Source organism: Gymnoscopelus microlampas (assembly GCF_963454915.1).
Source record: "Gymnoscopelus microlampas genome assembly, chromosome: 5".
NCBI lineage: Eukaryota > Metazoa > Chordata > Actinopteri > Myctophiformes > Myctophidae > Gymnoscopelus > Gymnoscopelus microlampas.
Genome location: NC_139942.1, coordinates 17,656,964 through 17,788,856, shown reverse-complemented (window position 1 = coordinate 17,788,856; position 131,893 = coordinate 17,656,964). Strand labels below are relative to the sequence as shown.

The 131,893-nt window shown below is 41.6% G+C and overlaps 3 protein-coding genes across 4 annotated transcripts; all 3 read left to right on the top strand.

The window, feature by feature from the left end:
- Positions 1–10,573: 10,573 nt before the first annotated feature.
- LOC311045791 (calcium-activated potassium channel subunit beta-2-like) lies at positions 10,574–20,622 on the top strand (the record flags this gene model as incomplete). Of its 2 annotated transcripts, none has more annotated exons than XM_084057848.1 (5): positions 10,574–10,673; positions 11,673–11,795; positions 13,033–13,206; positions 16,214–16,409; positions 20,335–20,622. In XM_084057848.1, exons 2-5 carry the CDS (start codon positions 11,737–11,739, stop codon positions 20,620–20,622), a joined length of 717 nt encoding a protein of 238 aa, XP_083913974.1. In that variant the 5' UTR covers positions 10,574–10,673; positions 11,673–11,736. The 2 variants fall into 2 exon arrangements, with proteins under 2 accessions (XP_083913974.1, XP_083913975.1); XM_084057849.1 differs by lacking the exon at positions 10,574–10,673 and adding an exon at positions 10,871–10,889.
- Positions 20,623–27,694: 7,072 nt separating this feature from the next.
- LOC311045577 (phosphatidylinositol 4,5-bisphosphate 3-kinase catalytic subunit alpha isoform) lies at positions 27,695–73,118 on the top strand. Its single transcript, XM_084057512.1, has 21 exons — positions 27,695–28,070; positions 30,438–30,855; positions 32,890–33,099; positions 36,098–36,348; positions 38,952–39,197; positions 41,392–41,477; positions 43,264–43,369; positions 45,617–45,769; positions 48,471–48,605; positions 49,425–49,549; positions 50,396–50,477; positions 51,332–51,496; positions 53,061–53,164; positions 54,855–55,026; positions 55,872–55,978; positions 58,608–58,729; positions 60,185–60,263; positions 63,966–64,136; positions 65,432–65,549; positions 68,687–68,838; positions 70,699–73,118. Exons 2-21 carry the CDS (start codon positions 30,504–30,506, stop codon positions 70,967–70,969), a joined length of 3,207 nt encoding a protein of 1,068 aa, XP_083913638.1. The 5' UTR covers positions 27,695–28,070; positions 30,438–30,503; the 3' UTR covers positions 70,970–73,118.
- Positions 73,119–97,662: 24,544 nt separating this feature from the next.
- Positions 97,663–127,165, top strand: LOC311045956 (major facilitator superfamily domain-containing protein 8-like; the record flags this gene model as incomplete). Its single annotated transcript, XM_084058028.1, has 11 exons — positions 97,663–97,738; positions 98,779–98,964; positions 101,530–101,592; positions 103,017–103,136; positions 105,668–105,747; positions 111,252–111,546; positions 114,843–114,916; positions 119,229–119,442; positions 121,523–121,645; positions 122,585–122,715; positions 127,085–127,165. 11 exons carry the CDS (start codon positions 97,663–97,665, stop codon positions 127,163–127,165), a joined length of 1,443 nt encoding a protein of 480 aa, XP_083914154.1.
- Positions 127,166–131,893: the final 4,728 nt, after the last annotated feature.

Here is a 131,893-nt window from a genome sequence, read left to right as displayed (position 1 = left end):
ACTACAATTATTTGAAAACTTTAGTACTAGTTACTTTGCAGATATATATGATTCTATTATAAAACATACATTAACCACTTAAACCCAATTTTATACCTAGGCTATTTGAAAATAGCACAACGCGACGCGTTGTGAGCTTTTAGATCTGCTATTTTCAAACATTTTTGTACTTTTACTTTTGGTACTTTAAGTACATTTTGATACCAATACTTTTGTATGTTTACTCAAGTCTTTTTTTTTTTATTCTGGACTCTTAACAGAGTACTTCTACATTGCAGCATTGATACTTTTACTTAAGCAAAACATTTGAGTACTTTTTCCCACCACTGCTTACAAACAATATTTCATGGTGCTTGGGACAAAAGTGTTCACTAAGATGGATAAGCATCTATATAAAGCAGGCCACAAAAAACATTCTATATGTGGAATTCATGGGCAAACTAAGTCACGGTGAAGCAGACAGCAGGAACTTGCTGGCTGGACAAAAATGCCAGAGCAATTTCATAATATGTAATATATTGCTTAGAGGCCTTGTACTAAATGGGGCAAAAAAATGGCTTGGGGTATATATACGTATCCATTAGTTCCATCGTAGGTATTTTCCCACATTCCACCTCCCCTTCCCGTCTCCTCAAGCCAGAGAAAAATAAATATGTACTTCATCACTGCGCGCGTGCGCGTGCGTGTGCGTGTGTGTGTGTGTGTGTGTGTGTGTGTGTGCGACACTGCGCTTTGGCAGGAAGTAATGAAATGCAAAGCAAATCCCTCATTTCCAGTGCCAGGCCTTTATGCAACACATTATTCACTACAGGGAAATTGTCAATTGACGAAACATCTCCCCTGACCCCGGCCACCATAAATCCTGAAGGTTTTCTTTTTACGCACATACACACATGGCTTCATACACAGTCAAATCCTCAATGGACCCCATTTGGTTACATTTGTACACTCTCAGAGATAAATCTGTCTGTCTGTCTGTCTGTCTGTCTGTCTGTCTGTGACATTTTTGCCTTATGCGGACTACCTGCGGACTGGCCCTGCCGATGGCGTTGCTACTTTTTTGCATCTTGTGTCTAACCCATTGGTTCTCAAAGTGGGGTCCGGGGACCCCCAGGGGTACTTGAGGGGGTTCCAGGGGGTCCCCAGCTAAATGATGGATAGGGACCAAATGGACCCTTATGGGTCTGTAACTCTGAGAGTGTACAAATGGAACCAAATGGACCCTAACGGGTCCATTTGGTTCCATTTGTACACTCTCAGAGTTAAATTAACATTGATTTTACAATATGAATTGGGGTCCCAGAGATATAAATGCCTTTAAATGTGGGGCCGTAGCCCTAATGCATGTCAAACTGGGGGTCCTTGAAATTAAAATGGTTGAGAATCACTGCTAGAGCCGTAAAAATCTTCTCTTATGGGGTCCCTGCATGGCATATCTTTTCAAATGGGGGTCCGCGGGCTAATAAGTGTCAATTTGGGGGTCCTTGACATGAAAAAGTTTGAGAACCACTGGTCTAACCTCATGTCCATGCCTGCTGCTATGTGGACCTACCGATCCGTTGCCATTTGTTTCATATTATGTCTAACCTTGTGTACATGTACCTGCTGCTTTTTATGGTATATGTGCATATTATGCGGACATTATTTTCATTTATCAGCGGTGTAGATATCGTTTTCTTTTCAGTTTTTCTCCTTGCTCTCCTTCTCTCTGTTGAGGGAGAAGGAGAGCAAAGTTGAAACATACAAAGTTGAATTATAGAGATACAAGGTTTCTGCCTGACTGCGACAATATGCAATGGACCTGTTGGCATTGTGTAATTGCTTGGATACAGCCCATGCCACGCAGGGAAAGCTTTCATAACGGCCTTAGCAACAGCGCTGATGCTGTGCTGAGTAGGTAGGTATTCAGCGTGCTTGTCTGTAAGGAAGAGAAAATTGAGATGACAACAGAAAAAGGCAGCAGATTATTGTTATCTCTGTCAGTGCGGTTCTCAGACATTTTCATGTCTAGGACCTCCATTTTTGATCATGTATTTGGCCACAGACCACCACTTGAAAGGATTTTGTGCCAGGGACATCATAAGAAATAATCTCTTAATCTCAATTATAGATCAAGCACAGAATTCTACAGCTGTAGGTGGGGAGAGAGAACCCTATGATTTGAATAGTCTTATACAGTACATTCTCTCATTCATTGGATATCCTTCTAGTTGGAGGAATTATGGTGAAATCAATCACTTTCAACCTGCCCCCCCCTCTCTCGCCCTAGACTAGATAACTAGTCTAGAATCTTTAAGGTGGGGTAATGGTGGGAGACTGCTTTCATTTATTATTGAAAAGACACCAAACTGTCAATGTCCTTTCTGTCAGTAGGAAGGTGGGGGTGGGGAGGAGGTTGCTGGGCATGTGTGCAAACAAAATGTTAGCAGTAACACTCCATTTTATTGGGATTTAAGGTCGTCCATAAAACTATTTAATGCACACGTTTGTACTATCATTGGTACACACACAGAGGGCAAGGCCAATTGAGAAAGGAATGTGTTTTAAATCAATAAACCTCGTATTGGCCATACATACATATGGAGAGAGAGAGAGCGAGAGCGAGAGACGCACACGCACACGCACGCACACGCACACGCGCACACACACACACACACACACACACACACACACACACACACACACACACACACACACACACACACACACACACACACACACACACACACACACACACACACACACACACACACACACACACACACACACACACACACACACAGATAGAGAGACAGAGAGACAGAGAGACAGAGAGACAGAGAGAGAGAGAGACACAGAGACAGAGAGACACAGAGACAGATAGAGATAGAGATAGAGATAGAGAGAAAGTGTGAGAGAAAGACAGACAGACAGACAGACAGACAGACAGACAGACAGACAGACAGACAGACAGACAGACAGACAGACAGACAGACAGACAGACAGACAGACAGACAGACAGACAGACAGACAGAGGTTATGGCTCCTCGAGCTATTTTTAGATGTAGAAAAACAAAGAAGAAGAATGGCCTTTCATCCCCCATAACAATGCTGTTCCACCTCCAAATGTGTCTGAGAGAGACGCACGGCTTGTCATTCTTCTGGGACTATGTTTAGGACAAATATACAAATGCCATTCCATCTGCACTCAGACGCTGTTGTAACTTATACTGTATATTATGATACAGCTGTCGCCAGTTAAGCACATCAGTGATTCTCAACATTTTTCATTTCAAGGACCCCCTGTTTGATATGCGGTAGACCAGTGGTTTTCAACCTTTTCATGCCAAGGACCCCTAAATTGATACACATTTGGCTGCGCGGACGCCCATCTGAACATGTTTTGTGCCAGGGACCCCCGGAAGTAAGGATTTGAATTAAAAATGTTCGCTTTAAATATATATATTCAAAGTTATGCACATATTTTCAAGATTTTTCAAAAATAGCAGATCTACAAGCTCATAGCGCGGCACTCGTGCTGCGCTATGAGCTTGTAGATCTTCTATTTTTGAATAGCCAAAGCTAAGTGGTTAAAATGATTGTGACGCCACAGTATGTTAACTAATTTAGCTGGGGACCCCCTGATAACCCCCCAAGGACAACTGGTGGTCCCCGGACCACTGGTTGAGAACTACTGCGTTATGGACCCCCATTTTATACCATTTTATAAATCTCTGGGACCCCCCAATCTACACTAGAAAATCCTCACGGTTAACTTAACTCTGAGAGTGTACAAATGGAACCAAATGGACCCCTGGTGGTCCCCAGACCCCACATTGAGAACCACTGAAGTAGATAGTTATCATTAGTCCGTAAAAATAACAGATTCTTGGCTTGATAGCAGTCATTTTTAACAAGCAAACCCATACAACAAAGTATGAATTATGCTTTTCTTTCGTTAAGATAACATATTACATAACATATTTTAAGATGACATGAGATAAGATAACACATAGACCTTTCTTGGACCTCATCAGGGAATTAATGTTGTAGCATCAACAGCATGAAACACATTGGTACAGGTAAGAGTAGGCCTAGAGGCTAGAGCTATATATTCTTTCACTAAAGGCTATTATGAATGTACAATCTATCACCATGCAAAATGCATGCATGAATATATCACCAATGATGTATGTACAGGCTATCAACAGTGGATATGAGACTGAATGTAGCTGGGCTACATATCATTATCATCAGTGATGAGGCTAATGATGGCAGTCTGCCGTCTGCTCTCAAGACTGCCTGATCGGGCGCTTGGGTGACGCGGTGGTAAAGTAGCCTACTGCTGCCCAGTGCCCCACCACCACGGAGGTCGTGGGTTCAAATCCACCGTGATGCGTCTGGCTTTGTCAAGCGTCTATATGAACACAATTGGCCGTGTTTGGGGGAGTGACGCCGGGCAGGGAGGGTGATAATTGACACCACACGTAATCCTACGGGCTGCGCGGCACCTGGAGGAGTAGGACGAAGGCTTTACGTCCTCCCGGTGGGGGCTCCTCGCTGGTAGGTGAGTCAGTAGGATCCAACAGCAGTGTCAACACAGAAATGTGTGTGGGGACCATGTATATTTTCAGGGAAGAAAGTTTAATGGAGGAAAACACAACAATAAAAATGAATAAAATAAAATAGGCCTAGTTGTAGTTTATGTAGCTGGTATACAGCTGAAATGTCATGATAGGCTGGTTCTTCCATTTAACTGTCTGGGGCATATAGTCACCACTGACGTCAGGTTACATGTTCAGCTGTTCTGTAATGAGTTTACCAACTCTCACCTGGCTACTGTCCATGCCACTATCTAAATAACATTATATGAGAGAAACACACTTAACTGCAGTAGGATGGCCAGACCTCTTACACCTTTGACTGTATTTTTCTATTATGTATATGTATGTAAGTTCCACAGATCATTACCCCAACACAACAACAACATCGAAACATTTTAATATACGTAATACATATCAACAGACATTAGAATGTGTAGAAAATATTTTAAAGACATCTAATTGGGACTGCCTTTCAAAGAGGAAACGCTGCCGTTTGTAAGGCTGCAGTGACACCTTGTGGCCGAACTAAGCAACAACCTGTCTTATTAATGATATTTACAGCCGTTGTACACAACTTGTCACAACAGAAGTGTGAACTTGAGGAACACAGGCGTTGTTAGACATAAACAAGTGTCTCTCAAACGTTGCTGTGGGCATGCTTTGACTAATAGAAGTTTTACTACCAACTCACACGGGACAGGGGGCCTCCTGAAAGCCAGCTGTTTGGAGGTGCAGTTGAGTTGAGATTCATTGTGTTTCACCAACTCATTTGATGCAGCAGGAGGGCATTGTAACGGTGAACTCGTATTACGGTTATATCAGTGGTGTAAAGTAACTAAGTACATTTACTCAAGTACTGTACTTAAGTACAATTTCGAGTTTTTTTTTAACTTTACTGGAGTATCTCCAATTTTCAGTACTTTTACTTCTACTCCTCCATTACATCTCAGAGGCAAATATTGTACTTTTTACTCCACTATATATATTATATAAAAAATAATATATATATATCGGCCATTTGAAAATTGTGAGCGTGTAGATCAGCTATTTTCAAAATATTTTTATACATTTTATACATTTGAAAACTTGTGAAATGGGACATTCTGCATAATGACTACTTTCTACTTTTGGTACTTAAAGTACATTTTTATACCAATACTTTTGTACTTTTAAAAAAAAACTCAAGTACATTTTGAATTCCGGGCTTTTATTTGCAACAGAGTATTTCTACCTTGCGGTATTGATACTTTTACTTAACACATTTGAGTACTTTTTCCCACCACTGCAGGTATGGCTGGCATCCTGTTCACTCGGGCCATTGAGTTTAAATAAGAGGTAGCTGGCTGCTGTTCCCCAGAGGGCCCCAGAACATGTTGGAGAGAGACTGCTGACAGTTGAATCCCCAAACTGGATTATCTTTAACAAGCTTCTAAGAGGTAAGACCTCACACACATCACTCACATTATGTCTGGCTATTACAACTAAAAGCCATTACTTTGAACTCTGATATGTTACAAACATATTTTAGTGACTGGTTATGATTACAATACCATATGACAAAACAGGCTTTTCATGAGAAAGAAGACACATGAATATTTATGGTTCCCTTTGCATTTTTAATAGATGAATAACTCTGCAACAGGACATAGTACAAGGCAGCTTTTGATATCATATTGAACTCAATACTGTCTGTACAACTGTGCTTGTGAACCATATGCTTGGACAATTTGTCCAAGCTGGGTTAAATGGAATATGAAGTGTTCATTTAAATCTGAGGGTGTAGAATTCATTTGCCCGTCTTAAAACAGACCTGTTTACATCTTGGTAATATTTCTACAGTATTATCATTTTACAATGCACCTTTAAAGCAAAAACAAAACAGACAAAACAGTGTCACACTTCTAAATTGAATTACAAATGGATAATTGCATTTGAAGATTAAATTGATTTAACCTTACACTGTAAAACGTTAATTTAAATCAGAGAGAATAGCCTACAAATGGAACCAAATGGCCACGTGAACAATATGTACAATATGTGGCATGGGACATATGCGTGCAATGCACGCAGCATGCGTGCAATGTTCACTCTATGAAAATGTTGATCCTGTGCAGGTGTTGCTCTGTAAAGTCACCAGCACCATGCGTTACACCTGGCCACACGCTAGCAATCACGTCGGAGAGCGAGGCCAGTAAATGCTTCCCAAGATATTCTTTATCAAAGAGCCGCCTGATGGGAGTTAAGCTGTGAAATCCACTGTGGCCCCTCGCATGTAAAGCTGTTGATGTGAGCTCAGAGAGTGAGAGCCATTGCTTCACTAAACCAAAAAAACGACAGGATCAAAGATGAGCCTGTAATGCTTGTAAACTGTAAAAGAACACAAACTCACTGAGCTCCAGTGTCCATACCACACACACTGCCATTATCATCTGTCTCTGAAAGTCTTTCTTGACATTTTCTTTTCTTCGAATGACTGACATGAACGTGAATTCAATCCCAGCAGGATTAGTCATGGTTTTCCATGTTACAGTTACATTTACTGTTGTCTCGCGAGCCCAGACTGTTGCCTGCCACAATTTTCAAATGCTTCTGTCATACATATATAGCACTCGGAAATTGTCTGGGCCCTTTACAATGAGGGTCACAGATCCCGGTTATGGAGGACACTGTTTTTTTTGCCATTTTGTAAATAAATACATAATAAATACAATACATATATACAATACACATACACATTAAAGAAAGAAATGAGGAATTAATTGATATTATTATATTATATATTTACATTTATATGTTATATGTATTTGTGTTTTTATTTGCTTTCTTTCTTTCTTTCTTTCTTGCTTTAATTGTGGATTGTATTCTATCTATTTATAATGTATCTAATGTGGCAGAATGTGGTATCTAATGGTCCTCCGTATTAAAGCTGCACTATTTAACTTTCCTCTTCTACTCTGAATTTGAACCTGGATCTCCTGCGCAAGTGCACATTTGTTTTTACCATTGAGCTAATAGAGCCGGCCTGCTTGTTCAGGGGATAAATTGAATCTTGACCTTCAGGTCAAAATTTGTGTCAAACCAGAAACAGGATTGTGTCAAAGGTCATGTCTCACCTGGACACACGATCTAAATGTCCCAATAGAAGAGCAAGGAGACACAATACAACCACCCCAATTGTACATGTTATGTCTCTGCTGTCCGGCATTTTTCAGGAAATGACAAAAACAAAACAAAAAGTGGAGTTGGGAGGTTTTGTTCATCATTGATAAGAACAGCTGAATGGACCTCCAAGCTCACAATGGAGGTTGGAGGTCAAAAGGGGGTGGAGCCTGGAGTCAGCTAAACCAGCTAACTCCACCCCCTTTTTGAGGCTCCAATGGAGTTAGCTGGTTTTGTCAGAAGCACTTTTTAATACTTTTTATTGGTTCAATATTTTTTAAATCAACACACCGACATAAAGGGTGTTCAATAGCACTGATTTATGGGAAAGAAAAAAAAAAGCGTAAAAGCAACAATATTGTATTAACATACTCTACCATACAGATTTCACAAAATTACGTTTTATTCATTAAAAGTTTCATAGTGCTACTTTAAGTTCCAACACCCCCCATACCTTGTGGCCTCTAGGACATATAGTTCATCTAAAGATATTATGGGACTATGTGAACCATAGCATCCTGCAGTGGCTAGCAGTTTTACACAGTACTGCTGAAGCATCTCGCTGCTCGCTCAACCACAGAAAAGATCCGTCTCTCTGCAGTGCCTTGAGCGATGACATTGAACATTCAGCCGCCCCTTAAAAAGAAGCCTTATGGAGGAATACGAATGCATATGAAATCAATCTGTGATTAGAATAGCTCATCCTGAACATGAAACGACTTGTTGATAACCAAGTTTAACGTCATTCAAATGACCGCTATGCACAATTTTGTCCATGCAGCCAACGCTTTCATCCACAGTGCTCAATATTTTCATTTTCCCATTTTCATATTGTTGAAGGAACATTTCTGGGGTGTTTTTTTTAAACATGAAATGTATAACTTATGTCAGATTTATAAATCAGATTTATAAATCAAATAAAAAAGTATCATATAACACCTAATGCAGAACACTTTGCCATATAGACAGTGTATTTTATGTCAGTGGTTCTCAAAGTGGGGTCCGGGGACCTCCGTTCAAGGGGGTCCCCAGCAAAATTATTGAATACAGCATCACATTACTTTTAACCACTTTATCCATTTGTACATTGGCTATTCAAAAATAGCTGATTTTTGTACATCTGCTATTTTTTTTTACATTTTTTAAATGTGTCAAAAATGTTTGGAATATTTTGAATATGAATATATACATATATATATATTTTTTGTACATAAATCCTCTCTTATGGAGGTCCCTGGCACAAAACCTTTTCAGTTGGAGGTCTGCGGCCAAATACATATCAATTTGGAGGCCCTTCACTTGAAAAAAATGGAGAACCACTGTTTTATGTAATATTTCATATTAAATGTAATTTTGTTCCATTTAAGACAAACCTAACCAAGGCAGCCGTGACAAAGTCACGCACTGGGCCCACAAAGTCATGCACTGAGCTTGAAAGTGACTCTACCTGTGCCAGCTTTCACACGTCATTAAAATGACTGTCACTGGTCATTCCTTATATGTGATTAGGGCAGAGGGTCACCTGCTCCAGCAGGTTCAGCCTCCGTGGAGCGTGAAGCACTGGCTGTATCTCCAATCTGCTGAACTCAAGTGCCTTTAATAGCAATGCCAAAGTCTGAGAGCCGGTAGACGGAGTCCGGGCAGTCGGTCTGACAGTGTGTGTGTCCCTGTTTAGCCGAAATCAATACAGTTATGCGTGGAACTTGAGGCACTCCAGAGGTAATGTTGTTTGCATGCTTTTTGCGCACGAGAAAAGTCGTAAGGTTTGATGGTACTGCTGTCACTAAAGTTGAATATACTTGTCATTTTAACTCTCGGCTAGAAAGTATGTTTGTGCATGGGTGGCCGTTTTGTTGGGGCGATATTGCATCTGATTCTAAGTATAAGCTGTAGCTTCGGATTTCTTTTGGTAGTTTTGGATTACATTGACGTTCTTTCTCAGCAACATTTGTCTGGTAAAGCAGCTGGGAGTGAAATACGGCAAGGAAATTACTCATCCCCAAGGGGGAACTTGTGTATGGACACACACACACGCACGCACGCACGCACGCACGCACGCACACACACACACACACACACACACACACACACACACACACACACACACACACACACACACACACACACACACACACACACACACACACACACACACTCACTCTCTGCTGCTCCTGGGGGAAATATCTCATCCCTTACTAGAATGAATGAAGTCATGTTTATGTGGAGTTAGACACCGTAATGCAGAGGATGCACAGTGTAAGTAACTTTAAAGACTTTATACTGTATAGCCTATTAATGTGATAACTGTAAAATACTTATTAGACGAGATATGATTCTTTTCACAAGGTCATATTTTGGATTTATAGGCTTTAATACTAAATGATTATACATAGTCAAAGAATTATTGATAGACATAGTTCTCATGTATTTCAGCACAGAAATGTGCTAACTCATGTTTTTTTAAGCTGTCATTTGTTTGTGCCTTTTTGATATTGCGAAATGGACACGTCAGACTTGCAACGCGGCCATGTAAACGTCTCCGTCTCGTATATTACTTATGAATAACGGCCTGGCAATCTTCAAAGTGGGTTTTCATCGACCCTCACCTTAGCTCTGACCCCGCGGTGAACCGAACCTAATAACTCACAATGTCTGGGGTCACGTCTCCACATGAATCAGGACTTAACTGACACCTAATAATTTATGCTTCATTGTATGACCGCGTAACTGATTTTCATCCATTATTTTTGTAATACCTTTTTAGCCTATAACAAAGCTGCCTTGGCACTGAATGCTGTGTGTGTGTGTTCGTTTCCAAACCGTAGTGAGGACCCAGACGGAAACGGCATGAGCGCGGCAGGCAGTGTGGCACCACGAGGGGACCCGATGACTTTGTGTTGACAGCAGTAGTAGCCGTCCGCACTGCCGCAGGTATGTCTCTCAGCGGCATTAACACCTTTCATCTGTTGCCATCCGTCACCTCCTTGTCTCAACTTAACAGCATTTCTTTGTGTTTCAAAACGAGTTTGTTTGCCTGGTTTGCACTGACCCTGTGTGTGCCTCATGTGTGAGAGAGGGCTCCCTCCCTCTGTTCCATGTGTGTGGGCTGCCTAACATCACACACACTCGAGGCTTCACGTTGTAACGGTGGGTCGTTGTTTATAGGGTTGTAAAAGAGCAAATACATATGTGTTTCCTTTGTACAAACGTGGATTTGTTTTACGAGGGCAGTGTTTGATATGCACCAGAGGTAGAGTATATTTTGTACCGCTCTTTATCTAAAAAAACAACAAAAAACAAAGGAGCTCCTTACTTACTTATTCACTTGCTTACTTTATCTAAATGAGAGTGAGCAGGTATTCTTTTCAAAGGAAATAGAAATGAAAGAAAGTGCAGTTTATTGTGTTTACATGGGCTGTGGTCTTGAAATTGTGTTTGAAGAGTGTTTTTTTTTATACTTAAGTAAAAGTATCAATACTGCAATTTAGAAGTACTCTGTTACAAGTAAAAGTCCGGAATTCAAAATTGACTTGAGTAAAAGACAAAGTACAAAAGTATTGGTATCAAAATGTACTTAAAGTACCAAAAGTAAAAGTACAAAAATATTTGAAAATAGCCGATCTACAAGCTCACAACGCGTCGCAGCCTCGGTATAAAATAGCGCAAAAGTGGTTAATGTATGTTTCATAATATCATAATTTACATCTGAAAAGTAACTAGTAACTAAAGTTTTCAAATAAATGTAGTGGAGTAAAAGTACAATATTTGCCTCTGAGATGTAGTGGAGTAGAAGTAAAAGTATTGGAAATTGGAAATACTCCAGTAAAGTACAAATACCTAAACATTTTACTTAAGTACAGTACTTTAGTAAAGTTACTTTCCACCACTGGACAGATGGATGTAAATCAACTCTTGATTCTTCCCGTTCAGGTCTTTTCAACAACCTTTCCGCTCCCCCCGGGGGAGCCAAGTAAGTCGTGGGTCATCAGGGAAAATGTTCTTCGTGGCAGGGGCCCGAAATGCTCAAGGAGGAGGACAAAGTAACAACAGAAGGTAATGTGACTGTTGTAATTATGTTTATATCAGCTATAGGCTCTGATGCAGCCATTCCCAGTCTGTGGGCCTGGGGCCCATTGATGGTCTGTGAGATTATTGCAAGTGGGCTCCCAAATAATTGGCAAAACACTACGATTTTACAGACAACCTGACATACAGTACATATTGAACAAAAACTAAAAAACAAACCAATGTCATGGTATTTCATTGCTGTCAGGCAGAAACCTCATATCTCTTTATCTCGGGCAGAAACCTCTTATCTCCTTGTAGATCTGCTAAAAGTAACAGTTTTGGACAAGGTTTCCACCCAAGAGAGACGATTTATTTAGAGGGTTTCCATTTGTGATACAGATAAATAGGAACTTAAAGTATGCTACGTATAGTTCCATTTATCGGTGCCGAAACATTATCGACTGATTTGATCGTTAAAATAGACATGCTCTGAAAACGCACGCGGCCCAAGCGGTCAGATGGGTGGGCCGCAAAGACACTTTCAAGATTTTAAAGTGGGCCCTGATGCAGAAAAGGTTGAAGAACTGCTGCTCTGATAACATTAACCGTGCTCTCTCCTTCTCCCACTGCCCTCACTCTTTCATCCCATCACATTTAACCCTTTCAGAATGGGAAAGAATCTGTGTGTTTTTTAGGCTTCTTTGGGCTATTGAAAAATAGCAGATCTACAAGCTCATACCGCGTTATGAGCTTGTAGATCTGCTATTTTTGAATAATCGTGAAAATTTGAGCAAATCTTTGAATATATATATATATATTTTTCAAGGCAAACATTTGTAACTGAAATCTTTGCTTCTGGGGGGATTCTACAAATGTCTTCTAAATCCTAACAGTTTTTTGAAAAAAAAACATTATATTGCTATAATATCAGTGGTTCTCAAACTTTTTCCTGTCAAGTAACCCCCAAAATCATATGAACTTTGGCCGCGGACCCCCATCTCAAAATATGTAGTTCCAGGGACCCCCCAGAAGCAAAGATTTGAGTCAAAAATGCTCGCTTTAAAAGAATATATATATTCAAAGAGTTGCACATTTTCAAGATTTTTCAAAAATAGCAGATCTACAAGCTCATAGCGCGGCACTCGGTGCCGCGCTATGAGCTTGTAGATCTGCTATTTTTGAATAGCCAAAGGAATCTAAAAAAAAATGACACACAGATGCGTTCCCGGTCTTTAAAGGGTTAATGCCTCCAAAATTATATATTTTTTGAATTTCCTATCAGCCGGTCATTCTACCAGAAGTCCCCTAAGGGCGATGTGTTGGACAAGAAGAAGCCTGTGACCGCCCTGAAGGCTGGTGAGGACAGGGCCATCTTCCTGGGTCTGGGAATGATCCTTTCCTCTGTTGCCATGTACTTTGTCCTGGGCATCACCATACTGCGCTCCTATGCAGACAGGTACCCGCACTATGCACTCGCCCTACACAGACAGGTACCCGCACTATGCACTCGCCCTACACAGACAGGTACCCGCACTATGCACTCGCCCTACACAGACTGGTACCAGTGGTGGAAAAAGTACTCAAATGTTTTACTTAAGTAAAAGTATCAATACTGTAATGTAGAAGTACTCTGTTACGAGTAAAAGTCCGGAATTAAAAATGTTACTTGAGTGAAAGTACGAAAGTATTGGCATCAACATATACTTAAAGTACCAAAAGTAAAAGCACTCGAATGTTTAATTTCAGATAGCCCATGTATAAAATAGGGCTAAAGTGGTTAATGTATGGTTTATAATATAATAGTTGTCTCCGCCAGGAGACTATGTTTTCGTTCTCGTCCTTCCGTGTGTCCACCAAGCTAACATGGGTCAAGCTTCACGTGACAATATGTTGAAAGGGTGTGCTTTGATTGGCTAGCGAGACGCATGATGAAATAGAGACCTATAAATAGGTGTGTCACTTCAAAAGATAATTTATATCTTTTGAAGTGAGGTAAGACAGGATTAATCAGGAACAGTACTGGCGGAGACCTGTGCTCCGAGGAGCACATTTTCTAGTTTATATCTGCAAAGTAACTAGTAACTAAAGTTTTCAAATAATTGTAGTGGAGTAAAAGTACAATATTTGATCTTCCAGGAGATCAGATTATTTTGGTTATTGAGATGATCAATTGAGTTGAAAAACAAACATTATTTATTACTGTAACTGTCATTGTTGGATGTGCATGAAACCTTTCTCCCCAGATAGTCATCATTTATCTGAACTCTATTATTAATATTACATTATTGACTCATTCTTTGTTCTCTGTTAGTTATTTGGTTTTATTATTATAAAAGTTCTACCTTATTATATGCTTGCATTATTCTAACTAGCAGCCTACTGTATAATAAGATAAGTATGAGCAAACGGTTAAGTCAGGGGTCTTCAACAGGGGGTCCGTGACCCCTAGGGGGTCCTCAGAGTTACTACAGGGGGTCCGCCAAATCTTTGTGCGATAGGATTTGTTTGTTTTTTACGTTTACCATTTGAACCCTAGCATCGCTTTTCTGAGGAGAACTTTAGCCAAAAATAGCAGATCTACAAGCTCACAACGCCTCGCAGCGCGAGGCGTTGTGAGCTTGTAGATCTGCTATTTTTGGCACAGAGTTATATAGGTGTAGAGGGGGAAAAAAGAGCAGATCTAATTTAAAAAAAAAGTTATATAGAGGCGGTCCCTGCTTCATCCCTCTCTCAGCTAGGGGGTCCCTGGCCTGAAAACCTTGAAGACCCCTGGGCTAAGTGATCATGTGCGCAAAAAGGTTGCCATGCACCCCTGCACTAGACACACTGCTTTTCCTTGGGTCCTCAGCAATACACCTGCCAAGTGGGAAGCTATGTGAAGGACATATAGTACATACCTATATACATACATACAAAGATTCATAGATATATGTGATGTCACAAGTTATCAATCCTTCAATTGTTTTCTGCGATAAAGGGCAAGACCACTTTTGTTGAGGTTTGGGTTGTGTAGTTACCTTGAAAGAGAAAATAGGTAACGCACATCGACTGGTGGGTGCTGGGCTAAAAAAACAACAGTATAAAAATGGATGGAGCCCGCACACCGGATTTGGTACAAAGAGACTTTCTTTATTTGGACAACGTTTCGATCATATAGATCTTCATCAGGTCATCAGACCTGATGAAGATCTATATGATCGAAACGTTGTCCAAATAAAGAAAGTCTCTTTGTACCAAATCCGGTGTGCGGGCTCCATCCATTTTTATATTGTGTAGTTACCTTGCCATGATGTAACTCCATAGGTAGACAAGAAATCAAAAATAATTGCTTCATTGATTAGAAATTGATCATTCAAAATATGCTCCTCATTGACTTACATTGTACGGTAAAACAGCTCTCAAAGTCACTCTTTTAGCACACAAACAAATGCAAACAAAGTTGATTCAGACGATATAGATCACAAAACCCAGTACTTGTTTTTTTTAATAAAAATGTCAACTTCCTGTTGATTGTACTATTTGAAGATCCGGATCCGCGAATCCAGTCCGGGTTTTCTTCTTAATAAAAATAGCAAAATCAACAGGAAGTTAACATTTGTATTACAAAAAAAAACAGTACTGGGGTTTTGTGATGTTCTATATTGTCTGAATCAACTTTGTTTGTGTTTGTTTGTGTGCTAAAAGAGTGACTTTGAGAGCTGTTTTACCATACAATTTAAGACCTGCAACGCATCTGTGTCACTTTAGATTTCTTTGGCTATTCAAAAATAGCAGATATACAAGCTCATAGCGCAGCACCGAGTGCCGCGCTATGAGCTTGTAGATCTGCTATTTATTTATTTTCTTAAATTTTTATCCCTCGATTTTGTAACCCTTTTTTTTCACCCGGTGCCAATTTGCTAAGTGATCCTGGGCACTACACTTCCCAGCCTAGGGAGGCCAGGGCCGATCTCATGCCTCCTTCAATGCATGAGAGCCAACTGACCTTCTTGTCACCTGACAGGGGGGAGTTTCCCCGGTAGGACGTAGCGCGTGGAAGGAACACGTTATTCCAACCAGTTCCCTTCCCCTCCATCAGGCGCCCCGGCTGACCAGGGGGAGGCAGTATAGTGACCAGGATTACTACATGTTTTTGTGAGGGTATTAACTACCCTAGGAGACACGGGGAGAACATGCAAACTCCACACAGAGTTGCTATTTTCGAAAAATCGCGAAAACCATTTTTGAAATATTTTTTTCCGAAAAACTGTTAGGATTTAGAATTTCTTTAGAAGCGGCCTCAGGTCTTAATGGGTTAAGTCAATGAGACGCATATTTTGAATTATCAATTTCTAATCAATGGAGCAATTCTTTTTGATTTCTTGTCCACTTTGGAGTCACATCGTGACAAGGTACACAACCCAAGCCTCTACCAGAATGGTCGTGCCCTTTAATGTGTGATTCTCATTCCTATCCTGCCGCAGTGCGTGGACAGAGGAGGGCATATGTGTTGTCGTCAACTCGTCCATCACGGCGGACGTGAACTGCTCCTACAGCTGCGGGTCGGACTGCTGGCGGGCGTCCAAGTACCCCTGTCTGCAGGTGTATGTCAGCGTCAACAGCACGGGCCGCGTGGGACGCTTGTCCCACAACGAGGAGACGCAGGACTCCAGCTCTGAGGTGAGTGTGCAGCCAGCGTACCCAGGCAGTGGTGGGAAAAACGTACTCAAGATATTATTGAGTGGTATTGCTATTATAGCAATACCACAATACAAAAAAAATACTCTGTTACAAGTAAAAGGCCTGTGTTCGAAATGTTACTTGAGTAAAAGTACAAAAGTGTTGGCATCAAAATATACTTAAAGTACCAAAAGTGAAAGTACTAAAATGTTTGAAAATAGCAGATCTACAAGCTCACAACGCGTTGTGAGCTTGTAGATCTGCTATTTTCAAATTTGATAGGTATAAAATAGGGCTAAAGTGGTTAATGTATGTTTTATAATGTAATAATGTATATCTGCAAAGTAACTAAAGTTTTCAAATGATTGTAGTGGAGTAAAAGTTTAAGGTTTGCCTCTGAGATGTAGTGGAGTAGAAGTAAAAGTACTGAAAAATGGAAATACTCCAGTAAAGTAAAAAATACCTACAAATTGTACTTAAGTATAGTACTTGAGTACATGTACTTAGTTACTTTACACCACTGGTCCCAGGTAACGCTCTGAGAGTGGCTGAACCCAGTGGTGGAAGAAGTACTCAGATTTATTTTTACTTTAACCCATCAAGACCGATTCTACAAATGCCTTCTAAATCAGTAGTTGTAACTTCTTTGTGCCAAGGACCCCCACATTGATATATATTTGGCCGCGGACCCCTCATCTGAAAATGTTTTGTGCCAGGGACAGGGTTGCCAGATCTGCATATTATAATTTCCCCGCAATATTTTATTTGAAAATAGCCGATCTACAAGCTCACAACCCGTCGCATCGCGACGCGTTGTGAGCTTGTAGATCTGCTATTTTTTAATATAGCCAGCGAAAAAATCTAAAATTATACAGATGTACCACAATGTAGAAATACTCTGTTACAAAGTAAAAGGCCTGTATTCAAAGTTCTTACTTGAGAGTAAAAAGTACAAAAGTATTGGCATCAAAATATACTTAAAGGACCAAAAGTCTCATATAATTTCTCAACATCTTTCTAAATGTGTGTATTAAGTATAAAATAGAGCTTATTTAGTTAATGTATGTTTCGTAATAATAATAATCTAAATGTGCAAAGTAACAAGTGACCTAAGTTTTCAAATGATTGTAGTGGAGTTGAAAGTACTGTAATTTGCCTCTGAGATGCAGTGGAGTAGAAGTATAACGTTTTGAAAAAAAGTCAACACTCAAGTAAAGTAAAAGTAGCTCAAAATTGAACTTTAGCACAGTAGTTGAGCAAACGTATACGTAGTCACTTTCCACCACTGGCTGAACCATAACGTTGGCACACGCTGTCAGATGCCGTCTTGGTTGCCTAATTTAGACCAACTCTGGTACCTTCCAAGAAAACTTTATCGGACCTGGATTATTTCCCAGACCCGTGAAAGGCCATGAAGATCAACTGTTTGTCAACATGACATTATCTATTGGGGGTATATTCAACGTTTCTGTTGCTTTTCAGAGTAGAAATGTCTTGTAACTTTCAACACCCACACACAATGCAGCAGGTCAATCATGCTCGCTCGTTGTGGGGAAATTGCCTAAGGGGCCGGGGTCCACCGAGGCATTTCTTCCTGAGTGCAGCAGCGTATGTTTTGAATTGTTTCCAATGGGAGCGCCGGCCGTGTTTTTGGAAACGGCAGCAGCGTGACGAGGCGCCGGGCATCTATTTTGCGCTCACATGTGGTAAATTCATTATCATTGTTGTAATCGAGTCCAGAACGAGGATTTGAGTCCAACTTGAGTCACAGTAAACCCATGACTCGTGACTTGACTTGGACTCAGCAGTCTCTGACTTTGGACAGTCAGCACAATTAAAAAAAAAATAACCGTCAGGATTTTACTATGTAGAATTCACTTCAGGTAAATGATAGATGGTCTGTGTGCCAGAGGAGGGTAAATGACAAGAATGTGTATTTGTGCTGTAAATGTGTGACTTGGACACAGACTTGGGTGCTGGAGTCTGGGGAGTGGGGACTCAACTATGACTTGACTTAAGGTGACTGACTTGGGAACTGAAGACTTGGGACTCGACCTACAGGTTGCTCGAGCACCTGTTCAGCAGGGAGCAGAATTGGGAGGGATAGCATGCTCCTCCACACACCAAGGTTATAATAGTTTTGGATTTTTCATTTTAGTTTAAGTTTGTTTTTCTAATTCAGTTAGTCTTAATTAGTTTCTAGAGCGGATTTGCTAGTTTTTTTTTAATAGTTTTTACTTTTTATAATGCTAATAGTTTTTTTTATACTTTCGGCCCTTTTCAATCCTGCACCAAATAAACAAATAAGCCAGGTGCAGGAACGAAAAGGCCCAGAATAAGTATTGTGTAATAAAAACTCGAGAAAAGATAGCATTAAAAAAAAAAAGAAATCAGTCACAGATTAAGCTTATCAATAAATTGACAAAAACTAAAACTAAGGGCATTTTGTCTCTCATTTCAGATCGTTTTAGTTCGTTTTGTAAACACACAATACAGTTCCAGTTAGTTTTTATTCTAGTTTTTATTTATTTCAGTTAACAAAAATGTTTTTCCAATTTTAGTTTTCGTTATTTCGTTAGTTTTCGTTAACTATAATAACCTTGTTCCACACACCTTACACCCTGCTGGTGAAACTCCTCACTGTCAGGTGAAATGAAGCAATGTGTATTGGTGGAGGAAACACGTGGTTGTCTACACTCTCCCCAGACCAACAGTAGGGGATAGCCGTGACAAGGACTATACACATTCTTATCATGACCTAGTTTATTGGTGACCTTTAGGGGCCGTGTCCACCAAGGTGTTGAAAATATATCAGTTCTCAGCACCCACACGGTCACGGGCATTTTCACCACAACGCTCATGCATGATAGACCTGCTGCATGGTGTGTGTGTGTGTGTGTGTGTGTGTGTGTGTGTGTGTGTGTGTGTGTGTGTGTGTGTGTGTGTGTGTGTGTGTGTGTGTGTGTGTGTGTGTGTGTGTGTGTGTGTGTCTGTGTGTGTGTGTATTACTATACTTGTGAGGACCACATGTCCCCACAAGTATGGTCGACTTTGAGAGATAGACATTGTGAGGACCACATTTCCAAGGTCCTCACAAGAGAAATGGTTGTTTCATGGTTAAAACATAATTTTTAGAGATACGTTTACAATTAGGAAACGATTAAACATGAATTATATACTTAGTTGTGTGCCAGTGTCATGCACCGGAAAATTGCTGATCTATAAGCTCTGCTTTTTTTTTGGCTTTAGGCTGATGGCTGTAAAAGGGCAAAATGTGTTAAGAAGTAGCATTCAATAGCATTCATTCATAAAATCACTGTCCTAAAATGTTGATGTATAGTAATACAAACTGTGTGTTTGTGTGTGTGTGTGTGTGTGTGTGTGTGTGTGTGTGTGTGTGTGTGTGTGTGTACTATACTTGCGAGGACCAAGTATAGTAGAATTTGAAGAAATATACATTGTGAGGACCGTTTTCCTGGTCCTCACAATGCAAATGGTTGTTTTATAGTTAAAAAAAAACATTTTCTAGAGATAAGTTTACAATCAGAAAAACATTCAGGTCAGGATTAGACATTTAAAGGTTAGGTTTAGGGATTGGCATTAGAGTTAAACATGATTTATACTTAGTTGTGTGCCAGTGTCATGCACCGAAAAACAGCCGATCTATAAGCCCACAACGCGTCGCAGCGCGACGCGTTGTGGGCTTATAGATCGGCTGTTTTTCGGCTTTAGGCTTACGGTTAAAAATGTATTTTTCTTTTTAAATGGCAATTATAACATGGCTGTCTTAAAGTGTTGAGGTCCTCACAAGTATAGTAATACAAACGTGTGTGTGTGTGTGTGTGTGCGTGCGTGTGTGCGTGCGTGCGTGCGTGCGTGCGTGCGTGCGTGCGTGCGTGCGTGCCACAATCTCCTGTCCCTGCAGTGCTTCTACGTGCCGAAGTGCCTGAAGGACAGCTCGCTCATGCACGCCATGGTCATGAACATCTCCGAGCGGCTGCGGGTGCACCAGCAGCTGCCCTGCTACTACGACCCCGACGACCGGCAGCAGAGCGTCGTCCTCCTGACGCGCATCTACGGCCACAGCGCCGTCTTCCACTCGCTCTTCTGGCCCTCCTGCGTGCTCACGGGAGGGGTCCTGATCATCCTGATGGTCAAAGTCACGCAGTACCTCTCCTCGATGTGCGAGGAGATCGGGAAGATCAAGCGGTGATATAGCCTTGGATCGAGACTTATCGTAAATGTTTTTGATTGAGTCTGACCTTTTCTTTCTTATCTATGATCAAGGACGTGCACAGATAGACTCTAGGTGGTGCTAGAGCACCTGCCCTTTGCCCTATTGACCAGAAGTGGCCTTTTGAAAAAAATATTATTATTATTCCAGTTTACAGCAGGGGTCTTCAACAGGGGGTCCGGGACCCCTAGGGGGTCCTCAGAGTTACTACAGGGGGTCCGCCAAATCTTTATGTGATTTTTTTTTTCTTTTTACCATAACCACTCGAAACCTAGCATCCCTTTTCTGAGGAGAACTTTAGCCAAAAATAGCAGATCTACAAGCTCACAACGCCTCGCGCTGCGAGGCGTTGTGGGCTTGTAGATCGGCTATTTTTGGCAAAGAGGTATAGGTGTAGAGGGAAAAAAGAGCAGACCAAGTAAACAAAAAAAAAGTATAATTTACTTGAGCACCTGCCCCTCAAAATGTCTGTGCACGCCACTGTCTATGATAGTCACTGGACATCAGCACGCAAAGCCTGTACTTCTCTGGCGTACATGTACAAAAAAACATATAAAGTGCTGACTTTTCTGAAAAACAAATGTATGTTCAGGGGTGCACATAACTGGTGCGCAGGTGCGCATGCGCACCCAAAATAAAAAATGCGCACCACATCAGGCGACGCGAGGCGCTTTTGCGCACCAACAGCTGGGACAGGAATTTCCAAGCTTTTATTTTTTAGCAAAAATAAAAAATAAAAGCCTGGAGATCGAGGCTAGGAATTTACTTCCTGAAGCCACACTCACACAATCACTCTAAAGCACCCGTCGGCCCCATGTACAGCCATTAGGCACAGGGGTAGAGATATGACTCGCGTCGCCTCGCATCGCCTCGCATTGCCTCGTTGCGTGCACGCAGCCAGCAGCGGCTGTTAGAGGCACTCGTCACCGATGATGAACGCACCGTAATGGTGCAAAATATGCCGTGAACGTCCCAATCTGGCGGATAAAATCAGCGCAGCAGCACAGGGCACCAACCTTGGGGGCTTTATCTAACAGCGTGAGAAAAAAAAAACGGCGAAAATCGGCGGAATTTAGAAGCAGAGCGTCCTTTTTTTCTCGCCCCCCCCCCCCGTTGACAAAACTGTCCGGTGGGCACCGTGCTGAACCCCCCCCCCCCCCCCCCCCCCGTTGACAAAACTGTCCGGGCTGAACCCCCCCCCCCCCCCCCCGTTGACAAAACGGGACGGGCGCCATGCGCACCAAGTCACATGTCCAGGTGCTCTTCTGCGTACCAGACCTAAAAAGTTATGTGCACCCCTGTGTATGTTGCTATATACTGTACATAGCAACAAGAACCCCAAAAAGGGGTTCCCGTCCTGAAAGGTATAGCTACAAATAGGGGTTCCCGCCCAAAATGGGTTAATCCCGTCTGTGCCTTATCGGCATTTTATTTCCTCGTTTACATCCCGTTTACGTCGAGTATAATACCGGCTCTCACCGGATGCGCCCCGCCACTACCACCCATTGAGGAATACAGGGAACTTCGGACAGAATCCGACGCAGACGCGATTAAAACACATATCTATTGAAAAATACGGACTAATACAGCACACACGGGTTCCTAATGTCGGGTTAACATCCGTGGCTACAGGGTCAGCACTTTATACGGTTATTTTGTACATGTGCGGAGAAGTTTTGCGTGCGGATGTCCAGTGACTATAGTATAGGGGGGTACAGACCAAGACTATCATAGATACGAAAGCAAAAGTCAGACTCGATAAAATACATTTATTATAGTCTTGATCCAAGGCTAGAGCGGTGAAAGCGGCGGCGGAGGGCCACACAGCAGCTGAAGGGAGCCACCCCCCGTCCTGGGCCGGAGGTGCACTATAAGACATGAAAGGGATTATTTTAACCAAATGACCCCCCCACCCCGTCCTCCTCCTCTTGCAACTTCCCCACTCCGGCGGGATACATTTAGAACAGCTGGCTTCCTTTTCCACGCCGAGGATGGAATGGGGTTTTTTAAAGGGCACTGAATGTTTGAGACAGCTAACTGTCAAGCGTGTGTCACCTCGCTAGTGGTTAACGCGGAGCAGCCGTGAAGTTGACTTTTAGTGCGCATGCTGTTCCGGAGCAAGCGAAAACACTTGTTAAAATGCTTTAACGGTACGTGTTAACAAGCGAGCTCGGTGTGCCTTGTGGAATCCCGAACATGGCGTCTTACAGACTGAGCATGTGTTTGTTCTTCCACCCCAGATGATAACGCCGAGCTGAATGTGAACTGACGGAGGATTGAGAGGAAGACTATTTTATGCTTGCTTGTAGATCTGCTATTCTTGGCCGCGTGACACGGCCGTACGACGAAGTATAAATCAAGGCTCATGTTGGCAGATGATTCTGTTGACCAGTGCTATAATTGGTGTAACTTTTCCAAATCAGATAATTTTGATACCCTGTGTGATTGTTGTGAAACACACAATAAAGCATTGTTTTTTACCCACATTCCCAATGAAATATAAATGATGTTTTCCAGAAAATACCCAACATAATTGGTCACTTACAGAATGGAAGCATAATACTACCGCGAGTGATTCTTTTTGTTCCTATCAAGTTTTCATCAACACTGTAGATATCCTGAGGGGGAAAAAAGAAAATAGCTCTGGTTAAGGGGTTAACATAATAGTTTACCAAATTACTAATTAGACACAGAATTAATGAGTATTCTACATACACAAACCTTAAAATTGTGGTCTTTTTGGAGTGTGCACACAACCAGATAGAATGCTCACAATGATGTCACCGGGTTCCGTTGCATGTCACCTCTCTTCTCTCTCCCATCTTTCTTGTTCCTCTTCATCACAATATCTAATAAAACACATGTTGTGCGAAATAAATGTCAGAACACAGAGAATAAATACATTTTTATCAACCATTTCCACCTATACCAGAAGTTTTCAGACACTGGCATATAGTGTGGTGTTGGTTACCTGCATAAACTTACTGTATTTTGGTGTTTTCACTGTTTGTTTTTGGTAAATGGGGGACATTTGGTTCCATTTGTACACTCAGAGTTAGGGTCTGTGCCCCTATGGATACCAAACTGGGGGTCCTTGAAATTAAAAGGTTTGAGAAACCCTGTAGCTTTTGTGGGAATGATGAAGATTTTTATTTTATTTCAAGGACCCCCAGTTTGAATCACATTTTTATCCCTGGCACTACCACTGTAAAATCCTCAGTGTAAATGTAACTCTCAGTCTCAGAGTGTATTTGTACACTCTCAGAGTTACCAGGCCCGCAAGGGTCAATTTGGACCCCCGGTGGTCCCCGGACCCGACGTTGAGAAACTGTGAATTAACCACTTAAACCTCAGCATCCGTATTGTGGGGAAAGCTTTGGCAGAAAATAGGCGATAGGCTATTTTCTGCAAAAGCTTTCCCCACAACAACAGAAAACACACTAGTATATAGAGCCCTGAGAGACCCCGCTCAACCATAGAGGGTTGAAATGGTTAAACTCAGGGTTGCATTGCTCATGGGACGGCCTTGCATGCCGTGCAGGAACCTATTTGACCAGGAGCACGAGCAGGCACACGCATAGATTTAAAACAACTTTAAATTCACACCTCAACAATGTTTACAAAGGCTCCCGACTCACACCAGGCGAATGAACATAGGAATGAGCCTAGATGCATATCAACTGTCCATTGTGTGACCTGTAGTGTAGGTGTTAAGCGACGTGCGACTCACGTCATTAAAATAGAGTGCAACCACGTTCCAATTCAGCATTGCAACACTGGTTAAACTATGCTACTGAAATACATTTAGGCGAGCCATTTGTTGTACTGAATGTAGCCTACCTGGCAGCACTGTTAAACACAGCTGTTGCCACATTAAGTGAAGTCTCATAAGAATGAACCATCGAATGATGAAAGCTGTTGTTTAAATGTTTCATTAGACGTGATGGATGGATAACAAAACTGCTAAATAATCTCGTCTCATTTTCCCATTTCCTTTTCCTCTCTTCTTCGGTGGTGAAAGAAGATGTGTCACTGAAGTAAACATATCAATACCACTGTGTAGGAATACTCTCTTCCAAGTAAAAGACCTGTATTCAAAAATGTCCTTGAGTAAAAGTAGATATTGGCTTCAAAATGTACCAATGCAAAAGTAAAAGTACTCATCATTCAGAATGTCCCTTTTCACAATTATTTTCTAAATATAAAAGAAAATCTCAAAATGTTTAAAAAATAGCATAATCTACAACCTCACAACACAATGTGACAAGTGATTGCTGAAGTACATAATTGTAGTGGAGTAACAAGTACAATATTTGCCTCTGAGACATAGTGGAGTAATATAAAGTATCGAAAAATAGAAAGACTCAATTAAAAGTACCTACAAAATGTACTCAAAGGTAGGGTAAGTGATATTTTTTGGTTAAAACAAAAAGTTTTGTGTTAATAGGTTAAAGCTCTATATTGTGGTAGTATTTATTGCTATAGACTCTATACTATAGCGATATAGCATTAATAGCAACTAGTGTAGGCTATAGAATGATTGTTCAGTACAGGAGTCTCCCTGTCTCGCCAGCTCTTTAATAAACAGAAAATATATTTTCAGGTGGGTTGCAAAATTTCAGCCAGTCAGGAGAGAGTATCCATTTATCAGCTTCATTTTTTATAGTGTTCCAGTTCCAATTTTGTCTGCTCATTTCTTTGTGTCATCACTTCCAATTCCCAGTGGTGGACAGTAACGGAGTAAATGTACTTGAGTACAGATTCTGAGGATCCGTACTTTACTTGAGTATTAGATTGTTTTGATACTTATTACTCTTACTTGAGTACATTTCCAAGAAAAACATTTTACTTTTACTCGAGTACTGAGTACTTTTAAGCCCACTCCACATCCACACCAATGATTCGCCATGCAACTCCTTGCAACATGGAACTACTTGCAACTACTTGTCTTGCAACCATTTCCCCCAATGGCAGTTGCAAGGAGTTGCATTGGTGCGGTTGACCTTAAAACGGTTTTGTTGCAAGGAGTTGCGACTAATTGCCTTGGTGCGGTTTGGCCTTTAGGTTGGCTGTTTTCTTGTCTTCCCTAAAATGCAATTGGCCTAACTTCTGCTCTCACACTGGCCGTGTTTCTGTCTTCCCCCTCCGCTCGCCTCTTTGTTACATCTTGTATGGGTGTATAGGAGTAGAAGTATTTAGTTCTGGTTCCTCAGTCTTTTCTATGTTTTTATATGGTGTTTCTGCAGGCTTTGTATAACATAGTGGTTCTGCAAGCACATCAGTGCATGCAGTGCTGTGCTGGTTTCAGTGCCGAGTTACAAGGTCCTATAAATTCATTGTGAAAACATTACAGCAATTCATTGGTCTAAAAATTAAGAAATGTACTTTTACTTTTACTTGTACTTTAAGTATTTTTCAAAGCATGTACTTTGGAATACTTAAGTATATTTATAAGCAATGAATTTTTTACTCTAACTTGAGTAACATTTTGACTGAGCTACTTTTACTTATAGTGGAGTCAATTTGACCAAGGAGTTTCTGTACTCTTACTCAAGTACTGGGGTCGAGTACTTCGTCCACCTCTGCCAATTCCAGCTATAGGTATCCATTGGATACAATTGGTATCCCGACTTGAAAATATACTTTCTGTTTAATAAAGAGCTGGAGAGACTCCTGTTACTTAACAAACACTCTAGCAATGAGTACTATCAGAATATAGAGCTATTTAACACTTATATTAACCAAATAAAATCACTTACCCTACCTTTAAGTATGCCTACAGTACTTGAGTAGATTCCCACCACTGCACCATATGGTCTCACGCCTTCCTGGAATTTGGTTCCTATCATGCTGTAGAAATATTTGTCTTGGGGCTTTGCATTATTACTGTACCTACAAATAGAACATTGTCATGACTCATGAGCACATGACTCTGGCAGATATACTGTATATCAACGTAGCTGTAGGCTACAGGCTGACCACCACTGATAGCCGTTAATAAAGTCGTTTTAGTTTTCTAATCATGAATATGAAATAAAATTACTGTGGTCAGTGGTGTAAAGTAATTAAGTACATTTACTGAAATACTGTGCTTAAGTACAATTTTGAGGTATTGTTTTTACTTTACTGGAGTATTTCCAATTTGCAGTAGCCTACTTTTGGTTCCACTCCACTACATCTCAGAGGCAAATATTGTACTTTTACTCCACTACAATTATTTGAAAACTTTAGTTACTAGTTACTTTGTAGATTTTGATTATTATAATTTATTACAAAATATACATTAACCACTTCAGCCCTATATACATTTCGGCCATTTGAAAATAGCCGGGCAATTAGCGGGCAATGCATTAGAATGCCTCTCAGCCAATCACAATGTGAGGTCATATCAAAGCAGAGAAATGCTATAACAATTAAAAATGAACTTGAAGTGGGAAATTTAACCCAAATTAAACTGCGACAACAAGCCTCAGGCTACTTTGCCTACTACCTAGTAGGGTTTAGTGTACACTAAACCCAGTGAGACTATGAAGGCCTACAGTCTACAGAGCATATATTTAGGTGATAATTAAAAACAAATACATAACAAAAACTCCAATACTTTAACTCAAGTACAATTCTATTTGACTGAGCAACTTTCACTTGTAGTTTAGCAATATTTTGCCAAGAGTGTTTATACTTTGACTCAAGTACTGGAGTTGAGTACTTTGTCCAACACTGGTTACTTATGATGGACCATTTCTATATATATTTTGTTTGACTTGTAATAGAGTATTGTCTTCTTTTTTGTGTTCATATTTTCATTAGGGAATACCAAATACAATGGGACAGGTGTACAGGTGCGTGTGTTCTTCAACAGTAGTATCCCTATTTTTCTTCTCCTCCCAATGGAGTATTTTCAACACTGTGGTATTGCTACTGTTACTTCCAGTAAAAAGAGTACTTTCTCCACCACCGCCAGTAGGAGGAGGTGGTGGTGGGCGGTCCGTTAGGTTATGTTGATGAGCCTGACACAGTGCTGCTGCTGCTGCTAGGCTAGCCGTGTGGAAGCTAAGCAGCCAGCTAGCATTACACTGTGTGTGCCTGTGGTGTGTTTAGAGTGGGATCAATGGATGAGGACGAACAAACAGCCAGGCGATGATGGAGCTCCTTCACAAGCGTCTCCCTCAGCGACACACTGACAGCATCACCGACAGCTACCGTTAGAGGAGAGAGAGAGAGAGAGAGAGAGAGAGAGACCCAGGGACCCCGACGACAATAAGGGCCTTGGGGTGGTGGTGGTGGTCCCCCTGCCCTGCCCTGCCCTGCCCTCCTCCTCCTCCCCGGGTCGGTGGTCCCCCAGCCCGGCCGTGTGGATGGACGCGAGCCCGGCGGCGGCGGCGACGACGCCCGGCGGTCCCCCAGAGGTCTAAGGGACGGGACGGCTGGTACCTCACTCCTCCTCCTCCTCCTCCTCCCTTCTCTATGCTAAATGCTAAATGCTAAACTCTCTCCAGCTGCCTGTAATGTAACTTAATAGGCTCTATTCACAGCAGCCATATTATGAAGGCATTCACAGGTGTTACCAATGATACTAATGAAGGCTCTGTTTCCATTCTGGTCAAACAGAGTCAGGGTGCTGATATTGTTGCATGTTGGCTCACTGGAAACACTCTGCTACACCAGCGGGTCTAAAGTTGGGGTCCAGGGACCCTCATGGGCTTCCAAATGGCCCCTTGCGGGTGTGTGTAACTCTGAGAATGTACAAATTGAACCAAATTCATTTGGTTCCATTTGTACACTCTCAGAGTTATGGGGGTCGTGGAAACCACTGTGCTACACTAAATGGAACAGAGCCTTCATTAGTATCATTGGTAACACCTGGGAAGGAAGTGATAATATGGCTGCTGTGCATTGAGCCTATTGGGAGGGACCTTAGCTCCGCCGGCTAACACCCGGCTAGCAGCGGTGGTGGTGGGGGGGAAAGTACTCGAGTGTTTTTGCTTAAGTAAAAGTATCAATGCTGCGAGGTTAGAAATGCTCTGTTGCAAGGGAAAGTCAGGAATTCCAAATTGACTCGAGTAAAAGGTGCAAAATTGTTGGTGGGGAAAATGTACTTAAAAGTACAAAAGTAGTACTAAATATACATTTTTCAAATAATTGTAGCGGAGTAAAAGTACAATATTGATGTAGTGTAGTGGAGTAGAAGTAAAAGTATTGGAAAAACTACTCCAGTAAAGTAAAAGTACCTAAACATTTTACTTAAGTACAGTTCTTCAGTAAATGTACTTAGTTACTTTACACCACTGCTAGCTTGGCGGCTAACCCGGCTAGCTGCACTGCTAGCCTGGCTAGCTTGGTTTAGGCGTCACATTTTGGTTGGTTTAGTGTTCTTGCTGGTGAAATGATGTCTGTGTCGAGACAGCTTCACATTATCCACAACATGGCTTGCGAGATATTATTATACATCTTTATGGTTTAGTTTGCAAGCTTTTCGCGTTTTCACTGCGAGGCAGGGTGGCTAAAATGTAGATTGTGTTGCACAGTTGAACTTGGAACAACTAGCATGTCTGTCCCATCAGATTCTAGCAGGGAGAGGTAAGAGGACCAGTGTTGCCAGGTTCTGCGAGAGAAACAAGGCAACCAGGTCTATGAAAACAATCCCCAAAAGAAGTAACATTAGGCCACACATGAGCACTTATAAAATCCATATACATCGGCTATTTGAACATAGCAGATCTACTAAAAAAAAAACATCTTGGAAGAAATGTTGATAATTGTGGAATATTTTAAAAACATTTTAACACAAATCTCGTATGGGGGTCCCTGGCATAACATATTTTTAGATGGGGGGGGGGAGACAGATACTTATTGATTTGGGGGTCCTTGACATGAAAATATTTGAAAACTACCGTTTTAAATTATATATATATATATATATATATATATATATATATATATATATATATATATATATATATATATATAAATAAAATACTATATCTATTTTTTAAACGGGCCCAAATTAGCAACTACACTTCTGAAACAAGCTAAAAAAAAAACGCAACTACCAACATTTTCAAGCAGCTACACAGAAAAACAAGCCCAAAGGCGCTTATAACAAGCGGACATGGCAACACTGACAGGACAGTGGCATGATAGCATGTAGTGCTAGCCGCTGATGCTAAGCCCTGTTAGCTGGTTTGTTTACATTGTTTCCTATCCGTTTCATTCCATCATCTGTACCGATAGTTCACACCAACTGACGCATATGCTGCGTACTTTGGACACGTCAAACTGTAGTTTGAGCGCCGTACTTGCTAAATCAGAGTGTTCATATTTAGTTTTTAAAAATTATTTATCATTTATGATGACATTTGTTAGCGTTAGCTAACTTTAGAATGAACGTGTGGCGACGTCCCCTCCTTTTATATGGACAGCTGGATTATATAGCAGTGATATTTAAAAAATGGGCATGTCATGTTTTTGTTGTCGTCACCACAAATTAAGTCCCACAAAATACGTGTTATGTGTTTTGTTAGCTAACATGTTAGGGGGGGGTTCTAATGTTAATGCAACCTAATGTCATACAACACACCCACATCCATTTCTCTCTATGAAGTAACCAAGTTATGACCCATCCTGATTATGATGACGATGATGATATTGGGTTACTTTGCATGTATAGTCTTTCTGCTGTCATTGTGCAAATCTGCCGCCACTCTAATGTTTTACCATAAACATCTTGCACGATTATAATCAGGTCACTGGCTCTTATGTAATAATACTCTCTCTCTCTCTCCTCTCTCTCTCAGTGGATAGACATTACTCAACCTAATTACCAGGCGTGGCTGAAGACAACAGACTAGCGGCACACCGCCATGCCTCCCAGGCCGTCCTCGGGGGAGCTATGGGGGATGCACTTGATGCCCCCCAGCATCCAGGTGGACTGCCTGCTGCCGAACGGCATGATCCTGACGCTGGAGTGCCTCCGGGAGGCCACGCTGATCACCGTCAAGCACGAGCTGTTCAAGGAGGCCCGCAAGTACCCGCTGCACCACCTGCTCCAGGAGGAGACCTCCTACATCTTCGTCAGCGTCACGCAGGAGGCGGAGCGCGAGGAGTTCTACGACGAGACGCGGCGGCTGTGCGACCTCCGCCTCTTCCAGGCCTTCCTCAAAGTCATCGAGCCCGTGGGCAACAGGGAAGAGAAGATCCTCAACAGAGAGATCGGTACGACCGGCGCTCGCCGGCTGTGACTCGGGTTTGAGGAGGTGGCCGGGGAATAGGCTCTATGCACAGCAGCCATTTTGGACAGAAATTGGGCCCCTTCCTCGCTTCCTTCACAGGTGTTACCAATGACACTAATGAAGGCTCTGTTCCATTTAGGGTAGCACAGTGGTTCTCAAACCTTTTAATTTCAAGGACCCCCATAACTCTGAGAGTGTACAAATGGAACCAAATGGACCCGGGAGGGTCCATTTGGTTCCATTTGTACACACTCAGAGTTACACCCTCTCAAGGAACCATGAGGGTCCCTGGACCACACTTTGAGACCCACTAGTATTTCTAGTGAGCCAACATGCACAATATCAGCACCCTGACTCTGTTTGACCAGAATGGAACAGAGCCCTCATTAGTATCATTGGTAACACCTGTGAAGGAAGTCAGAAGAGGCCCAGTTTTTCTCCAAAATGGCTGCTGTGCATAGAGCCTATTAACCGAAAATATCGTTGCTGTTGGGCAGAAACCTTATCGTCATACTTTTTGTGTTTTTTCTTAAATTAACGCCCTACTTGTACTAGGGATGCCACAGTCTGACCATGATCAAATTTGAAAATCGGACAGCCCTGGCGAATGTTTCTCGATTATTCGCCGCAATACTATACCACGATATTATATGTTGTTGTGCAATGGCGGCGTGCAAAAATAGCCGACGTACAAGCTTATGTGACGCGTTGTGAGCTTGTAGATCAAGTTCATTAATCGTAATGACTAGGTCTAGGAAAACCAGCCCAAAAGAAGCGACTATGGGCCACATGAGCACTTTAACATGTACATCAGCTATTTGAAAATAGCCGATCTACAAGCTCACAACGCGTCGCGATGCGACGCGTTGTGAGCTTGTAGATCGGCTATTTTCAAATAAAATCTTGAGGGGACATTATAATAAGCAGATCTGGCAACCCTGGTTGAGGTGGCCTAGTGTTGTGTGTGGGAATACCCCCGGGCCAAATGAATAGAATAGAACACTTCAGTTTATTTTTTGATCAAAGTGCAAGATCAGAGTAAACTAAACATTCCAGCTTGGGAGAATTCACGCAATTCACTCACTGTCTGTCAGCCTTCTGATTGGTTCCCTGACCGACCAACCAGCAGGCCTCTCACTGTGGGGTGGAGGCAGCTAGCAGCATCTGCCATGCTGAGTTAAGCTAAACATAAGACCATTTGTTTTTTGGGAAAAACACATGTTATGCCCAGTCATTATACTGCACCAGATATGGTCCTTTTTTTTACCAACACCAAGTTTAAAATAAGAATTGAATACAATAAATATCAATACGAGGCAACTGAAAAAGCACGTTTTTTTTTCAATGGTAGTGGTCCTAGATGGAGAGAGGATTTTTGATCTACTTTTGATGCTTTCGTGTGATGCTGTAGTATGATCCAGTAGGGCGTTACTTTAACTCTTTAAGACCGGGAACGCATCTGTGTGTCATTTTTAGATTTCGTTGGGCTATTCAAAAATAGCAGATCTACAAGCTCATAGCGCGGCACCGAGTGCCGCGCTACGAGCTTGCAGATCTGCTATTTTTGAAAAATCATGAAAAGTTATTTGATTTTTTTCCTTTTTTTTTGGGGCGGACATTTTTAACTCAAATCTTTGCTTCTGGGGGTTCCTGGAACTAAATATTTTACAAATGTTTGCTTTAAGGAAATATACAATCCAAGATTTTGCCATGAATTTTCACTATTTTTGAATAGCCTAAGAAATCTAAAAATGACACACAGATGCGTTTCCGGTCTTAATGGGTTAAGAAAAAAACATATTTCCATATTTTTTTGAATATGGAGATAGGAGGTTTCTGCCCGACGGCAATGATGTCCGGCGAACGTCCAGCCATTATGTAGCCCAGCCATTATGCCATGACATGCTGCCTTTGATATCCAGACGGTAATGAAAGTGCATGCTTGAATTACTATCGACTTATTACTAATGAGATGAATGCATAATAGTGCTGCCGGTCTCTCCTGTCATCCCTACAGGGTTTGCCATCGGCATGCCCATATGCGAGTTTGACCTGGTGAAAGACTCCGAAGTGCAGGACTTCAGGAGGAACATCCTGAACGTGTGCAAAGACGCCGTGGACCTCCGAGACACCAACGGACCCCACAGCAGAGCCTTGTACGTGTACCCCCCCAACGTGGAGTCCGGAGTGGAGCTGCCCAAGCACATCTTCAACAAGCTGGACAAGGGTAAGGAGGAACGACAACCTTTTTTTTAAAAGCCCATTAAGACCTGAGGCCCGATTCTAAAAATGTCTTCTAAATCCTGAACAGTTTTCTGAAAAACGTATGTTGCTATACATCAGTGGTTTGCTAGCCATGGTTCACATGACGCTTGTATACACAAGCGTCATGGTGCCAGTTGCCCCTGGGTTTTCGCGGATTTCTTTTTGTTTAGATTGCCAACTCTCACATGTACATAAACGTTCAGATTTCAAATATAAAGTGCTTACCACAGAGCCACGGATGTTACCTCGCGATGCGGACCACATTAAGTACCCGTATCTCCCGTATTGTTCAATAAAAAGCATTTTAAGCCCGTCGCCGGCCATTTCCTTTTTTCAGTTTTTTTTTTTTTTTAATGTATCAGAGTGCAATACACCTCCCAACCATTAGGTGTCGCATGGTTGAAAGTATCGGAGAAAATTTGGAGAAAATGGCCGGCGATCGGATTAAAATGCTTTTTATTGAACAATACGGGAGATAAGGGTGCTTAATGTGGTCCGCATCGCGAGGTAACATCCGTGGCTCTGTGGTAAGCACTTTATATTTGAAATCTGAACGTTTATGTACATGTGAGAGTTGGCAATCTAAACAAAAAGAAATCCGCGAAAACCCAGGGGCAACTGGCACCATGACTGTCATGGAATGACAGTCATGTTTCAGGGCTAGTGGTTTGCAAACTTTTTCATGTCAAGGACCCCTAAAATGATTTGTATTTGGCTACGGACCCCAATCTCAAAATATTTTGTTCCAGGGACCCTCAGGAGCAAAGATTTGAGTTAAAAATGTTCGCTTTAAATATATATATATATATATATATATTATTCAAAGATTTGCACACATTTTCAAGATCTTTTCAAGCTCATAGTGTGGCACGAAGTGACAAGCTATGAGCTTGTATATCTGCTATTTGTGAGCGGTGCAACCGCTCCTATAAGAGGGTTTAGGACCCATCCGTGGCGAAAGTGTTTCTTTCCGTCGTGAAAATTTGTCTTTCGCTGTGACCATGGTGTGGAAAACACGCCCATAGGCTAAGTTTTGCAGGACGTGCTGTGATTGGCTAACGAGACACATGATGAAATTAACTTCAAACTTCGCAGACGCGCTGTGATTGGCCAGCGAGACACATGATGAAATTAATAATAATGTAAAAAATGTAAGCACGTCACTTCGTAGGACGTGCTGTTATTGGCTACCGAGATGCATGATGAATAAATAGCACTGCTCACTTCACACTGGGTGTGATTTTTGAATAGCCAAAGTATAAAAGAATCGTTACAATGATTGTGATGCTATATATTAACTACTTTTGCCGGGGACCCCCTGGAACCCACCCCCAAGGACCCCTGGGGGTCCCCATACCCATTGCTTTTTGTTGCACAACAAAGCATATAGGGCTTACATGGTTAAATAGAAATGATATAGGAAGGGATAGTGCACGCACATCCAAGTGCTCAGGTGCAGGACAAACGACGTTAAATAGAAATGAAACGGTTGATTAATTACTTAAGTCGTTTTCTGGTGATGAGGGCCTTGACATTGAGTTGAACCACTGACAGGCCTTGGTTTTCGATAGTACTGGGGATGTCCTGAAGGGTAATATTCCGTGCCTTGGTCTTGACCTTGCCCTGCCTGCTCGACGATTATGTGGCAACATTAGTATCACATGATGGTCTTTCACCAGCTCCCGCTACTTGTGGGGAACTAAGGCCGCATAGAGGCCGTTGTCTTGTTCCCCAAAAGGATTTATTTGGGTACATGTGTGGTTCTACAGAAAGAAGATGCAAATAAATGGGTTAGGAGGATAACACAAAGGGAAATTGGTCTGTACCTCAGTACTGAGTGAACAGCACACTGGTGAACTCATGTTGTAGGCTCATAGCAATTGTACAACATCCCAAAAAAGACTTGCATCATTAACATACACCCAGTTTAATACGCAATACAGCATGTTTAGTTTGTTTTTCATATATTTTTTTACAAAACAAAAGCCAAAAGAATATGTCCATCTCTTTTCAGGGTGCTGGTTTAGGTCATGATCATGAGAAACAAGTGTCAGTTACAAGTGGAAATCCACCGCATGGCGCCACGTTATCAGCTTGCCTGGCGTTGCTGGGGTTATTGTGTTGACCGTATCGATGACGTTTCAGTGTCCAGCATTGGCCGGATTATTGCGTGAAATAGACTCTCTCCCCCTCCCTCTCTCCCTCCCCCTTCTTCCTCTCTCGCTCTGGTCTGACATTATTACACACGACCTCCTTCTCTCTCCTTCCCCTTCTTCCTCTCCCTCTTCCTCTCTCCCTTCCCCCTCTCTTATTATTTTCTTACATATTGTTGATGTCAGGCACTGTGTTTTTTCGTAAATTAATGCCGTACTTCAGTGGTTCTCAAACTTTTTCATGTCAAGGACCCCCAAATGGACACTTATTAGCCCGCGGACCCCCATTTGAAAAGATACATTTTAAGGACCCCCAGTTTGACATGCATTAGGGCTACGGACCCCCATTTAATGGCATTTCTATCTCTGGGACCCCAATTCATATTGAAAAATCAATGTTATATTAACTCTGAGAGTGTACAAATGGAACCAAATGGACCCGTTAGGGTCCATTTGGTTCCATTTGTACACTCTCAGAGTTACAGACCCATAAGGGTCCATTTGGTTCCTATCCATCATTTAGCTGGGGACCCCCTGGAACCCCCTCAAGTACCCCTGGGGGTCCCCGGACCCCACTTTGAGAACCAATGCCGTACTTGATCATACTACAGCGTCACACAAAAGCATCAAAAGTAGCAGATCTGCAAGCTCGAAACGCGGCGCGAAGCGACGCGTTTCGAGCTTGCAGATCTGCTACTTTTGATATTTATGAATTTAAATCCTGAAAAGCAACAGTTTCGGACATATATGAGGTTTCCACTCGTCAGAGACGATACGTTTTACATAGATATCCGTCCCTCCCCGCAGGACAAATCATCGTGGTGATCTGGGTGATCGTGTCGCCCAGCAACGACAAGCAGAAGTACACGCTGAAGATCAACCACGACTGCGTGCCCGAGCAGGTGATCGCCGAGGCCATCAGGAAGAAGACGCGCAGCATGCTGCTCTCCCACGAGCAGCTCAAGATGTGTGTGCAGGAATACCAGGGGAAGTACATCCTCAAAGTGTGCGGCTGTGACGAGTACCTGCTGGAGAAATACCCCCTGAGTCAGTACAAGGTAATCTTTAATCCAATCTCTCTCCAGAGAGAGATCTCTGCCTTTTTTAACGTCCACTCAACATCGTTGCAGAAAGGCAGCCTGACATTTGTGACGTGAGATTGAATTTTAAACGCGACATCCCAGTGAAACTGCGCCGATACGAGCCTGCGACATACGGCGTTTACTCACTGCATTAACCCATTGAGACCTGAAGCCGATTCTACAGGTCTCCTAAATCCCAACAGTTTTCTGAAAAACGTATGTTTCTATATCAGTGGTGCTCAATCTTTTTCATGTCAAGGATCCCCAAAATTATATGTATTTGGCCGTGGACCCCCATCAAAATGTTTTGTTCCAGGGACCCCCCAGAAGCAAATATTTGAGTTAAAAATGTTCGCTTTAAAAATACATATATTCAAAGATTTGTACACATTTTCAAGAATTTTCAAAAATAGCAGATCTACAAGCTCGTAGCGCGGCACTCGGTGCCGCGCTATGAGCTTGTATATCTGCTATTTTTGAAAAAAGTCCCCGAAGGGACCGAAACGTTGCTCTTTTTATTAAACTCTGAACAAAGCAAGCAGCTGTGTGCGGGCCTTATCTTTTTATTAAGATTTTTTTTAAGTATACTTTTTGTGACCAACGCACCAACTAGAGAGGAACCGGGTGTGCGGAAGCCTTCTCCTCACAAATAGCCCAAAGTGTAAAATAATGCTTTTTAGCTCAAATTTAAAAATGACACAGTTCCAGGTCTTAATGGGTTAACACAGAATGCAGTTATAGTTCCGCTCGCATCCGATGCCATCGCCTCAGTGCTAAAGATGATGGAACTTGCGACTGTAAAACTGGTAATCAGTTAACTCTCTCAGTGCCAATGAAATAAAAAAATGATTGCGAACTGTGCCAAGATTTTTTTTGTTTTTTTCAAAGTAAAAAAAAAAGTGCTTAGGAAGCGAGATACAGCCTTTTTCAGTTGTAAGTTAAACAAGGAGTGGATGGAGCTGCAAATCTTCAGATAATGATATCTTGGGTTCTGAACACTTACAAAAAAAAAAAAAAGGAGATTTATTTATTTATTTATTTTTTAAACTCGGGATTTTTCGTTCTGGCAGGGAGGGCATTCATTAAAAACTCGGGATAACTCGGGGTCTGGCACTGAGAGAGTTAATGGAATAGGGTAAAAAAAAGAAACAAAAAAGCTAGACCTTTTTAATATTTTTAAAAATATATCTTTGAGGGCTTTTCTGCCTTTTTTATTGGATAGTACATTGAAAAGTGACAGGAAACGGAGAGAGAGAGAGAGAGATAGACGGGGAGTGACATGCAGCAAAGGCCGTCAGACTCGGGAATTGAACCTGCGACTCTGTCAGGCTGCATCGGAGCCTATAAATGTGGTATGCGCCTCAATCACTAGGCCATCGGCGCCTCCAAGCTAGACCCTTTTTTATTGATCCTGCAGGGACAATTCAATTTCAGGTCCACCTCAAGGGACTAGCTTCAGGGTCACATCGATAAAGGGACTGGGAAGGCCAGGGGCAAACGGGCGATCTTTCTGTTTACAAGATGGCCTCTCTGGCCACTCGGTTACGGTGGCCCCTAACAAACAAAGTACCCGGGCATCTGAGGCGTGCTTGCTTTAAAGATTGCCCTAATGTCGTTCATCATTTTTCAGTGGTGGAAGAAGTACTCAGATATTTTACTTAAGTAAAAGCAGCAATATAAAAGCAACCACCATATAAAGATACTCTGTTTCAAGTAAAAGGCCTGTGTTCAAAATGTTACTTGAGTAAAAGTACAATAGTATATGCATCAATATATACTTAAAGTATCAAAAGTAAAAGTACTAAAATGTTTGAAAATAGCAGATCTGCAAGCTCACAACGCGTCGCGATGCGACGCGTTGTGAGCTTGTAGATCGGCTATTTTCAAATAGCCTATGTATAGGGCTAAAGTGGTTAATGTATGGTTTATAATATAATAATTTATATCTGCAAAGTAACTAGTAACTAAGCTTTTCAAACAATTGTAGTGGAGTAAAAGTACCTGAAAAAGTACTGAAAATTGAAAATACTCCAGTAAATAAAAACCTCAAAATTTCACTTAAAGGATGACTTCACCACTTTTCAACATATCTTCATATAATAGTTACTCACTAATGCTCATGATAAAATGGTACCATTTTTTTCTAATCAGTCTGTGTCTCAGAGGAGGGCTGTAGACAGTTCAGAAACCCGTCTACCAGTGACATCATCGATGGGGAATCCAAGCTAATAGAAACTGCAGGCTTTGTATTCCTGGAAAGTTGCAATGCAATAATAGATCTGATTGTTCTCGCCTTAATAAAAATCGGAATAATTTTTTTTTAATCTTTTTGGGAAAAAAATCCTGCCTAACGATGATGTCACTGGTAGACAGGTTTCTGGACTGTCCACAGCCCTCCTATGAGACACAGATCAAGTAGAAAAAAATTGTATCATTTCATCATGAGCATTAGTGAGGACCTATTATATGAAGATAGGTTGAAAAGTGGTGAAGTCGTCCTTTAAGTACAGCACTTGAGTAAATGTATTAGTTACTTTACACCACTGTCGTTGTATTGTTTCCCCCCCTCCCAACAACAGTACGTGCGTAGCTGCATCATGCTCGGCCGGATGCCCAACCTGATGCTCATGGCGAAGGACAGCCTGTACTCCCAGCTGCCCATGGACACCTTCACCATGCCGTCGTACGCGCGCCGCATCTCCACCGCCACGCCCTACATGAACGGCGAGACGGCCACCAAGTCCCTGTGGACCATCAACGGCACGCTCCGGATCCGGATACTGTGCGCCACCTACGTCAACGTGAACATCAGAGACATCGACAAGGTTTTACAGCTTTTACAAAATAGGGCCCACGTCTTTTTACTTCATTTACTTGACTTGACTTTATTTAATTCCGGGACACATGCACATTAACCCATTAACCCATTGAGACCTGAAGCCTATTCTACATGTCTCCTAAATCTCAACAGTATTCTGAAAAACGTATGTTTCTATATCAGTGGTGCCCAATCTTTTTCATGTCAAGGACCCCCAAAATGATATGTATTTGGCCGCGGACCCCCATCAGAATATTTTGTTCCAGGGACCCCCAGAAGCAAAGATTTGAGTTAAAAATGTTCGCTTTAAAAGTATTTATATTCAAAGATTTGCACACATTTTCACAATTTTTCAAAAATAGCAGATCTACAAGCTCGTAGCGCGGCACTCGGTGCCGCGCTATGAGCTTGTATATCTGCTATTTTGTTGGGATTTAGAAGACTGTTGGGATTTAGAAGACCTTTCTAGAATTGGCTTCAGGTCTTAATGGGTTAATGAACATTTCAATCAATACACATGATGTCATGTAAATATGCCGGATTTAGCTGTAAGCTAATTTCCATTTCCACATACAAATGCACCACGACAGCAACATGGAAAAACTGAGATTATACAACAGCCTAAAAACTCATTTAAGTTAAGAATACCATACCAGGGTTAAACCCAACTAAAAACCCACATACCTACCAAAGTCTTAATGGCTAAAAATACCTAAAATAGAATATCTAAAGCTGAATTTGAAATATAGCCTGATTTATTGCACAAATGTCTGTTTATTGCAAAAATAACTTATTTTCATATTAACCAACTGAAAAAGGGAGCTTGACACAACACATCTTCTTTCTGTTAGACTCTTTTTTTCTTTTAGGGCTGGGCGATATGACTTGAAATCAATACCACGATTATTTCAAACTTTTGCCTCTAACGATCAATGAATGAATGAATGATTTTTGGGCGGTGCAACCGCCCCTATATGTGAGGTTTGGACATCGACATTCGCTGCACTGTGATTGGCCACCATTTTACCCCCCCACCCATTGTACCCCCCCAACCCTGCGCTGTGATTGGCCACCATTGTACCCCCCTAACCCTGCACCGTGATTGGCCACCATTGTAAACTGGTTGACTCTATTCAGGACTGTGATTGGCTAGTGAAACACATGACACATGTGCATAGCCCTATAAATAGGACTATGCACTTTAAAAAAACACATTTATGTTTTTTTTAAGTGAATCACACATTGTGGGTGGAAAGGGTATTAAAAAAAAACTATTATTTTTTAAAGTGAGCTTCCATCACCGTGATGACCACTGTTAAATAACAACAGTGACATAGTGCTCCAATTCCACATGCTGTGATTGGCTAGTGAGACACACGCCAGAAGTAGTTAACCTGAGGGAGATTCTAAAAATGCCTCCTAAATCCTGACCTAAGTTTTCTGAAAAACTTTTTGAATAATATTTATTCAAAAATGACAAAAACTGTATTATGTTATATACTGTACTGCAACAGGAATCCCAAAAGGGGTTCCCGTCCTGAAAGGTATAGTTACAAAAAGGGGTTCCGGCCCAAAATGGGTTATATAGCATCACAATCATTTTATCCATTTGTATGTTGGCTGTTCAAAAATAGCAGATGTACAAGCTCACAGTGCGTCACTTCGTGCCATGCTGCACGATCAGCTATTTTTGAGAATATCTGAATAGTTTGTGAATAATCTTTAAAAAAAACTTTCTGGAGGTCACTGGGACAAAACATTTTCAGATGAGAGGGGCCACGGCAAAAATACACATCAATTTAGGAGTCCTTGACAAGAAAAAGTTTTGGGATTTGAGAAGTGAAACCTAGTGATGCTGACTCTGTTTCTGCTATCAATTGTACAGCACTGAACGTAATTATCAGAAAATGTCAATACGGTTGAATTTCTACAATGAATCTTTTGTTCCCTTCTGGTTTATGGAATTTCGCACAGAGGGAATCAATGTCTTGTCTTCTGCTTTAACTTAGTACAACAGATGGTTCAAACAGATGTCAACCAATTTTTCTCTCTTAGTATTATGAAATGCGTTTTCAAAGAACAAAAAAAACAAAACATTAGAATACAAAGTGTTTTTGCACGGTGGAAGTATCAGAATCAATCAAAGCCACTCGGCCCTGTCACAAGCTGAATGTTCTTTGTCCTTGTGGCTGTGCTTTTAGATCTACGTCAGAACGGGGATCTACCACGGTGGGGAGCAGCTGTGTGACAACGTCAACACTCAGCGCGTGCCTTGCTCCAACCCCAGGTATGCTGCCGTCGAGCCCAGCCTCCTCGTTTGTGACTTTTAACTATTTGACTGCCAGAAATAAAACATTTGATGGCTAAGCCACTGCAAGCGATTTTTTTTAGTTTTCCTGGATCTGTGTAAAAAAAAAAAAAAGAGTACATAGTACACCCAGAAATCACGTGATCACAAAAAAAGCTAGGCACCTTATATGTTAAAGGTTTTATTTATAAAAGTATTTTTTTCTCGGCTTTCTGTTTTTCTGCTCGTTTAAAAAAAAAAAACAAGCCACATTCAAACGGCCATAAAATGGAGGATCGCGGCCGGCCAATTATTTTTTTCCGATTTTACCGCGCCCCCGTGCGTGTATTGAGCCGTGAGGAAGGAGGTCACGGAGAATATTCCATGACTTTTTTCCAAAGGTACATTAAAATCGCTGTTTTCGCTGGCAATGGGGCGGTAGACGGATTAATTGATTAATTGATTCCTGGCAGTGAATGAGTTAATAGTTTACGCGGCGAGCGAGTCTTTTTTTGCCAGCGGTCCTTGAAACAAAAAAGTTTGAGGACCACTGTTCTAGGAATAGAAAAGTTAAATCACAGCTCCGAGCTAGTAAAACAATAATGTTACGATTATAAAACGGTAGTACAACAAGTGAAGCATTACAAATATCTCTGTAAATGAAATATCATCACGGGATGAATTGCATCGTATCGGAATGGCATAGACTGGCATTCTTGCTGATACCGTTACCAGCATTGTATGCTGTATCGGCAGCTTTTCCGATACTGGTATCGATATTGGAACAACTCTGTCTTTAACCATGCCATTAAAGGTCATTACACACCGGCGAATATACGCAAAATTCGGACTCGTTCCGAATAAATAAAAGACGCCTTTTCGCTTCGCTTTTTCGCTCCGTGGAAGCTTGCATTGACTTTATACGTTTTTTTTAAAAAGCGTATTATTTGCATGAAAAATTCGCCCCCGGTGTGTAAGGGCCTTAAAGGGGAAATCCACCCATTTTCAATATTTAACTATGTCATTAATATAGCATAAAGGAGTTGTGTCGAAATAAGAAAAAAGTTCCCCCCTTTCTGTATTGCCTTGAACTGGAAGATTGATTTTGGGTTTAACATGGCAAATTACAACACGATGAGTCATCATGTTGTAATTTGCAATGTTAAACCCAAAATCAATCCTCCAGTTCAAGGCAACACAGAAAGGGGGGAACTTTTTTCTTATTTCCACACAACACCTTTATGCTATATTAATGACATAGTTAAATATTGAAAATGGGTGGATTTCCCCTTTAAGACCTGAGGCCGATTCTACAAAATATGTCTTCTAACAGTTTTCTGAAAAACTTATGTTTCTATGTCAGTGGTCCTCAAATTGTCATGTCAAGGACCCCCAAAATGACATGTATTTGGCCACGGACCCCATTTCAAAATATTTTGTTCCAGGGACCCCCAGGAGCAAAGATTTGAGTTAAAAAATGCTCGCTTTAAAACAATAAATATTCAAAGATTTGCACACATTTTCACGATTTTTCAAAAATAGCAGATCTACAAGCTCGTAGCGCGGCACTCGGTGCCGCGCTACGAGCTTGTAGATCTGCTATTTTTGAATAGCCAAATTGTAAAATAATGCTTTTTTTTTTGCTCAAATCAAGAAGTGACACAGATGCGTTCCAGGTCTTAATGGGTAAAACCCTCTTGGCGTTGTCGTCGTGACTGTATCAGGTTGTGATTTTTTTGGGGGGGAAACACAGATTGTATTTTTTGTGTTGTCCTGTTGGTGGCAGGTGGAACGAGTGGCTGAACTACGACATGTACATTCCAGACATCCCCTGTGCAGCCCGCCTCTGCCTCTCAATCTGCTCTGTGAAGGGCAGGAAAGGAGCCAAGGAGGTGAGACCCCCCACCCACACCGCTATTAACCACTTGAGCTCTTATCAGGGGGTGGACACCTAGCCTGGAATCCAGACTGATTTACTACTTTCTGCGGGGTTTTTCTCTCACTTCGCAAAGTGAGAAAAAGACAATCGTCCGGATTCCAGGCTAGGTGGACACTTAACTCTCTCAGTGCCACACAACGAGATATGCCGAGTTTTTTTCTGAATGCCCTCAGTGCCAAGAACCAAAAATCCAGAGTTTTTAATTTTTTGGGGGGGGGGGAAATGTTCAGAACCCAAGATATCATTATCTGAAGATTTGCAGCTCCATCCACTCCTTGTTTAACTTATAACTGAAAAAGGCTGTATCTCGCTTCCTAAGCACTTTCTTTTTACTTTGGAAAAAAAAATAAAAAAAATTGCTGGCACAAAATGAACATAATTCTTTTATTTCATTGGCACTGAGAGAGTTAAGGTTTGCCCTATTGGGATTTTTATTCCCTTTCTTCTTGTTTTGAGGGACTGGGAAGCAACCTCCTTTTCTTCACTATTCACACAATCTAAGATAATATCTGTGTATCTGTCAACAAACATGATGGAACGTCCTTGCAGCTCTGTTCAGAGCACTCTATATATCTCTTTCTTGCTCTTTTGTCAGTCTTAACACTAATAAGAAGTGCTGGTATGTTTTGTCCACCTACTTTGCCTTCTGAGTGTGGTGAATGCGTTTCTATGGTAATGATGACCTTTCACTTTCCCCAAATTAAGTTCTGTAGCTCAGTTTTGTATGTTAACAGACTCCACTTTGTGTGCATTTGTTCACTTTGTGCGCATTTGTTCACTTTGTGTGCATTTGTTCATGTGCAGAGTGTGATTTTGCGATAAAGACGCTAAAAGTGCAGCCTTGCCATAAAAAGTAGTCTAATGTATGAACTAGCAGATTTGAGGAGAGCCTCCCTTGTGAAGTACACAAGCACACTCAAACATTTGTATGTAATGCAGATATGTGCTTGCGTGCCCCCTGCAAAATCTTACGTTTTCAGGAACATGACCTGTACTTGTGGTTTTGAGAACTTTGAACTTAGTCTACCCCAGCTTATTTAATTTGATACTTTGACCTGTGACAGTGACGCACAGCAAAAATAGCTGATCTACAAGCTCAAAATCTTTAAAAAGTAGGTTGAGAAAGAGAAATACCCCCACCCCCCCCTGTTTCCACCGGTCTCTTGCTCTTGTATGTGGCTGGTTATCTATCCTGAGAAAGAGTCTCATGCGGGTTTAAACTGACCAATATTTTGCGTGTGTTTTTAATGTTATGCCCATAAACTAGTACATTCATTTTAATCACATCCTTGGCTCGGCGTGAGTGTGCTTGAAGTAAAGCCCAACTTACAGTCTTACTACTTTGACTTTGTGAGGAACTTGCATTGACCTGGTCTTTAGATACTGTACTTTACAACGATAAGCATCCTGGCTTTTGGTGCACTTGTGTTTAGCGGTGGTACTTGACTTAATCCTCTTTACCCCTTTGAGGGGCATAGGGCTTTCACCAGAGCTCTCCATCTCACTCTCTTCTGGGCCTGGACTTAAAGGCTTAAAGGGATTCTAGTTAACTTTAATCCTAAATTTAAAAATATTTATATATTATTTGGCATTTTCCCACTCTATCAGCCACTTTATAATGATGCTGGGGTGTTTTCCTGCATTGAAACACAGTCCTCTTTCTGAAATACGTATTTTCCTTACTATTTATGTTTTGACATTCGGGTATCCGGTTCTGTCCGGGACGTAAATGAAAAGCACGCATGTGCGCGTCCGTGTCCGTGTGAACTGTCCTTTCAGCGTCCTCGCTCAATGTTCTGTGATTGACAGCGAAGGTTGGCCAATCAGGTTGCGAGTTCGAGTGAAACCGAATGGAACCGAGTCCAGCCTGAGTGCACCCGAACCAAAAACGAGCGGCAGCCATCTTTTCTGTGTGCTATTCTCTCCGCTGTTTTAAAACTTCAAAAAGGTGTCTGATCTCTGAATTTGCCTAGAATCCCTTTAAGGATGCAGGTATTTGTTAATAAACACCTGGATCTTGCTTGTGAGACCCTCGGTGGTCTTCCATGTTTCAGAGCCATAGAGCAGGTAGCGGTGGTAGGCCTGTCTCAATTACTACATAATTTCCTAATAGCAATTATTTGAGATAATATTCGTCATAATCCTTTCCATGTTGAGAATAATCCATATGGTGTGTCATTGGTGTGTGTGTCCCTTTCAGGAGCACTGTCCGCTGGCCTGGGGCAACATCAACCTGTTTGACTACACACACACGCTGGTGTCGGGGAAGATGGCGCTGAACCTGTGGCCCGTTCCCCACGGCCTGGAGGACCTGCTCAACCCCATTGGGGTCACAGGCTCCAACCCCAACAAGGTCAGATGTGGACCTCTTCCTTTTAACGTCCATATACACTAGGAAGTGTTGGCATTAGTGTTTATACCAGTGGTTCTCAAACCTTTTCGTGTCAAGGAACCCCCAAATTGATACGTATTTTTCCACGGACCCCCAATCTGAAAATGTTTTGCACCAGGGACCCCCAGAAGAGAAGACCTTTTTTTTTTTCCACTTTCAAGATTTGAAAAAAAAAGTAAAAAAATAGCAGATGTACAAGCTCTTGAATATCTGCTATTTTTGAATATCCAACATGTATAAATGGACAAAGTGGTTAAAATGGTTGTGTTGCTACATTAACTACTTTTGCTGGGGACCTCTGGGGTTCTCCAGACCCCACTTTGAGAACCAAGAATGGTTTCAAAATGTGTGGAAATTAGCAGACCCACAAGCTATGCCATGCATTGTGAGCTTGTGCAAAAGGCACATGGTACATTATTTATTTTGGTTATTGGTACTACCAGTCATTCATTGTATATTGAAGTTATTTAATTTTTTGTTTAAAAAGCCCAAAAGGCAAACAATTTTTTTTTGGTAATTTAATATCATGATCGTGACAGCCATACAAACGGCCTAACCAGACAAGTTGGCATTAGCTTGTGGGTGTAAAAAACACACACACACACACATATACACAGAGGTTGATATTAAAGATGTCGATAAGCAAATTCTATGAACAGTTAACATAACCGAAACAGAACAGCACAGTTCAGAGAACAAGTTGTCCAGACTGTGTCTAAATACTGTGGTTCTCAAAGTAAAAAATCTAGATTTTTTGTTCAATTTTTGATTTTTTCAAAACAAATCTTCTTTTCTGGGGTGGTCCCTGGCACAAAACCTTCTCAGAAGGGGGGCAAAATATATATATATCAATTTGGGGGTCCTTGGCACGAAAAGGTTTGAGAACTACTGCTCTAATGGCTCTTTTCCCACTGCAAGAACTAAGCGAACCGCACCGCATGTCATAAAACGTACTTCATAGATTCGGGGTTTGTTTTCCCTACACTACGGCTGGGTCTCAGATAAGGGTCAGATCTACAAGCTCGCAACGCGTCACGTTGTGAGCTTGTAGACATGTTATCCGTTTTATATAAGATGGTAAATGGCGCCCTTTTTTATATAGCACCTTTTATCCAAAGTGCTTTACAATGTGCATTACATTCACACACAGCACGGCAGAGGAAACCATGCAAGGCACCAACCTGCTCAGCGGGAGCAATAGGCTCTATGCACAGCAGCCATATTGGAAATAAGTTGGGCCCCTTCCTTCTTTCCTTCACAGGTGTTACCAATGATACTAATGAAGGCTCTGTTCCATTTAGTGTAGCACAGTGGTTCTCAAACGTTGCAATTTCAAGGACCATCATAATGTAACTCTGAGAGTGTACAAATGGAACCAAATGGACCCGTAAGGGTCCATTTGGTTCCATTTGTACACTCTCAGAGTTACAGACCCATAGGGGGCCATTTAGAACCCCCTCAAGGACACCCATATGAGACCCATTAGTGTAGCAGAGTGTTTCCAGTGAGTCAACATGCACACTATCAGCACCCTGACTCTGTTTGACCAGAATGGAACAGAGCCTTCATTAGTATCATTGTTAAGACCTGTTAAGGAAGTAAGAAAGGAGCCCAATTACATTTTCCAATATGGCTGCTGTGCATAGAGCCTATTAGGTGGGTTCAGAGCCTTGCTCATGGACACTTCATGGACACCAACACAGTGGGAGCCCCGTGATCGAACCGGGAACTCTACCTCCTCCTGAGCCACTGATTTGATATACCTGGAAAGTTCCGGGTTACCCTTCATAGTGGAAAAAAGCCATAACATACTGTAGACCACAGCGGGAAGCCGCAAGGTTTCACGTTTCCGCGAGTCACCTCGTTTTAATCCATTAAGACTGGGAACGCATCTGTGTCATTTTCAGATATCTTTGGCTATTCAAAGAATAGCAGATATACAAGCTTGGTGCCGCTGCTATTCTTTAAAAAAATCGTGAAAAATGTGTGTAAATCTTTGAATATATGTGTATGTTTTAAAGCGAACATTTTTAACTCCGATATGTCCTCCTGGGGGTCCCTGGAACAACATATTACATAGTTGGAGCGCCACTGATATAGCAACATACTGTTAGGATTTAGAAAACATTTTTTGATCATGTATTTGGCCGCGGAACCCCATCTCAAAATGTTTTGTCCCAGGGACACCCCACAGAAGCAAAGATTTGAGTTACAAATGTTCCCTTTAAAAATCTATATATTCTAAGATTTGCACAAAATGTCAAGATTTTTCTAAAATAGCAGATATACAAGCTCATAGCCCCGCTATTAGCTTGTATATCTGCTATTTTTGAATAGCCAAAGAAATCTTAAAACGACACAGATGCGTTCCTGGATTGAAGGGGTTAAGCCACCAGCTAAGCTTCTCATCCCACTTATAAATTATTCACTGATACAGTACATGGCCCTTTGTGCAAAAGGTGCCATTATTTTGTGGTTCCCCAACCTTTATTCCAAGAACCCCCAGTTTAGTTATTTCCTTTGTGTTGTTGAGGGTGTATACTGTTTGTTCATTATTGATGGCGTTCCTTTTGTGTGTGGTGTCTTTACCCTGCTGTACCTACAGTGCTTTCTCTCGCCCTCTCAAAAGGTCTTTTCTTAACCTTTCTTTTTAAACACCCAGGAAACGCCATGTCTGGAGCTCGAGTTCGACCACTTCAGCTGCCCCGTCAAGTTTCCTGACATGGCTACCATCGAAGATCACGCAAACTGGAACATCTCCAGGGAGCTGGGCTTCAATTACAGCCACACCGGTTTGGTAAGGCCTAGCAAACGTGTGTGTGTGTGTTTTGGGCGTGTGCGTCTAATCTGTATTGACAATGTGTAAATCCATCATAACATGAGGGAGGACTTTGTGTGCATGCGTGTGTAGACCTCACCACACATAACCAAACAAACAACTGCTACCAGCAGCAGTTTGTGCTCTACCGTAGAGTCTCTCATATCTGCCACGGTGACTACATTCATGCATTGAATCATGTGTGTGTTTGTCTGTGTCTGCGCACGCAGACATATGCTTGTGTGTGAGCATACCGTTGCAGATAATTACCATTATAATTTAGGCATTTAGCAGACGCTTTTATCCAGAGTGTCTTAGAGTAAATCTCATGACCCCTTACTCAACTGATGGCAGGGTATATCGTTACGTAATACGTAAGGGACTCCCTCTTTCCTTGGTGTTTCGCCTTGATTGCGCTTAAACCCTAACATTTAACTCCACTAAAACTATGCCTAAACCTAACCCTAACCTCACAAACACTATGCCTAACCCTAACCTTAACCCTAACCTCACAGAAATAATGCCTAAATCTAACCTCAAAACCCCCGTCCGCCTGGGCGAAACACCTGGCAAAGACATCCTCCCCGTTAAGTAAACAGTGCAAAGAAAACAAGTTAAGTACTTACAGGAAGTGCTGCAAAGTAACTAGGATACCAGGTAAACATCAAACCTAGCACCTAAACATGTTCATCTAAACAGCAACCCATATGAAACTCTGATCTAATTATTGTATATCGGCAAAGATGATTCATTTGTTTGTGTTTGTGCCTCACCGTGGTGTTTTGTGGTCTTTTCCAGAGTAACAGATTAGCGCGTGACAACCCACTGACGGACAGTGACAATGAACAGCTCCGTCTGATATGTAACAGAGACCCTCTGTCTGAAATCACAGAGCAGGAGAAAGACTTCCTATGGAGACACAGGTACGGTGTGAGAGTGCCTGCTTGTTGAACGTTAAGCAATACGATCGATTTCTCCTCTATGACTAATCTACTTTAATTTATGCATTCAAATGTCAATATACATATTGAAGCTATTCTGATTTTCATTGCGTCTTTGAAACATTTATTGTTAAACAATTTTTTGAAATGATTTCCTTGCTATCCGTTGCTTCAACCGTTTAACTTGTGTTAACCCATTAAGACCTGAAACTGTGTCATTTTTAGATTTGAGCTAAAAAGCATTATTTTACACTTTGGGCTATTCAAAAATAGCAGATATACAAGCTCATAGCGCGGCACCGAGTGCCGCGCTATGAGCTTGCAGATCTGCTATTTTTGAAAAATCGTGAAAATGTGTGCAAATCTTTGAATATATATATATTTTTAAAGCGAACATTTTTAACTCAAATCTTTGCTTCTGGGGGGTCCCTGGAACAACATATTTTGACTGGGGTCGGCGGCCAAATACATATAATTTTGGGGTCCTTGACATGAAAAAGATTGAGCACCACTGATATAGAAACATACGTTTTTCAGAAAACTGTTGGGATTTAGGAGACATGTAGAATCGGCTTCAGGTCTCAATGGGTTAATATTCAGAAGTCTGATTTCAGTAAATAAAGATAAACCACGGTACAATGAGGTACATTGTTGAATTGCCAGAAGTAAAACATATTGAATATCAGTGTTTTAACACTTTTAAGCCATTATCACTCAGCTCCTCTGTAATAGGCTCACCAAACGTATGTTTTAGCTTTCAGAAACGGGCTTTAATGTAGATGTTTGTTATTACCGACAACTATTTAACCTTTTCATGTCTTATTTCAGACACTACTGTGTCAATATACCAGAGATTCTTCCCAAGATCCTCCTGGCAGTGAAATGGAACTCCAGAGATGAGGTTGCACAGGTGGGACGCTCTCACGTTTCTGACACAGTTAGATCTTTGCACGGCGTTGCATCGACAAATTCATACACGTTAGACCAGGGGTCTTCAACAGGGGTACTGCAGGGGGTCTGCCAAATCTTTGTGTGATTATAGGGACTTAATTTTTAGTTTTTACATTAACCACTTGAACCCTCACATCCCTATTCTGGGGGGGACATTATCGGAAAATAGCAGATCTCCAAGCCCACAACGCCCCGCAGCTTGTTTTGTCAAAGAGGTTTGGTGTAGAGGGAAACAAAGAGCAGACCAAGTAACGAGCCAAAGTTTACAAAGTATTGAGGGTTTAAGTGGTTAAATGTCTGAAAACACACATTTAACATGAAACCAATATGTAGTGGAGGGCAGGGTTGCCAGATCTGCTTATAATTTCCCCGCAAGATTGTATTTGAAAACAGCCGATCTACAAGCTCACAACGCGACGCGTTGTGAGCTTGTAGTTCGGCTATTTTCAAATAGCTGATGTATATGTTAAATGTGGCCCATAGTCGCTTCTTTTGGACTGGTTTTCCTAGACCTGGTTGCTTGTTTCTGGCAACACTGGTGGGAGGGTCCCTGCTTCATCTCTCTCTCAGCTAAGGGGTCCTTGGCCTGAAAAACGTTGAAGACCCCCCTCCCTGTGTTAGACATTACTTCACATTACATTGATGCCACTTCGATAATAACACTTTATTAGTAAACACTTTCTAATAGATTTTAAAGTAGAGTCCGACCAATATTCTGCTACATTTGCTGTTACATGCAGTACTGTATATGGGGTTGATATCCAATCACAGTAACTCTGCTCATTCTAACCACTCCGTTTGTTTCGTGTCCAGATGTACTGCCTTCTGAAGGACTGGCCTGCCATTAAGCCGGAGCTCGCCATGGAGTTGTTGGATTGTAACTTCCCCGACCCCATGATCAGAGAGTTTGCTGTGAAGTGCCTTGACAAATACCTGACGGACGACAGACTCTCGCAGTACCTCATTCAGCTGGTTCAGGTGTGGAGCAGGTTGCACCGTTACACCATAAACATAAACAAAATATTAATGATACAAAGCTTGTCCATTAATAAGAGATGCACAATATAGCATATCGGTAACTTTTTGAGTTTTTTCGTAAAGTAACGCCCTACTTGACTATACTACAGCGTCACGCAAAAGTATCGGAAGTAGCAGATCTACAAGCTGAAAAGACAGTGCGAAGCGGCACTTTTTTATTATTGAAATTCTTTATTAGGAATAGCCCCTTGAGATGTAGCATCTCGTTTTAGAGGGGATCCTAGGTACATGATACACTTTATAGACATTTTCCAAAAACAAAACAAAGAAAACAAAACAAAACAAAACAGAGGGGGAAACAAAACATTAAACAACAAAAAGCAAGTACAACAACCAATTCAACAAACAATATCAGATATGACAAAACAAGCAAACAACAAGACAGATGACAGGATACACAACAGAACAGGACAGACAGACAGACAGACAGACAGACAGACAGACAGACAGACAGGACAAACACATAAAACAACAGAACATGTAAAGCATAAAAATGGAACATTAAGTCAACACAGACAGTGGATCAATATCGTGAATTTCAGTATATTGAAAGTGATTAATAGAGGTTATATGACAATGTTATAGTTATTATTTAGTTATAGACATGTACATACACTCTCAAAATAAGAAGACAGCGTATTTTTGAACAGATAAAAAGATGAAATGGAACGAATATTTGCCGGTAGCTTATTCCAATCTGAAGGAGCTTTAAACATAAAGGCTTTCTTGGCTGTTGCTTTTGAAAAAGTGGGAACAGTAAACTTTTTGAGCTTGTAGATCTGCTACTTATGCCGTTTTTTTATTTGAATTTGAGTTTTGGACATATGAGGTTTCCACCCGACAGTGATATATTATTGCATATCTCAACAGTAGTGTACATGATTTATCGTCTAATAATTTGCCACGGTTTGAACCTAGTGCAGTTTAAGTTGGCTATTCGCCAGGAATTGAGATAACGAATAAGTGCAATAAAAGATTTTAGTTCCAAAAATCAAATTGACTAATAATTGTGTACACAGTACTTAGAAGAAGAACAAAAACTTGTCTTAATCCATTGATACCTGGAACTGTCTCATTTTTAGATTTGAGCTAAAAAAGCATTATTTTACACTTTGCGCTACGAGCTTGTAGATCTGCTATTTTTGAAAAATCGTGAAAATGTGTGCAAATCTTTGAATATATATATTTTTAAAGCGAACATTTTTAACTCAAATCTTTGCTTCTGGGGGGTCCCTGGAACAAAATGTTTTGATGGGGGTCCGCGGCCAAATACATATCATTTTGGGGGTCCTTAACATGAAAAAGATTGAGCATTGATATAGAAACATGCGTTTTTCAGAAAACTGTTGAGATTTAGGAGACAGTAATGGGAAATACTGCAATATGTGTTGTGCAGCCCTACCACTAATGCCATTTGAAGCGTGTCACACAACTGATATGTTCCATCATTTGCTTCAGTGTGTTGCATGTGAACACTGCATCCTTTTTCCTTGTCTGCTCCCAGGTCCTGAAGTACGAGCAGTACCTGGATAACCCACTAGCGCGCTTTCTGCTGAAGAAGGCCTTGACCAACCAGCGGATAGGACACTTCTTCTTCTGGCATTTAAAGTGAGGCAATGTTCACATAGCTGTGTGTAGACAGCCAAATGAGTTGTTTATGTTCACGTTGAAAAGGTCGGCACGTGTGTGAATGTCATCTGACAATCTGGTTTCAGGTCCGGTTGAGCCCGTTGGAAGTGTCATTGCTCTGTGGAAAACGCCGACCTCAGTGTTTTTTAACACTGTGTGTGCATGTGTGTGTGTGTGTAGGTTGTGTTAGGACGTAAACGCTCTCTCCTCCGTGCCTCCCTCTAGGCCTGCACCTTTCGATTATTTTTTTTAACCCATTGAGACCTGAGGCCGATTTTACAAATGCCTTCTAAATCAGTAGTTCTCGATCTTTCAAGATTTTTCAAAAATGTTCAAAAACAGCAGATGTACAAGCTCGCGGCTTGATGACGATCTAAAATGACAACGACGCTTTCCCGGGTTTTAACACATTGAGTGCCAGAGGTTTTTTAAAAACGGGGTACAGCCGGTGCCAGCGTTTTTAACAATTTTTGTACCTTTTTCAAGTACGGTAGTCACACAATATTTTCCGTGATCACCGTCCTCACGGTGATCCCCTCATTGCACAGACAGGGGTCTTGTAGAATCGGGGGAAAAAAACAAAACATTCGGTAATCCGTTCCATAGTTGCAGCCAGTTGAAAATAGTCAAAAATACATCGTAAAAAAAAAAGTACACAGGAGCCGAGATACAGGCTTTTAACACATTGAGTGCCAAAAACGGTCCGGACAGTTTTTCATAATCCTAACATGGTGTGCCAAAAACGGTTATGGCCGTTTTTGGGGAAAAATATGAAAAAAAAAAGATTTCTTTTTTTTTTTTTTTTCCGTCACAGCACCAGGAGATATCATTTTACGAAGATTTAGACTCCAATCCACCTCCTGGTTGAGTTATGACTTCAAAAGCCGAATGTTTTTAATCTTTTTCCCCGGATTGTACGAGACCTCTATGTGTGTAATGAGGGTATCACCGTGAGGACGGTGATCACTGAAAATGTTTTGTGACTACTTGAAAAAGGTCCAAAAATTGTTAAAATTCCAGGCACTGGAGGTACCCTGTTTTGAAAAACCCCTGGCACTCAATGTGTTAAAGTAATAAGTTAAACAGGAAGTGGATAGGAGTCTAAATCTTCGAAAAATGATATCTCCTGGTGCTTTTTTTATGATTATGAAAAAGGCCAGGGTCGTTTTTGGCACTCAAACAATTATGATATTGATTGCTTTTTCAATTAATCAAATAATGAATATTTTCCTTGTTTTTTATACATCAGCCAAACAACTTGAACCTGGTTACTTGATTAGTCTGATTAACCACTTAACCCATTGATACCTGGAACGCTTCTGTGTCACTTTAGATGTCTTTGGCTCAAAAATAGCAGATCTACAAGCTCATAGCGCGGCACCGAGTGCCGCGCTATGAGCTTGCAGATCTGCTATTTTTGAAAAATCGTGAAAATATTTGTTTTATATTTTTTTCCGAAAAACTGTTAGGATTTAGATTTTTTTAAAGAATCGCCTCAGGTCTTAATGGGTTAAACACCATGGTGTTGCACAAAATGAGCTAAAATAGGTGAAACGGTCACATCGCGGCGCATTGTGAGAGTGTATATCCGCTATTTATGCTACTGAATAAAATGAAGATATAAATAGATTATTTTATTGTTGATTAAGTGTTGCATCCCTCCCTCCAGGTCAGAGATGCACAACAAGACGGTGAGCCAGCGCTTCGGCCTGCTGCTGGAGTCGTACTGCCGGGCGTGTGGCATGTACCTGAAGCACCTGAGCAGACAGGTGGAGGCCATGGAGAAACTCATCAACCTCACCGACCTGCTCAAGCAGGAGAAGAAGGACGAGGCTCACAAGGTGACACACACACACACACACACACACACACACACACACACACACACACACACACACACACACACACACACACACACACACACACACACACACACACACACACACACACACACACACACACACACACACACACACACACACACACACACACACACACACACACACACACACACACACCACCACCCGTAGCCAAACATGAGGATGACATAAAGAGAGCTCAGAATGCATCGTGAGCTATTTTCAAGTGGCCGATGTGTTAAATAGGGTTAAAGTCAATAAAACTGTGTGTTTTCACGTTTATTGTAAACACGGTGCTCGGTACTCGTTCTGTGGCGAATCCCTGCTCAAATAAATGTCATGTACATGAGGCAAAGTTCGGCAAAAAAACAACTGCATATGTATCCTACCAGTGTGCGAAGTGTTGACCAGTAACTGATAGGGCTGTCAAACGAATATTCGAATATTATTAGAATATTGGGAAAATATTTACATTCGAATATAAAAAATAAAATAAAAAAAGTTATTTTTATTTTTTGTTTATTTGACAGGGACAATACAAAAAACAACATGTATGAAGTTATAAAAACAAACAAAAGATATGTTTTATTGGATCCGAGCACTCGATACATTGTTTTTTGTACTGTTTCGGTCAAAACAAAAATGTAAAAAAAAAGAAATTTGAAAATAAATAAATATATATTATATATATATATTTATAATAACAATAATAATATTCGAATATATTCGAATATCTGCACATTTTTAAGACCAATATTCGAATATAATTTCTGAGGAAAGTTGACAGCCCTAGTAACTGATGAGATGTGCTGTGTGGTTCTCTTCAGGTCCAGATGAAGTTCCTGGTGGAACAGATGAGAAGACCCGACTACATGGACGCACTGCAGAGCTTCACCTCCCCCCTGAACCCTGCCCACCAGCTGGGAAACCTCCGGTACGACAAGCCACACACACTTTCTTTCTTTCACCCATTTTAGACCGGGAACGCATCTGTGTGTGTTATTTTTCGAGTTCCTTGGGCTATTAAAAAAACTAGAACTTCGGCCTCGCTGTGCGCGGCCTCAGCTCTATCGCCCGCGCCCACATAGCGCCCGCGCCCACACAGCGATCTGTGCACCCGCCCTGCACCCCTCCTCCTCCCCCACCTAGGTCCCAGGTAGGACCCACATATAGCTCACATGGGCAACCCAGTTAGGACCCACCTCGGTCCCACATAGAATTGCCTAGGTGGGAGCCACCTAAGGCCCAGATAGAAAACACTTATATCCCACATGGCCAAGTGGATCCCGCTGACATTGCCGACATGGGGCCCATATGGTGGGCGGATTTTGAAACTTTTTTATTTTGTTTTTTGTGACTTTATTTCGGTGTTAGGGTTAGGTTATTTAATTATTTTGGGGGAGCCAGCCCCCCAAACTCCTGAAATGCATAGAAATGAATGAAATTATATTAGAAAAGCCAGGCCCTCAAACCCCTAAAATACATAGAAATCTTTATATTATTGTCTGAACACTATTTATTTATTTATTTATGTTTAAGTTTTATTTATTCATTTATGAATTATACTATTTATGTATTTGTTAGCTGTTATAATAATCCATTATGAAGAATTCCGTTTTCCAGATGAGCATAACAACATAAGAGTTGTTCTTTAAATGGGCACACTATTTAATTATATTGATTAATATATATGAAATACATGTTTATTTATTAGACTTTAAAAACTCAACATTAATAAATAATCAACCATATGAGTCTACTGAAATAGCCTAGATTATGCCCACATCAGCCAATATGTAGGCTGCCAGGGCAGGGCAGGTAAATAGAAATAGCCTAATGACATCTTGTTAAAAACACAACCAGATGAATAAGATGTAATATCCCATCCCATACCAAATCGATCTCAGGAGATGTTTCATTCAAGAACTGTGACACTTGTGCTTGGGTCCTTTGGGTTTGTATATTTTTGGAATGTTGTTCTCCTGAGGCATGCTGTCTGATGTCAGCCAGTCCACCATGCGCCACAGAAAACATACGGCGACATACTTTGCAGTTTGCTTTGTAAACATCTACACAGACGCTGTCATGCCAAGGGTTTGTCTCTTCACACTCACGTCTGTACTTTTGGAGGCGTTTTCTCTTTTGAAGACTTAGCTACGTGAAAGCGTCATTGGTCGTGAGGTGCACGCACACAGCTTGTTGTGGGCTAGTTGACATAGCGTCCACCTCGAGTACGGCATGTCGTGTCTCTCTCACTCCGTGTGTGTGTGTGTGTGTGACATCTGCAAGGCAACAGCTCCTCCTCCCTCTCTCTCCCTCTCCGTGACTGTCTCTCCCCCTCTCTCCCTCCCCCTCTCTTTTTCTCTCCCTCTGTCCGTTTGTCTCTCTCCCCCCCACACACACACACGCGCACGCACACACATCTCTCTCCTTGTCTCTCTCTCTCCCTCCCCCTTTCTTTCTTTCTCTCTCTCCCTCTCCCTCCCTCCCCCTCTCTCGCTCGCTCGCTCGCTCTCTCTCCCTCTCTGTCTGCTTGGGGCTCGTTTGCATAGACCACGGCAGCGCTTGTTTCTAGCCCGTTTCACGGATGTGGCAACCATGGTATTCAGTTTTGGTCGCAGATGATGATGATTGGCTGTTAAAAGAACCATCAGGAAGTAAATTGCGAGCTGGCGTAGTGATTTGCATAAGTATTGGGGCATAATGCGTTTCATATTAATTGTACATCGTGCAAGTACAGTAACGGTATGGGAAGCAGCTGGTGTTACAGGCAGAATATTGAGGAATTTTGGGGGAAAATGTGGAGTTAGTTGGGCCATGTGTGTGCTTGCAGACTGCCTCCATAGACTTGTGTAGCCTCCATGAGTTTGGCCGCCAATTAGGGTAGGTCGGAGGATAGCAGATCTACAAGCTCATAGCGCGGCACCGAGTGCCGCGCTATGAGCTTGTAGATCTGCTATTTTCAAAAAATCACGAAACTGTGTGCATATCTTTGAATACATATATTTTTTGAAACAATATTTTTAACTCAAATCTTTGCTTCTGGGGGTCCCTGGGAAAAAAGATTTGAGATGGGGGTCCGCGGTCAAATGCATATCATTTTGAGGGTCTTTGACATGAAAAAGTTTGAGCACCACTGATATAGAAACATAGTTTTTTTCAGAATACTGTTGGGATTTAGAAGACATTTTGTAGAATCGGCCTCACTTAAATGGGTCAAGTTGTATTTTTGTTATCGATTTAAGATCCCATCATCGATCCTGTCGGGCTCTTTCAGTTTTCATTCAAGGAGTTGCTTGAGCGACTTCCGTTTCGTTTGCGCGCCGACCTTTTTCCTGCCCTAAAGGTGGTTACACACCGGCGAATATAGCGAATATGCGCAAACTTCGGACTCGTCCCGAATAATTAAAAGACGCTTTTTCGCTTCGCTTTTTCGCTCCATGTACGGAGCCATTGACTTTATAAGGTTTTAAAAAAAAACGCATTATTCGCATGAAAAAATCGCCCCGGTGTGTAAGGACCTTAACTCCTCACCACACATTCCATGGTGTGTGTGTTTTCAGACTGGAGGAATGCAGGATGATGTCATCGGCCAAGCGGCCACTGTGGCTCAACTGGGAGAACCCGGACATGATGTCCGAGCTTCTTTTTCAAAGCAACGAGATCATCTTCAAAAACGGAGATGGTGAGGAACTCTCTTGTCTCGCACACACTTGTGAGCTTGTGGACCTGCTACTTTCACTGTTTTAGAAGGTGTATGGATTTTAGAAAACATTTTGCTTCCCCCGAAATAGGAACGCCAGGATGAAAGTGGTTAATATTCATCGGCGAATAACAATGGAACCATAACGTCAAGAGATTTTGTGAACTGTTCAAATCATCTCTTGTCATTATAGTCAGGGGATATTAAAAACATCTTGGAATAAATTCCTTACCAAAAAAAATCTTCACCAATGTGTTTGTAAAAGTGTCTAGTAACACATCTCACAAAGAGATAAAAACGGCCATAGCCACCCTTTTCCAGGTATACTTTTTGTGTGTAAAAAGCCCATTGAGATTAGGCCGTTTTTAGCCCAAGGAGGGGTTTTGGTGCAAAACAAATGCTTGCAATGGATTCAGAATCATAAAAACACCCTAGTTTGACCCCTCACATGCTACTTAAAACAGAATAAAATTTTGTTTTTTTCCCCCCCACATAAGGTTATGGTGGGTACCCCAACTTTCTGGAGCTGTCAAAAAATTCTCCTAGGGAAACTGCATTTCAGTCTTTGTGAGATGTGTTACTAGACACTGTTACAAACACATTGGTGAAGATTTTTTTTGGTAAGGAATTTATTCCAACATTGGAAATCTTTCTGCTAATATCCCCTGACTATTATGTCTGGCCTCATACCTCATCTCCAGCATTAACAGATATGAGTTTTTGTTTCTACATAGTGTTCATTTGTAGTGCTAAGTGCAATTTTTCGTTACGCATAAGGCATGCTAGAACGAAATCGGCAACGGCTGCCAACCTGCAGCAACTCATGACACGGCACTCTAATACTGTATATCTTACTCTCTGTCGGGTGGAAACCTCATACGTCAAAAACTGTTACTTTTCAGGATTCAAATTCAAAAGTAGCAGATCTACATGCTCGAAACGCGTCGCTTCTCGCCACGTTCCGAGCTTCCGGATCGTAGGGGCATTAATTGGGGCATTAATTGACGAAAAAAACACACAAAGTTAAAATATGGTTTCTGCACTTTTTTGCACACGGTTCCACAACCGGGAGACCCGTTATCGGCACACTGCATTCTAAACCGCAGCTACTCAGGGACTCTGCTCCTTCCATAATCCATAACGTTTATAATGCATCACACACCTGATCAAAAGAGCCGCTTATCATCTGAGACTTAACTGAACGTGACCTCTCTCTCTCTCTCTCTCTCTCCCTCTCTCTCTCTCTCTCTCTCTCTCTCTCTCTCTCTCTCTCTCTCTCTCTCTCTCTCTCTCCCTCTCCCTCTCCCTCTCTTCTCTTTTTCTTTCCTTCTCTTTTTCTCCCTTCCACCCCCTCTCTCTCTATCTCTTACCCTCCCCCCCTCCCTTCACTCTCTTCATCTGTCTCTCTCCATCCCTCTCCTCCTCCTCCTCCTCCAGATCTGAGGCAGGACATGCTGACTCTGCAGATCATTAGGATCATGGAGAACATCTGGCAGAACCAGGGGCTTGATCTCAGGTACCTGCTGCTGCTCCTCTCCTCACACACTGACATGAATAGTGGATGGACCTCATAACCCCGGTGCCACATTAACCCATTAAGACCGGGAACTTGTCCGTAGTCATTTTTTTAGATTTCTTTTGGCTATATAAAAATAGCAGATCTACAAGCTCATAGCGCGGCACCGAGTGCAGCGCTATGAGCTTGTAGATCTGCAAAAAAAAAAAAAATTGTGAAAATGTGTGCAAATCTTTGAATATATAATTTTTTTAAAGCGAATATTTGTAATTCGAATCTTTGCTTCTGGGGATTCTACAAAAATGTCTTTTAAATCATATGTATATTTTTTTAAATGTATCTGGCCGTGGACCCCCATCTCAAAATAGTTTGTTCCAGGGACCCCCAGAAGTTGTAACAGAGTAAAAAAATGTTCTCTTTAAAAAAAATACATATTCAAAGATTTACACACATTTTTCCACGATTTTTCAAAAAAAATAGCAGATCTACAAGCTCATAGCGCGTGATCTGCTATTTTTTTGAATAGCCCAAAGAAATCAAAAAAATGCCACAGATTCTCTCCCCGGTCTAAATGGCTTAATAAGCAATCTGCTATTCATTAAACATGAAGGCCATCGTCCTCTGCAGTCCACATACCTCCTCTCAGGAGGACGTGAGGGGCTCATAGAGAGAGAGACACACTTGTGAAGAGTGTTATGTAAGTCATTCTCAAACTTTCATGTCAAGGACCCCCACAAATTGATATATATTTAACCGTGGGCCCCCATCTGAATTTTTTTTTGTTTTGTTGCTATTTTCAAATAACTGATAGGTTTGAAGTGGTTAAAACAGATTTTAATGCTAAATTAACTAACTTTGCTGGGGGGAGGGGGGGCGGACCCCATGGAACGGTTCAAGGGGGTCACCGGACCCCACTTTAAAAACCACTGCATTAAACAAGTGGTCGGGACCCCCCAGGGGTCCTTGAGGAGGTTCTAGGTGGTCCCCAGCTAAATGAGTTAATACAGCATCACAATCATTTTAATCCTTTTATCCTTATTTGATATGTTGGCTATTCAAAAATAGTAGATATACAAGCATCTGCTATTTTGGAAAAAAACTAATGTAATTAAAAAAGAAACTGTTTAAAATGTTTTGAATAATTTTGATATATTTTTTTTACACAAATCTTCTCTTCTTCCCTGTCACAAAACATTTTTAGATGGGGGGTCCGCGTCCAAATACATAATCTATCATTTTGGGGATCCTTGCCATCAAAAAAGTTTGAGAACCAGTGCATTAACCCATTGAGACCTGGAACTGTCTTATTTTTAGATTTGAGCTAAAAAGCATTATTTTACACTTTGGGCTATTCAAAAATAGCAGATCTACAAGCTCATAGCGCGGCACCGAGTGCCACGCTATGAGCTTGTAGATCTGCTATTTTAGGAAATTCGTGAAAATGTGTGCAAATCTTTGAATATATATATTTTTAAAGCGAACATTTTTAACTCAAATCTTTGCTTCTGGGGGTCCCTGGAACAACATATTTTGATGGGGGTCCGCGGCCAAAAACATATAATTTTGGGGGTCCTTGACATGAAAAAGATAGAGCACCACTGATATAGAAACATACGTTTTTCAGAAACCTGTTGAGATTTAGGAGACATGTAGAATCGGCTTCAGGTCTCAATGGGTTAAACATGACGTTGTCCATGGACTCTGCCGGTTCAGATACTCCAGTCAGGAAGTGAGTAGCCTCCATCTCCAGGCTTTTATTTTTTAGTTTTGCTAAAAAAATAAAAGCCTGGACCAGCGAGTCAATGTTCCGGGGCATAGGAAGCGGGAGTCATCCTCAACCAACCAGAGTGCAGTGGGCGTCGCTCCAAATGTTATGCGGAGCGGGGGCGGGGGTGACGGACAGTTCGGTGAACCAATGGGATTCCACGCATTCTCTCTGCCGGAGATGTTAAACCCGCCCCCTCTATGCCAGATATCAGACACGCTTAGGGCAGTCTAGGAAGTGAGTAGCTGCTAGAGTGAGAGAGGTGTGTGTGTGTGTGTATGTGTGTGTGTGTGTGGAGTGTTATGTAGGTCACGCGCTCAGAGTACGTACGCCTGGAGGGACAGAGCAAAGGTGCTCATCAGGGTTGCCAGATCTGCTTATTATAATTTCCCCCGCAAGATTTTATTTGAAAATAGCAGATCTACAAGCTCACAACGCGTCGCATCGCGACGCGTTGTGAGCTTGTAGATCGGCTATTTTCAAATAGCTGATGTACATGTTAAAGTGCTCATGTTGGCCCATAGCCGCTTCTTTTGGGCTGGTTTTCCTAGACCTGGTTGCTTGTTTCTCTCGCAGAATCTGGCAACACTGGTGCTCACCAGTGGAAACCTTGCATGTCCAAAACTGTTAGATTTCGGGAAATGCAAAAGAAGAACCCGTGTTCCAATCAATCTAATGTAGTTATTATTTAGTCACACGCTCTTGTTAATACTTTAAATGTTTCAGTGTTCATAAAACCCACAGACAGACTTGAGCACTTTCACTTCACAAATGGTTTCAAAATTGCAAAAAATAGCAGCTCCACAAGCCTACAATGCCTCGTGAATGATGCAATGTGTTGTGAGCTTGTACATCGGCTATTTTCACAACGTACGCGCGACACTCGTGTATGACGAAGCGCGGCATTCATTAACAACATAAAAATAAAGTTTAAATTTGGAGATTTCATTGTCGTGTTACTGTGTGTGCCATCACAGAACAACTCCTGCACAGTTAACACACACACACACACACAGACACACAGACAGACACACACACACACACACACACACACACACACACACACACACACACACACACACACACACACACACACACACACACACACACACACACACACACACACCCTACCAAAGATTCCCTTTGTGGAAAAAAAAGCACTCTCACTCTTTGACTTCACAGAGAAAAGGAAAGACATCTAACGTAATTCTCAGGCTAATTAGGTTCCCGTGCGAATGTATAACCTATGAAACGCACAGAGCCGTCTCCTCCGCTGTTAAACACTTGGACCCCATACCCAGGGTTGCCAGGTCTGCTTATTATAATTCCCCCCCGCAAGATTTTATTTGAACATAGCCGATCTACAAGCTCACAACGCGTCGCATCGCGACGCGTTGTGAGCTTGTAGATCTGCTATTTTCAAATAGCTGATGTATATGTTAAAGGAGGAGTTCACCCAAAAAATTACTTATTTTCTATCAATTACACACCCCATGAAGCCTTGATTTCATGGATTTATTTTTGTTTTTGTGGCATTCCTAAGACAATAATTTGATGACCGTGTGTATTTCCGGTAGGAGACATAAATCTACTTTGTGTCTCCTACCGGATACATTAGCTGGTAGGAGACGGGAATCAAATTATTAGCTTAGGAATGCCACAAATAACAAAAAGAATCCATGGATTCAAGGCTTCATAGGGTGTGCAATTGATAGAAAATAAGTCATTTTTTGGGTGAACTCCTCCTTTAAAAGTGCTCATGTGGCCCATAGTGGCTTCTTTTGAGCTGGTTTTCCTCGACCTGGTTGCTTGTTTCTCCCACAGAATCTGGCAACACTGCCCATACCACCCCCAACCCTTTCTAATGACTTATTTTTTTTCTTTTCCTGTCCTCCCCCCCCACACACACACACACACACACACACACACCCCTCCAGGATGCTTCCGTACGGCTGCATGTCCATCGGGGACTGCGTGGGTCTGATCGAGGTGGTGCGGAACTCCCACACCATCATGCAGATCCAGTGCAAGGGCGGCCTGAAGGGGGCGCTGCAGTTCAACAGCCACACGCTGCACCAGTGGCTGAAGGACAAGAACCGGGGAGAGATGTGAGTAAATAATAGCAAAAGAAGAACAAGAAGGTTCTAGTTTTGTCGCTGCTCAGACAAAGAAGGGTAAATGCTGTGTTTGCGTGGTCCACACAAAGTACTGTGCTACAACAACAAAAAAACGAAGATAAAACTAGAATAAGAATAATTAGAAAAAATATGTAGAAGCCTTCAGCAGTATCCACATCAGCATTGCAGATACTTCAACCCATTAAGACCTGGAACGCATCTGTGTCACTTTTTGATTTGAGCTAAAAAAACATTATTTTACACTTTTGGCTATTCAAAAATAGCAGATCTACAAGCTCATAGCGCGGCACCGAGTGCCGCGCTATGAGCTTGTAGATCTGCTATTTTTGAAAAACAGTGAAAATGTGTGCAAATCTTAGTTTGAATATATATTCAATACATATAATACGGCGCAATACATATCATTTTGGGGGTCGTTGCCATGACAAAGTTTGAGAACCACTGATATAGAAACATACGTTTTTTTCAGAATAAAGTTGGGATTTAGAAGACATTTGTAGAATCGGCTTCAGTCTGGCAATAGGTAGGAGACCGGGCAACATTTGCACTGGTCAGTGGTAGCAATAGCACAATGTAGACACATGTAAAAGGCCTGTTTTCACAAATTGTTCTTAAAACAATTGTTGGAAAATTGTTGGCTTTTGAGATTTTAGATTTTTTTTTAGCAGATCTACAAGCTCACAACGTGTAGATGGGCTATTTTCGAATAGCCGAAAAATGCAACGGGGGGTGTTTAAACTGTTCCTCGTTGTACTGGGGAACCCCGGAAACCCCTCAAGGATTCCGGACCCCACGTTGAGAACCAGTGGACTTTCAACTAGTGTATTAGTCTGACATTTGTGACATAATTACACCAGATAAACGTTATTGTATTGCAAATAATTTTAACTTAGGGACTCAGCATAGTGTTCTAACTACAGACGTTGTTAAATGTGTGGCACTACACCGTAATGCAGTATTAAATCCACACGACACGAGTGTCCACTTGAGCATTATTTTCATCCAGGGAGCTGAAACCACACACTTTAAATACTAAGAGGGCAAGCCTCATAAATCATTCACATGTAGCCATATGATTATGTTTAGCTTGTAGTAGGCTATTAAAACGAGGGACTGGTTGCTTATACCTCCTGTGTAGCTGCATGCATTTCTCCAAAGGGTTTCCTAGAAATTGTACTTAAAAGTACAGTACTTGAGTAAATATACTTGGTTACTTTACACCACTTTGTTGTGAGTGACGTACTGTATTCTCTGATGTTTCCCAGGTACGACCAAGCCATAGATCTGTTTACGAGGTCCTGCGCAGGCTACTGTGTAGCCACCTTTATCTTGGGCATAGGAGACCGGCACAACAGCAACATCATGGTGAAAGACGACGGACAGGTAATGTTTAACGTCGTTGTTTTTACATTTTCCCAGTGTTGAGTACAGTTATGTCGTCTTGCAAATTTGCAGACAACATGCATGGATTGAATCCATTAACCCATTAAGACCTGAGGCCATTCTTAAAGAAAATCTAAATCCTAACAGTTTTTTGAACAAAATCAAAAACATTTTTTTTCAAGATTTTTCAAAAATAGCAGATCTACAAGCTCATAGCGCGGCACTCGGTGCCGCGCTATGAGCTTGTAGATCTGCTATTTTTTAATAGCCACAGAAATCTAAAGTGATACAGATGCGTTCCAGGTCTGCGCTGGGGGGGGTGCACAATGCGGTGCGGGTCACATTATTCATATTAATAATTAATTAAACTACTATAAAACAACAGTAACAACAACACACTCTACCAGCCTCCAGTGGTGGAAAATAGCAGATCTACAAGCTCACAATGCCTTGGGCTTGTAGATCTGCTATTTTCACATGGTTGCTGTATGTTTTATAATAATAAACGAAATCTACAAAGTAACTTGTAACTAAAGTTTTCAAATAATTGTAGTGGAGTAAAAGTAAAATATTTGCCTCTGAAATATTGTGGAGTTACTGGAGTAGAAGTAAAAGTATTAGAAATTGGAAATACTCAAGAGTCAAGTGCAAATACCCTAAAATTGTACTTAAGTACAGTTTTTGAGTACATGTACTTAAAGACGTATACCAAAATTGCTTTGCACTGTTCTCATGTCAAATATTGATGTGCGATTAAAATATGATTAATTAATTATAAAGCCTCTAATTAATTAGATTCTTTTTTTTAATCGAGTCCCAGCCCTACTTTGAATATATATATTGTTTAAAGCGAACATTTTTAACTCTATTCTTTGCTTCTGGTGGTCCCTGGAACAAAACATTTTGAGATGGGGGTCTGCGGCCAAATACATACAATTTCGGGGGTCCTTGACATGAAAAAGTTTGAGCACCACTGATCATAGAAACTTTTTTTCAGAAAACTGTTGGGATTTAGAAGACATATGTAGAATCGGCTTCAGGTCTTAATGGGTTAAAGTTCTCGGTCGCCACTGATTTTAGTCATTTGGATTCCACAGAAGCCAGCATGTCTTCTATGAAAGCATGTTGCGCAGCGAAAATAGCCTATCTACAATAACTGAATAGCCGCTATTCAGTTATTTTCTTTTTTAAAGATTAGAGCATTTGAAGTGGTTAAACTAGCAATACGTTTAGAATCATTGTCCATAAAATCCTAATGGTCTCGGATTTGTCATAAAAGCAACGGTTAAATCCTCATTCTGTGATTTCTTCACCTGGTTGTCAGTATGCAGAACAGCAAGAACAATATTACAACATCATATAATGTTACATTTTGTGTCAATAGTTTAGGAAACGGCGCTAGGGTGCGGGGCTCCATTCACACCGTTTCACAAATTGCGTAATAGGACTTGGCCACACGCAATGGGCTCTATTCACAGCAACCATATTGGACCTCTTCCTTACTTCCTTCACAGGTGTTACCAATGATACTAATGAAGGCTCTGTTCCATTTCATGTAGCACAGTGGTTCTCAAACCTTTTAATTCCTAGGAACCCCATAACTCTGAGAGTGTACAAATGCAACCAAATGGACCCTTACGGGTCCATTTGGTTCCATTTGTACACTCTCAGAGTTACACGCCCGCAACGGGCCATTTGGAAACCCCCCTCAAGTGTTTCCAGTGAGCCAACATGCACAATATCAGCACAGACTCTGTTTGACCAGAATGGGACAGAGCCTTAATTAGTATCATTGGTAACACCTGTGAAGGGAGTAAGAAGAGGCCCAATTTCTTTCCAATATGGCTGCTGTGCATAGAGCCTATTTTTTCAGTCGTGAGATTTTATTTAGCTTTTAATCCATGTGTGACATGATTGCTGCCTAAGGGGCCGTGTCCACACAAAGTATTCCGCGAGCGGAGGAGTAAGCGCTTTGGATATCATGTCTCTCTCACGGATCATTTATTGATACCCGAACCTATCAACCTTTTGCTGTGCTCGGGAGTGTTGTGTCGTCTGTGTTTATTAGCACTAATAGCCCCTGTCTGAAACAACGGTAAACATGGACTTCTGATGGCCTGGTGGTCACGATTCATTGTCGGGACGTAAATGACCGGGTTGTCAGACACAGACAGGAGGATCAAATGAGGGAAAAGCAACATGACCATGGATCACAAAGACGAGCTTTCCCGAAAGTCTGGTTGAAGCACTCAGGGTGCTCACCTCCCGAAAAAATGCTGGATGCCCAGAGTGCTGAAACGTGATGCTTGGTAGGGCTGGCGCGATTATGACATTTTACCACGACGATTAAGTGTCAAACTAATGATTGCGATTAACGATTTATTCGTGTTTTTGTCGTTTGAACACTGGAACATATGAATACAAATTGCGTTTTCGGCTTTGAAGTTGGGCCGGTGCAGACATGACAAATAACCCAAATATACAAAAAAAAATACTGACATAATTATGAAATAACTTAACACTTAAAAAAGCGTTAATATTGGAAATAGCCAATCTATAGAAATGCATGGCAGACAGCCGCTATCAGCTCAAAAGATGCTTTTTGTGGACAAGGCCCCTTAACCCATTGAGACCTGAAGCCGATTCTACATGTCTCCTAAATCTCAACAGTATAATGAAAAACGTATGTTTCTATATCAGTGGTGCTCAATCTTTTTCATGTCAAGGACCCCCAAAATTATATGTATTTGGCCGCGGACCTCCATCAAAATATTTTGAAACAAAATTTCAGAAACAAAGATTTGAGTTAAAAATGTCCGCTTTAAAAATATATATATATTCAAAGATTTGCACACATTTTCACGATTTTTCAAAAATAGCAGATCTACAAGCTCGTAGCGCGGCACTCGCTTGTATATCTGCTATTTTTGAATAGCCCAAAGTGTAAAATAGGGCTTTTTAGCTCAAATCTAAAAATGACACAGTTCCAGGTCTCAATGGGTTAACAGAGGTCAAGGGGAAATGGCGAACCTTAATGCAACAGAGCTGTTATAGAAGTGTGACATCTAGTGGATAAAATGTTGTTGTTCCTTGTTGCATCATTCTTTCTTCTCTTTTTTTTGTGCCACATTTCACAGCTGTTTCACATAGACTTTGGCCATTTCCTCGATCACAAAAAGAAGAAGTTTGGGTACAAGAGGGAGCGCGTGCCCTTCGTGTTGACACAGGACTTCCTGATCGTCATCAGCAAAGGAACACAGGAGTGCACTAAAACGAGGGAGTTTGAGAGGTAACGTTGGGCGTCGGTTTTTATCTGTCACGCTTTGTAATGCATCAAAATCACAACTAAAGGTACCAAAAAAAAAGTTTGACCCTTGTGGTGAGGCCTGGGAATCTAATATCACACTATTTTTAACCAAATACCTCATTATTGATATTGTGAGGATGACTATTGGTTTGCATTCACAAAATATTTGCACAGTGATATTTTTTTAATAAATAATCATCAATAATGGCTATATCATCAACTTGTTAAACTAATGGCCTAAGTAATTCTTTTGAGGAAAATTATATTTTTGCCTAAGTCAGCTCCTCATGACACTGGCCTCACGTCATGACAATCGCCTATCTCCTAATTGAAAAGGATCATGTTGTTCCCTCCCCTTAGTGTGACTTAGGCCGAAATAGGCAAAAAAAAAAGCCTAAATCAGTAAATAATTTGGCAGATTTAATTCTATTTAAACCTATTTAAATCTCTTAAGTTACATAACTGACAGACAGTGTTATTTTTATTTTAATAGTCATATTTATTATAAACATTTTGGGTCAAATGATTAAGAAATATCATATAGTTTTGTTTTGGATCAGTTTTTTATTTTTCCTGAAAAACTTAAAAAAATGAAGTTTAGCAAGGTGACAATATAATAATGTAAGTGGGTAAAGACAAATAATGGAACAGCTATAACAGTCATGTGAGATGAGAAAACGACAACGGCTGTAACGCTGGCTTTAAAATCAGGAAAAGACAACACTTGTGCCATGTCACATTATTACGGTATCCAATACGCTAGACAATATCTAGTCTCGTATCACGATATCTATAGAATATCGATATCGTCTCTTGTCGGGTGGAAACCTCACGGGTCCAAAACTGTTACTTTTCAGCATACAAATTCAAAAAATGGCAAAAATAGCAGATCCACAAGCTCGAAACGCGTCGCTTCGCGCAGCGTTTCGAGCTTGTGGATCTGCTATTTTTGATGCTTTCGTGTGACGCTGTAGTATGATCAAGTAGGGCTTTCATTTTCGAAAAAACACAAACATTTAACCCATTAAGACCTGGAACGCATCTGTGTCACTTTAGATTTCTTTGGCTATTCAAAAATAGCAGATATACGAGCTCATAGCGCGGCACCGAGTGCCGCGCTATGAGCTTGTAGATCAAAAAAACATTTTTAAGAATTGCCTCAGGTCTTAACTCTCTGTGCCACGCCCCGAGATACCCCGAGTTTTCCCCGAGTACCCTCGCTGCCAGAACGAGAAATCCCGAGTTTTTACTTTTTACTATGGTCGCGCTATTCTGTTTATTTTTCATGATCACTTTCACTTCCTGACTCCTTCAGAGTCACTGGGTTCCGGTTTCATGACGCAGATTCCGTTTCCGGTTCTCATTTTTTTCCCGCGGTCATTTTCGGCCAGAATAGGGAAAGTCACGTTTTTTCACACGGTATACAAAACGAACGGAGGGGTCTACTGCTACTCTCTTTGGTCTGGGTGACGATCAGTCATCGTAGTCGTGTATAACATCGTATTTTAACCCGATCCGAAATTGTCGAAAACGTCACATCCGTTTATGACCGGATGTGACGTCGGCCTGTTTGGGAGGGGGCGAGCGAGTCAACGAGGTGATCAATGTCTCGATTTGTCGCTCTCTACTGGTAGAACTGTCGTATGAGTTTAAAACTGCATATAGACAAGCTATTTGAAAATTTAATTATAAAATAACAAAAAAAAAAAAACTTCCCTTCTCTTCTTCAATCATCACCACTCCTCCTCCTCCCGCCCCCTTCTTTCCCTCCATCCTTCTGTCCGTCCGTCCGTCCGTCATCTCTCCTCCCGGGCTCTCCACTGCCCCCACACACACACACAGGTTCCAGGAGATGTGCTACAAGGCGTACCTGGCCATCCGGCAGCACGCCAACCTCTTCATCAACCTGTTCTCCATGATGCTGGGCTCCGGCATGCCCGAGCTGCAGTCGTTCGACGACATCGCCTACATCCGCAAGACGCTGGCGCTGGACAAGACGGAGCAGGAGGCCCTGGACTACTTCATGAAGCAGATGAACGACGCCCACCACGGCGGCTGGACCACCAAGATGGACTGGATCTTTCACACCATCCGCCAGCACGCCATGAACTGAGGCGGCGGCGTGCGGCTCGCCGGTGGGAAAAAGGAGGATGACTTAAACGGTGCTTTTTTTTCGACGACATGAACTTAAGCGAATAGTCACCGTGCCGTGAAAGGTAATTTCGCGGGTTCTGGGATTTGTTTTCCAATATACGCTACGTACGGCTCGGGTTTCAGGTTGAGGTTCTCTTTTGAACCTGATTTGGGCCCTGCTGCTCAGGAGGTGGTTCCAACCATGAGGTCTCGAAAAGCCAGGGCTCAGAACTTGTACTTTTCAAACGCGAAAAATGCCTGTTGTACAAGCTTGATACGATGAACTGTGAGCTTGTAGATCAGCTATTTTAGCTTTTTTTTTAAAATTAGTATTTTTTTATGAAGTACCTCCCTGGCTCTGGAAACTTAAACAAAAACGAAAAGAAAAAAAACGTCTCAGAACTCCTCGGGGTTCTGTAAAGTTTCAGGTTATGGAAAAGGTTCTGGGTTTACCGAGAAAGAGCCTTTTAGAGGACCGGCCGGGATGACAAACGTGGGCCGTGTTGCGGACTGAGGTAACGGGGGGCAGTGAGTGTGGAGGGTAAGAGGGGGTCACGCAGCTTTTTGCCACACACTAAAGATGTAGATCATGATTCATCCACTGGCACGTGCGACTACGAGCCGCTCAATCTTCCAGCACGCCGCGAAGCGAGGATGCTGGGCGCCGGCCAGGGACGAAAACGCCCCCCCCCCCCCCCCCCCCCCCTAAATGCTACAAGGATTTTAAAATATCATCTGCCGCCCGCTCCATGGACCTGAGAGGGGTGAGATGGTGAACTGAATGAATGGTATTTCATGTAGGAACAAGAGGAGTCAGTCCGGTGCATTTTGAACATCGTTGGCCTTCTCGATATGTACAAACTCCAGGCAATTCAATTTTTTTTTCGTTTTTCTTTTCTTCTTCAAGTGCAACAACATCTACACTCATAAAGCATTAAGGACGAGAACTTCGCCAGGGACCCCGGTCCCCTATATAAACGCAGCCAGCTCTTTTTTTTTCTCATCGCGAACCACATTGTACCCACTACAAAACAATACCATATACAATACATGCTATGAACTGATAAAAAAAGGCGGATCAATATCGCAGCCAGTGCTGGCGTTTTGTCAACTGAGCAGAAATCATCCTTACACCCCTAAGAAACAATCACCAGCCCTCTTATAATCATGCCATTTGACCCACGTGTGTCAATAGTACTACCAGGAGGTCTGTTGTTGTGTCAGTAGTACTACAGTACATGGTAAAATCCTCCCCATGTTAATTTATCTCTGAGAAAGTATCACCAATAAAATATATACTGACCAACCCGCACGGTACAGGAGCAAAACGTTATTTGAAGAAGCAAGCTCGTCACTGAGCGAAAAGTTACGTTTTTGCTCTGTACCGAGCAGGTTTGGCAGTGCGCAGGTATATCTTTTATTGTTGATGTTAACGTGTATTTTGCCCACGCACCTGCTTCAAGCCTTTTTAATCTAGGTGTGCGAGCGCGTTTTTGAGTGGTGCCAACCACTCCTACATTTGACCGCGTGTGTGTGTGTCTGTCCGTATGTTTGAGCACGGCCTCAACAGCTGCAGCTGATTGCAACACAAGGATGCAACCAGTTACACTAATTCAAAGGCACCACTCTCTTCACACTGGGTGGAATTTTTCTTAACAGCTCTGAGAGAGTACAAATTTGGTTACATTGGCGTTCTCTCAAGTCGAGTCAAAGTCAAGTCAAAGTCTAGCAAAGCAAGTAAGAACTCCTCGTCTGTAGTAGCAGGGAGAACGGAACCCTTCATCTGTGTCATAAAGGATGCCATGAGTTTCTGCTTCCTTCACAGATGATGAGCTCCGTGCTCCTCAGCTCTCTCTCTCTCTCGTGTCACACTGGTCAGTAGTGCCGGGCGACCATATCATGATTATTTTTAACCCATTTAGACCCGGAACGCATCTGTCATTTTAGATTTCTTTGGCTATTCAAAAATAGCAGATATACAAGCTCATAGCGTGGCACCGAGTGTTTAGTAAAAAAAAACACCTGGTCTGAAATCATCAGAGAGAAAGCCTCAAGTTTCACTGGGCCATCGTCAAGAGGAGCATCAGTGGATTGGAACACGGATTCACCCTCCGTTGGTTTAGGAGTGTCAGATACTGCAGTGGCTTGTAGATCTGCTATTTTTTTGGAAAATCTAGAACATTTGTGCATATATATATATATATATATATATATATATATATATATATATATATATACACAACATATTTTTTCCAAAAAAATGATCTCAGGTCTAAATGGGTTAAACTTTTGCCTCGATTACGTGTAATGAACTTATTTTATTTATTGTGAAAACATCCGATCTCCAAGCTCACAACGTGTTGCGATGGCCATTGCACGATGAATTATTATACAGGTGTTAGGTGGTTAATCGATTTAAATCGGTCATTAAAAATCCATTAGAATTTTTTCATGTCGCTTCATTGATATATCACGAATTTAAAAACATTATAAATAAGCTAGTCTGCTTCTCGATGATTCGATTAATGAATCAGAAAGATTAAGTCTGTTATTGGTTTCAAATGTGGCTTTTGATTAGGGCCGTCACCATCATGACGTTTTACTTGGTGATTCATTGTCATACAAATAATTGCGATTAATGATTTAATTGCACTGGGCAGATATGACAAATAACTTAAATATTTAAAGAAATTACATGTAATAATTTTATACTGGAAATAGCCGATCTACAAGCTCACACTGTGTTGTGAGCTTGTAGATCTGCTATTTCCACTATTTTTCGGGGAAAATGTATGAACATTTTTAGACATGGAAACGACTTGATTATCACGATTATGCTAAATAATTACCATTATCACAAATAATTGCGGTTTAGGCGATCATGTAGTTATTGTGGTAGGTGGATATCTCAAATGACCAAAACTGTACATTTTCAGGATTAAGATAAAAAAATAGCAACTTTTGATGCTTCTGTGTGTAGGGCGTTCATTTAGGAAGCAACACAAAAAGCAAAATTATGGAGATGAGTGAGTTTCTACCCGAAAGCAACGGTATGTTTCCGGTTAATCGCCCAGCCCTGCATGTGTTGCCCGTCGCTTCCCTCAGAGGGTTCCTTACAGAGCTGAGTGTGTTCGCTGACCAGTAAGACTTTTACGTGCGGAGGAAGCAGCGATAATAAACGGTCCATAAATTAACAGAGGATTTTACTGTGTACCAGCGAGTCTGCTGTTATGAACGCTAAACTTAACATGTAACATTTTGAAGGCGTTATGACATGTTTTTGTTTGTTTTTTAAACCCCCCCCCGCCCCCTTCCTGCTGAAAAACAATGAATTATTTCTAATCTGGAAGTCTGGGATAGACGCGGCAGATTCTCTCTCTCAACCCCCTTTGAGATTTTCTGTAGAGATGTATTCATTCGTAGTCTCATTATTGCGTAACCGTGCACATATTCCTGTTTTGTTTTTCGGTCCTTTATTTTATACTGAGCCAAAAGCACTAGATAATAGCTCCACTACGCAGCAGTCTTATTTAAAACCCATTTAGACCTGGAACGCATCTGTGTCACTTTAGATTTCTTTGGCTATTCAAAAATAGCAGATCTACAAGCTCGTAGCGCGGCACCGAGTGCCGCGCTACGAGCTTGTAGATCTGCTATTTTTGAAAAATCGTGAAAAAATATTTTTTTGATTTTTTTTTTTTTTTTCCCAAAAAACTGTTAGGATTTAGAAAATGCTTAGCGGCCTCAGGTCTTAATGGGCTAAAAACGAAAAAACAAGTAAAAAAGAAAAAGTCACGACTATTCCAAATCCTGCGTGTCTTCGTAGCACTGATCGCTCTTGCAGTATTTTTTTTTTTGTGGGGGGGGGGGGGGGGGGGGGGGTGTTTGTGTTGTTGCTTTTGTGTGTGTGTTTCCACTTTGTCTCTGCATCAGTATTATTCTGTGTGTCGAATATTTCGGGCACAAAATGTCCGCCGTCCGTTCCAGCTTCCCTCCTCCCCCCACAGTCGGATGCAAAACACAGAAGGACTTGGAAAAAAAAAAACATTATTCTTCAGCCTACCAAGACGGCCCCCCCACAACAGCCGAACGTCAGGTTTTGAATTCACCCTCCTCTTGTTTATTCAAGTCATATTTCTTTTGTCTCTTTTTTTGCTTATAGTTTTTAATAATTTTGTGGTCTTCTTGAGTGGGTGAGGAGCACTGGGAGGAAATGACGTGCAATGCTCTTATTCAGTGGTTCTCACGGTCCGTCAGGGACCGTCAGGGTCGAGGAGAGGGTTCCAAATTGACCCCTAACAGGTCTGTAACTCTTTGAGAGTGTACAATTGGAACCAAACCAATAGGCTCTATGCACAGCAGCCATTTTGGAGAAAAATTGGGCCTCTTCTGACTTCCTTCACAGGTGTTACCAATGATACTAATGAAGGCTCTGTTCCATTCTGGTCATACAGAGTCAGGGTGCTGATATTGTGCATGCTGGCTCACTAGAAATACTAGTGGGTCTCAAAGTGTGGTCCAGGGACCCTCATGGTTCCTTGAGAGGGTGTAACTCTGAGAGTGTACAAATTTGTACACTCTCAGAGTTATGGAGGTCCTTGAAATTAAAAAAGTTTGAGAACCACTGTGCTACACTAAATGGAACAGAGCCTTCATTAGTGTCATTGGTACCACCTGTGAAGGAAGCAAGGAAGGGGCCCAATTTCTGTCCAATATGGCTGCTGTGCATAGAGCCTATTGGAACCAAACCAATTGTACAGTCTCTGAGTTAAGGGGGGGGGGGGGGGCGTCCTTGAAAGAAAAAAAAAGTTTGAGAACCACTCCTCTTATTGGACGCTGTGCTGTTAATACTATGCAAAAAAAAGTGTGGACTCTCTTAACATGTACTGTACCTCGAAAAAACAAAACAAAACAAAAAAACACGTTGAAGCTGACACCAGGAAAAACAAAAGGACATGCGTTACATGCAACACACAGCCATTTATTAAAGGTGTCTATGAACTTTGTACAGGGAAACAGTACGAACGCAGAAAACAACAAAAAATGCACAGTTATGCACTGCAACGATATCGCCCCATTTCTTCCCCGACTGGCTATATAACTCTGAAAAAGAACTGTGAAGAGAAGGAAAAAAAAACGCAACAAAAAAAAAGTAACCCTTGCCTTCTTATGATTTTGTGGTGTTTGTTTACCCCCCCTCCCCCCCACCCCCCCTCAGAGCGGTAACTCGGTGCATGAAATCGATTTTATGGAACATGCAGGAAGAATCATCAGAAGAGAATGTTTGTTGTAGATTTTTGCGTTTTTTGTTTTTGTCCCTCCTTTCCTAAGACCAGGCTGGGCTGACATAGGTCCGGTAATAACAACACTACTTTTCCTTTTTTCTTTTTTTCATCATCACTACGTTCGATATATACGATCCTACGTTGGGGAACAAGTTGATCCAAGACGACAAAAAAAACAACTAACAAAATAATTACCGAAGTGGATTCGTGGTTTTAACCCTCAAGTGTCTTTATTCCCCGCCTTCTATCCTATGATTGTTGTCCTTTTTTATTATGTACCGGAAAGTGATTTGTGACCCAGGAGTTGCCAGATCTGCTCATTATAATTTCCCCCCGCCAGATTTTATTTGAAAATAGCCGATCTACAAGCTCACATCGCGACGCGTTGTGAGCTTGTAGATCTGCTATTTTAGTAGCTGATGTATATGTTAAAAGTGCGCATGAGGCCCGTAGTCGCTTCTTTTTGGGCTGTTTTTTTCCTAGGACCTGGTTCCTTGTTTCTCTCACATAATCTGGCAACACTCTGTTTTGCGACGTTGGCTCGCTACGTAGACGCAGCCCCCCCCCTCCTCCCTCCCCCCAGCTTAACCAAATGACACGAGAACAACGTGGGGAACGCTTTTCCTGGACACTCGAGTCTGTCTGAAGAAAGTCCAAACTTAACCCTTGAATGGGATGCTACTTTTTTTTTTTTTGTGTAATGGACTTCACAACTTTGCCCAGGAAAGCGGTCCTTAACAGTTTGCATTTCTGTACGGGATACAGACGGACGAGTGGGCGGGACCCATTTGAAAATGAGAGAACTAATAAGACCCCCCCCGGACGTACAAGTATAATACTACAGTATGTGGAAGAACTACCTTCGCCACCTTCACCTTTTTTGTTGTTTTAGTTTAGTTTCATTTCTTTGTTACTTGGCTTTAGTTAACCGTGTCTTTTCCTTTTTACTCTCAAGTTTGATTTCTGCGTGGTTTTACAACACCCGGCACCAGTGGTGGACAAAAGTACTCAACCCCAGTTACTTGAGGCAAAGTATAGATACTTGTGGTAAGATATAGCTTGAGTGAAAGTACTGGAGTAGTTGCTTTTAAAAATGCTTAAGTGTTCAACAAGTACATGCTTCTAAATTTACTGAAGTATTCAAAAAGTCTGAATTACAAAGTGCATTTTCCTTTTTACTATCAATGCATTGCTCTAATGAAATTTGGACATTTCCCCAAAAAAGATTCAACATTGCAGACCTACAAAAGCTTGTAGGTCTGCTATTTTCACTATATTCGAAATAAGGCATAAGTTGTTCATTCATAATGTACATTTTTACCCTTGTATTGGAGTCAAGAGTAACTATTTGTCTTAATATCATCTAAGTGTCCAAAAGAATACAAATACTCCAGTAAATTACATATGCTCAAAGAGTTTCGTGTGTCGGGTGGAAACATCATATGTCCAAAACTGTTCCTTTTCAGGATTCAAATTCAAAAACCTCCAAAGTAGCAGATCTACAAGCTCAAAACGCATCGCTTTGAGCTTGCAGATCTGCTACTTTTGATGCTTTTGATCGCTGTAGTATGATCAAGTACGGCGTTAGTTTACGGAAAAACACAAAGTAAAAATGTAGAGATAAGAGGTGTTTTTGCCCAACAGCAACGCTATATACTTAAGAACAGTACTTAAATAGATGTACTTGGTTACTGTCCACCACTGAGCGGCGTGAATCAAGCCTCACGTTGCATGAGGTCTTCAGTTTTGTGCTCCCTTTTTTTTTGTTTTGTTTGACCCGGTTGTTTGTTTACTTGAATCTCGTTGTATGAAAACCTTGTTACGTTGTCTGAGGTACAACAAATGTCACAATGAAGGTAACAGATTTACTGCTACTGCTAAAAAAGAAAGAAAAGAAAAAAAAAAGTACGTGTGCAAATGCTTTCCTTGAATAACTCTACAGAGGTAATATATTTTTGTATTCTAAAAAATGTAGGCAAACTCATTATATAACTATGAAAATGCTAACCAAAAAAAGAGAGAGAGAGTGCGCGCGAGAGAGAGAAACAGTGGAAATTATGCATTTTGTACAACATTCTTCTTATCTCAGTGGTTCTCAAAAGTCTAGGTCTAGGGACCCCCCTCAGTGGTTCCTAGACCCTCCAAATGTACCCTTACAGAGCTGTAACTCTTGAGAGTGTACAAATGGGGGTTCCATTTGCGCACACACTCAAAGAGTTATGGGGGTCCTTGAAATAAAATTACGAGTTTGAGAACCACTGTTCTTATGAATCCCAGTAGACGGCTTCTTGTTGTTGAAACAATATGAATTGGCCGCAAGAAACTTGGACGCTCTCTGCACCCAAGCTCCATTTAACACCCCATTAAGACCTGGAACGCATCTGCGTCATTTTAGATTTCTCTGGCTATTCAAAAATAGCAGATCTACAAGCTCATAGCGCGGCACCGAGTGCCGCGCTATGAGCTTGTAGATCTGCTATTTTTGAAAAATCGTGAAAAAAATATTTTGATATTTTTTTCCAAAAAACTCTTAGGATTTAGAAAACATTTGTTTGAATTGGCACCAGGCCTTAATGGGTTAAGCCATTCATGCATGAAACGGAAAAAGTCCCGTCTGATTGTATTAAACGACGATACAAACTAACGTTGCACCTGTACATCCCGTTTCGAAATTGCACATAATGCAGGACGTGAAGTGATTTTTAAACGAGTGCTTCCACACCTCGGGAACACACACATAACAATCATGGCTGCATGGAGAGAGAAAATGGATAAACCCCAAGCTGTGCGTACAGGTGCAATATTGTGCAAAACGTGCAATTTTTTATCATCGTTGAATACACTCAGATCAGGACCGTTTCTGTTTCACGAATGGGCCGTCAATGGAGCTTGTTGCAGCTTAGATGCAGACGGCGTCTAAGTTGCTTGTGCCTCGATATGAATGATAAACGAGAGGTGATGATGAGGAAGGAAGGACAGGGAGGTGGACTGAGAAGATGGCAGAGGCGATTGAAGCCACATTTATAGTTCACCGTGCGGCTGCGTCGCTCTTAAATGGACTTAATATCAAAAAATAACTAGGCGTGCATAGAGCTTAGGTATGCAATTATTGATTATTTTCTATCAATTACTTCATCGAATAATCGCAAAATATTTATTTTGAATAGTCTGATTAGCAACTTAAGCCCTAGTTAATGCTTCAACATACAACGGTGTTGCATAAAAATAGCAGATTTACAAGCTCACTGTGAGCTTAAAGATCTGCCATTTTTTATATTAAAAAGGTGTTTGAAAGAAAATAAATTGATTATTTTTATGAAGAAATGTCACATTTTCTGTAATAAATTAAATGGATTGGTTCGATTGTTGTGCAACAAAGTATAAGGGCTTAAGCAGTTAATCAGTCTAATCAATTTAGTCAATTATATTTAAAAAATCAACTTGAATTATGTTGATATAAAAATTAAAACACAATAAAAAAATGCGCTTGATTAACAAAAAATATTGATAAAATAATCACTAATAATTGATATTTTCTGCCCTAAAATCTGCTCTATTTGGGGAGTGGCGCAGTCGCATGATGTATAAATTAAGCCTGATTTATACTTCATTGCTCGAAGGTGTCGTGCGCCAAAAATAGCCGACCTTCAAGCTCACGACGCACGTTGTGAGCTTGTAGATCGGCTATTTTAGGGGGGCGACGCACGTCATACGACGGGGCACGAATTTCGGCTTTAGGCTCCCATGACGGAGAAAGTCTGTAAGCACAATAAGTTATGGAGGGAGAAGCAAAAACCCTGCATGTTTTTAAGGAACCTGTCTCATTATGTGTATCTTACTCATCTGTAAATATTCATCTGAAATCTCTAAAAACAAAAATACTCTTTTACTCATATCAATATGACCACGGTGTCTGATGAGAACATGTATTCATCCATTCATTCATTCATTGTACTGCTAAATAAAACATGTCTGTATATGAACTCTGATTATACCTGAAAAAAAGCTTTTATTTTGTTTTGTACATTTTACTAATGTGCTTTACATTGTATTAAAGGGTGTGAATTGGAAACGAAAACAAAGGTTCCCTGTGAAAAAAAAGGCGCTCTTCACCCATTTTCAACCTTATCTTCAAATAAGTGGTCCTCACTAATGCTCATAAGATGACCCAATGTCCGTCTACTTACTGTCTCATTGGTGGCCTGTGGACAGTTCAGAAACCTGATTACCAACGAATGGGGTTTCCAAGCTAATAGAAACTACAGCTTTTGTCTTTCTGTAAAGTTCTAGCATGCTGAATTGTTATTGCATTCATTTAAAAAAAAAATCTGCCTGCCGCTGATGTCACTGGTAGTCAGGTTTCTGAACTGTCCACAGGCCCTCCTCTGAGACACGGAGCCAGTAGACAGAAATGGTGCCATCTTATGAGCATTAGTGAGGACAAATTATACCAAAATACGGTTGAAAATGAGTGCTCTGCCTCCCATGAGAATGTTCAATCAATTTCTTCCACAGGAGTGCTACAACTTGTGCTTAATTTACATTCTCATGGCGTCCCATGCTGAAAATAGCATATCGGCTTCGTGTTGGCACGTCATACGACTAAGTAGGAATTAGGCATCATGTGTATTGATATAAAAGAAAGAAAAGAGGACCTTTGTTTGCATAAGACTGTGTAAATGTGCAAAATTGATCATTTAGATTTAGAACATGCTTGTGTGGGATTAGTAATCGATCCCTATTTTTGGCATGTAAAAAGTTTAAAATATTTTTTTCCAACTTTCAAAAATAGTTCAAATCCAATATACAAGCTCACACCGCGTCGCAATGCCACGCACTGTGAGCTTGTAGACAAACTATTCTTACGTGACAACTTTGTGCGACAAAGTATAACATTGGATTTAAATGGTTACGTGAATTAAGAACATTTTTATTTTATTTTTCAAAACCATGCTTCTTGATTACTTGATTACAAAAAAAAAAGCTACGAAAATATTCAATATATTGTGCATATAATATATGCACAGCAGCCATATTGGGAAGAAATTGCGCCTCTACCTCACTTCCTTCACAGGTGTTAACAATTATACCAATGAAGGCTCTGTTCCATTCTGGTCAAACAGAGTCAGGGTGCTGATATCGTTCATGTTGGCTCACTGGAAACACTCTGCTACACCAGTGGGTCCCAAAGTTGTGGTCCAGGTACCCTCATGGTTCCTTGAGGGGGTTCCAAATGGCCCCTTACAGTTGTGTAACTGATAGTTATGGGGGTCCTTGAAATTAAAATGTTTGAGAACCACTCTGCTGCACAAAAATAAGGCTCTGTTCCTTAATTAGTGTAATTGGTAAGACCTGTGAAGAAAGTATACTTGTAGCCTGGTAGACCATCCCGGTCGTGGAATTCACACGAATTCCGCGACCGCGACATGGTCTACCAGGCTAAAGGAAGTAAGGAAAGAGGCCCAGTTTCTTTCCAATATGGCTGCTGTGCATAGAGCGTATTGTTCCAGGCCTAAAACGGTCAATTAGGCACATTCTTCCGTGGGAGTGTTCCCGCTGGCGCTCCTGACCAGCCTGTAGAGTTTGCCCTGGGTGCACCTGGACGCCCCCCTGCCCTCCGTGCCGCTGTCGCCGTCCAGCTCGGAGCACAGGTGTGCCAGCCGCTGCGTCAGCTTGACCAGGCCCACCAGCAGAACCCCGCCGCCCAGCATCAGCCCGGGCCACATCAGCGCCGACAGAGCCCGCCTCAGCGTGTACTTCCTGTTCAAGATGGCGTCCGACGGGCGCCTGGCGGGGTCCGTCAGACAAGGTAGGGAGCCCCCTCCGCCCAGCTGTTCGTCCAAGCTGCTCTTCACTTGTAGCACCTCTTGTTGGAGTTCCGCCACGTCCATTTGACACTTGGGTATGTAGAAACACTATAGGAAGCCATTGTTTTACAATTAGAGTTTAATGGAGCGATGGAGTTTAATGGAGCGAGTGTTCACGTTCAGTGCTGGTTAACCCATTAAGACCTGAAGCCGATTCTACAAATGTCTTCTAAATCCCAACAGGTTTCTGAAAAACGTGTGTTTCTATATCAGTGGTGCTCAAACGTTTTCATGTCAAGGACCCCCAAAATGATATGTATTTGGCCGCGGACCCCCCATCTCAAAATATATTGTTCCAGGGACCCCCAGAAGCAAAGATTTTAGTTAAAAATGTTTGCTTTAAAACAATATATATTCAAAGATTTGCACACATTTTCATAAATTTTCAAAAATAGCAGATCTACAAGCTCGTAGCGCGGCACTCGGTGCCGCGCTACGAGCTTGTATATCTGCTATTTTTGAATAGCCAAAGTGTAAAATAATGCTTTTAAGCTCAAATCAAAAAGTGACACAGCTGCGCTCCAGGTCTTAATGGTACATTAGTAAGGTGAAGACATTCTGTTATTTCTGTAAATTATAGAGATCTCCATAACCTCTTATCTCCATATTTTAACTTTTTTTGTTTGTAAATGAACGCCCTACTTGATCATACTAGCTGAAAGGTAACAGTATTGGACATGTGAGGTTTCCACCCGACACAGACGATGTATGCAAATCATGCCGCATCATGCTTCTGAGTTCTGACAGGTGCGTTGAGGTCCGGCATGGGATTGAAAGCACACCTGGAAATGTGTGATTCCCCTACTTAGTAATATATCTACATGTAAACTTCATTCAATTAGCCCATATTATGTGCTAATTGAAGGAAGTTTACACACGTGTTGAATGTCATTCTGTGCATGTGAATATCATGGAACAGTGGTGTCATTTTTGTCCTACTAAATGCATGTTTTGTGCCTAAACTTTGGATTTATCGCTGCTATGTGACCGGAGCTGACCTCGAGTCACAGAAATCAATGATTGGGTGGGCAGGCTTAAACATGAGTGCTACAAATTAGTATGCAGCCGAGGTGAATTCCTCCCTAACTTACTGTAATGTCATAGTGATATACTCTGTGGTGACCTTCACACAACACAACATCAAACTGCCCTGAGATAAAAAGGTATTTTCAGGGGCAAAACATGAAATATGGTAGCAATATAAAATACAACGTACTGTACTATGTGTTGTGCTGTGTTGAAAAAAAAAAAGGGAAAACTTTTCCCACACAAATCTTCTGTTAAATCTTCTCCCTGGCACAACATATTTTGTATTTTGGGGGATCCTTGGCATGAAAATGTTTGAGAACCCCTGGTGTTGTGAATAGGCTCTATTCACAGCAACCTTCACAGGTGTTACCAATGATACTAATGAAGGCTCCGTTCCATTTCGTGTAGCACAGTGGTTCTCAAACCTTTTAATTTCTAGGACCCCCATAACTCTGAGTGTACAAATGGAACCGAATGGACCCGTAAGGGTCCATTCGGTTCCATTTGTACACTCTAAGAGTTACACACCCGCAAGGGGCCATTTGGAACCCCCCTCAAGTGTTTCCCAGTGAGCCAACATGCACAATGTCAGCACAGACTCCGTTTGACCAGAATGGAACGGAGCCTTAATTAGTATCATTGGTAACACCTGTGAAGGAAAGGACGTAAGAAGAGGCCCAATTTCTTTCCAATATGGCTGCTGTGCATAGAGCCTATAACAGGCCCTTATTACCATAGATATATATAAAGGCTAGATGACTCACCCGCGCTGCTGGCCAATGGAGTACGACGTCGCCACATGGCGGCCATCTTGGGACGGTCATTCATAACATTATGTGTCTATGGTGCATATACTTTGAAATAACCATAGCGTGCTCAATTTTCATCCGATTTTCAAACGGTTTGGTGTTTTGTAAACACCAAAGATGTAGTTATGATATTATTGTATTTAAAAAAAAAAACATGATTATAATTATAAGTATGCAGTATCATAACTACATCTTTGGTGTTTACAAAACACCAAACCGTTTGAAAATCGGATGAAAATTGAGCACGCTATGGTTATTTCAAAGTATATGCACCATAGACATAATGTTATGAGTGACCGTCGCAAGATGGCCGCGGTTGAGCTACGCTTGCGCCGCCCCTTGAGCCATCTAGCCTTTATATATATCTATGCTTATTACCTCCAGGCCGAGGTGGACGGGCTCCTCGTCGTAGTGGAGTAGAAGGTTGTGTTCGGAGCCGCTGACGTTCACCACCACCCTGAGACACGGCATGCTGCTCACCCCCCGGCACCCCACCCAGTCCACCAGGAGCTCTGTGTGGGACACCACGCAGCTGGACTCCACCTTCCACTGACTGCACACACACACACACACACACACACAACACCAACACACACACAAACACACACACAACCAGCAAGTTCATTTGCTGTACTGTGGAGGAATGTCTCACAGGGTCTTCCCACGGTCTTGAAATATTTTGAAATGAGAAAAACAGTTTTCCGGGCCTGGAAAAGATTTGGAATGAATCAAGTGGTTTGGAAAATGTTTGGATGTAAATTATTATTGTTTTGGCTATTGATTTTGTTCATTAACTCTTTAACTGCCAGAGTAAAATATGAATATAAATGATATTGTTTTGGCTATTGATTTTGTTTATTAACTCTTAACTGCCAGAGTAAATTTTTAATAGTGTCACCCCGGTGCCAGTGAAAACTAGTGTTTTTTTACCTACCTTTGAGAAAAAAAATTCGATCGAGGAAATCCGTTCCATAGTTGCGGCAAGTTGAAAAATAGCATGTTTTGCCAAAAATACATCTTTCGTCCCTCTTTTCTCCATATATGGCATAAATGGGAAGACAGATACACAGACAGACAGACGGATCCGTCTTTTGTCCCTCTTTTCCTCTTTTCTCCATGATAATAGCACTACTTGTGAAATACTCGAGCACAAAAAACACAGAAATAAGCTGTAAATATAGGCTATGTTGGGGTGGTCCACATAAGCTGCTCTGTTTGGTCATTGCTAAGGTATTTTCTGTGAAGCATGGGGTGGACTGGATATTCACCAATAAGCTGTAATGTCACACACAAGTCGACACTAGTGGACAAAAACAAGATATGTAGAGAAATAGTGGAATGATCCGGCATTTTACGACATGAAGAACCAGAATACAACCAAACAAAGCACGAAGTTCCCCCCGCTCGCCTCGCTCCCTTTCATGTCCGCGTCTGACGTACACAGTACACACGCACGCACGTCGCACGCACACGCCCAAGACAAGTGTAGCATTGGTACTCTGTGGAAACAGCAGTCTTTCATGTATTCCGTGATGGTACAATTTTTGTCAAGTAGCCTACATGAATGACACCAATGATCCCATCGTCATAAATCATACCATACGTTTGTTAATAGGCTCTATTCACAGCAGCCATATTATGAAGACATTCACAGGTGTTACCAATGATACTAATGAAGGCTCTGTTCCATTCTGGTCAAACAGAGTCAGGGTGCTGATATTGTGCATGTTGGCTCACTGGAAACACTCATGGGTCATGAGCCATATGGCCCCTTACAGGTGTGTAACTCTGAGAGTGTACAAATGGAACCAAATGGACCCGTACGGGTCCAGGTTCCATTTGTACACTCTCAGAGTTATGGGGATCGTGGAAACCACTGTGCTAGACTAAATGGAACAGAGCCTTCATTAGTATCATTGGTGACACCTGTGAAGGAAGTGATAATATGGCTGCTGTGCATAGAGCCTATTCAACCAAACATTACGAGCAGTGCGCAGGGCGTGTTCTAGTTACACTAAAATAAAGCAATGTATTCCCTCTTGAGTCACGGTCATAATAATCTGAACGTTTATGGAGTGATCATTGATGAATGAATTATAAACATTAATGTCCTGCAATTATTTGAAAACTTTAGTTATTAGTTACTTAGTAGATTTTGATAATTATTACAAAACATACACTGCCCACTTCAGCCCTATATACATTTCGGCCAATCTCACAATGCATGTGAGCTTGTAGATCTGCTATTTTCAAAATATTTTTATACATTTTATTATGCATTTGAAAACTGAAATTGGACATTCTGCATAATGAGTACTTTTGGTACTTTAAGTACATTTTGGTACCAATACTTTTCTACTTCTACTCAAGTAATTTTGTCATTCTAGACTTTTACTTGTAACAGAGTATTTCTACATTCCAGTATTGATCCACAGCCAAATGTCATTTTGTGGGTCCTTGACATGAAAAAGTTTTAGGACCATTGTTCCAAGTAACTAAACTATCAGCATGGGTTAAAAACACAACATTTATCTAAATCCATTGAACTAATGGTGAGATCTTGTGATGATCATGGTTGGATCTGGTTATATGGAAACGTAAGCAGAACTTGGTGCCGGAACTTCACAGGTTCTTGAAAGTTCCGGGTTCTGTAAAGTTCTGGTTCCACCCTTGTAGTGGAAAAAGGGGCCGAGTGTGGCTGCTGGGGTGGCCATCACAAGCAGATGGCTTCAAAGTGCATATGATATGATGAGGGGAAAAAAACATGATGCTTTAGTTGTCCAAGCCCTCCATGAAGGATAACAATATTGTGCCATTGCACTGCAGGGCAGGCACACTTTGATGCAATATTGAGAATTTTGCAAAATCCTCACAAGCAGATGATGCAAGACCGGATCATGCATAGGCCGTGGGGGGCGAGTGCCCTGGGGCACCAGCCAATGAGGACACCACATGATTAACACATCGGGTGCCAAAACCGGAAAATTACGTGGGGCTAGCGCAGCACTGGAATCACCCATGAACACTCTAAGAAGTAAGGGACAGATGGATCACCGTGCCAAAAAAATCTGTCTCCCATCCGCTTCCATTCTGTCTCCTTGCTAAAAACCTCTGTATCTCCTTAACTTTTTACAGTGGGCAAAACGAGTCATTCTCGATGCGCGATCGCTCCGCGATGGTGACTCGCATGCAAGACTGTTGCCTCCCACAATTTTCAGATGTTTCCGGTCATACAGTCTGGGACTCGGAAGCTCTGATCATGATTGATATATAAATGTGAGGATGTGAGGCCTCCTCCCATCCTCCAATCTGCTCAGATTGGCCTCCTCCCGGAAGGTCCAATCTGCTCAGTTTAAAGCTTGTTGAATGCGTGACTTTGAGGACATTAAGCACATAATGATACCCTTACGGGTTGTCAGGCCTAAAAGTATAGTTAATTGTTCAGGCTAGGCTGAGCCTCGGGCCGGCCCAGTAGGGCCCAGGTAGGGCCGGGCCTTCATTTTCAGGCCTGTTGAGAACTCTAATGCCGTGGGGCAACTTCAGTTTTTCATCTTCACCCAGCTGAGTGCTGCCAACAGAGGAGCGCAGAGGGGGAGCAGGTCATTACACACCGGCGATTATGCGAATATGCGCAAAATTCTGACTTGTTCCGAATAGTTAAGAGACGCTTTTTCGCTCCATGGAAGCTTGCATTGACTTTATAAGGTATTTAAAAAAAACGTATTATTCGCCCCCGGTGTGTAAGGAGCTTAACCATTCAGCTACATACATTCATTTGCCAATACCCAGCCCCCCCCCCTGAAAACCACTTCCAGCACACCTCTGTGGTTGTTGAGAGAAATGCTTTTGTGTGTCTGTTATGGTGTCATATTCGGTGAGTTTGTACTGTAACTAATAATCTCATGCATGTTTATAGCCATAGTAAAAAAAACAAACATTGAAAAACATTAATTAATCCGGGCCTGAGCAGATGGCTTCAAAGTGCAGTGATATGACGGAAAAAAATAAACATGGTGCTTTAGTTGTCCCAGCACCCCATGTAATGAAGGCTAATATTGTGCCACTGCAGGGCAGGCACACTTTGATGCAATATGAAGAATTTTGCAAAGCCACTAAATTCCAACTATCATTTATGCAATGCTTTCAAACGGAGAATTGACTCGATACATCTAATAGCATTGTCATCAACTTCTGGATCAAACTTGTTCGCCATGAGGTGATGCTGTTGAAATATCCACTGGAGATCACCAGTGCCATATACACATATCCACCTCCTAACCGTCGAAGTGCATGGAGGGTACGCGGCGCCTTCTGTTACATCACCAGCATGACCACCCCAATGCATCAGGCGAGCGATGGCATTCATGTCAGACAGGTGGTACATCCTGTGCGCAGGCAGTGACCCTGGTACAGAGCTCATCCTGTTCAGACTGGCCCACACATGTTCCTCGGGACAATCCGTGTCGCGATTCCACTCAAACACCTTCTGAATCTCTTTGTTCTCCAGCACGTGTTTCACAAAGTCTCTGGTGACCACAATGTAAGCGTTGCCTGAGAACATGGGGATTGGTGGGGGGGGTTTCCTGATTCCTGTATTGACGATAGTATCGATATGAGTATGATCAGTATCGGTGACTTGCCAGGCGTACTGCCAGCGGACCTTCTTATGGTCTATCACTTCCTCAGACTCCATACTGTTCTTTCCATTGAGCATCTTCAGCGCCTGAACCATTTCTGCATTGGTCTTGATGGGGAGGTCTGCACCGCAAGTGTTGAGCAGGTACCTCCACTGGACCCGAGAATTCACAAGGTCTTCGAAACAGTTTAAATCCGCTTGCACTCTTGACCAGGATCGGTAAACCACTCTTTCTAATTTGCTCGCTATGAAGACGTTAGGGAAACAGGAAACGATTGCACTCACAGCTTTATGGAATATCTCCGGGGATTTCTTGTCCACGTGCACACAGTAGACGTTCTGAGGGTTGTACACGGCACGCAGGAGTCTTTCAAACATCTCGACATCTGCGTGAATCACCATGGAGTAGGCAATGGGAAAGTCCCTCTCTTCCTCGCTGAGGGGCTCTGTGATAAACCCTCTTTTGTCTATGTAAGCTTTACAGTCCTTTGTCATGCTAAGGTATGACGCCTCTGAGAGCCTCTGCTTAGACCCCATAAGCTGATCAATCTCATCTTTCTTGCCGACCATCTCTCCGTTGACGATGGCAGAGCAGACCGCCAGGTCATCATTGTATTCTTGTGGTACCCGTGGCAGGCCGGCGGCCACTGGGCGCGATCCAGAGGGCCCATTCAGTAGGAATAGGATTCCGGCGGCCACTGGGCGCGATCCAGAGGGCCCATTCAGTAGGAATAGGATTCCTAAGAGAAACGCTATGCCTGAGAGAAAGGCATAGCGTTTCAGCCATTTACCATTCATCCTGTTTTCGTTTGGACCTCTGCTAGGAAGACAGATACACAGACAGATACACACGTCATGCGATATCCGGCCATTCAGATTTCAACCACTAGGGGTCTAGCAGTACCAGGTCTCCTGGTTCTAGTTTTAGTATCTACTTATATAATCGGCAAGTCACTTCCGCGCGCCGCTGACGCTATAGCCACAGCTCTGTAATCGAGTAAACACAACGCCGACACACCACATCTCGCCAACACAGTAGCCACGGCGGACGCGCTGAATTTACGGGTGGCGTAGGGCACCTCTCATTGCTCACGACACAGTTTCCACGTCGCAACATAATTAATTCTACTCACCACATTTCGGACAAAACGGAAGGGGAAACGCAGACCCCCAGCAACATAAAAAATATAATTTCTTCTAATTTTTTTTTATTTTATTTTTTTACTTTTGCACATTTTAATCCGACAATTTGGGTACCCCAATATACACGCACCCACGCTGGGCCCCGTGCGCGGCTGGGGTCGAGGGGGGCGTAGCCCCCCGAGACTCTAGTTATATATATATATATATATATATATATATATATATATATATATATATATATATATATATATATATATATATATATATATATTTCTTTTTTTTGCCAGACGATAAGAGATCCCTGCTTACTGATAGGTCTGGTAAATCTAAATCCAATGTATAAGCTACAACTAGGTGGAAGCAATTCAGAGATTTAAAAACAAACTGCATCACAGAACCAATACAGAGACTTGTGGTCCTTCATATTGGGACTGTATCATGATTGGTTTTCAAAGCAGTAGGCGTAGGTTTGTTAGCGGCCGTCCTCTCTGTTCTAGCCCCTACATTGAATTCAGATCAGTGGTTCTCAAACGCTTTAATTTCAAGGACCCCCAGTTTATTATGTAAGGCAATGGCCCCCCAAACTCAGAAAGTGTACAAATGGAACCAAATGGGCCGTAAGGGTCCATTTGGTTCCATGTGTACACACTCAGCTCGGGAACCTCTGGAGCCTACTTTGAGAACGACTGATTTAGATGTACCCCAGACTTTTTGGTGTTCGTATAGATCTCAGATCATCAGCCTACTGTATATGCAGGACTACTTGTAATGGTAACAGGATAGGTGGGCACCAAGGAAGAGTGGGCACCTCAGTGTTAAATTGGCATTTTTTCCCCTCCAAAATGTAAAAAAAAAACATGTATACATGATTAGAACATGCTTAAACATTCAACATGAGTACTATCAGAATATAGAGCTATCAAACACTTATTTTAACCAAAGAAAATCACTTATCCTAAGGTCTAATATTTCTACAATTGCTACAAAACCTGTATATCCAGTCATTTTGGGGCATAAACAAGAAGTTGAAGGACAAGATTAACCCATTAAGACCTGGAACGCATAGTGTCACTTTAGATTTCTTTGGCTATTCAAAAATAGCAGATATACAAGCTCATAGCGCGGCACCGAGTGCCGCGCTATGAGCTTGTATATCTGCTATTTTTGAAAAATCTTGACAATACTAAAGTATACTTTACATTACTTAAAACGACTTTTCAAATATATATTTTTTTTAACAATTTGGTCAAAATAGATAATTTGACATGGAGGTGCCCAGATGTCCCTATAGCTCCCACCTAGCACCGTATATCCCTTGTAATGGTTTCCTCCAGTCCTGACCTGCTGATGTAGGGTTTGACGGTGGTGAGCGCCACCACGAAGAACATGAGCACGGAGAAGGCCATCATGGCGAAGCCCAGCAGGATGGCCCTGTCCTCCCCCACGCTGGGCAGGGACTTGGCCCGCTCCTGGGCCGTCCCTCCTCGAGCGTCCATGCCTCTTCTCCACGCCTGGTCCTGATGCTTCACAGGCTGGTAGACCTCTCTATACCCCACACGCACGCACGCACGCACGCACGCACGCACGCACGCACACCAGTGGTGGAAAAAGTACTCAAATGTTTTACTTAAGTAAAAGTATCAATACTGCAATGTAGAAGTACTCTGTTACAAGCTCTAAAAGTCTGGAATTAAAAATGTACTTGAGTAAAAGTACAAAAGTATTGGTATCAAAGTGTACTTAAAGTTCCAAAAGTAAAATACAAAAATGTTTGATAATAGCAGATCTACAAGCTCACAACGCGTCGTGTTGCGACGCGTTGTGAGCTTGTAGATCTGCTATTTTCAAATAGCCTAGGTATAAAATAGGGCTCAAGTGGTTAATGTATATTTTATAATGTAATATATTTATATCTGCAAGTAACTAGTAACTAAAGTTGTCAAATAATTGTAGTGGAGTAAAAAGTACAATATTTGTCTCTGAGATGTAGTGGAGTAGGAGTAAAAGTATTGGAAATACTCAAGTAAAGTACAAATACCTCAAAAATGTACTTAAGTACAGTACTTAAGTAAATGTACTTAGTTACTTTCCACCACTGACACACACACACACACACACACACACACATATGATTGCCAATGTAACAGGCACACTTATACCTCAGGTTTTACGCACGTATTCATGGCAAAATACAGAAATATTTGTCAAGAGGACGGTTAGAAATCACTATTTGAAATAAGTTTTTCATAATGAGCCCCCCAATAGCATTCTTATAACGCCACTTCACCCATTTTCAACCTATACCTTCATATAATTGGATGCTCATTATAATATGGTACAATTTCTACTCAGTCTGTGTCTCACAGGAGGGCTGTGGACAGTTCAGAAACCTGCATACCAGTGACCTCATCGGCAGGCAGGTTTGGTCCTGCCTGCCGCAGCTGTCGAACTTTTATTTACATTTTTTAAGAGCAATGGCTTCTATTTCAGCATACCAATTCCCCAGTAAGAGAAAGGCTGTAGCTTCCAATAGCTTGGAATCCCCATCGATGACGTCATTGGTAGGCAGGTTTCCGAACTGTCCATATTCCACCAATGAGACACAGAGCAAGCAGACAGAAATGGTCATCTTTTAATAAGCATTAGTGAGGCGGAGCAATTATATATGATGATAATGTAAAAAAAAATGCTGAAATGCTCTTTTAACCCTTTAAGACCGGGAACGCATCTGTGTCACTTTTTTGATTTGAGCTAAAAAGCATTATTTTACACTTGGCTATTGAAAAATAGCAGATCTACAAGCTCATAGCGCGGCACTAGGTGCCGCGCTATGAGCTTGTAGATCTGCTATTTTTGAAAAATCGTGAAAATGTGTGCAAATCTTTGAATATAAATAGTTTTAAAGCAATTTTTTTTAACTCGAATCTTTGCTTCCGGGGGTCCCTGGAACAACATATTTTTAGATGGGGGTCCGCGGCCAAATACATGTCATTTTGGGGGTCCTTGACTTGGAAAAAAGAACCACTGATATTATGGCGACATCATTTTTTTCAAAAAACTGTTGAATCCCCCAGAAGCAAAGATTTGAGTTCCAAATGTTTGCCTTTGTAACTCAAATCTCAAGATTTGCTAAAAAATAACGATTTTACAAAAATAGCAGATCTACAAGCTCATAGCGCGGCACTCGGTGCCGCGCTATGAGCTTGTATATCTGCTATTTTTGAATAGCCAAAGTGTAAAATTATGCTTTTTAGTTCAAATGAAAAAGTGACACAGATGCGTTCCAGGTCTTAAAGGGTTAAGCGGATTTCCCTCTTGTCTATGGCTTACCGCGTGTTTCGCCTGCGAGCTCCCTGCAGGTTGATGTTGACGGGGACACCTGAGGACCGCCGAGGGTCCGCCGGTTTCAGGAACATCCCCACTTCCTCTGACTCATCCGCAAACACACTCACACACTCACAACAACTCTATACACTCAGATGTACAGTATCACCGCCCCAACAAGCTGTTCCCTGTGTGTAAAGTCAGTCAAACATCCCTATTCCAGCGACCTAGGTCTTATCAGCAGCACACTCCAGCGTAGCATGGAGACCGATTTAAGAGTGGAGAGCAGGGAATTACCCTGCTGTTTACCTAGGCTCAAAGGTGAGCACCACACCTAACACCCTCATCTCTCTCCTGGGTTTCTGTAGCAGTGGTGGAAAGTAACTAAGTACATTCACTCAAGTACTGTACGATTTTGAGGTATGAATGTGTCCATTTTTTAACCCATTAAGACCTGGGACGCATCTGTGTCATTTTTTGATTTGAGCTAAAAAGCATTATTTTACACTTTGGCTATTTTTGAAAAATCGAGAAAATGCGTGCAAATTAATATATTTATATTATTTTAAAGCAAACATTTATAACTCAAATCTTTGCTTCTGGGGGTCCCTGGAACAACATGTTTTGAGATGGGGGTCCGCGGGCAAATTCATACAGTTTTGGGGGTCCTTGACATGACAAAGTTTGAGAACCACTGACATCTTAATCTCGATAAAGATGTCAGTGTTAATGGGTCTTAATGGGTTAATTGTTAATACTTCTAATCCACTACGTTCCAGAGGCAAATATTGCACTTTTTTTTACTCCCCTGCAATTATTTGAAAATTTTAGTTACTTTGCAGATTTAGATTATTATTACAAAACGTACATTAGCCACTTAAGCCCTATTTTATACTTTGGCTTTTCGAAAATAGCCGATGCACAAGCTCACTACTTAGACATGAAAATATGAGTGCTTTTCGTTCGGTGCGTACTGTATAATTTGATGCCCAAACATTTATTCTTTCACTCAAATAACACTTTGAATGGAGGCCTTTTTACATCTAACAGCATGGCTACGTTGTGGCATTGTTACTTCAATTTTCAATTCAAAGGGCTTTATTGGCATGAGAAAACATACGTTTACATTGCCAAAGCAAAAAGCACAATACAACAATACAGCAATACAATCAAAACAAAAAATGTACATTTGAAAGTCAGAATCTTCAATAGAACTTTTACTTTTACTCAAAATCCATCTTCCCACCAGTGTGTTTAGCTCGGCTCAAAGGTGAGCACCACACACACCTTCCGCTCTCATCTCTCCGGGGTTTCTATAGAAACCGACACAGGTACGCCAGGTAGGAGGACGCTAATGGTCTCCCATGGTGCACCTCATCGGAAAGCTGGGTTCCCTGCACACACACACAGGCACACATGCACACGCACACCGGCGTTCTGTTATGGAAAGTGCTGCCGCATGAATCCCTCCTTGATTAAGCCAATTTATCGCCTCGGTCGGGTGGAAACCTCATCTGTCCAAAACTGTTAATTTTCAGGATTCAAATACAGCAAAATTAGCAGATCTAGAAGCTCGAAACGCATGGCTTTCGCTCCGCGTTTCGAGTTGGTGGATCTGCTACTTTTGCGTTTGTGTGACGCTGTAGTGTGATCAATTAGGGCGTTAATTTACGAAGAAACACAAAAACTTAGAATGTGGAGATAAGAGGTTTCTGCCCGACAGCAACGATATGCAGAATAACATGTCATAAGGATGCTTTAGACCGCAGACTGAAGATTATGAACTGAAGCTGCTTTGATCAATTTGATAAAAGCGCACACACACACACACACACACACACACACACACACACACACACACACACACACACACTGGTAATGCAATATTTTATAAATGCCATTTTTACATGTTTTGCCACTTTTAATCCTCAGATTTGCAGTAGTTGCATGCCAGTGTCACAACGCGCCGGGTTGGTACAGTATAAACCGGAGACATGATCATACAGTAAATCAACCCTCAACCCCTTACTCCTACCTGAATCATTTCCCAATTCTAAGCCTAACTCTCCATGAAACAACTTTTTCTTAAATTATACTATATACTTGTGGGGACATTTGACACACACACACACACACACGCACACACGCACACACGCACACACACACAGTTCAACATACTGTTTGCCAGCTCCACTCCAAAAAGCAACTGTCGGACAGGGTTGCCAGATCTGCTTATTATAATTTCCCCGCAAGATTTATTCTGAAAATAGCCGATCTACAAGCTCACAGCGCGTCGCGTCGCGACGCGACGCGTTGTGAGCTTGTAGATCTGCTATTTTCAAATAGCTGATGTACATGTTAAAGCACTCATGTGGCCCATAGTCGCTTCTTTTGGGCTGGTCTTCCTAGACCTGGTTGCTTGTTTCTCTCAGAGAATCTGGCAACACCGCTGTCGGACTGCCCCACCACTTATTAATGCATTGTACTGGTGAAAAACGTTGCTGCGGTCTTCAGACGTTTATCAACAAATCCATTATTCATGACATTTCTATATCAAAACAACTTATATTATTCATGGCGTGTTGATTATGGGCGTTTAAATAACATATGGAGGAATTATGTTAATGCAACAAGCCCAAGGCTATAAGGAGTAGCACGGCAGCTTGTAAAATGGAACTGGCCTGTCAATAAAACAGACAGCACTGCCTCGCATAATGCACTCTGTACGGAATACCAATATTCAGAGTGTGAATATGAATAATATGACTAATGTTTCAATAGGTCTTCTTAGCACACACACGAACCCTAGCGTCCAGTGGTGGAGTTCATTTACAAGGCGTGTGTGTGTGTCAGTGTTGCCAGATTCTGTGAGAGAAACAAGCAACCAGGTCTAGGTAAACCAGCCCAAAAGAAGCAACGATGGGCCACATGAGCACTTTAATATGCATCAGCTATTTGGAAATAGCAGATCTACAAGCTCACAACGCGTTGCAATGCGACGCGTTGTGAGCTTGGGGAAATTATCTGGCAACCCTGGTGTGCGTGTGTGTGTGTGCACGAAAGTCCAAGGAGCTTGTAGAAACTTTTCACACCAAATATATTCTAACTGTATTTTCATAAATGAATGCCCTTCTTGATGATCATTCTACAGCGTGACCACAATTTCGTAACTCATTTCGAGCTTGTATTATTATTTTTTTGAATCCTGAAAAGTAACCGTTTTGGACAACACCCGACACGATAATGACAAACGACGCTATGAACGCTGTGTTCTATTTCTGTCTCGACGAGCTTGCTTTTTTTATTTTGAAGTATAAGTGTAAGAATAAGTGTAGCCTTTATGTAAATCATAACCTAACTAAGACGCAGGGAGGGTGGACGGGGGGGGGGGGGCCTAACTCTCTAAAGTGAGTGTCTTGTGTGAAGGAACATCGCTACCTTTGTGTTGTGGTGAGAGAACCAGCTGTCACTTGATGGCCCTGGAGAAAATCACATTAAAAATGCATCATTCGCCCCGGCGGTGTGCGTCTAGTCTACCTCACACACTGTAACCCAAGACTCGGCCTTGGGCAGCGAGGCCCGCTCACAGAGGTATAGGCTACTGCGGCGTTGTCGACTAGACCTGGACAAGGTTTGTGAACTCGTACTATAAAGAAACATTTCATGGAAATGCACTGCGTTGTTTGGTTTGTAAGCGCTGTGACTAACGCTTATTTTCTCAGAGATTGTTCTATAACGCTTATTTTCTCAGAGATTGTTCGATCGATTTAACTTTTTTGATTAATATAATATTTTTTTTCCCCCCAATGTTTTATATCATTGTTGTTCGGGCAGAAACGGCTTATCTCCATATTCTAACTTTTTGTGTTTTTCCGTAAATTAATACCCTACTTGATCATAACTACAGTGTCACGCAAAAAGCAATCAAAAGTAGCAGATCTACAAGCTTGTTCTGAGCTTGTAGATCTGCTAATTTTTACTATTTTTGAATTTGAATCCTGTGAAGTAACAGTTTTTGGACCATTTTACAACGGTGACGTGAACATACTGTATAGTGAAAATAGCAGCTCTAGACTGTATATCTTGTGAGATACACAAGCCCACAAGCTTGCGCATCTGCTATTTTCACAATTGTTAAAGTTTTTGGTGGATTAATTTCCCCCACAGCCTGTAATGACATGCCCAAAATAGGGATGGAGGATTATGAATTGATTCTTTTATTAGATTATCTTTTATCTATTCTTAATTTAATATTGATATGAATATATAATATATTAATATTGCCTTCTGTTGCACAGGTAGAAGAAACTCTACTTCACTGGAGAACAACTGCACTTCTTAGAAAAAGCATATCGTTTATCTTTGACCATAACAGAAGACTGCTCAAGTCTCCCATCTTTCTTCCCCCATAAAAAAATACTGTAGCAACAAAATTCCTGTGATTATCCGGAACAGCACTTCTCTAATTGGACACACAGCGTTCTCTATTTTCTTGAATTTCCTCTACTGAACGAGGTCGTTTTGGAACATGTGGAGGCAGATGTTGATGCCTAATAGCCGGGAAGTCTTTGAACGTATTGATGGATAACCACAAAAAACGGACGTTCACTTTCCTCACCATTGGATTGATATTTCTGTTGAGTGGCATCGAGTATGGTGAGTTTAGTTTTGATCTGCTTTTTGTGTAGAGTTGTCAGGATGTTATGCCGGTGATATGTGGAGTTTTAATCTGGCACACACACACACACACACACACACACACACACACACACACACACACACACACACACACACACCCCAGCGGTGGAAAGTAACTAACTACATTTACTCGAGTAGTATAATACTGTACTTAAGTAGGCTACAATATTTGTTTTTACTTGAGTATTTCCAATTTCAATACTTTTACTTACGGCAAATATTGTGCTTTTTATGCCACTTCAATGACTTGATTTTTTTTTGTCACTAGTTACTTTTGATTATTGTATTCCAAAACATTATTGTATTCCAAAACATGCACTAACCACTTATGCCCTATCGTGGAATTTTGAGAGCTTGTAGATCTGCTATTTTGTTTGACATTATGTTAAAGAATTTGAATACCTTTACTTTAAGCAGATTTTGATGCCAATATGTTTATACTTTAAAGGTAGGGTAAGTGATATTTTTTTGTAATTTTTTTTCTTTTGTTAAAAGGTTAAAGTACTATATTCTGATAGTAATCATTGCTACAAAGCGTTTGTTTCGTCACAGGGGTCTCTCCAGCTCTTTGGTAAGCAGAATATACGTACATTTTCAGGTAGGTGACAAAATGTAAGCCAAATAGGAGAGAGTACTGAAAATGCAGAGACATAGAGACTCTTTTTACTGAACACAACTCTATAGCAATGAGTACTATCAGAATATAGAGCTATTTAACACTTAATTTAACCAAAGTAAATCACTTACCCTATAAACTCCAGTAACATTCTGAATACAGGACTTTTACTTTTAACAGAGTATTTGTATATTGTGGTATTGCTAACCACTTAAACCCCAATAACGAAAGCTTTCCCCACAATAACGCGAAACAGAAAAGACCTTAGGGACTCCTCTCAACCATATAGGATTTAAGTGGTTCAGTAAAACATACTTTCTCCACCACTATGGCTATAGTAACCCCCCCCCTCTCTTTCTCTTTCCCTCTGTTTGTCTCTCAGCTGTCATTTTGCCGACAATATGGCGGTACCTCCAGATCTTGGAAGCCCCTCCCTATTTCCTGGGCCTGGGTCTGTCGGCCTTCAGCCTGAGCGGCCTGCTGATCGGCCCGCTGTTTGGCCTCTGGTCAGACCGCACCAGAAACACAAAGACCATCATCCTTTTGTCCAACCTCTTTGAGATCGCCGGTGAGCCATGATATACCCTTAGCTTAGCATGTTAGCCACAAAGGTGTCCTTATATACTACCTCCGTGTTTAGGCCGCCGTCCCGTTTCTCCACACTTGGCTCAGTGCACTAGGAGAGTGGTTCTCAAACCTTTTTTTTTATGTCAGGGACCACCAAATTGTTTGGCTATATGGCTCCCCATCTGAAAAGATGTTGTGCCAGGCACCCCCATGGGAGAAGATTTGTGTCTAAATGATAATTCTAAATGATTAAAAAATGTTCGTATCTCTTTAAAAAAAGAAAAAAGAAAAAGGTTGTTAAACTGATTGTGATGCTATATTAACATTTTTTGCCCCCTGGAACCCCTTCAAGGACCCCAGTGGTTCCCACTTTGAGAACCACTGCACTAGGATACTTACATATACATTATACATCATATTATAACGGGACACACTTTACAAACCTGTTATAGCAATGTCTGAGTCAGAATATTGAAGGTTTAATCTCCCGCTTGATAGCACAACAACAAGAAAAACATGTATTCATTGCAAAATGATTGTATTGTAATGGTTACTATGTGTCAGTTATGTTGGTTAAAACTGGTGGTGTGTATTTATGAGTGGCAGGAGGTTTTGTGTAATTCTGAATGTCAGACATTGATTATTTCCAGTTAAATGACATTGAGAATGGTAATGCCAGGACTTCAGTGAGTATATAAAGGTTCATACTGTCTAGACCCATGGTTCTCAAAGTGGGGTCCGGGGACCCCCAGGGGTACTTGAGGGGGTTCCAGAGGGTACCCAGCTAAATGATGGACAGGAACCAAATGGACCCTTATGGGTCTGTAACTCTGAGAGTGTACAAATGGAACCAAATGGACCCTAACGGGTCCATTTGGTTCCATTTGTACACTCTCAGAGTTAAATTAACATTGATTTTACAATAGGAATTGGGGTCCCAGAGATAGAAATGCCAGTAAATGGGGGTCTGTAGCCCTAATGCATGTCAAACTGGGGGTCCTTGAAATTAAAATGGTTGAGAATCACTGCAAGAGAGCTGTAAAAATCTTCTCTTATGGGGTTCCCTGGCTTATCCTTTCAAATGGGGGTCCGTGGGGTAATAAGTGTCAATTTAGGGGTCCTTGACATGAAAAAGTTTGAGAACCACTGGTCTAGACAATGCACACGGAGTACACTGTGCTTTGCTTTGACAAACAGGACACGCTTGTGGACTCAGAACAACGAGCACTTTAAGTGCCAAGCGTTCAAGTGTGGATCAAGTGTGGATAATGGAATGGGCCCGAATAAGCCAAAGCACTGGGTGCTTGCTGTGCACTTCATCCACACCTAAGCTATATAGCTTAAGTGTGGATAAAATGCAGTTTTATAAGACTGCTGGGGATATATAGGCTCTTTACGACTGCAAAACCTAACCCAGAACATTCCAGAACATGAAACTTGGAAGTGTGAAGTTCTGTGAAGTTTTTTGTTTATGTTTCCATCATAACCAAAACCACCCCTGAAGTTGGTGCCAAGTCTGCTTATTATAAGCGACTTTGTGCTTATTTTTTCTGTAAAGTCGCTTGTAAATATTGGCAGTTGTAGGTTGCGCTTTTTTGTGGGCTTGTTTCTAAAGAGTAGTTGCTTATTGCTTGCTTGAGTTGCTTCCTAATGTTGTTTAAACCAGTGGCTCTCAAACATTTTCATGTCAAGAACCCCCACCACATTGATATGTATAGCCCGCGGACCCCCATCTGAAAATATTTTGCGCCAGGGAGGGACCCCCATTCAAGATTTGTGTGTTTCAAACACTAGATTTTCAGGCCGCTAAAGCAGCATTCAAACCTAGTCCTATGTTGCGCTGATAAGGTCACTGAAGTATGGCCATTTGAACACTGTTAAACACTGCTATAACACTGCTGTGGAGCAGTGATGCGCTTGCAGCGCCCCAGGTCCACTGTCATACCTGTGCCTACCTTGCGTTCGGGAGGTAGCGGCACTTCCAGCTTGTTTCTCTCACATAATCTGGCAACACTGATTCCCACCACCATATCAAATAGTAACCAAATCAATTTGGCAATGAATACATTGCTCCAGGGGTCCTTGAGGGTGTGCCAGGAGGCCTCCAGCAAAATATTTGAATACAGTATCACAACCATTTTAACTCCTTTATCCATATTTTATACGTTTGCTATTCAAAAATAGATGTACAAGCTCACAGCACGTCACTTCGTGCCACAAGCTTGTACAGTATATTTTTACATTTTTTGAAACACCTTGAAAGTGTTCTTTTTAACACAAATCTTGTCTGATGGGGGTCCCTGACACATAACATTTTCAGATGGAGTTCCGCTGCCAAATATATATCAATTTGGGGGTCCTTAGCACAAAAAAGTTTGAGTACTACTGGGCTAAACCATGATGAACACACATTTGAGAGATTAATAATCACAAAGAAATTGACATTTAAAAAAAGTATTTTGTTACACATTGGACTGGAAGTGAAAACAAAGCATTAAGGTATATAATAAAGATTATAATTTACACAGGAAATGTCATCTGATATGTCTTTTCTTTAAATCTTCAGGTAACTTCATGTATTTCTTGGGATATTCAAAATGGTTGCTTTTGAGCAGTCGACTTGTAGCAGGTGACACACACACACACACACACACACACACACACACACACACACACACACACACACACACACACACACACACACACACACACACACACACACACACACACACACACACACACACTCTACTTGTGAGGACAAACATTTTAGGACGCCAATTTTATGAATTACATTTTTACTATTTCCATTTTTAACCCTTAGTCCTACTCTAAAACCGACAATAGCAGGTACAGTATTCAAGCTCACAGTCACAGTGTGACATGTTGTGAGCTTGTAGATCTGCTATTTTTTGTGCACAGCACTGGCGTGGAACTAAATATAAATCAGGCGTAGCTCCAACCCCAACTCTAATTGAATAAGCCAAACTCCCCAAATCGTTTTCATCCATAAAACCCCCATTTCTCTTGTGAGTACCAGGAAAATAGTCCTCATGTCTATTTCTCAAATTCTACAATACTTTTGGGGACATTTGGCCCTCCTAAGTATAGTAATGCTAGTATACACACACACACACACACACACACACACACACACACACACACACACACACACACACACACACACACACACACACACACACACACACACACACACACACACATTCTAGAGTAGGGCTCCAACTCAGCACAGGTCTTTGCCAGGTCAGGTAGGTTATTGTGGCCTCCTGGTGGCGCTATAACAGGCCAATGTGAAAAGGGTGGCATTTATTCCAAGGCCTAGTGGGAATGTGTGTGCAAAGTTTCACGGCAATCGCACGCTGCGCTCCTGATTTGAGGCATTTTGTTCAAAACTAGCCCCTCGTGCAAACTTTAAATGGCAATCTAAGCCAATCAGGATGGAATATGAATTAACGGACCGATCCGTCTTGATCACATGACTATAGAGATGCTGTGTACCGATTTGCATGATGTTTGGACAAATATCATATATATATCAATATGTAAGTCGGCCTCCTGGTGGCGCGAAAAATGTAGGGCAGAGGTTTTTCTTTGGCCCCTATTAAGTGAGTTTCACGCAGATCAGTCCAGTTATAGGTAAACATGCGAATTGGCCTGTTATAGCGCCACCATGAGGCTGATTTGAACATTTTCAAGTGGCATTTCTTCCTCAGCCTAGTGGGAATGCGCACGCAAATGTTCACGGTAATCGCACGCTGGGATTTTAGGCATTTTGTTCAAAACGGACCAATCCTGGTAACTTTGGAAGGTAATGTTAGCCAATCGGGATGGAATATGAAAAATTTCACAGATCCGTCGTGATCACATGACAATAGAGATACTATGTACCGATATCCGTGATGTTTGGCCCGGAACATTAGCTGCTCGCAGACAGGCGGACGGTCACACAGCCACACGTACACACGGACGGACAGGGTGCAAAACATAGTGCATTTCTGTTGTTTTTTTGTTCGTTGTTCTTGTGATGCATTTCAGGTGTTGGTGCAGGCGCCGGCTCCTCCATCTTTGGTTTCCTGACGCGGTGCACGCGCTCAGAAGAGCGCGCCGGTGTCTTCGCTGCTATAATGGCCTGTCGTCAGGCCGGCCTTCTCATTGGTCAGTATCTCAAAGTGATCGATGTTGTCAATCTGTCCATTTTTACTCAGTGGCGTGCACAGACATTTTGAGGGGCAGGTGCTCAAGTAAATTATACTTTTTTTTTCTTTACTTGGTCTGCTCTTTTTTCCCTCTACACCTATACCTCTTTGCCAAAAATAGCCGATCTACAAGCCCACAACGCCTCGCAGCGCGAGGCGTTGTGGGCTTGTAGATCTGCTATTTTTGGCTAAAGTTCTCCTCAGAAAAGGGATGCTAGGCTTCGAGTGGTTATGGTAAAAAGAAAAATCATATCACATAAAGATTTGGCGGACCCCCTGTAGTAACTCTGAGGACCCCCTAGGGGTCCCGGACCCCCAGTTGAAGACCCCTGCTGTAAACTGAAAAAAAGGGCACTTTTGGTCAAGAGGGCAAAGGACAGGTGCTGTAGCATCACCTAGAGTCTATCTGTGCACGTCCCTGATCAGAAGTGTTTTTTACATGGATTAAAGTTCTCAGTCAACACGACTGTCGGCATGGCTTCTATGGAAGCATGCTGCGCAGCGAAAACGGCCCATCTACAAGCTCCCAATGCGTCGCGCTTGTAGATAAGCTATTTTCGGTTGTTATTTTAAAATAAGAGCTTTTGAAGTGGTCAAACTAGCAATATGTGCAGAAGCATATCTTCCATAAAATCCTAACGGTCTGGGATATTTCATAAAAGCAAAGGTTAAAGCCTCAATCCGTGATTTCTTTACCTGATTGGCAGTATGATGAACAGCAGGAACAATATTACAAAAAAAACATAATGTTACATATTGTGCTGTTTAGGAAGCAGCGCTAGTGTGTGTGTGTGTGTGTGGGGACACATTAGGACACAATTTTTCTGTCGTGAGAATTTATTTTTCTTTAATCCATGTTTTTTTTGTCCTCTTTATACTTTAGCAGTGGTGCTCAAACATTTACATTTCAAGGACCCCCAGTTTGGCATGCATTAAGGCACGGACCCCCATAACATCACAGTTGGATTAACACCGAGGGTTTTATAGTGCGTAGATTGCGGTCCCAGAGATAAAACATTGTATGAAATGGGGGATCCGTGGCCTAATGCATATCGTTGCTTTCGGACAGGAAACCTATTATCTCCATATTTTTGACTTTTTTGTGTTTTTTTGTAAATCAACCGCAACGCGTTTTGAGCTTGTAGATCTGCTACTTTTGCTATTTTTGAATTTGAATCCTGAAAAGTAACAGTTTTGGACATAATGAGGTTTCCACCCGACAGAGACGATATCAAACTGGGGATCCTTGACGTTCAAACGCTTGAGAGTCAAGCATAGCCTGCTTTATCCTCCATTTAACCCATTGAGACCTGAAGCCCATTTTACATGTCTCCTAAATCTCAACAGTATTCTTAAAAAATGATGTTTCTATATCAGTGGTGCTCAATCTTTTTCATGTCAAGGACCCCCAAAATTATATGTATTTGGTCACGGACCCCCATCAAAATGTTTTGTTCCAGGGACCCCCAGAAGCAAAGATTTGAGTTAAAAATGTTCGCTTTAAAAATATATATATTCAAAGATTTGCACACATTTTCACGAATTTTCAAAAATAGCAGATCTACAAGCTCGTAGCGCGGCACTCGGTGCCGCGCTATGAGCTTGTATATCTGCTATTTTTGAATAGCCCAAAGTGTAAAATAATGCTTTTTAGCTCAAATCTAAAAATGACACAGTTCCAGGTCTTCATGGGTTAATCTAATGAATTAAAGCCAGTGAACAGTGAACATCATGTATTGAAAATGGCTTAAAACTAGTGATTGAAATCATAAACTCATCAGGAAAAGCTTTACTGAAGTAATACATAACCAGTGGTGGAAAAAGTACTCAAATGTTTTACTTAAGTAAAAGCAATACTGCAAAGTAGAAGTACTCTGTTACAAGTAAAAGTCCGGAATTCAAAATGTACTTGAGTAATGTACTTAAAGTACCAAAAGTAGAAGTACTAAATGTTTGAAAATAGCAGATCTACAAGCTCACTGTGAGCTTGTAGATCGGCTCTTTTCAAATAGGCTAGGTATAAAATAGGGCTAAAGCGGTTAATGTATGTTTTTTAATATAACAATTTATATCTCCAAAGTAACTAATAACTAAAGTCGTCCAATATTTGTAGTGGAGTAAAAGTACAACATAAGTAAAAGTACTGAAAATTGGAAATGCTCCAGTGAAGTAAAAGTACCTCAAAATTGTACTCAAGTACAGTACTTGAGTAAATGTACTTAGTTACTTTACACCACTGTACAATAACCCTACAGGTAAGAAGTGGGATCATTTTCTCATAGACATCGTCACGGTCTGATTTCTATTGGCAACCAATGTGGTTGACCGCTGTTGGCCATGAAAGATTATGCAGCTTTATGAGTAACTTCTGCACTGACTTCAGTTTTCAGACCGGGAGCTTTCCTATAACCTGCATAATTTATGATGGGATTCTGCTTAGAGGATTAAGTTTTCATTGAATCTCTCCTTTTCCTCTGTTGTGTTTTGCAGGCCCAGCATTCAACTTGTTTCTGCGACTGTGTGATTTCAACCTGGGGCCATTCGTTGTGAACAAGTACACATCTCCTGGGGTAAAAGATCGTCATTAACCTTGTGGTCTCTTCCACAGCAGCCCCGGTCGTATGCCCCCTTGAATCTGATGTACCGGGTACATGCATTGTTTCTGTGCTTGGGGGGCCCTGTATCCACACACATCCATTTCCCTCTTTTGAGCGTCTCTCTCTCTTCGTAGAGTAGATACCACTATCCTGTGGTTTCTGATGAGACTTAACTACTTAACCCATTGAGACCTGAAGCCGAGTCTACATGTCTCCTAAATCTCAACAGTATTCTGAAAAACGTATGTTTCTATATCAGTGGTGCTCAATCTTTTTCATGTCAAGGACCCCCAAAATTATACGTATTTGGCCGCGGACCCCCATCAAAATATTTTGTTCCAGGGACCCCCAGAAGCAAAGATTTGAGTTAAAAATGTTCGCTTTAAAAATATATGTATTCAAAGATATGCACACATTTTCACGATTTTTCAAAAATAGCAGATCTACAAGCTCGTAGCGCGGCACTCGGTGCCGCGCTACGAGCTTGTAGATCTGCTATTTTTGAATAGCCCAAAGTGTAAAATAATGTTTTTTAGCACAAATCAAAAAATGACAAAGTTCCAGTATTTTATACTTTCTAATGCTGTCAGATTTAAAATCACCAGGGCCTCATTATGAGGACTGATAATGATGCATCTTGTAAAGTTTTTCTGAATGGTTTGCGTTTGATGACTGGACCACGTTAGGGCGCATGAATAGCTCATTGGAGGATTTCATATGACAAGTGATCTCTAAGTAAGGAACAATTGCTCAAATGTGATGGTGTTGTGAACTTGTAGATCGTCTGTGTATGCGATTTCTGCAACACTTAACTTAAAACTTGTGTCTATAATGCATTATGATGCGCTTAAGGCTTCATAACACTTGCTATAGGTGTCTATAATTATGCATAGCAACGTTATTATTTGCCGTTATAATACGTCATAAACCTTGTTATAAGTTGTTATGCATAATTATAAATATGTATAATGAGCGTTATGAAGCCTTATAAGTGCATTATGATGCGTTAGACCTGAAGTCTTACCCGAAAGTTTGTGAAACTCTTTGAATTTTGAACTCTTTGAGTTTTTAAGACGTTCGCCTTTTCATGTCATGCACAGAGTAGGGACGCCAGCTTGAAAGTGCGTAACAAATCTTTTCCACAGTCTGCACACGTAGCCGAACTTTTCCAAGAGTGTGTGACCCATATCTCTGAGCTACAATTTACATTTCCAGAACCCTTGATCCATCAAAATGTATGATTTGGTATCTGCGGATTGTGAGCCATACAGCTCAAGGAGATTTCATTCCTCCGTCTATGGAGTGGGATGGAGGTTATTCTTTTAACCCAACTTGTTTGACTGTAGGCAGGACAACCTACAAAGTTAGGATCGGATTTGCATGAAACTTTGTGAACAGTTTGGGCACGGGGCAGGGAAGAACTGACGAACCTTACCTTATGTACCTAGTCGTACAACAAATGGCAAAAAAATCCGATCTACAAGCTCACAATGCATCGCATGGGGACGCGTTGTGAACTTGTAGAGCTGCTATATTTGCTACAAAAGAAAAAGATAGATTTTCGGCTGTGGTGTAAAGTAACTAAGTACGTTTACTCAAGTGTACTTAATAGCCGATAATAGTACTGTACTTAATAGCCGATCTACAAGCGTTGTGAGCTTGTAGATCTGCTATTTTCAAACATTTTAGTACTTTTACTTTTGGTACTTTAAGTACATTTTGATACCAATACGGTACTTTTGTACTTTTACTCAAGTAAATTCTGTATTCCGGACTATTACTTGTAACAGAGTACCTCTGCATTGCAGTATTGAAACTTTTACTTAAGTAACACATATGGCACAAAAACGCACAACTTTCAAAATGGTTCACGTAACACCATGCAACTATCAGCTGACCTGAGAGGAGACCCTACATTGTTGGTCCTATATAACAGAACAGGGGGTCCTGGAGAGCTCATTTAACACACATTGACATGGGGAGATGCCATTTCTTGACAATGGCATCGCGTTGGTGGATCTTTTTCTAGTTTTTGTGTTTTGTATTTTGTATTGCAATTCTGTTCCCCAATAATAATAATAATGCTTTTGTGTTCTATACAGTATGCTTATTGTGCTACTCATATTTTCTACAGCGTGCTGTAAAAAAATAAAATGCCCTCCTGCAATTTGGAGATAACATGTACCCTTGCAGTTAAACTCTCAGAGTTAAAGCTGCCATCTGGAACTTATTTTAATGAATAAAACAAACCAATCTGGATGTTAGGGTATATTAATACAATATGAATATAAAATACAAATATATCTCTGCTGTCGGGCAGAAACCAGCTAATGATAATGGAAAAAACAAAACGAAAAGTGCAGTTAGGAGGTTTTGTCCATCATTGATAAGAACAGCTAAATGGACCTCCACCCCCCATTGGTGGAGCTGGTTCAGCAAAACGTTTGAGGATCCAATGGAGTTAGCTGGTTTTGTCAGAAATGCTTTTTAATACTTTTCATTGGTTCAATAGTTTTTGTTGTTCAATAGCACTGATTTATGAAAAAAATGACATTTTTAGTTGGTTTCTGCCAGACAACGCCGATATATTATGTTCCCACTCGCTTGAAAGGCCTGTAATGTACTGGTACTGCATGTTTAATTTGTACAACTTATGATATATACGAATGCCGGTATATTTCCTACCGTCAAATATCACGTCAACCCGCCTTGTTGCCTGCATTGTTATCCTCTCACGTGAGTGTGAACAAACTGTATTAGGTTTAGCGATCCCTATACGTGGAATGATTTACAACTCACTTTACACATTGACTCCATGCTTTTATTGGGGCAATTTGGAAATCTGCTCGCTAATCTTGTTTTTAATCCTAATTGTTTTCATTAGGGTGTCTTATTATAATTTTTTGTATCATTGTTTTCTTTTCTATACTCTGTTCCCTGCTTGCTTTTCCAGTACATAACCTGGGAACCGGGTACGCATCTGTGTCATTTTAAGATTTTTTTGGCTATTCAAAAATAGCAGATATACAAGCTCATAGCGCGGCACCGAGTGCCGCGCTATGAGCTTGTATATCTGCTATTTTTGAAAAATCGTGAAAAATGTGTGCAAATCTTTGTAACTCAAATCTTTGCTTCTGAGGATTCTACAAATGTTTTCTAAATCCTAACCGTTTTTGAAAAAATATATTTGCTATACTATCAGTGGTTCTCAAAAATGATATGGCCGTGGACCCCCACCTCAAAATATTTTGTTCCAGGGACCCCCAGAAGTTGTAAGAGAGTCAAAAATGTTCGCTTTAAAAAATATATAGAAGATTTGCACACATTTTCGCGATTTTTCAAAAATAGCAGATATACAAGCTCATAGCGCGGCACTCGGTGCCGCGCTATGAGCTTGTAGATCTGCTATTTTTGAATAGCCAAAGAAATCTTACAATGACAGAGATGCGTTCCCGGTCTTAAAGGGTTAATATTACGATTCTGTTCTTTTTTTTTTAGTCATCGGCATCATTGAAAACGAGGGTCCTGCCCTCAGTGTATTTCCGAGAAAATAGATAAAGGTTGAATGAGTGAGCGAGTTCAGGCCAGACGACTCAAAGGCGCACCTGATTCCTGATCAGCTGATCACTCACATGCTCACTCCATCTGATTGGGGCCGGGCTAATCTTTGTTCCCTGGAACGCCGGACAAATACATATACTTTTGGGGGTCCTTGACATGAAAGACGTTTGAGAACCACTGATAAATAGCAACATTAGGTGTGTGATATATCGTCCCGTTTTAGTGACGATATGTATCGTTTTTGAAAAAAATATATAGTTTTGGGGAAAAAAAGAGGATTTGTTTGCATTTGCTTTTTTTCCCCCCAAAATATTTTCATAGTAAAATGTGCCATATATCGTATCGTATCGATATCGTGAGCCCAATATCGTGTGTTGTATCGTATCGTGAAATTAGTGTATCGGCACACTCCTAAGCAAAAAATCCCCAGAAATGTTCACTTAGAAGAAAAAAAAAAAAGTTTTTGAAATATATTTATGTTTTTTTTTTTTTAAATAGCCAAAGAAATCTTAAAAATGACACCGATGCGTTCCCGGTCTTAAGGGGTTAAACCTCCCTGCTCATTCTTTGTGCTGCTGCTCTGCCATCTTGCTGCTCTGCCGCTGCTTTGTGCTCTGCTCTATGAAGGCTTTTTTTTGCGCTCCCACCACCACCACCCCAGCATCCACCTGTGGGGGCGCTGTTCCTATAGGGTTCCCTTATGGGGGGTCGGGTGGGGGGGGGGGGGGGTCTGTTTCATTCCCTGTCCAGATCTGTTTGTCAAAGCGTATTTCATGCTTACAGGGAACGAATGGAACGAGACGGAGCCTCGACGCCAAATATGCTTATAAATATTTATGCTCAATATATTTATGTTTATGCACGATAAATATGTTTATTCAGGGGGCGCCCGCTGGCCTAGCGGTCCCGGCGCATACCACTATAGGCTGGTAATCCAGCTTGGAAAAAGTACTCAGATGTTTTACTTAAGTAAATGTATCACTACTGCAATATAGAAAGTAAAAGTTCGGAATTCAAAATGTACTTGAATAAAAGTACAAAATGTACTTAAAGTACCAAAAGTAAAAATACTCATTATGCAGAATTTCAAGTGTGTTTCAAATGTATAAAATCATTTGAAAATAGCAGATCTACAAGCTCACAATGCGTCGCATAGATCGGCTATTTTCAAATGGCCAAAATGTATATAGGGCTGAAGTGGTTAATGTATGTTTTTTAATAATAACACAAATCTACAAAGTACCTAGTAACTAAAGTTTTCAAATAAAAGTAGTGGAGTAAAAGTACTATATTTATATATAGTATTATATTTGGATCCGAGATGAAGAGTAGAAGTAAAAAATTGGAAATTGGAAATAGTCAAGTAAAGTACGAATACCTCAGAATTGTACTTAAGTAGAGTACTTAAGTAAATGTACTTAGTTACTTTCCACCACTGATAAAAGGTAGAAAGAGACCCCAAAAAATATCTTATATATATATATATATAGGGTTGTCCGATGTTGGCTTTTTTACCGATAACCGATATACCGATATTGTCCAACTCTTAATTACCGATACCGATATCAACCGATACCGATATATGCGGGGATTATTGTGATTAGGGTAAACTCAAATTTCATATCACACACACCATATACAGTAAGAACTCCTGTAACTTATTTATAAAGCAAAAAAAAAAAAGTTTTTTTTCTTTTTTTCAAAAACCGATACCGATATTTTCCCGATATCAATTATTATGCTAATATCGGCCGATAATATCGGGAGGCCGATAATATCGGACATCCCTATATATATATATATATATATATATATATATATATATATATATATATATATATATTCAATCCCATGTTGTCTGATTGAACCATATCATCTCTATTCTCCCTTCCCTCGCGTTTCCCCCCCCGTCATAGATCTTCATGTGTCTGATGTGGACGCTGCTCCAGTTTGTCATCCTGGGCCTCTACTGGGACCTCCCCCCCATCGCGGGGGAGGACCTTCAGCTGACGGAGCTGAAGGTGGAGGAGGAGGAGGACGAGGAGGAGGGGGAGGAGGTGCCGCTGGTGGGGGGGTCCGACGAGGGGTCCGCGGTGCACACCTACCGCGCCGTCAACTCCGCGGACGACGTGGAGACGGCCTCCACGGCGTCCGAGACCGAGCCCCCGTCCCCGTCCGCCGCCAAGGTCCTCAAGAACATCAGCACTAGTGGTGAGGAGAGACTCTCTCAAACTCTTTCATGTCAAGGACCACACCCAAAATGATATGTATTTGGCCGCGGACCCCCCCCATCTCAAAATATTTTGTTCCAGGGGACCCCCCCCCCAGACGCGAAGATTTGAGTTACAAATGTTCGCTTAAAAATACATGTACTGTATGTTCAAAGGTTTTCACACATTTTCACGATTTTTCAAAAAATAGCAGATCTACAAGCTCGTAGCTTGTATATCTGCGATTTTTGAATAGCCGAAGTATAAAAGGTTCAAATGACTGTGCCTATACATATTTATGCTATATTAACACATTTTGTTGGGAACCCCCCCCCCCCCAAAGGACCCCTGGGGGTCCCCCCGGACCCCACTTTGAGAACCAATGGTTTAGAGCCGTGGTTCTCTCAAACCCCCCCAGGGGTCCTTCAGGAGTTGCGGGTCTGTAAACTCTGAGAGTGTGCAAATGTAACCAAATGGACCCTTCCGGGTCCATTTGGTTACATTTGTACACTCTCAGAGTTGGAGTGGATTGGGGGGGGCGTCCCACGGATCGGGGTGGTTGGCCTCATGCATGTCAAACTGCAGGGGGTCCTTGACATTGAAAAAAGAATGAGAACCCCTGGTATGGAGTACAGGATGAGGAGAGGTTTCAATACTAATGTTACTCATGTTCTGTTATGCACTGTAGAATATTCACTGTCATTCACTGTCACACACACACACACACGCACGCACGCACGCACACGCACACACACGCACACGCACACACTCTCCAGCTTTCGGCTTGAATACAAAAATCCTCTATGTAAATGTATCCTCTGGAAACACCAGTTTTGAGTTCGTGTCTGCTGCGTGTCTTTGTGTGTCTGTTGCATGTCAGTGTGCGTCTGTTGTGTGTCAGTGCGTCAGTGTGTGTGTGTCAGTGTGTCTGTGGTGTGTTAGTGTGTCTGCTGTGTCAGCGTGTGTCTCTGTGTGACCGTGTGTCAGTGTGTCTTAGTGAGTGTGTATGTTGTGTGTCAGTGTGTGTGTTGGTGAGTGTCAGTGTGTGTCTGTTGTGTGTGTCAGGGTGTGTATACATATGTAGGCAGGCGTCCTATTGGATTAGTGTCAAGTGAAGTTTGTATCAGATGCCAGCAGTGTGTGTGTGTGTTCCAATATTGATGAACAAGCACTGGACGCTGTTTGTGTGTACTGTATGTGTGTGTATGTGCGCGCGCGCGTGTGTGTGTGCATGTGTTCGTGCGTGCATGCCCGCGTCTGTGCGCGTATGTGTGTGTGTGTGTGTGTCAGACCTGTCCTATTGATTCCCGCTCTCTTTGAAGGGGAGAGAACGGATGACTGCCGTGGTCGACTTTGGCGGACGAAATAGATACAGAATTCATAATGTAGTGAAACATTCTGCCCATTGATTCCGTCAGCTCTTTGAAGGAGAAGCTGGCAACACTCCAGCGGCTCCCTCCGATTCAAAGTGGAGAAGAACCTTCCAGCATATACTGGAACGGCACATAATAGTGCATTCTAGTGCATGGCGGAGATAGCCATGAATTATTGATCAGGCCCCGACGTTTTGAGTGAGGATTAAAAGCCCCTGGCGGAGTCGCAGCGACCAGGTCCGTTTCATGGCTTCCTTTTTCACTCCTACACAAGCTGCTGGAGTTCTGCTTTAGTACTGTGTGAACCACGGGGTATCAAAGTGCGGGCCGCGGCCCCTAGGAGGGCCGCTAGGGGGGGGGGCAATTACAAAGGAGGGAAAAATGACTATATCATAGATAGATGGATAGATAGGTAGGAGGCAGTGGTGTAAAGTAACTAAGTAGTAAGTACATTTACTCAAGTACACTTGACACTAGTACACTAGTACTTAAGTACAATTTTCAGGTACTTTTACTTTACTGGAGTATTTCCAATTGTCTATACAAAGTACTTTTGGTACTTTAAGTACATTTTGATACCAATACTTTTGTACTTTTACCCAAGTAAAGTTTTACTTTTACTTGTAACAGAGCACTTCTACAGTACTTCTTTCACCACTGGTAGGAGGGAAGGTAGGTATAGGTAGGTAGGTACTTGGTAGGTAGGAAGATAGATAGATAGTTTTATTTAAATTCAAGTCGTATGATTATTGTGCCAGTTTAACCACTTTCAACCTGGTCATATTGTACCGAATTGTTAAGACATCCAAATCTTTCAAAAAATGTTGAAAATAACTGATCTACAAATACAGCGCGTCGCATCACAGTAGCCTATGGCTATTTGGGGGTCTGTTTCATGGACAAATGTGGGAATCCCTGGTATACACAGAACAATGTGTTTATTAAAAATATTTTTTTTGGGGGGGGGGGCTTTTTTGAGTGGTGCCAAACACTCACAAGGACTGACTTTGTGTGTGTGTCTGTCCGTCCATCCGGGTGTCCGTATGTTTGAGCATGGCCTCAACAGCTGCAGCTGATTGCAACACAAGGATGCAACCAGTTACACTAATTAAACACTAATCAAACACAAGCAGGAGTGAAGGCACCACTCACTTCACACTGGGTGTGATTTTTTTCAGCGCGAGAGCCTTCTCAATCTCAGCCACTCACTAGACCAGTGGTTTATCCACCTTTTTCTGGACCAGGGTCCGCCTGAAAATCTCGAAAGCGTTCACGGCCCACCCATTTGACCACTTAAAGTGGGTTAAGTGGTCAGACGGGGTGGGCCGTGTGCATTTTCGGAGCAATGAAACTAACGCAGTATACTTTTACGTTTTGTATGTATTGGTATCACTTATCATTAACCACGTTAAGACCGGGAACGCATCTGTGTGTAATTTTAAGATTTATTTTGGCTATTCAAAAATAGCAGATCTACAAGCTCATAGCGCGGCACCGAGTGCCGCGCTATGAGCTTGTAGATCTGCTATTTTTGAAAAATCTTTGAGTATATATATATTTTTAAAGCGAACATTTGTAACTCAAATCTTTGCTTCTGGGGGGGTCCCTGGAACTAAATATTTTGAGATGGGGGTCCTCGGCCAAATATCAATATCATTTTGGGGGGGGTCCTTGACATGAAAACGTTTGAGAACCACTGACATAGCAACGTAGGTTTTTTCAAAAAACTGTTAGGATTTAGAAGAAGAGATTAGGTTAGATTAGATTTTGTAGAATCGGCCTCAGGTCTTAATGGGTTACAATCGTAGTGTTTTGCCAGTTATTTGGGGGCCCATTTGCAATACACTCACGGCCCACCAGGGTTGAGTATCACTGCACTAATCTCTCTCTCTTTCTCTCTCTCTCTCTTTCTCTCGTTTGGTAGAGTTGCTTCGAGAGGAGGTGGTGGTTCTGCTCACGGCTCAGTTCATCACTCTCTTCAACCAGACAGCACTGGAGGTGAGTGCAGACCACACACACACACACACACACACACACACACACACACACACACACACACACACACACACACACACACACACGTGTGTGTGTGTGTGGTCCAAAACCAGTGGAGGAATAAGTACTGTAACTCCTATTGACTCTTTAAGACCGGGAACGCATCTGTGTGTCATATTTAGATTTTTTTTTTTGAAAAATCGTGAAAAGTTGTGCAAATATTTGATTTTTTTTTTTTTTTTTGCGGACATTTGTAACTAAAATCTTTGCTTCTGGGGGTTCCTGGAACTAAATATTTTACAAATGTTCGCTTTAAAAAATACATAATCCAAGATTTTGCCATAAATGTTCAAGATTTTTCCAAAAATAGCAGATCTACAAGCTCATGAGCTTGTAGATCTGCTATTTTTGAATAGCCAAAGAAATCTAAAAATGACACACAGATGCGTTCCCGGTCTTAATGGGTTAATAGTAGTAATACCATAAAGCATCAAAGTAGCAGATCTACAAGCTCGAAAAGCGGCGCGACGCTTTTTGAGCTTGTAGATCTGCTACTTTTGATGCTTTTGAATTTGAATCCTGAAACGTTTTGGACAAAGTAACAATCCTGTATTCAAAGTGTTACTTGAGTGAAAGTACAAAAGTATTGCCGTCAAAATATACACACATGTAAAAGTGCTCATTATGCAGAGTGTTCCATTACACAAGTTTTTAAAGGTTTTCAAAATTTGGTCAATCTTTCAAAATTTGCCGAAGTATCAAACAGAGCTTAATTGGATAATGTATATTTTGTAACAATAAAATAAATATGCCAAATAATGGTATTGGAGTACATCATTTTTCTCCGAGATGTAGTGGAGTAGAAGGATTGAAAGTATTGGAAAACGTTGAAATACTCGAGTAGATACTCAAAATTGTACTTGAGTAGTGTACTTTTCCACCAAGGCCTGTGAAGTTGGCACTTTAATAACTAAAGTGATTAAACAGCTGGCAGAGACTCAGAGGAGTACAGTACAGTCGATATCGTGCGCCTGTTATTGCGAGTTACTAATTACTGTAATGGGAACATGATATCCACTCACTGCCTACATCACATCTACGGTAAATAATGACAACCCTTTCTCCCCTTTAACCCATTAAAGCCGGGATACGCGTCTGTGTAACCACTCCATCCATATTTTATACTTTGGCTGTTCATTTTTCAGGAAATGACAAAAACAAAAAGTGGAGTTAGGAGGTTTTGTTCATCATTGATAAGAACAGCTGAATGGACCTCCAAGCTCACAATGAGGTTGGAGGTCGAAAGGGGGTGGAGCCTGGAGTCAGCAAAACCCAGCTAACTCCACCCCACTTTGGTGGACTTAGTTGGTTTAGCAGAAAGTTTGAGGATCCAATGGAGTTATAGCTGGTTTTGTCAGAGGCACTTTTTAATACTTTTCATTGGTTCAATATTTATTTTACCAACACACAGTAAAGGGTGTTCAATAGCACTGATTTTTGGGGGGAAAAAATGCAAAAGCGGGAAAAATGGAGTTGGATGGTTTCTGCCGGACAGCAACGACACAAGCTCATAGCAGCTTGTAGATCTGCTATTTCTGAAAAATCTTGACCACAGGAAAATACGTTTTTCAGAAAACTGTTAGGATTTAGAAGACATTCATAGAATCTCCCAGAAGCAAAGATTTGAGTTACAAATGTTTGCTTAGAAAAAAAAGAAATATATATATATTCAGAGATTTGCCCAAATCTTCACGATTTAAAAAAAAAATAGCAGATCTACAAGCTCGTAGCGCGGCACTCGGTGCCGCGCTACGAGCTTGTAGATCTGCTATTTTTGAATAGCCCAAAGAAGTCTAAAAAATGACACCGTTTATTTTCCCGGTCTAAATGGGTTAAGCCCATGATTAAGTGTGAGTCTTAAGTTTGGGTCTGAGCCAGTGGGCAAAGGCAAGTTGTTGTTCTCTTTCTGCAGATTCTGCTGTTTACATGGATTAAAGTTCTCTGTTGCCACGACCGATTTCATTCAGTCATTTGGATTCTATAGAAGTCAGCATGTCTTCTATGCAGTGGTGGAAAAAGCACTACAATGTTTTACTTAAGTAAAAGTAGCAATGCCACAATATAAATATACTCTGTTACAAGTAAAAGGCCTGTGTTCAAAAAGTTACTTGAGTAAAAGTAAAGTGTGTATGTTTTATAATGTAATAATTTACATATCTACTGTAGTAACTAAAGATATCAAATAATTGTAGTGGAGTAAAAGTGCAATATTTTCCTCAGAGATGTAGCTGAGTAGAAGTAAAAGTATTGGAAATTGGAAATACTCCATTAAAAGTAAAAAATATCTCAAAATTGTACTTAAGTACAGTACTTAAGTAAATGTACTTGGTTACTTTACGCCACTGCTTCTATGGAAGCAAGTCATGCACCGACAATAGCCAATCTACAAGCTCACAATGCGTTGTGAGCTTGTAGATCGGCTATTTTCGGTTATTAATGATCTTATAACGAGTATTTGAATTGGCCAAACTAGCGATAGAAGTTAAAAAGCATCTTCCAATGAAACCCTAAGTCTTTGGTATATGACCCGGCCAGGGCATAGAACAAGGCCTCTGAGGTGGTCCATATCCAATCAATAACGCTCTATCTGTTTGTCTTAGCTTATGAGGATATTAAAAGGTTAAAATAGTCAGCCTTAATGGCCCGGGGCGGCTAGCGTAGAGGCCCGGGCACCTAGGCTGCTAATGCAGTCCGACAGCGTGTCGCGCGTTCGACTCCCGATGCCGACGACCTTTTGCTGCGTGTCTCTCCCCATGTCTCTCTCCCCATTTCCTGTCAGTCTACTGCAGGGGTCTTCAACAGGGGGTCCGGGACCCCTAGGGGGTCCTCTGAGTTACTACAGGGGGGGGCTGCGAAATCTTTGTGTGATATGATTTTTTTAGTTTTTACATTAACCACTTGAACCCTATGATCCCTTTTCTGAGGAGAACTTTAGCCAAAAATAGCCGATCTACAAGCTCACAACGCCTCGCGCTTCGAGGCGTTGTGAGCTTGTAGATCTGCTATTTTTGGGAAAGAGGTATGGGTGTAGAGGGGAAAAAGAGCAGACCAAGTAAAAAAAAAGATGTTTTTTCTGAAACACAATTTTATACAATACAGAGGGGGTCCCTGCTTCATCTCTCTCTCAGCTAGGGGGTCCTTGGCCTGAAAACGTTGAAGACGTTACTGTATTCTATCAATAAAGGCATAAAAACGCCAAAAATATATCTAAAGAAACAAATAGTCGTTTTAAATGAATAGATAGTTTACTGCAAAGGTGGGCAACCATGTGTTTTTCATCTACCAGTAGATCAGGTTGGGTCGATCAGGTCGATCAAGGGACAAAAAAACAAAAAACAAAACAAACAGACAAAGACATTGGTTTCATCACTTTGATAGCATTTTCCTCTGCAGATGGTCAGACTTTATCGTCGTTAACATCATGATTCATTATTCTGTGCATTATTGTCATTAGCAGCCTATATATATAATAAGACTATTTTCACTGTGGACTTGGCTGGTGATGGTGGTACATCAGATCTGTCAAGCCTTGGAATATAGACGGCGTCGTAGATCACACATACCCCAGAAGATTGCCCACCCCTGTTTTTACCACCCCTCCACCCCTCCATTTCTCTCTCTCGCTCTTGTTCTGACGGGTGGAAACCTCATTATGTCCAAAACTGTTACTTTTCACGATTCAAATTCAAAAATATCAAAAGTATCAGATCGACAAGCTTCGCGCCGGGTTTTGAGTTTGCTACTTTTAATGCTTTTGTGTGACGCTGTAGTATGATAAAAAATCACACCCAGTGTGAAGAGAGTGGTGCCTATCGTGACTTTTACGTGTTTTTACTCATTTTAACATCTTTTACGTATTTTTACTCATTTTAAGTATTTTTACTCAGTTTAAGTATTTTTACTCAGTTTAAGTATTTTTACTCAAAAGTGTGTGTGTGTGTGTGTGTGTGTGTGTGTGTGTGCGCGCGTGTGTGTGTTGCACTCCTGTTTGTGTACAATTAGTGTAACTGGTTGCATCTTTGTGTTGCAATCAGGCGCAGCTGTTGTGTGATTAAAACCCAGAGATAAGAGGTTTCTGCCCGACAGCAATGATATATTATATGGTATGGTATAGGCCATACACAGTATAAAATGTTCTAACAGTTTAGTTAAAAGATGCTTACTGTGTTGCAAATAATATTCCTCTCTCTCTCTCTCTCTCTCTCTCTCTCTCTCTCTCTCTCTCTCTCTCTCTCTTACACACACACACACACAGACCATGGTGACTCCTCTGACTCAGCGTTACTTCGGCTTCGGGGAGCTGGGGAACAGCGTGATGTACGGCCTGTGCGGCGTGGAGGTCATCCTGGGCTTCTTCTTCGTGCGCTGGCTGAGCAGCCGGGTGGCGGACCGCGCCGTGCTCGCCGCCGGCCTGCTCATCTGCTGCGTGGCGTGCGTCTGGTGCCTCGTCTTCCTCACGGACCCCCGAGGTGACTGACTGACTGACGCTCGCACGCACGCTCAACGGACCACTTAAGTTCATTAACTCCCAACTACTTGTTAATGAACTCGGAGTGTACGAAATTAATAATGTCGGGTCCATTTGGTTACGAATGATGAATTAATTGGTCATCACTAATGGTCATTATGAGACGGCACCACTTCGGTCTCACTCTGCGTCTCATTGGCAGTTCAGAAACCTGCCTACCAGTGGAAAAATGTCATTGCGACCTCCCGTTCGCTTGTTATGATTTTAGTGCTTTTACTTTTGGTACACTACATGTTGATACCGATACTTTTGTACTTTTACTCGAGTACATGTTGAATAGGCTCTATGCACAGCAGCCATATTGGAAAGAAATTGGGCCGCCTCTTACTCCCTTCACAGGTGTTACCAATGACACTAATTAGGGCTCTGTTCCATTCTGGTCAAACAGAGTCAGGGTGCTGATATTGTGCATGTTGGCTCACTTGGTTTCCAAATGGCCCCTTGCGGGTGTGTAACTCTTGAGAGTGTACAAATGGAACCAAATGGACCCGTAAGGGTCCATTTGGTTCCATTTGTACACTCTCAGAGTTATGGGGGTCCTTGCAATTAAAAGGTTTGAGAACCACTGTGCTACACTAAATGGAACAGAGCCTTCATTAGTGTCATTGGTAACACCTGTGAAGGAAGGCTCTATGCACACACAGCAGCTGTGCATAGAGCCTATTCCGGACTTGCACTTTGTAACGGAGTACTTCTACATTGCCGTATTGATACTTTTACTTAAGTAAAACATTTGAGTGCTTTTTCCACCACTGCTGAGGAGTCATATAAGGTTACACTCTTGTTGAATCGAGCGTGTCCTGCAAATTATGTCACTGAGCAGCAGGAGGCTGTAAAGCCGGCAAACATGAGCTCATGTTTATGTTGGCGTGTGTGTTATGTTACCGTCACGATTTATGAGCGACGGGCACTGGACAGGAGCTGTTGAGCGGTCTGTTTCTGGGGAGTAACTCGATACAATGTGAAAGGATTACTAGAAATAATTTAATTACAGTGAAATGGTAATTGATTACAGTTAACTTTGAAACATGTACTATTATGATACGCTTGCGTCACTACTCAGAACATTGGTGAAATTGCATTTTTGTGGTGGGAATGTTGGAATGCACACAGTTAAATACTGCTTAGTTTCACCCATTAAGACATGGAACGCATCTGTGTCATCTACAAGCTCATAGCGCGGCACCGAGTGCCGTGCTACAAGCTTGTAGATCTGCTATTTTTGAAAAATCGTGAAAATGTGTGCAAATCTTTGAATATATATTGTTTAAAGCGAACATTTTTAACTCTATTCTTTGCTTCTGGGGGTCCCTGGAACAAAACATTTTGAGATGGTGGTCCGTGGCCAAAATACATATCATTTTGGGGGTCCTTGGCATGAAAAAGTTTGAGCACCACTGATATAGAAACATACATTTTTCAGAAAACCGTTTAGGATTTAGAAGACATTTTGCGGAATCGGAACCTCAATGGGTTAACCAAATGGACTCAAAATGGACGCCGTCCCGGACCCCAGTTTTGGGTCCGTTTTACTGTGCAGGCAAACATTTTACACAAACGGTACATTGTGGTTGTAGATCACAATGATAATCCATAAATAAATACCAGGAATCTCTCTATGTCCACCTGTAAGTTCTTCATGCAATTGACTACACATTTGACAGATGTTTTGCTGGGACCCAAGGAAGTGCAGTGTCGGATGTCTGTCGGATGAGCGATACATAAAAAGGACCACAGTGGAAATAAGCTATTTGTTGTGTTTTTTTTTATCCTTTTGGCAGATGTACAGTCGTATTTATTCCAATGCATTTTTTTCTATCAATAAAGATCAAAAAGACAAAGATGGATCAGTCATCGCTCTAACTTTTTTTTTTTCCTCCATGCTGTTTTAACTGACAGATAGCGTCAGTGGGTAGACAGTGTAAATGCCTTTTTGTGCTTGTGGTGATGGGTGACCAGAAATGGACAGGAGATGCATATCTAACCCAGTCTTCCTTTTTCGCCCCCCTCCTCCCTGGCAGGTGGCTACACGTGGGAGCTGACGGCCTTCGTCGTGGGCGTGTTCCTGCAGCTGCTGGGCCTCCCGTTCGTGGCCGTGTCGCAGGTGTCCCTCTTCTCCAAAGTCACAGCAGAGAAAACACAAGGTGGGGGGGGAACACTGAACACTTTCGGCCTCGAGACCCACAAGATACGTTTGGATGTTCTTATGAAAAAAACATTCAGAAGACACTTGCAGTGGTGGAAAAAAAATACTCAAATGTTTTACTTAAGTAAAAGTATCAATACTGCAATGTAGAAGTTTTCTGTTTCAAGTAAAAGTCCAGAATTCAAAATTTACTTGAGTAAAAGTACAAAAGTATTGGTATCAATATGTACTTAAAGTAACAAAAGTACTAAAATGTTGGAAAATAGCAGATCTACAAGCTTGTAGATCGGCTGTTTTCAAATAGCCTAGGTACAAAATAGGGGTTAAGTGGTTAATGTATGTTTTATAATGTAATAATTTATATCTGCAAAGTAACTAGTAACTAAAGTTTTCAAATAATTGTAGTGGAGTAAAAGTACAATATTTGCCTCTGAGATGTAGTGGAGTAGAAGTAAAAGTATAGACAAATGGAAATACTCCAGTAAAGTAAAAGTACCTCAAAAGTGTACTTAGGTACAGTACATAAGTACATGCACTTAGTTACTTTCCACCACTGCCCGAGACCCACAAGATACGTTTGGTGGTGTTCTTATGAAAAAACATTCACAAGACACAAAATATGTTATTTTGCAACACAGTCTCACTCCCAAGAAGGCACATAGTGCCTTCCTGGGGCTCTGACCAAAAGGCAAATATGTTATTTTGCAACACAGTCTCACTCCCAAGAAGGCACATAGTGCCTTCCTGGGTTCTGACCAAAAGGCAATATGTGCCTTCTTGGGAGTGAGACTGTGTTGTATTTTGACAAGGCCGGGGGAGGTCCGCTTGGTCGGATGCTGTCCCATGCCGTCACTACACGATATACTGTTGCAGTAGCCTAATCCCTGTTCAAATGTGTGTGTGTGTGTGTGTGTGTGTGTGTGTGTGTGTATTCCAGGTTTCAGTCAAGGTGTGCGTCGGTCAGTGGGAGGCTTGGCCACCATCCTGGGTCCTCTGTGGGCCGGAGGTCTGACCAACAACATGTACATTATGCTGGGCATGATGCTGGCCCTGCTCACTATGATCACAGTAAGTTTATAACCCTTTAAGACCGGGGAAGCATCTGTGTCATTTTTAAGATTTCTTTGGCTATATAAAAATAGCAGATCTACAAGCTCGTAGCGCGGCACCGAGTGCCGCGCTACGAGCTTGTAGATCCGCTATTTTTTTGAAAAATCGTGAAAATGTGTGCAAATCTTTAGTTTGAATATATATATACGTGCTTTGAATATATATATATGCTTTTTTAAAGCGAAGGTTTTTAACTCAAATCTTTGCTTCTGGGGATTTTACAAATGTCTTCTAAATCCTAACAGTTCTTTTTTCCCAAAAGTTTTCCCAAAGTTTTTTTTGTATTTTTTTTTTTTTACTTATGTTGCTATTATCAATGGTTTTCAAACTTTTTTCATGTCAAGGACCCCCAAAATAATATGTATTTGACCGCGGACCCCCTCCCATCTAAAAATATTTTGTTCCAGGGACCCCCAGAAGCAAATATTTGAGTTAAAAATGTATATAAAACAAGACCAGGAGACCTGGTTCTGCCAGACCCAGAATAAGTGCTTGATAAGATCAGAGCACTACGTCACGGCTAAGCCGGACTTCACATGACGTGTCAGCCTGTGTATGCCCATGTATGGACTTCACATGACGTGTCAGCCTGTGTATGCCCATGTATGGACTTCACATGACGTGTCAGCCTGTGTATGCCCATGTATGGACTTCACATGACGTGTCAGCCTGTGTATGCCCATGTATGGACAAAAGGGGGACAGACTTTTATGGCTGGGGCCTAAGGGCAAAGGGGGCATGCCCATGTATGGAGAAAACGGGTACAAAGCCTCATGTAGGCCGACCCCTTGGGTCTGGCAAGGATTTGCGCAAATGTTCTCGATTAAAAAAAAATCACACCCAGTGTGAAGTGGGCGGTGTGTGGTCATCACAACATGACTCACTTTAAAAAAAAGGATAAATTACTTTTTTTAAAGTCCATACTGCTATTCATAGGGCTGCACATGTGTCATGTGTTTCGCTAGCCAATCACAGTCCTGAATTTGCAAAGTCAGCCAATCACATTACAGTTAGTGGTGATGACACTAGCTGTAATGTGATTGGCTGATATGAAAAAAGTATCGATTTGCATTAACAATGGAAGGGTTAGGGGGTACACACATTTTTTGGTCGGTGTCCAAAACTCACTTATAGGGGGCGGCTACACCGCCCCAAAAAATAGCAGATCTACAAGCTTGTAGATCTGAGTCACTGAGCTTCGAGACCGCATAGTGTTGTACCGCAAACTTAACTTAAACTGTCATTTACTTAACTTGTGATAAACACATGAAAATGAGAAACACATGGCGTGGCTTCCATGTGGATCTCTGCCGTCATGGTGGTGATGTCATATTGATGACATCACGCTTGCCCAAATATGGAGGGTGGGCGGCAGCCTGCGCACAGCGGTGTTGCTAGACATGCATGGCAACCTATCGTGTTGTGAGTGAGGTCAGACCAAAGCTCTGCTCAGCATATATGAGGTGTGAAGTTACTCTAGACCTCCTCTTCATTCCACTGAGAGCAGATTATAGTGTGTCTGCAAATTGTGTTGCGAGAGAAAGGGATACAGAACTTTGGGAGACAAAGAATACAGGGAGATAGAGGCAGGACACAGAACCTATACGTCACCGTCCTCATCACAGTCCATGTACAGCAGCAGCTTCGACCATGAACTGGAAGGAGTGTGGTCCCACCGATCAGCAAATAGTCAGCTCTGTAACCAGCCGGAAACAAGCAGACACAGACCCACCAAAATCTCAAGAGATTTTAACTCGACCAGGAGATGTAAAGAAAAATCAGACGATTTACACGGGAAAGAGAACTCACATCTGTAAATGGTGTGACAAGACTTTCAGCGAGTCGGGTCATCTGACCAGACACCAGCGTAGCCACACTGGGGAAAAACCTTTCCATTGTAAATGGTGTGACAAGAGTTTCAATGAGTCAGGTACTCTGACCAAACACCACCGTATCCACACTGGAGAAAAGCCTTTCCATTGTAATCGGTGTGACAAGAGTTTCAATCAGTTAACTAATCTGAGGACACACCAGCGTGTCCACACAGGAGAAAGACCTTTCCACTGTAAACTATGTGCCAAGAGTTTCAGTGTTTCAACTAGTCTGAACAGTCACCAGCGTATCCACACTGGGGAAAAACCTTTCCATTGTAAACAGTGTGGCAAGAGTTTCAATAGGTTAGGCAATCTAAGGACACATCTGCAATCTGCTTGTCCACACTGGAGAAAAGCCTTTCCCCTGTAAACGGTGTAACGAGAGATACGATCAATTTAGTAAACTGAAGACACATCTGCGTGTCCGTACAGTAGAAAAACCTTTCTACTGCAAACGAGAGTTTCAGTATGTTACGCAATCTGAAGACAGTCAGATTACAGTAGTTAACTAATCTGAGGACACACCAGCGTATCCACACTGGAATTAGTGAAACATGTATGATCCAAAATGATCTCGCAGAGCTTTCCAATCCACGCCGTAGGCTACTATCACCAAATCAGGCTGCTAATGCATGCTTACAGCGAGTGAGGAGCAATGATCCAGTGCGAGGTAACCATAATGCTTCATTATCAGTGTGGTTGCCCCCTAACAGGGCAACCAGACTATAGCACTCTTCCGACTTTATTTCATGTTCTGGATAAACCTTTTTTTGGCGTGCTACTCCTCCCACAGTTTTTTCCCCCCCAATTTCGTGCCATATGTCCAAATGACCGGCTTCACTGGGAATCGTGTGCTATCATTTTGCTAAGAGGGTAACTGCCTTCCATTCTGACATCCCACTACTCCGACTACGTGGCTTCCGCGTGCGGTTAGGGTTAGGTATAGGGTTAGTAACCGTCGGAAAGGCGACATGTCGGAAAGCCGACATGTAACCTGCTAAGAGATTGGCTGAGAGACTTCGCAATTTCCCAGAATTGCGAAAATTCTAGGTATTATTATTGTTGTTGTCAAGGAATGGGCCTTTATGCCACCAGACATAGATATACTGTATGCGTCCATTCAATTGTGAATAGTGAACTGGAAACGCATATCGTCACTGTCGGAAACCTCACATGAACAAAACCGTTACTTTTCAGGATTCAAATACAAAAAGGGCAAAAGTAGCAGATCTACAAGCTCAAAGCATGTCGCTTCGCACTTCGAGCTTGCGGATCTGCTACTTTTGATGCTTCTGTGTGACGCTGTAGAATGATCAAGTAGGGCGTTAATTTAAGAAAAAACTAAAAAGAGAGATATGGAGGAGAGATACAGTATGAGGTCTCTGCCCGACGGCAACGTAATGAAGGTGTCATGTGTGTTTCCGGTTCAAACCATACCGCCGAGCCAATCCAACAAAGCTATGGGTGAGATTAACTGGAACAGGAAAGAAGGTATGGTCACCTTCTGATAAACCACGGGACTATTACAGTTACAGGATGCACACTTTGCGCAGCGCTCTCATCCACCCACACATCTAAAGATGGAACCTTTAACCCATTAAGGCCTGAGGTTCCAATTCTACAAAATGTCTTCTAAATCTTCTAAACGTTTTTTTGAAAAAACTTGTGATGTCAATTCAATTCAAAGGGCTTTATTGGCATGAGAAAACATACTGCCAAAGCAAAAAGCACAATACAACAATACAGCAATACAATCAAAACAAAAAATGTACATTTGAAAGTCAGAATCTTCAATAGATCAATTTCTATGTACCAAGATCACTGGGTGCAGGTATAGTGGAGGAATATACACAATGATTAGTCTTTAGGGTGGTTGTGTTCCGTTCGATATCCTTCTCCTATCACAGCAACTCACGAATTATCCTCCTATCACAGCAACTCACGAATCTTGCTGCTGTGTTTGTACATTGTTGTACTTCGCCCAGCAGATATGGGAGGTTTTTGTCATTGGTCATGTTTTCAAAATCTCTGTGTGTGGTTGATGTCAGTGGTTTTCAAACTTTTTCATGTCAAGGACCCCAAAAATGTACATGTATTTGGCCGCGGACCCCCCATCTCAAAATATTTTGTTCCAGGGACCCCCTAGAAGCAAAGATTTGAGTTACAAATGTTCGCTTTAAAAATATATATATTCAAAGATTTTTCAAAAAAATCTCGATTTTTCAAAAAATAGCAGATCTACAAGCTCATAGCGCGGCACTCGGTGCCGCGCTATGAGCTTGTATATCTGCTATTTTTGAATAGCCAAAGTGTAAAATAATGCTTCCGACCGGTAGCATATAGGGGTCCAGTTTCTCCAGAGCCCCGGGGTGACATAATGTGCAAATGAGTCCCACACACACACACACACACACACACACACACACACACGTGATGCTATTCTGGTGTTGCAGGTGATGACAGCGCTGTCGTACAGTCGTCTGATCGAACCCAGACCGGTGCAGAGCGCGCAGAGCTCAGACAGCGGCGGGTAGAGCCGGCGGCTGATTGGCTGGCTGGCGGTCCCACACACCTGATGGCACCACCTCGCTGTCCCTTCAAGAGACGAGCGTTTTGAGTCATTTTGATACCAATACTTTTGTTCTTTTACTCAAGTAAATTTCGAATTCCGGACTTTTACTTGTAACAGAGTACTTCTACATTGCAGTATTGACACTTATACTTAAGTAAAACATTGGAGTACTTTTTCCACCACTGCCCATGACTCTGAGAGTGTACAAATGGAACCAAAACGGACCCTTACGGTCCGTTTTGGTTCCATTTGTACACTCTTAGAGTTACAGACCTGGATGTAAGGGTCCATTTGGAACCCCCCCTCAAGGGATCCTAAGGGTCCCTGGACCCCACTTTAAGAACCACTGCCATAGAGTGTTTGTTCAGTAACAGGGGTCTCCCCATCTCTCCAGCTCTTTGAGTAAGTTAAAGATGGGGTGCCGTGATTTTCAGTGATTCCCCCCCCCCCCCCCCCCTACAACATAATCATCAGGTATTATGGTTATACTAGGAGGAAGATTCTTTTTCAAAAAAGTTTACAGAAATGGTTAAAATTATGTTTTTATGTGGGCACGCCTCCAGTTCATTAAGTATACCTGGTTCTCACCTTAGCACCTCCTCCACCACCTTAGCACCACCCACCTGTCCTAGTCCCTCCTCCTCCTCATGCCCACACCTGTTGTGTTCTGATAATGAGGGGGAGGGTACATTTCTACTGTGTCATTAAATGGCTGTTTTTCTATTGGCACGTTTGACCCTCAAGGTTTCAGCCTCCAGGAAGAAACTCTAAATAGTCAGAGAAGACATAAAACACCATAAAAACACCACCAGGGGGCTTAATGAAGTTCTATCAACCTCATAGACACATGAAAAACAGAAAAAGTGCAAAACCATGGCACCACCTCTTTAAGTGGCCTGGGAATTAATGGGGGGCCATGATGAACAAGACACACCGACTGGACATGCCCCCCAGGGATTTTTACGCCCAATCTAACCCTCGAGGCCGAGAGCCAAGCAGGGAGGCATGGGGGTCTCATATTTATTGTCCTTGGTATGACTCGGCCGGGGATTGAACCCCGAACCTCCCAGATTTGGGGCGCACACTCTAACTACAAGACCACTGAGCTCTTCAGTAAACAGAAAATACTTTATTTCAGGTCGGGATACTAATGTTATCCAATCAGGAGAGAGAACCCCGCACAGAAAATGTGTCAGCTTCAAGTTCAAATTTAACAGTGTTCCAGTTCCAATTTATTCACCTGTTTTGGTCTGATCACATCTTCCTGAATGGATACAATTTGTATTGGCCTGAAAACATATTTTGTGTTTACTGAAGAGCTGGAGAAAGACCCCTGTTACTGAACAGACACCGTAGCAACGGCTGTTATTGGAATATAGAGCTATTCAACACTTATTTTAACAAACAATATCCCCTTTTATTACTCTGTGTACAAATGGATATATTAACACAGGATTTTAAAATAAACACTATTGTCATACAATACACTTCAGTGCTTGCTGCAGAATCAGCCAGTATTTAACAGACACAAAATCCCTTCATATTTTAAACCTTTGCACGTCAGTTCTGTTGCAACGCTTGTGCCTGTTTTCTGTATTCAATGGTATGTTGTTTGAAAGTGTTCATCAAACAGTTAATTACAATTGTACACAAGGGGGCACCATTGCTCTCTGAGATGGACAACACAGCATATGATAAAGTGAATCTGCAGCATTTTTAAATTGTAGCCTATACCTATTCATAATAAGTGTTAAGGTAACGTGGTTGGTCTTGTTTTTTTTCTATGCCCTTTTCTTATTTTGGTGTGTGTAGAATTGTAGGTTTAAACAGTGGATGAGTTAAGCGATTAGAGAAGGAAACATAACCAGTATATTTATTTGCACTTTTTTTTTTTGTACAATGATGGTACATTTTTGCTGTCAAAATAAAAAGCTTCATGAAAATCCTTTATGTAGCGATAAGCAGGATTGTTTAGCGTAATCCGCACTTGTTGCCTTTATGGTTCAAAATAAACATTTGGAGAAAAACACTTAAAGGTAGGGTAAGTGATTTGCAATTATTCAAATAATTGCAAAATGGGTCTATGTTCTGATAGTGCTCGTTACTATAGAGTGTCCTGTCCTTATAAGGAGTCTCCATGTCTCTCCAGCTCTTTATAAAACAGAAAATGCATTTTCGTTTCGGTTTCATTTCCAATTTTATCCAATCAGGATAGAGAACTCAATCAGGATATAGATTAAACAAGTGTAATTGGAAGTGATGACTCTAAGAAATGAGCACACAAAATTAAAACTGGAACACTATAAAGCTTAAAAATGGGTACTTTCTCCTGATTGGCTGAGATTTTGACACCTACCGGAAAATGTATTTTCTGTTTATTAAAGAGCTGGAGAGACAGGGAGACATATGTTACTGAACAAACACTATAGCAATGATTACTATCAGAATATAGTGCTTTAACCTTTGAAAAAAATACTTTTTGTTTTAACCCAAGAATATCACTTACCCTACCTTTAATTAAAAAAAAAACATAAATGTTGTATGGGAGTCCCTGGCGCACAATGTTTTCAAGGTGGGGGGTCCACGGCCAAAAGCGTATATATCAATTTGAGGGTCCTTATCATGAAAATGTTTGAGAACCGCTGTCGTAGACTGCCATTCTATAATATGACTGGATGTTGTAGCATGGATTGTCCTCTAGGCGGTGCTGCGTGCTGTGCATTCCAGCAGAACGCTCACAGCAAAGGCTGCAGTGCAACATCAAGAGGTTTTGTGGCTTGCCTTTGTACTAGTGGCCATGGTTTTAGCAAATCTCGTTGTCTTTTATGCATATTCACAGATAAGGCTGAGTAACCTTTACAATGTTCTACACTCAGCACGCCTTGTTTCGTTTCAGGCGACTTTAGCCTGAAATGGAAATTCTAATCGCCAGGAGTCGGGGACATAATGTATGAGTACTTTCATGCCCCTAATCAGCATATTCGAGGTACTTGACATTTTAAGAGAGATAAAGGTGTTCATAGAATTAGGTTAAACTCTAAAGTTTTGCACATTGGGATTCCTGTTATCAGTGGTGGACAAAGTACTCAACCCTACAGCCTACAGTACGTATATACTCTTGGTCATATGACTGTACCCAGGGACGTGCACAGATAGACTCTATGTGGTGCTAGAGCACCTACTGTACCCTTTGCCCTCTTGACCAGAAGTGCCCTTTTGAAAAAAACGTTTTTTTTTTTCTTCAGTTTACAGCAGGGGTCTTCAACAGGGGGTCCGGGACCCCTAGGGGGTCCTCAGAGTTACTACAGGGGGTCCGCCAAATCTTTATGTGGTATGATTTTTCTTTTTACCGTAACCACTCGAAACCTAGCATCCCTTTTCTGAGGAGAACTTTAGCCAAAAATAGCAGATCTACAAGCCCACAACGCCTCGCGCTGCGAGGCGTTGTGGGCTTGTAGATCGGCTATTTTTGGCAAAGAGGTAAAGGTGTAGAGGGAAAAAAGAGCAGACCAAGTAAACAAAAAAAAGTATAATTTACTTGAGCACCTGCCCCTCAAAATGTCTGTGCACGCCACTGACTGTACCACTACAAGTCAAAGTTGCTCTGCCAAATTTATACTTGAGTTAAAGTACTGCAGTACTTGCTTTTAAAAATACATCCTATATGGAGATATAGCAATATAATGTATCCACTGCTACTGGGCCGACCGGCTTGCCGGCGGACCACGGCCACGTCACTCTGACTCAGACATAACCATAAACAAACCCGATACGCCCATAAGCAGGACCACGGCCACGTCACTCTGTGACTCAGACATGGCCATAAAAAAACGAGATAGGCCCATATATAGGCATGTCACTATGACTCAGACATAACCATAAACAAAGCTGATGCGGCCATGTGTCACTATGACTCAGACATAACCATAAACAAACCCGATATGCCCATATATAGGCATATACGGAGATCCGGTGGTCCAGAGCCACAGATCCGACCAGTATCCCCATATATGGGCATGACAATATACAGGGTATGGGCATGTACTAAATGACTTCAGGGATCTCCCTATATGGGCATAAAAAGGACACAGGTAGACAGACAGATAGAGAGCTCTGCATACATGGGCACAAAAGGGGGACAGAGGGGTACAACGGGTACTCTTGACAAAGCCCCCGCCCGACACTATGACTTGGACATATCGGTCGGATCGGCAGTGCGACGTACTGTAGGTGTGAGGGTTGCGTAGAGGCTTTTAAATGTACGCTTTCAAAAGTACAAATTACAAGGTACATTTTCTTTTTATCAATGCGTTGCTGTATTGACATTTTGACATTTTCCCCCCAAATTAAAAGATTTTCCAGAAATGGAAAAAGCTCACAGCTCAAGCTCACAACGTGTTGTGAGCTTGTAGATCTGCTATTTTCGCAACATTTTAAATAGAGCCACTGTTCCAGCTACTGTATGTGAAACCAACCGGGTTCAAACCCTGGCAAAGGCTAATGGGCTTCAGACAGGCCACATACAAGTGGCTCAAAAGGTAGAACGGCAGCTTGTCAACCGGAAGGTTCCCAGTTCGAAGTGTCCCTGAGCAAGGTCGGTGCATGGTTTCCTCCGCCAGCGTTGTGTGAATGTGTGAATGTAATGCACAATCATTGTAAAGCGTCTTGGATAAAGGCGCTATATATTTGC

Bases quoted from the DNA above. Each gene is read 5' to 3' on its own strand.
- LOC311045577 (XM_084057512.1), top strand. From the start codon at position 30,504: ATGCCTCCCAGGCCGTCCTCGGGGGAGCTATGGGGGATGCACTTGATG. The intron at 41,478-43,263 runs GTATGCTGCCGT...TGTTGGTGGCAG, and splicing joins GTGCCTTGCTCCAACCCCAG to GTGGAACGAGTGGCTGAACT. The intron at 51,497-53,060 runs GTGTGGAGCAGG...GTCTGCTCCCAG, and splicing joins ACCTCATTCAGCTGGTTCAG to GTCCTGAAGTACGAGCAGTA.